This window comes from Diceros bicornis, chromosome 5 (assembly GCF_020826845.1).
Source record: "Diceros bicornis minor isolate mBicDic1 chromosome 5, mDicBic1.mat.cur, whole genome shotgun sequence".
Classification (NCBI taxonomy): Eukaryota; Metazoa; Chordata; class Mammalia; order Perissodactyla; family Rhinocerotidae; genus Diceros; species Diceros bicornis.
Window position 1 is genome coordinate 67703584 of NC_080744.1, and position 137248 is coordinate 67840831.

General features: G+C 52.4%; 8 protein-coding genes across 18 annotated transcripts in view; 4 read left to right on the plus strand and 4 right to left on the minus strand.

Annotated features, from left to right (window-relative positions):
• Positions 1 to 17104: 17104 nt before the first annotated feature.
• Positions 17105 to 36136, plus strand: CSK (C-terminal Src kinase). Of its 3 annotated transcripts, none has more exons than XM_058542076.1 (13): positions 17105 to 17574; positions 30735 to 30814; positions 31168 to 31281; positions 31404 to 31516; positions 32157 to 32376; positions 33250 to 33343; positions 33540 to 33605; positions 33688 to 33787; positions 33882 to 33972; positions 34462 to 34535; positions 34622 to 34817; positions 34925 to 35011; positions 35270 to 36136. In XM_058542076.1, exons 2-13 carry the CDS (start codon positions 30800 to 30802, stop codon positions 35450 to 35452), a joined length of 1353 nt encoding a protein of 450 aa, XP_058398059.1. In that variant the 5' UTR covers positions 17105 to 17574; positions 30735 to 30799; the 3' UTR covers positions 35453 to 36136. The 3 variants fall into 3 exon arrangements, with proteins under 3 accessions (XP_058398059.1, XP_058398060.1, XP_058398061.1); XM_058542077.1 differs by lacking the exon at positions 17105 to 17574 and adding an exon at positions 22825 to 22992; XM_058542078.1 differs by lacking the exon at positions 17105 to 17574 and adding an exon at positions 26134 to 26156.
• Positions 36137 to 41601: 5465 nt separating this feature from the next.
• LMAN1L (lectin, mannose binding 1 like) lies at positions 41602 to 54251 on the plus strand. The gene is made up of 14 exons (XM_058542079.1): positions 41602 to 41841; positions 44185 to 44339; positions 44454 to 44561; positions 44653 to 44711; positions 46250 to 46349; positions 46728 to 46848; positions 47661 to 47716; positions 48308 to 48440; positions 48749 to 48900; positions 49558 to 49601; positions 49998 to 50111; positions 50994 to 51117; positions 51768 to 51895; positions 53218 to 54251. The coding sequence occupies exons 1-14, from the start codon at positions 41664 to 41666 to the stop codon at positions 53345 to 53347; spliced, it is 1602 nt and encodes a 533-aa protein (XP_058398062.1). The 5' UTR covers positions 41602 to 41663; the 3' UTR covers positions 53348 to 54251.
• A 122-nt stretch (positions 54252 to 54373) lies between these two features.
• Positions 54374 to 58701, plus strand: CPLX3 (complexin 3). Its single transcript, XM_058542080.1, has 3 exons — positions 54374 to 54578; positions 55756 to 55843; positions 57577 to 58701. The coding sequence occupies exons 1-3, from the start codon at positions 54415 to 54417 to the stop codon at positions 57799 to 57801; spliced, it is 477 nt and encodes a 158-aa protein (XP_058398063.1). The 5' UTR covers positions 54374 to 54414; the 3' UTR covers positions 57802 to 58701.
• Positions 58702 to 63342: 4641 nt separating this feature from the next.
• ULK3 (unc-51 like kinase 3) lies at positions 63343 to 70427 on the minus strand. 3 transcript variants are annotated; one of them, XM_058542082.1, is made up of 16 exons: positions 70291 to 70427; positions 69462 to 69599; positions 69259 to 69379; positions 68576 to 68680; positions 67704 to 67847; positions 67406 to 67488; positions 66715 to 66870; positions 66427 to 66532; positions 66164 to 66204; positions 65829 to 65931; positions 65627 to 65691; positions 65464 to 65542; positions 65344 to 65384; positions 64939 to 64986; positions 64644 to 64710; positions 63343 to 64522 (listed from the first exon to the last, which is right to left on the minus strand). In XM_058542082.1, the coding sequence occupies exons 1-16, from the start codon at positions 70390 to 70392 to the stop codon at positions 64506 to 64508; spliced, it is 1416 nt and encodes a 471-aa protein (XP_058398065.1). In that variant the 5' UTR covers positions 70393 to 70427; the 3' UTR covers positions 63343 to 64505. The 3 variants fall into 3 exon arrangements, with proteins under 3 accessions (XP_058398065.1, XP_058398064.1, XP_058398066.1); XM_058542081.1 differs by having other exon boundaries at positions 69462 to 69602; XM_058542083.1 differs by lacking the exon at positions 70291 to 70427 and having other exon boundaries at positions 69259 to 69302; positions 69462 to 69537.
• Positions 70428 to 71063: 636 nt separating this feature from the next.
• Positions 71064 to 92857, minus strand: SCAMP2 (secretory carrier membrane protein 2). 3 transcript variants are annotated; one of them, XM_058542087.1, is made up of 10 exons: positions 92693 to 92857; positions 81589 to 81657; positions 81043 to 81141; positions 80390 to 80518; positions 79007 to 79124; positions 78336 to 78464; positions 77479 to 77638; positions 76235 to 76336; positions 72885 to 73005; positions 71064 to 72628 (listed from the first exon to the last, which is right to left on the minus strand). In XM_058542087.1, exons 1-10 carry the CDS (start codon positions 92747 to 92749, stop codon positions 72494 to 72496), a joined length of 1119 nt encoding a protein of 372 aa, XP_058398070.1. In that variant the 5' UTR covers positions 92750 to 92857; the 3' UTR covers positions 71064 to 72493. The 3 variants fall into 3 exon arrangements, with proteins under 3 accessions (XP_058398070.1, XP_058398067.1, XP_058398069.1); XM_058542084.1 differs by lacking the exon at positions 80390 to 80518 and adding an exon at positions 84440 to 84544 and having other exon boundaries at positions 92693 to 92854; XM_058542086.1 differs by lacking the exon at positions 80390 to 80518 and having other exon boundaries at positions 92693 to 92855.
• A 6510-nt stretch (positions 92858 to 99367) lies between these two features.
• On the plus strand, positions 99368 to 106307 carry MPI (mannose phosphate isomerase). Of its 2 annotated transcripts, XM_058542088.1 has the most exons (8): positions 99370 to 99422; positions 99906 to 100033; positions 100783 to 100983; positions 101758 to 101899; positions 102235 to 102417; positions 104236 to 104409; positions 105089 to 105297; positions 105583 to 106307. In XM_058542088.1, exons 1-8 carry the CDS (start codon positions 99407 to 99409, stop codon positions 105799 to 105801), a joined length of 1272 nt encoding a protein of 423 aa, XP_058398071.1. In that variant the 5' UTR covers positions 99370 to 99406; the 3' UTR covers positions 105802 to 106307. The 2 variants fall into 2 exon arrangements, with proteins under 2 accessions (XP_058398072.1, XP_058398071.1); XM_058542089.1 differs by lacking the exon at positions 104236 to 104409 and having other exon boundaries at positions 99368 to 99422.
• Positions 106308 to 107774: 1467 nt separating this feature from the next.
• FAM219B (family with sequence similarity 219 member B) lies at positions 107775 to 113834 on the minus strand. 4 transcript variants are annotated; one of them, XM_058542091.1, is made up of 5 exons: positions 113606 to 113834; positions 113339 to 113426; positions 112524 to 112601; positions 112029 to 112077; positions 107775 to 110511 (listed from the first exon to the last, which is right to left on the minus strand). In XM_058542091.1, the coding sequence occupies exons 1-5, from the start codon at positions 113817 to 113819 to the stop codon at positions 110347 to 110349; spliced, it is 594 nt and encodes a 197-aa protein (XP_058398074.1). In that variant the 5' UTR covers positions 113820 to 113834; the 3' UTR covers positions 107775 to 110346. The 4 variants fall into 4 exon arrangements, with proteins under 4 accessions (XP_058398074.1, XP_058398073.1, XP_058398075.1 ...); XM_058542090.1 differs by having other exon boundaries at positions 107775 to 110514; XM_058542092.1 differs by having other exon boundaries at positions 110446 to 110514; positions 111919 to 112077.
• Positions 113835 to 128645: 14811 nt separating this feature from the next.
• The window catches only part of LOC131406280 (cytochrome c oxidase subunit 5A, mitochondrial), a 12016-nt gene continuing 3413 nt past the window's right edge, over positions 128646 to 137248 (minus strand). The window contains exons 2-5 of the mRNA XM_058542094.1: positions 134389 to 134505; positions 132334 to 132455; positions 130892 to 131014; positions 128646 to 128812 (exon numbers count right to left, since the gene is read on the minus strand). Coding sequence (XP_058398077.1) covers positions 130901 to 131014; positions 132334 to 132455; positions 134389 to 134505 — 353 coding nt within the window. The 3' untranslated portion in view covers positions 128646 to 128812; positions 130892 to 130900. The remainder of the gene's footprint in view (positions 128813 to 130891; positions 131015 to 132333; positions 132456 to 134388; positions 134506 to 137248) is intronic.

Here is a 137248-nt window from a genome sequence, read left to right on the forward strand (position 1 = left end):
GATTTTCCAATTGACAAAGGGATCTGAGGAGGGAGCAGACTGTCTGAAAGAAGGGTGGTGAGCGCACCACCTGGGTGAGGGAAACCAAGCAGAGGCTGGATTTTCCTCATCCAAAGTTTATGAGCTTCAAAGAGTCAGTCCATGAGTCAGCCCTCCACCTGATCCCTGTCATTGGCTTCTGTCCTTGAGAGGGGGCTGTCACCAGAGGTTGTCACACCCTGAGCAGAGCTCCCCATCCCCCAACGGTCCCCTCTTTCAAAATTAGCCCCCCAAGACCCTGCACTCTGGTTATCTCTCTACCCTGACATAACACTAGGTTCGCAGGATCCCCCCAGAGTTGGGGCCATAATTCAAAGATATGCAGCTGTCATGGTGGGCTCTCGAGCTGTGCACGGAGGGGGCACTTTTGGGTGAGGAGCCAACCCTCGCCTTGCGCTAATGAGGGAGGCAGCCTCTGCTCTTCGCTGACCACCTGTGCTCTCCCTCCGGGCCCTTTGTGCCAGCAGATTTCTCTGGTTTTAGGAGGATAACGTGGTGATACTTGATATGCCTCCCCAGGCCTCCCCTCCACCTCTTCACCCACTGCATCCTGGGCCCGGAATTAATAAGCGTCTAATCCCCAGCAGGGCCTGGGAAAGGGAAAGGGGATAAGGCAGGAGGCTGGCTCCAGAGAGAGGTCCAAATCCCAGCTCGCCCAGCAGCCCTGGGCCGGTTGTATAACCTGAGTCTAGATTTTCTCATCTTGCAGCTGGGCATGATAATCCTACCCCATGGGGTTGGTGGGAGGCTTAATGACAGAGTGTGTAAAGTGCCAGGTATTAGGTCAATGCTCAGCACACACATGCATGCGTACACACGCACACATACCAGGAATGCTGGGCAGAACTGAACCCACGACACGTGTGCGGCATGAGCAGCTGTGCGTACACCAGGCACGCATGTGTGAGCCAGCATTCCCAGGACTCTGCACCTTCTCCCTGGGGTCTTGCCAGGGCCTGGGCTCAGCCCACTTCCTTCCACTGCTCCCCCCACCCAGAAGCTGGGGAGGGCTGGGGGTGCTGGCGTGCCAGGGAACAATGGGCCCCCAACCCCTTCCGGCCCATTGCGTGAGAAGGAGCTGCCGGAAGGAAACACCTCCCGTGGGATGGGCCACCGCCCCCCTGACGCCTGCCCCAGGGCAGTCTGGAGACCCCCCATGCTGCTCAAGGGGAGGGCCTCTGTGCCTCCAGGCCTCTCCTCTTGGTGCTTCCTGTCCCTGGACCTGGACTGGCTTTCCCCGCCCCCTCTTCCAGAGGCATCCCAGAGCCCTCCCCAGGGGCTGGGCTGGGTCCTCCTGCAAGAGCCCAGGGCCTTGTTCTCATTCTCTGTGTTGCCAGTGTGTGGCCTGGTGAGAGCAGTCTCCATGAGTGTTGACCGAGTGAGTGAGTGACTGAGCGCAGGAAGCCAGTCCAGGGATGTCAAGGGCCCCGGAGCTGAGCCAGGGAAGAGGAGAGACAGGAGGATCCAGCTCAGGGCTCCGCCAGAACTCCTCCACTTCAGATAGAGCGGTGAGGTCAGGACCCCGGAAGTCCCTCCAGACTGCACAGGGCACACCGCTGCGGGGCGCAGACGCTCTCGCTCTCCGCCAAAGTCCTTCCAACCCTCAGGGTTTCATCTGTGTAGCAGCACCTTCACCTCCACCCCCAAATTAATCTCTCTTTCACGCACAATCACCCCACTCCAGGTGGGTGCAGCACCTCCACCATCAGACTGGAAGCTCTCTGAGGCCAAGGAGGAGGCCAGGTGGAGGGGCCTCTTCCACCATGCCTGTCCACGCCCAGCAGGGTGTCTCAGATGGTTCACAGCAGGTGGGCTGCAGACCAGAGGTTCTGGACAAGACACACCCAGTCTGGGCCTCAGTTTCCCCACCAAGAAGCCGCATACGTGGGGAGTGGACTGGATGAGACCCTCCCTGAGGCAGGGCCCTCCTGGCCTGGGCGTGTAGTGGACACTGCCGCCCAGAGCACAGCCTTATTTGATGCCCAAATAGAAGCTGAGGTCTGCCTGGATCTTGCCCGGCTACTAGTTTTCCACACTATGGCCGCCCAAAGCTCTGGGCAGGGTCTCTGCTACCCCTGTCCAGGAAGGTGGTGTCACCAGGCCCAGGTCTCTGGGTTCTCGGGGCTTATCATTGCCAGTGAGCAGGAGGAGCAGAAACCGCTCCCCAACCCTGCCTGAATGCTCCGCCAGCCGCCTCCCCACATCCACCCCCACCTCGGAGGATGCACTAATCTGGGGATTGTCAATTCTCACGGCAAGAAGGGCTCTCAGGCACTGGAGCAGCAGCTCCCTGGGCCCTGAGGGCACTGGAGATGGCAGGCACGCCTGCAAATACACGCCTGGCTGCAAACATGCACATACCTGGCTGGCGTGCTGATCCACCTGAACACGCACCTGGCGAACTCACGCACAGGTATACACCTGACCACTCCAGCCCACACCTGCCCATGCACATGCACCCATAGACAGTGGGTGCCCCCACATCTGCAGCCTTATACACCACCCCCCCAGGACTAGCATCTGATATGCATGCCCACCTCTATCCCCACTTCCCACTGGTACTCTTGGCTGGGCCACCTCGGAACTACATCTTCTTGTGGACCCCAGCACCTCCACTTTGGGGGTTCAGAGGACACTAGTGGTGTACACAGCTTTGGGGGTGACTCCCAGGCAGGGCCCAGGGGTAACAACAAGGTCTAATGCTGTGTAGCAGAGGATGCAGTGGTGCGTTTTTGTTTCCAGCAATGCTACCAATTCATTCATTCACTCATACAAATTGGTATTAAAAGATAACATTTCAAATCAGTGGCGACAAGATATATTGTTGAATAAATAACGTTGAAAAACAATTGGATACCTTCCTCCCTCCTAACACCAAAATAATTTAAAATAGGTCAAAAATTTAAATGTTGGTAATAAAACCATAAAAGGTCAGAAGAAAACATGGAATTGACCTTTCTTAAATAATCGAGAGTGGAAAAAGCCTTTCTAAATTTGATACAAGTCCAAAAGCTATGAAAGAAAAGATGGATTCTCCTACATAAATATAAATCATTTCTGCATTTAAAAGAATCATCAAGTCAAAAGACATGTGATGAATGTGTGCTGGATATCTCCCATTTCGGCCCTCCAGATCCCCTCTCTACACTTCTCACCCTGTCCTCTGTCATGGGACGCTGACCTGTAGGGGCCTCATCCGCAGGCTCCCTTGCCCTCTGGTTTCTAGTTGGGTTCATGGAATGTAAGCTCTAACGGGAGATGGGAGATGTGTCCTCTCAGACATCCCTCCCCATGCAGCTCTCTCTCTGCAGCTCTAGAAACTGTTCCCTTCAACAGCATCCTTCGAGCAACTGAACAACCCCTCGTGCTCCCCTACTCCCTACCTACACCCTTGTAAATATCCCTGTGTTAACTTTCCTCAAATTAAACTGATCTGAGCATGCCATCTATTTCCCACTGGGACCCTGCATGATACACAGACAAAAGGTTAATTTCCTTAATATGCAAAGAGTTCCTACAAAAAAACAACAATCCAATAAAAATTGGACAAAGAACATGAACTGTTAATAGAAGAGGAAAATACAAATGAATTTTAAAATATAAAGAGATGCTTGGCCTCACGTATAATAAGAGAAATATAACTTAAAATGATATGCAATTTTTCACCAATCAGATTGGCAAAGATGAAATGTCTGATAACACACTGTGTTGGCAAGGATGTTGAAAAACAGGCACTCATATTCGTTATTGGTGAAAGTGAATTTTAGCTAAAAAATAAACCTCTAAAAAATGAACTTGGCAATATTGGTCAAAATTTTTAAAGTATATACCCTTCGACCCAGCAATTCTACTTCTAGAAATTTATCCTTCACTTAAGCTTACACAAATAACAATAATATATTCAAGGATTTTTGTTGCAGCATTCTATTAATTCCAATAATCTGGAAATGGCTAAATAAATTACGATACAGCCGTACAAAATAATATGGATGATATGAAAGATTCTCCATATTGTTACCACAGTACACTAATATATGCAGAGAATATCCTGCAAGGATATATAAGAAAAAGTAAGTTTCTTCTCCAGAGAAGGTAATGGATGTCTAGAAGACACGGGTTTGAGAGAGATTTCATTCTTTTGTAACTTTTGGATTTTGTACCATGTGTATAGATTTCTTATTTGAAAAAAGGAATTTATGTTATATTGATTGAACATTTACTATGTACTAGATGCTGTGCTGGCTGGTGGAGATATGGCAGGGAACAAGATTAGCATGGTTACCTTCTGCTTTCCTGGAGCTTATGGTCTAGTGAAGAGACAGACACTAAAAAAGTAGATATACAAATAAATACCCAATTACAAATGGTAACGAGTGCTATGAAGCATGGGTGCTAAGAAGAGACAAACAGGGATGATGACTTTTTTGCGTGTGTGTGAGGAAGATCGGCCCTGAGCTAACATCTGCCAATCTTCCTCTTTTTGCTGAGGAAGACTGGCCCTGGGCTAACATCTGTGCCCATCTTTCTCCACTTCATATGGGACGCCGTCACAGCATGGCTTGCCAAGCGGTGCATCGGTGCACGCCCAGGATCTGAATCGGCAAACCCCAGGCCGCCTCAGTGGAGCGCAAGCACTTAACCGCTTGCGCCACTGGGCTGGCCCCAGGGATGATGACTTTAGATGGGTTGATCAAGGCAGGCTTCTCAGAGGAGGTAGAATTAAACAGGAAGAGCAGAGGAAAAAGAGTTCTGGGCAGAAGGACCAATATGTGCAAAGGTCCTGAGGCAAGAAAGGGCTTACTGTGAGCCCAGGGACAAATTACCACCCCTCTCAGGAAGGCATAGCCTCACCTGTGAAATAACCCCATTTTAGAGGTGGAGAGACAGAGACTTAGAAAGGGGAGACAGCTTCCCCAGGAAAGTGGATGAGCCAGAACTGCCACCTAGATCCATGAACTTGTTGCTGTTCTGACCGTGCATTTAGGGACCTTTTGCAGGATCACAGAGACCAGGAGCAGAGGTTAAGGGGAAAAGAAGCTGGTCACTCCCTTGGCTCTGTTCGCTTCCCCCTGCCCTCTCAGGGACTGAGTGAGGGAAAGCATCAGAGGCTGCATGCATGTGCAGGTATGTACACACATGCCATGAACACCACCCACAGCCTGCAGAGAGCCGAGCTGCCAACTCACCATGGTCACCTCGGGCCTGGAGCCAGACCCTCCTCTTCTTTGCTCCAGCCTTTGAAATGTGCTTCTCTTAAAATGCTGCTTCTCTTGTGTACAAACGTAGTGCGTGCGAGGATGTGTGTCCTTGTGTATCTGCTGGCTCACGTGTGCAGCATCCTCAGTGTGTTTATACTGAGTGCTCCCTGAGGACAGCAACCGGTTCCCAACTTCCTCATTGCATAATAATGACTTAATCCTCACAACAATCTTATGGGGCACACACTACCTCTTTTTACAGATAAGGAAACTGAGGCCAGGGACATCACATAAATCGCCCAGCAAGTAAGTGGCAGAGGAAAGAATCAAACTTAGGGATGTGGGATGGTAAAGCCCCTGCCCTCAATTCAACACTAGATAAACGTGCAATGAATAAATGAATAAGTGAACCTCATGGCACAGTTGGGGAAACTGAGGTCTAGACAGGCACCTAGGAAGCTGGTATATGGGCAAGGCTAAAGACCCAGCTTTCATTCTGCCCAGCCAGACCCCTCACAGCTGCCACCACTCGCAGGGCTGCAGGACCCTGTCCTACCCCTGCCAGGCTCCCACGCAGCTGGGCAGGCAGGCAGCAGGTGGGACTGGGCAGGATCTCCTCTTGGCCATCCTGGGGTCTGGCTGAACTCTCTGGTCCCTGCCCTGCACCCCCAACTTGGAGTCCAAGGAGATCCTGGCCCTTTCTGCCCTGCACCCCCAGGTGTACCTGATGAATCTGACAAGGGGCTGCCATCTCCCCAAGCTACTCCCCCGGCCCCATCTCCTCACCCAGGGCCCCACTCTGAGGGAGGCAGGCAGACCTTGCCCCTCTCCCACAGCAAAGCCAGGAGCTCTGAAATGAGCACACTCACTCCACACGGGCCTGGTCTCCCGCACTCCAGCGCCCCCTTCGAGCCTCCCTTCTCTGCAAGGTCTATTTCCCTGGAGGAGTGTGCCAGCCCAGGACACTGGAAGCCAGCACCATGGTCTGCCCACCCAGGGAATGATGAGAGAGACTCCAGGAAGGGCCTTAGCCCACGAGCTCACTCCCGTGCCTGAAGTCCCCCTCCTTCGTGCTTCCCACTTGGGCGTGGCACTGCGGGGGTGGGGGGAGCTATACTCTCACTTCTCCCTGTCACACAGGAGGGGGAATCTGTCCCTAAATGCCAAGGTGGAAGTCTTCCTAGACATTCGCTACAACTGTAGTCTTCAAATTCTGCAAACTTTTTCCAATAGCTGGACTCATTGTTCAAAGGAAAACTTTCCACCTTGCCCCGATCCCCAAAAATATCAGGCTTGTGATCTGCGGAGAGGAGATCGGCCCTTCTGCACCACCCCACACGCACAAACTGCTGTCCAATTCAGTGCCCCCCTTCCTGCTCCCAGCCAGGTTCTCAGATCTCAGGCCAGGATCTGCCCCACCCTCCTGCATGGAACTGGAGCAGCGAGAATGCAGTCTGGGCCGCCCCCTCGTGGCCACTCAGAGAAGCACATGCTTCCCGCCCCGCTGACCGTCACCTGCAGCCCTGGGGATCCCATTCCACATAGACAACCTAAGGAAAAGTAAGTTTATTTTGCAAATGCAGCTTCAAGACGAGTCTCAAGTCCTTCCTACTTAGAAATTCTGGAGAAATCACTAAGAATGGCCAGAGGACTCTCCCTCCACCATCATTCCCTGGTCTGGTCAGCATGGACTCACCTGAAGTAGAAATTCTTTGTCCAACTCCCTGCCAGGAGTTCAACTTCTGTTCTCTTAATTCCAGGGACAGGGAACTCACTACCCTCAAGGCTGACCCATTATCTTTTCTGAGCTGGGGGCACCGGAACACTGATGGTGTAAACCCTTCCTGAGCTGAGACTCTCACACGGCTCACTTGCCTGGGACAACAGGTGAGCACCTGAGGGTTACAGGTGCACTGACAGGCACAGAGGTGGGAGCGGCCCATTCTACAAGGACCTGCACCCCCACCTACTGTTCTCAGGGGTCTTATAGTCAAAGGAATTAAATCCTAGGATCTTGGAGACATCTGGAGTCCAGCTGCCCCCTTGATTCTGCTTGAGAACCAGCCCGAGTTCCCTGAGCACTTGCTCTCTGCTGGAGCTTTGCCCCGCTTAGTCCTCATGACAGTCTGTGAGGCCAGTGTGCTCATGCCCACCCAGCAGATGGGGACAGGGGTGCAGAGGGGGAGGTCCCTCACCCGGGATGACACTGCTAGTCATTTGCAGAGTCAGACTTGACCTCAGCCTGGCTGGTGGCTCTTGCAGCTCATGCAGAAGTCCCTGCATCAATGCAGGACACCTGGGCCCAAGCCAGGCCTGCTGAGAAGGTTCAGGGCAGACTGTGAAGCTGGAAGTGTGACCTCAGTCTGCCCCCTTATGCCTCTGCTTCCCAGCCCTGCCTCTGCCAGTGCCCCAGCTCTGCCTCCAACCTTGGGGTCCAGGACCATTCCACCCAAACCCTCCTGCCCTGCACTAGCACCTCCTCTGTGCCTCCATGGAGCACTGGCAGGCAGAATGTAAACATCTCCCCCAGCGCACTGCCAACAAACCTAGGACCTGGGGCCTGGGGGCTTTGGAACTGCTGTCTGAAGTCCCTCGTGCAGCAGGAGAGAGAGCCCAGGCTTTGGGTGGTTCTGCAAATCACTCTCTGTGGGCCTTCCTTGCCATACAGTAAGATCTAGATGCTACTGTTTTCCTTGAAGGATAAAGACCAAATGCGATCAAATGTACAAACAGAGATCAAATGTACTGTTGAACACAGTAGGTGTTCAACAAAGTGTGCCTTCCTTGTCGTCCTTGCCCTGCTCTTGTTATTCAGGAGAAACTCCAAGGTGTCAGCAATGCTGAGGCCAGTCCAGGTGCCCGGGAGGCCAGGGGGTGGTGGCCTTGGAATCAGAGAGCAGCCCAAGGTGGGAGACCCTGGGGAATCCTGGCAACCAGGTGCTGATCTGGCTGTCCCCCACCAGTACTCCATGTGGAAAAGCCCTTCCAGAGCCAGATGGGGGCCACTGGAATTGGTTTCGGCAGGGCTGGTTTCTGCCTCTCTGGGAAGGAATGACCAAACAGGCCCATGCTTTCCGGAAGTGGCCTTATCTCCTCCCCTTCCAGCTGCCCTCAGTTCCCCGTGCTCATCTGCCCAGCCAGCCCCGCCCAGAGCCTGCTGCAAGACACTCCCAGTTGGAGAGGGTCGGCTCTGACTTAGGCCCTTGTTGATTCCGGGACAGAGTCCTCTCTAAGCTCCTAGCAGCCAACCTTTTCCAGAGCAGACATGCCCCTACTCTCCAAACGTGGCCCTGGGGCTGTTGGCCAGAGCCATGTGACTTTGCCCTGCCTCCAGCCCCAGCGCCTCCCCTTCCCCTTGGGATCTGCGCTCCGGCCGCCAGGAGGCGCTGTTCGCCCTCAGACCTGATGAGACCGCAGGCCAGCACCATCAGAGACCAAACTCGATTCTAAAAGAGGGCAGAAGGCAAATCACCCGGGGGAGTGCAAGGGGAAGACAATGGCCGTTGTCTAATGGCTGCTATGAAGCTGGCACTTCCCACGCAGGACCTTACACATCCTCCCGCTGCCACGATGGAGGTGGGGTCAGGGGGCACCGGGCAGGGTTCTAAGCCTCAAACAACAGAAACCGACTGCCGGCTAACATAAGCAAAAAATAAACGTACTGCTCACAAAAGCAGCAGAAAAGACAGTCACCCAAGGAAGACAGCAACAAGGAGACAGCTAAGATGAGGCTCCAGTGCGGTTTGAACAGGATGCTGCCCCTGCCTCTCGGCTCCCAGTTGCCAGTGAAAATAATCTCCAAGGGGCCCTGGTGTTTGTGGCACTGCTTCCCTCCATCACACACCCTCGCCCTAGCCGACTTGAAGCCTCTTGTTCCCTCTGCACCACAAGCTTAGGGAAGCAACCTGCTCCTCCCAAGCTTTGGTCCTGTCACCCCACCCGCAATCCTTCACTCATTCAACCAATACTAGGTCCCTGTCGAATCAAACACCTAGGACCCAGGCTCCAGACTCAGGCCTGCCTTCTCTCTAGGCTGCCCCGCTCACTGCTGACTGGCCACGTGGTGGAGCTGGGGGAGAGGGCTGGCTGGGAAATTGGAGTTGCATGGCCCCTGGAGTGGGAGGGGAGACTTTGGGGGATAAGTGGGCCATCTCTCCAACCAGAACTGGCTCTGGCTGGAGGGAGAGGTGACCTGGACCTCCAGGGGGCTACCTCTGTGTCAGGAGAGCGCCCCTGGAGACCCAGAGGTTAAGGGTAGGGGTCCAAGAGGATGGGCTGGGGGGAAAGACAACAGGGAGGCAGGTAAGGACCTCCTCCTTGGAATGGGAGCCCTGAGACCTGTGGCTGGAGACCCCAAGGAGAATTCAGTCACTCACTTATTCAATCAACATGCATTTATAGCTACAGGCTCTGTGCTGCCCTATGGAGAGACAAAGAAAAGGAGCCAGTCCCTGTCCTCAGAGAGCTCACCCCACCCAGACACCCACTCTTCAGAACTAAACTCTGAGGGGCTTAACAACCAAAGGAGAGGGATGCTTCCCTCCAGGTGCCCTGGAGCCCAGCGAAGAAGGGCCCTCCAGGCCCCATCCCTAACTCCCAAGTGGCTTCCAGAACCTCCTCCCACTTAGGGAAGGTCCCCTCTGTACCCAGTTCCACCCCATCCCAACCAAGGGAGGGGTCTTTCGAAAGCTCCCCTGATCTCCCGCAGGGACAGGTGTTGGCACACAGGTTTATTCACGGGTACAATACCTGGGCAAGAGGATTTGCATGTGATTTGCAAAAGCTTGGCCTGAGGCTCACCAACACCCGGCTGCTCTCCTTTTGCAGCCCAAACTAGGCAAACACCCCCCCTCCTTCTCCTCGCTCCCCCCCAACTCTGGGCCAAGTTTTCACCCTTTGCACTTCAGAGAATCCCAGAACCCCTTTTCCTGCTTTCCCCCAAACCGTTCCCATGCAGAAGCCAGAAGAGCACCAACTGGGACTTCCAATTCGCAAAGTGGAGCCTGGAGACTTCTGGGTGGGGGTGGGTCCAGCTTAAAGATGACACCTGGCAGGCGAAGGTCTCTGGGCAGCGCCGAGGGGGAAGCGTAACCTGTAAGAGGCTCTGTGAGCCTAGGACTCCAGGTGAGAACCAAGGACGCTGTGGTCCTGCCCCCTCCCAGGCGCTCCAGGGCCTGGAAAGTAGTGCGGGAAACACGCTCTGGATATTTGGTGAATGGATGAAGGAGCGTTTCAGTTCATAGGCCAGTGTGCAACTGTAGGCTTAGGAACAGACGAAGCCTCAGGGAGCGGAACTAAACGCTGAGAGGACAGCAGGGGAGGGCCGGCATCTCACAGCCTGTTTCAGGAGTCAGAGAAAAAAGATTCAGCCGACTGCCAGAGCGAGTGTGCCTTGGGCCAAAGCTCTGTGCTAAACGATGAACCTCACGTCATCTCAGTTTAGCCCCCTAAGTACCCTGGGAGGTGGGCCTCTCCTCCCCGTTTTAGAGGTGAGGAAACTGAGGCTTAGAAAGGTTAAGTGACTTTTGCTTAAGGTCACACAGCTGGGCAGGGGTGAGGCCAGGACTCTGACCCAAAAGCTGTAAAAAAATTGGGTGAGAGCGATGTGATGGCATCCTGGGTCCTTCCTCCCTGATCCAGGATCTGGGGACCAAGTTCCTTCACGGAATCCCTCTTTAGTTTCCTTATCTGCAAAATGGAGACAATAATGATACTCACCTGTTGAATATATTGTGAGGATTAAATGACACGTAAGACACATAAAGTGCTTGGGACAGTGTCTGGCACATTGTAAGCCCTATATTAGCATTACCTATTATTATTATTAGTTTAAATTCATGTCACTCATTCAATCAACCAACATCTGAGCACCAGGTTTCAGCCTCCAAGAGCAGATCAGGAAACCCGCCCAAAGCGGGTAGTCAGTGCTACAGTGTGGGCCCAGTGAGGGGCACAGCAGAGGGGTGTGGTCTAGCCTCGGGATTTGGGAAAGGTCCTGGAGGAGAAAAAGCCAGTTAATTCTCACCCAGAAGCAGGAGTGATCTTTTTAAAATGCACAGCTGAGTCTGTGGTAAAACCCACAAACAGCAGGGTCCCTCTGCCCTGAGGAGGATGTCCGAAGACTCCCGCAGTCCACAGGAGGCCCTGCAGGCTCTGACCGCTGGGCCTCTGCCCGCAGGGCTCTGCCCCCAGTGCCCTGCACCTCACCCCATCCTGGCCTCTTTCCCCTTCTCCCAAAGCTCAGCCCTTCCAGCGCCAGGGCCTCTGCTCCCGCTGGCCCCTCTGCCGGCCTCCCAGGCCTCTCTCCTCATGCAGGGTCTGAGCGCCCAGGTGAGGGGGGCTCCCCTGCTCTGCACCGACATCACACCTGCACATCCCTCCTGGTAACTCTCATCACTGCGTTTAACATCTGTGCCCCCCCAGACAGAACATTCCAAGAAGACAGGTACCGAGGAGGAGAGAAATATGTGCTATGAGGGAAGCACCAAGACAGTTCTCAGGGGGGCCGGCCCCGTGGCGTGGCAGTTAAGTGCGCGTGCTCCGCTGCTGGCGGCCCGGGGTTTGGATCCTGCGCACACACCGATGCTCGGCTTGTCAGGCCATGCTGTGGCGGCGTCCCACATAAAGTAGAGGAGGATGGGCACGGATGTTAGCCCAGGGCCAGTCTTCCTCAGCAAAAAAGAGGAGGATTGGCAAATGTTAGCTCAGGGCTGATCTTCCTCACACACACACAACAAAGACAGGTTGCAGGGATCCCAGGTACCTTGACCAATTCTTGTTGTGGACTTGGTTCTGGATCTGCCGACCCCAGAAGATTCCAAATCAGGAACTCAGGACCCATGACCTTCAAGGTCAGGAGACTAGCCAGTTAACCCCTATGATGTGGGGGGGGGGGGGTGCAGGCCACCTCAGGCCACAAGAGTGGGTCCTCCAGCTCCCAATGGCCTCTCGGTTGGGTCACCACCAATGCCACGAAGTCACCAAACCACCACCACCAAGACTTCTGCCACCATGACGTCAGAAACAGACTGACTTCCTAGGAAATCCCCTTGGCTCAAACTCGTGCAGTGAAGAGCACAGATCTTAATCTGACACGAAAAATGCTTGTGCATAGTACACGCTCAGTAAATACTAGCTCTCGTCAGCAGTAATAATAATGAAGTACCTGGCACACAGCAGGTGCCCAGTAAATGGTAGCTCCCTGGTCCCAGGGGGACAGAAGTTGGAGGCAGTTGGCAGCCGCCCACCCAACCTCATCCCCAGGGCCTCCACTTGTGCACAAGGAGTCAGAGCACCAAATGCAACCCTTTGGTACACAGGTGAGGAAACTGAGGCCTAGACAGGGAGGACTTGCCCAAAGTCAGAAGCAAGGTCTGTCCCTAGAACCTGGGTCCCCCAGGCCAACGCCTTGTCCTCATGCCGAACTCAGCCAGCCCGCGGAGGGAGGTTTTCAGGGTGTGCTTCCTCCAGCTTCAGGCCAGCCGTGTTGATTCCCAAGGACAGCTTGGACTCCTCGAGGAGAGCGTGAGGGCTTATCTGGAAGGCTGAGCTTCGCCTCTGCGTGAGGCAGGTGCAGCTTGTTGACTTGATGGAGCCCGTGGAAGCCTGCTGTCCTGCGGGTCAGGAAGGAAAGGGGTCACTGGGGAGGCCCGTTCTGGTCCCTGGTTCCCTGAGCCTTTAGGAGCTGTGGTATCAGCGTGGCCATCCAGCCAAGCGGCCCCTGGTGTTGAGATGGCAGGGGCCACAGTGGCCACTTGCTTTCTCCTGGTTTCTGGCCTTCCCTAAGACTCTCAACCGCAGGCATTGGTCCTGTCTCTTTCCCTTAGGCCCCCTTTCCACTGCTTCCGCCCCTCGGCCCACCTCCACAAGTCAGTGAGACCCTGCAGCAAGGAAGTGGCATTCACACCAGGCCTGAGTGACCCCAAAGCCCATGCCCTTTTTGCTTGGTCTCACTGCCTCCCAGGTGTCCCCATGTGCTGTTTCCTGTTGGTGCCTCTTTCGCAGTGACCATTCCTTCCCCTTCCATGGCCTCTTTCTGGAGGAAGCTCATTCCCCAAGGGCCTAGCAGGAGCTCCCTGGTGGGGATGGTGATGACAAGGTCAAAGAACAGCTCCCAGAGGGCACGGGGTGCCCAGAGGTGCTGTCAGCAAAGGAAGCTGCTCACAGTCAGCTCGCCCTGAGCACCTGCGCTGCAGGAAGTGAAGGGGACTTTGCTGGAAATCTGCCTTTAATCTTGGCTTCCTGTTTTCTGCCCTGGGGGACCGCCCAGAAGGTCTGAGTTTCAAACTATTTCACACCAGCTTCTCTAAACTGTCATCTCAGAGCAAAGAGGCTGGGGGAGGGGAAGAGGCAGGGCAGAGTGAGGAGAGCCCCTTCCCTTCCCAGGGGACCCTGGGAACAGAGCACAGTCCACCCATTAAGGTGCTTAACCTCTGGACTTCTGGCCACCGCCAACCAACCTCACTTTGCATCGAGCTAGCCCAGTGGGCCCGCATCATCAAAACGCAGCCAGAAGTCTGTGCTCCGTTCCCCATATCCAGCGGTCTCCAGCCTCTCTCTTTTCTCCATTCCCCCAGGGTGGGCCCCACCAGCCAGCGATAAGTAGCCCAGCCTGGGAAAGCTAGCGCTTGAGCCTACCTGGCTGGAAGGGGGCTCCTCCTAAATTTCCTCCCCAATCCTAAAACCCGAGGACGCTTCTCTGATGATTTCCTACCCTGAAGCGCGCTGAGTGAGGAGGCTGTTTCGTGCTCCAGGCTTTGGAGGTCCTCAGAGCTCAACCCCAGTCCTGGAGGTGGACTCTAGAAAAGTTCTTGTTGGAGCCTCAGGGGCCTTGTCTGTAAAATGTGGCTCCAAACGCCAACTTGCCATCTCCATGTCTCAAGGGGTCTTCAACTCAGTTTGTCCAAAATCCAGCTCTTGAGCGTTACCCCCAGCCTGCCCCTCTCCCAAATCCTCCCTACCTCAGCAGAGAGCACACTGTTTCCCACCTGCTCCAGCCACACCTGAGAATCAGGCCTGCCTTCTCCTGTGGCCTCACTCCCCACCAACAGCCCCTCACCGAGAGCTGTCAGGTGGCTCTCCTTTGTCCCGGGGCCCATGCCCATTAGCCCTGCCTGGACTATGCGAAGCCTCCTCAGTGGTCTCTTGACCTTCCCTCAATCATGTCACTCCCCTGCTTGAAATCCTTCAATGCCTCCCCATTGCTCATATAATACAGTCCGAACTTGTGTAATAGAATCCTTGCCCACAAGGCCCTACAGGATCTGGTCCCGTCCTCTTATACCACTCTCACTCGCTTGCTGGTCTCGTCACCTTGGCTTCTGGCTGATCCTCAGGCCACTGAGCCCTCTGTGCCGGTCTCCCCCAGTCCTCTCTCCTCCATCAAATATTCATTGCCTTCATACCAGGTGTCTGACTGGCCTGCTGACTTATTTATCCTATTGGGCAAGAACCACGGTGGTCTTGCTCACGTCTTCATCTCCAGCATCCAGAACGGTGCCTACACTTAGTAGGTGATCAGTAAGCACTTATGAGTGAGCGAATGAATGAACGAATGAATGGTGAGGTTGGAAGTTAACGGGCTCTTTCACTAGAGGACAGCTCTGTGGGGCAGGACCCTCCAGCGACGTGTCCTTTGTGCCTGGGGTTCAGGGAAGTTAAACAATGTTATTTCACTCTGCTGTGAAGAGGTGGAGCCAGGATTCAAATGCAAGTCCATTTGGCTCCAAAGTCCACACTCTGGGCCACAAGAAACCCAGGGAAAAGTCAAGTGTGTTCAGGGGTAAAGGAAGATGGGTTGCCGACAAAACTGGGACGGGGATCTGAGTCTTTTCCCCAAATCCCCACAGTCCTTTCCCATTTTGCCAGCTGATGCAGTTGTGGGAGGGGAGATATCAACTTCTCCCTTCCAGAAGCCATTGCAGAACTGCTGAAGTGCTTTCCTTTACGCTGAGGGGTGGCCCCATCTGGGCCCCACTTTATCATTCCATCTTGACCTCAGAGGAAAGAAAGGGAAACCAACTGAGCTGAGCACCCTCCCCACCCCCCTCACCCCAGGCCGTTATCTTGCTGAATATGCATCATCTCTCATAAGACTGGTATATTTTGAGTCTGATCTTACAGAAGAGGAAACTGAGCTCAGAGACCTTAAGTAACTAGCCAAGGTCACACAGCTAGTTAGTGGCCCAGCTGAGATTTCACTTTGAGATTTGAACCCCAAATCCACGCTTTTTTCCATTACACCATAGCTATCTCCGAGACTTACTGAATGTCTCCTCAAAGGGCAGGGCTGTGACCACTACCTTCCTCCTTGAAGGGCTGGCCTCTTCCTGGGAAGCTGGCCCAGGTGTGCATTGGGTAAGAGGACCAACCAGCGGCTTGTCTGGGGAGGCACACCCAACTGCTGCTCCTCCATTCGAGGCTCTTTGTAATCTGCAGCCACATTGTCTCCCCAGCTCACTCTCCCACAGGGCCCTCACTCCCTCAGCCCCTCACTTATTTTGAACTTCAAGACTTTGCCAGTACACCTCACTTCCCCCACTGAGAATGCCCTTCCTCTCTGCCCACCCAACCTCGACCCTTCTATCAGGGCCCAGGAAGTCCCTAGGAAGTGCCCTAATGCCTCCTACCTACACTGGAGTCTCTGGTCTCCCCCGCACCACTGCCCACCCCACTGTGTGCCCCCCACCACACACACGCACACCGTCTGCTCCTGTAGCTCAGAGCAGATCACCTCTTTGCTCCCCGTCAACAGTGATATATAATAACAGGCAATACTTAACTGAGGGCTGACCGCATGCCAGCTGCTGCACACTAAGCACGTCAAATGTATTAACTCATTTCCTCCCCACAAAACCTTAAGACATTGGTGCTATTTTTCCCCTCATTTTACCAAATGGGGAAACCAAAGCACAGAGAGGTTAAGTCACTTTGCCAAGGTCACACAGCTACTGACAACTTCCTCATTGCCTCCAAGCTGAAAACAAAGTCCATGAAAGTCCTACAAGGCTCTTTGGAGCTCTCTCCTCCCTGCAGCTTGCAGGGACCCTACCCCCCACCACTCTCCTGGACCCACACTGCAAACTGCAGCCATACTGGGCTACCCACAGCTCCCAGAGCCGTCAAGCTCTCTCACCTCTCCCTGCCTTTGTCCATGCTGTTACCTCTGCCTGGGTCCTAGCTCTCTGAAGTCTCCCATTAGCCCTCCCCTCTTTCCTGTTTCCTGTGGACATTGTACCCCAACTCTCCACTTCTATCAATTGTTTTTTTGCGCTTGTCTGTTGGCCTGTCAGTTCTCCTACTGAGAGTTCCTTGACAGTAATGAAGTGGTCCTACCAGTAGACTCCAGAACAGGGCCTGTGAGGTCGTCAGCGCCAGGAAATGTTTGTGAATGAATGAATGCTTACTGCTGCGAGTGAGGCCCACTCTCCACCAACAGACCCGAAGAGAGGGGACCACGTCTGGCCTCAATCGCTTCTTCCTCGGGGAGGCTGCGCCCAGAGAAGGCTCAGAGGGTGCTCCAAGGCAGGCTCTGCGAGGGACCTCCGGGAGCCGTCAACACGGGCAGGCAGGTGGGGGCAGGGCGTGGGCGCGGACACACCCCCCGCCGTGCCCCCGGCGCCCGGCAGGGGGCGCCGCCCAGCCGGCCCACGCCCCGCCGCGCACCGGGCAGGCCCCCTCGCGCAGGCGCGCTGCCGCGGGCGGAGGATCCGGGCCGCGCTTCCTCTCGCCAGGCCTGCGAGCTTCCTCCGAGCGGAGCCCCGGGCGAACCGAGCTTGGCCGCCGCCGCCGAGACCGCCGCCGCCCTCCCGCTCCCGCCCCACCCCACACTCCGCCCGGGAGTCCTGCCGGGGTGGGGTCCGAGCGGGCGACCGCCCGGCCGCGCCGCCGTCGGGGCCGTCCCCCGGGCGGCCGTCCCTCCCGCCCCAGCCAGCCTGTGGCCGCCGGAGCCTCCGGGGCGTGGAGCGCGGGGAGCCCCGCGGCCCGCGATCCAGCGTCCGGGGCAGCCCCCGGCAGTCGGCGCGACGGTCCAAAATCGAACCTCGGTGGCGGCGCTGGGAAGCGGAACTCTGCCGGGGCCGCGCCGGCTACATTGTTTCCTCCCCCGACTCCCTCCCGCCCCCCTTCCCCCGCCTTTCTTCCCTCCCCGACCCGGGCCGCGCGGCCATCCCCCTGCCTCTGTCTGGCCGTCCCTCCTCCCCCTTGTTCGCACCCATACCTCTTTGTACCGCACCCCCTGGGGACCCTTGCGCCCCTCCCCCCTGGCTGCATGGACTGTCCCGCAGGCCGCTGATGCTGCCCGCAGCGAGGTGGCCCGGACCGCAGTGCCCCGAGAGAGGTGAGTGCTTCCCGGGGCAAGGAGGGTGGAGGTCGCACGTCCCGCTTCTGTTGCCGCTGTTGCAGCTGCCGTCGCTTCCACTCCCATCCCCCACTCCCTTGCCCCCCTCCTTCCCGCGTTCGAATTCTCCCGGGAGTCACTGTCAGCCCGACTGGGAGGGGAGCGCACGAGGGAGGTACTGCCCTGCGAGCCCCACGGACTTGTCTCAGGCCACCACTTGACTGTCTTCACCTTACCCCCGTGTGGGGCCTGGCTGGAGCTTGGAGGGAGGGGGTCAGCATGGGCCAGGGCCCTGGAAAACGGACAGTTTGCCATTCGCTGTCCAGGGCCCCCCACAGGTTCTTCGGCCTGCCTGGTTCTGACCCCTCCTTCATTCCTCCACCGAGGCCCTGCCGGCTTCAGAAAGCCCAGGGCCCAGCCACCTCCCTTGAACCTGCCAGAGGGTGAGCCTCTCACTCTGGGCCTCCCTGAAGACCAGGCCTAAGCCAAGGGACCTCTGACCCTTGGGTGGGGAAACTGGGCAAGGCCTCTGTCCTGGGTGGAGGTGACACTGGGCATTAGGACCATGCCCCCAACTCCTGGCAGCCTGGTCAGCCCATTCTCCCAGCCTCCTCAGGGCCCAGGCCAGGTGTCAGGAAGGGGCGTGCCCAGCCACCAGATCCTTGGAGCTTAACTAAGCGTTCACCTCCTCTCATTTTGTAGATCAGGGAACTGACACTCAAAGGGGGAAGTTGCTACCCCAGGCCTCTGGCAGAGTTAGGCCGTCCCTCCTTTCATCCCCTTCTCTGCAGAGTTGGACTGCTGTGGGTGGAGGGAAACTAGGGAGGCACCCTCACCCACCGGGGACACAGGGCCCCAGCCTGGCCCAAGGGACCTTGTGGGGTGAGCACGTGCTCCCCTGCAGAGGGCTGGAGAGGAGGGAAAGGGCTTCCGGCCCCAGCTCTGCCTGGGTCTGGGCTCAGGCAACATCGGCACTGCTTGTGGGATTTCCCCTGGTGCCTGAGGCTGGGTCCCACTGGCAGGGGATATGGGGGCACTCGTGTGGTGTAGCCCTGGTGCTGAGCTGAAACAGCCTGGTGGTCAGTCCCGACCCAGCCTTCCCACACTTTTGGCTCAGCTGGTATAGGAGCAGCCAAGGTCAGAACGTGAATGGGATCTGGAGGGGGAAGGTGAGAGCCCTGTTTCCACAGGGAGCACCCTACAGCCTTGGCATAGGAGCATTGTCAGAGTGGGGACACCCACGGCGCCTGTTCCAAGTTCTCAACGCCCTGGGGGGTCCCAATGTCTTTGTTGGTGGGGCCGCAGCAGGAACAGAGGGAACGCACCAGAAGGGCGATTGGGAGTGTGGCAGGATCCTCTTGCTTTTGGAAGGATGAGGGTTCCCTGGAGGATGCTGAACCGTGTCTGGGGCCCCTTGGGGCCCCTGGCAGTTTTGTCCTGCTTAGGCCTCTGCCCTTGATTTAGAGTTTTTTCTGGTTGCCCTGACATGCACAGTGGACGGGACCCAGATGTGGGCCTGTGAGGTTCCCCTCACCCAGCTCCACACCCAGCCCTAACTTCCTTTCCAGCCTAAGGGGCTGGGGCTGAGGCCTGCCATGGTTGGGCGCTTTTATACCAACTGTGAGCTGTACGGTGCAGCCAGTGTCTCCGGTCCTTTGTAGAAAGGGGTCTGGCTTCAGGCTAGCACTTATGCCGGGATGTGTTTTTTATTTGGTGAGCTTGGTGCCTGCCTCCCTCCCAGAAGTGGCTCGTCTTCTCTCCGTGTTGGGTCGGGGGCAAGAAAAGACCAGGAGACAGTCTCCAGCACCACTGCAGGGGGCACTGGTCCCCAAGAGGTTGAGCCACCGCGGAGCAGCCCAGAGTAGAGGCGGGGGCTGAGGCCCAGGATCCAGTGTGACGTGGCTGCCCCAGCAAGCCGCCAGGTGGTCTGATTGGACAGGATGGCCCGGGTCCAGTTCTGGGCTCCATCTTTTGAGGAGTTTTGAAGCCTTGACACAGTCTCCAAAGAACAGAGATGTTTGGTCTTGTAAAGAGAAGGTAGGGAGAGACTCTCACGTGTCTGAGAGGATGTCCTGTCTCGTCTTGGAAAGGCCGTCCCGTGGTAGAAGACTAGAAGACATGCCAGACACCAGGGCCAGAGCTGGGGGTCAGGCAGGTCCCAGGGAAGCGAATCTGAGCTCCTTATGAGAACACTACGTATGTATTAGTTTTCTTAATTTAGAAAGTAACAAAACAGCACTACAGGAAATTTAGAAAACAACACAAAAAACTGCTATTTCCCCACCGGCGCCGTGACTGTTAGCATCTCGGAGTTCCCTGCCAGCCTCTCCTAATTTTTTTTTCCCTCGTCGCTGTTGTCATTTGAATGTGCATGCCATGACACCTTTTTTCATCTAATACTGTGTCTCTGGGCATTTTCTCATGTTGCTACACGGTCTGTGTCACTTTGCCTCTAAAAAGCTACAGAATATTCCAAATAGCTCTGCCACAGCAGCCTCACCCCAACCCTCTTACTAAGCGTGTGCACTGTTGCTTCCCATCTGTCGTGCTGTTGTGGTGGTTGTTACTACAGGCCCCAAAGCAGCCAGGGGTGCCGGGGAGAGTGGGCAACTTGGCACCCAGCCGACGTGGGTTCCAGGCCCAGCTGTGCCATTGAGGCCAGAGTGGAGGGACCTTGGACAAGTCAGTCTCTGAGCCCGAGTTCCTTTGTGTACACAGCGGGGACGGTGATCCTGCTTCAGAGGGGAGTGTGCGCACAGTGTGAACTAACCAACCGAGGTCCTAGAATGTGCCGAGCACAGCCTCTGGCCTCCAGTAGGCACTATGTGAGGAGGGGCTGGTGTTGGTGACGGAGTGCCCACCGAAGGCTACCTCAACATGTGGGGAAGACACCTGGGCCAAGGTGGGCTGACCGCTGACCAGGCTGAGGGCTGGTCTCTGCTCGAGGAGCTCTTCTGAAGCCCTCTGCCCCTGCGGCTCTGGACTGCTCTAGCCAGTGCCTGTCCTACCTCCCTGCCCTCCCCGCTGCCCGTCACCACGTGATTGGCTGCCAAGGGAAGAGGAGCTACTGGTTGGTTTCTGGGGCCTGACACTACCCATCCTCTTCTTGTTCTGCCAGCATCAGAGCTGAGTGGACAAGGCTTCTTCTCTGAGAGCCCAGCTGCCTCCTGTCCCCCAGCTTTGGCTGTGTCCTAGGCCAGCCCCAAACTTCCCCAGTGAAGATAAGAGGCCTACTTTTCCGGAAAAAACTGAGGCTTGGGCAGGGAACCCAGGCATCCTGAGCCCCAGCCCAGGAAAGCCATGCCAGCCTCATCTTCCCACCCTTTCCCAGTGGCCGAGGGAGGGCAGAAAGCTGGGGGGGCAGGGATTCTCGAGCCTCCCAGGTGGGAGTTGGAAGGGAACGTGGATGTCCACAGATCACGGGGGAAGTATTGTGTGTTAGTGTCCTCCTCTTCAGCAGGTGCTCCCCATGTCTAACCTGAGTGTGTACTGCTGTGACATCACTTGCTTCCTCTAGTTCTCCTTCTTTGGAGACCAGAGAACTGGGAATGCCCTCTTGGGGCCACCCCATGGACAGTAGGAGGAAACCAGTCTCAGCTTGGCACTCCCAGGGCCTAAGAGACCATAGCCCTAGGTAACCCTAGGACAGTCCAGGACTCTCCTAGGCAGGGAGTCCTCCCCCAGGTGGCCCATTCAATGCAGAGTTCCCCCAGACACGTGACCTCAGACTCTGGCTGCCAGACTTTTGCCTGTGGGGTGCTTCCCTCCTTGGGCTTGGTGCAGGGGAAGTGGGCATTACAACTGCGCTTCTGTCCTACAGCTTCGGCTGGGATGAGGTCACAGGGTGGGGTCCTCTCCAAGATGCTGGCCTGGCTGGGGCAAGCCCTTTGGGTGTTTCTCAGTGCCCCCTCCTTGGCTGGGGACAGGATGGGTGGAGGAGCAGGCAGGGAGCACTGCCTCCCTTCCTCCTCTCCTCTGGGTCCCTTCAACCGAGGGCTGGAAATAGAATCCGCTAAGTAATGATTAAAGTCAAATTCAGACCTAAAAATAAAGAGCTGGTGAGGGAAGAGCTAGTGTGCTCCCTGCGTGGCTGAGGGGAGAAGTGAGCAGGGTGAAGCTAACTTTGGGGGGCCGAGCCCCTGCACCCCTGGAGAGGCCAAAGCCCACTGGGGGATCAGGGATGCTCCAGCAATTGGGGGGGGCGGTCTCTTCTATTGGGCAGGATGCAGCCTGCACCAATCAGGAACAGTCTGGCAGGACCAGGGAGAGAATCTCCTTTTTCCCAGGGGGAAACTGAGGCCCAGAAGGGAGGAGTGTTTGTCCAGCGACTGTCCAGGAGCTCCGCTTGGCGGGCCCCCAGGGACCTGAGGGCCCCATGCAGCCCAGCTCGCCCTTTCTGCCTGCTCAGTTTCTCTTCCTGGTTCTGAGGTACTGTGATGAGAGTAGCTCGCATCACACACTAGCTCTGTACGCCTCGGTGGGGCTGGGCCTCCAACCGCAGCTTCCCTCGGCCTCCCCCCACCCCCACCCTCCTGCCCGCCCCTTCTGTGGTCGGGGCCCAGAGGCTTAGAACAAGCAACAGAGGCTGCCTGGCGCCCCCCTGCCTGTCCTGCTCTGCGCACAGTTGGAAGCCTTGTGGGTGGGTGAAAACCTGGGTGTCATCTGACGCCTGCCCACCCTGGCTGCTGCTTCTCAGCCCTGCGCAGCCCAGCACCTGGTTCTCACCCAGGCCCGGGCATCTGCGGCCTGAGTTGTCCATGCTGCAGGGGGACTGGAGGGAAGAATGAAGGGGGAACCCTGAGAGCTCCCCTGCTGGCCGGTAGAGGAGACCAGATTCAGAGAGGACTCAACTCCTCTCGGGGGGGGGGGGGGGGGGGGGGGCTGTGGCTCCGACTTCCTGGCGGGGCTGGTGGGAGCTCAGAAGCGGGGGATCTGCGTAGGCTGCAGCAGCCAGGAAGGCTTCCTGGAGGGGATGGGCCAAGAAAAAACCAAGAAGCATTTGAGGAAGAGGCAGGGTGGGTGCAGAGGTCCTTGCTTGGAACTTCTACCCTCTCTAGGGCTGCTGGCTTCTCTAGTTGCTATGTGGCCCTGGACAGACTCTTGGCCTTTCTGTGTGAGGCAGGGTATGGCAGATGAGCAAGGAGTAGGCACACATGTAACCTATGCTCCCCAGAGCAGGCAGGCCAAGCTCTGGGCAGCCCTCTCCTCAGCTGCCCTGCCTCACTATCTGTCCGTTTTCAGGATGTCATCTGTCCTGCCTAAGGAAAGGTAGGAGATGTTTCTGCAGACCAAGTTCAGACAAATCAGAGTCCAAATCCCTGCTGTACCTCTTGCAAGCTGGGTGACCCTCTGCCAGCCGGTTCCTCCTCTGTCAAGCAGAGGTCAACAGTAAAACCTCATGGGGTTTTTGAGGATTAGGTAACTAATGCAGGGTTGGGTGGGAGGCTCTCACTCCCATGCTTTCATTTTTCCAGTCCGTCCTGCTGGAGTAGGGTATGGATACCACCCCCTCGGTGGGTAGCAGGGCTGTATGTCCTTTGTGTTGGGCCCCCATAGCTTTGCCTTCTCAGCTTGCGTTCTGTGGGTCCCAGTTCTGAGATGGGGAGACAAGGAATCTGGGGGCCAAAGTTCTAAACACCTCATGGGCCTCTGGGCCTGTCTCCCCACCTATGACGTGGCTAGGGCTGAGGGACAAGGCCACTCCATGATTTCTAAGGGTATGTTGGAGGTCAGTCTGAGAGGCCATATGTAAATATAGGCAAATAAGGATGCAAAACCACAGCTTATGCTGATCCGGGTGGGGGAACAGAGGCCTGGGTTAGGGCCCTGGGGAGGCCCGGAGTCCCTGCTGCCCAGTACATGTAGGTAATTAGGCTCCTTAGCGGTAATTAGAAACCTTTCTGGGCCAGGAGTGTGGGCCTCAAGTGGTGGCAGCAGTGCCTGGGGGAGGAGGCTCCCCACTGGCTGCCTCTGACTCCAGCCCCCGCCTCCCCCAAACCGCTAGATGGGATTTCCGGTCCCATCGAGCCGTTGGGGGCAGGAAAAAAGCCAGTGAGTTGCTGTCATTTGGTTTTTAACGTTTTTCAGCCATTAAACTCATCCCTCTCCTTAGAGCAAAGATGCTGAAGGCTGAGGGAGCCCTGGGGCTGGGGGGTGGCAGCACACACTGGAGCCAAAGTGGAGCCATCCTTCCCCCACCCCCAGGGAGGCGTAGGCGTCTCCAAGGGTCTTGTGCCCAATTCTGCTGCCGACCCTGAGACATCTGTGCAGTGGAGGTGCTGAGGGCTCTGGACCACCTCCTGGGTCAGTGGGTGCCCTCCAGCCCCACGGCCTGGGATGTGGCCAGGGACATCACAGCGCGGGCAGCCTCTGTGCCTTTGGTGGACCCAGAGGTGGGGCTGATTTCACTGCTGCCAAACCAGGCCAACTGCTGGCAGCGCCCCGCCCTCCTCAGGTGCACTGCCCTTTTGGAGGGGCGGAAACTCATTCTGCTTCTGTCTGTCCTGTGACCTATCAGAAACTTCCGGGCGAGTTCAGAGCTTCCGTGGACTCCCACCCTGAGCCTTCTTCAGCCTTAATTAACTCCCTCCTTGCCACAGTTTGGAATCTTAATCCTGGCCTGATCTAGCACACCCCTCTCCCAGTCACTTCCACCTAAAATCCTCCCACTTCCAGCTCCCCTCCCCTTCTTCCTGGACGCCTTCCTGGGTTGCCCCTGTCTCTCCTGTCTGTGGAGGCACTGAGCCCAGCTGGTCGTGATTGACCATCTGCTAGCCAGGAGAACAGGAGCAGGGCTGCATTTTGTTGGGGTCCCCGGGCTAGTGACAGAGACGGATGAGTAGAGTTCTTGGGGCCCCAAGGGCAGGACTCCTGGGCCTTTTCCTCCTCCTGCCCATCCTGGCCCACCAAGCATGGGGCTGGGCACACAGGGAGGCTCCTGAAACGCTGGCTCCAAGAATGAGAAGGGAAGGTGGACCTGCCTAGTGCCTCCGCTGGCTGCCGCTGCCCCCCAGACGCTCCAGCTGGGTCCTGTGGCAGGACCGTCTCTGGGGGCCACGGCCCCAAGTTCCCCCAGGTCTCATGTGCACTTCCCTTTTCAGTGGGTATTTTTAGCTGGGTGTAAACAGTTACTGAAGGCTCCCACGCCCCACTAGGCAGTGGAGTTTTGGTGAGGGGGCAGGGCAGGAGCCCCCTGACCTGCCGTGGTCCTCAGCACGTGCTTGGCTCCGGGGGGTCTACAGCTGCCCCAGGGCAGGGCGGGGGCAGCCTGGGAGTTTCTGGGCTCCCCTCTCCCTGCCAGCCTGGGCTCCCAAGAAAGGCCTGCCTGAGGCTGTGGCCACTGACCTCAGTGCTCGGGCACAATGCCCAGCCTGTTCCCCGGGACCCCAGCACAAGGGCTGCTGGGAGCAGGGTTTGGGGCAGGAAGTCAGAACGAAGTGTTGACCTCACAAAGTTCCAAAACCCCCTGTCCCCTAGCCCTGTGGGGGTGGGGTGACAGCTGCTGTCCCTCCGGTTATGGGACCTCGGTGTGGTGCAGTCAGCCTGCTTCCCCCTTTCTTTCATTGGTTCATTCATTCATTCAGCATTCACTCACTGAGCAGCCACTCTGGGCCGGCCCGTGCTGGGGACCTGCGTCAGCCCCCAGCTTTCCCCCTGCAGAGCCCCAGGCCAGGATCAGTGGGGTTCTCTAGAGCACGGGGCTGTGTGAGAGGCTGTGGAGGCCCAGAGCAGCCTCCACAGCTGGGGGACCACAGAAGGCTCCTGGCAGAGGTAGCTTTCAAAAAGTTATTTGTTTTCAATCATATTTTTAGGGGGAATCTAATAGATGTTTGTGGTTAAAAAAAAAAATCAAAAAGGACAAAATAGCAAATATACAGTGAAAAGTTTCCCTTGAACTTGATACTCACTTCCCCTTCCATCCCAGAGGCAACCTCTGTCATCAGTTTCCTCCATCTTCCAAAGATAATCTGTGAGTTTAGGGATGAATTGTATGTCCTCTTGAAAAACACAGTTTGTGATATACCACAGATGGAGGCCTGCACCTCAGTCATTTTCACGGCCTTTTATTTTGAGTATTTCAAACCTACCAAAAAGCTGAAATAATGGTATAATGAATACCCACATATCCTTTACCCAGAATCACCATTTCTTAACATTTTGTCACATTTGCTTTATCTCTTCCTTTGTATACATAGACATGTATGTGTGTATCTTTTGCTGGTTTATCTGAGTGTTAGTTGCGGGCATCACACCTAAGTACTCCTAAAGTACTCCTAAATACTTGAGCATGGATCGGTTACATAATAGTACCATGATCACACTTAAGAAAAGTAACATTAATTCCATAGTATTATCTAACATTTCTATTTTCCCAATTGTTCCCAAATGGTGTTTATAGCTATTTTTTCCCTCTGATCCAGAATCTGATTCAGAATCACTCATTGAATCTTGTTGTGATGTTGCTTTCTTTTTCTTTTTTCTCCAGCTTTATTGAGATATAATTGACGTGTAACATTAAGTTTAAGGTGTACAATGTGATGATTTGATACACGTGTATATTGCAGAACAGTTACCACAATCAGGTTAGTTAACACCTCCTTCACCTCACATCATTATCATTTTGTTGTTGTGTTATGTTTCTTTAGTGTCTTATTTAATCTAGAACATTCCCTAGCCTTTGTTTTGTCTTTTATGACACTGACTTTAAGAGTCCAGGCCGGTTGCTGGGCTCTGTGTGATTGCGTCCTCCTGATGGAGTTGGGTTTGGCAGCTCTCGGGAGTACCACAGAGATGCCGTGCCCTCCTTGGTGTGTGGGAGCGGGAGGCACCCGGCGTCATTTCCCTCGTTTGGGTAACAAGGAGTCCGCCAGACCTCCCTGTTGTGAAGGTGCTTTGTCCTCTTTCTGATTAGTCTGTGGGGTGGTACGTGGAAGCCGTGTCACTCTCCTATCCCCCAGCAACTTTTCCTGCCGTGACTTGAGCTGGCCTTTCGCCGTTTCTGCTTACCCTCTCGTGGGCAGTGTTCTGGCCCCGTCACAGGGGCTGCGTTGTTCTCTTTAGGGACGTCTGGTCGTTTATTCACTTGGTCCCTTGTTAATGGACGTGAAGGTTGTCTCCCAGTCTCCTGCTACCACAAACAGCACAGCAGGACTCCTAATGCATTTTGTTAGGCGTGTGTGCAGCAGAAGTGGTTCCTCAGCTGCACCCCGAAGGCTGAGCAGCAGTTCCTTGGGCAGAGAAGGGGGAGGGAATGGAGAGGGAATGTCAAGGCAGGGAGGTGGGCGGCCAAGGGTGTCCTGGGAACAGCAGATGGGAGACAGGCCTGGCTGAGGTGCTGGAGAGCCAGCAAGTCCCAGAAAGTTCAAGTAACTCTCCCAAGGTCACATAGCACGGTGGTGGCAGTGCTCAGAGGAGCAGGACTCAGAGCCCCTGACTCCCAGGACAGTGTTCGTGCACTGCCTCCGCCAAGTGCCCTGAAACCAGGCTCACATGACCTAGGAAGGGCCCCTCTGTGCCTGACCCGGGCCGGACTGGAGCACAGCCACTCGGGCTCTTAGCTCTGACCTGGAGGGGGATGGCCTGGCTGGACCCTCAGAGCCTTAAGGAGGGGACCCCAGCCTAGGCGCTGGCTGGGAGGCTGCTGAGCCATCCTGGGGGGGTCCGCAGCTCCGGCAGGCAGGGTTTCTGCATCAAGGCAGGCTTTGTTTCTGGTGCTGAGAGGCGGCAACTCCAGTCCTCAGAGTAGCCCTGGGAGCTGCAGGGTTATCACCAACCCATTGTACAGATGGGGAAACCGGGTCCCAAAGTCACAGCCGGTAGAACAAAGGGAGAAGTTAGCTCCTCCTTCTCCTTTCCAGATCTTCCATGGTTGTCAAAGCCCAGCCCCTCGAGGAAGCCCACCCTGACCACTCCAGCCTGAGCTTGCCCCTTCCGCTGAGCACCACTTGCTTCTCTCTTCTCCCTTGCACTCTCTCTCTTCTAGGCCAGTGAGGTCCCAGCATGCCTGCAGCTCCCGGGGGCAGGGCGGGGGCGGGGGGGGGGAGCGGTAGGAGGTATAGTGCAGGCACTGAGGGCCCACAGGCACGGGTTGGGGGGGGTTGCTAACGGCTCAGCGGGGCAGGATGCTTGGGGCAGGATGCGGGCCAGGGTGCTCACTCAAGGTGTAACCTCAGGCAAGGCCACCTTGCCTCTTGGCCTCGCCTGCGGTTCTCATCTGTAAAATGGGGATAATAATAGCCTCTCTCTCCCTCTCAGAGTTGTTAGAATTTGATGAGTCATACCATGCCAAGGACAGGGTCTGGCACAGAATAAGTGCTCAGAAAACAGGGCCTGTTATTATTTTTATTATTATCATCTAGTCAGTGGGGAGGCGGCAGCAGCAGCTGCAGGCCTGGAAGGGAGTGTTTGCAAACTGACAGCTGGGAGGGTGACTAACGGTACCACAGCCTCCGCGCCCTCCTGCTGCTGGCAAGTTTTGGGAGGGGGGGTGGGAGTGGGGATGTGGAGAGCTAGCAGAGCCCCTATTCTGGAAGGTTGGGGGCCCAGCCAAGTCCAGTGGGACTCCAATTCAAGTTCTAGGCGGTCACCCCTCACTAGCTGTGTGACTTCGAGAAAGTCGTTCAATCTCGTGAGCCTCAGTTTCTGCTTCTATAAAATGGGGATAACAAGAGCACAACTCCGCACAGCCTGTGGTCCTCAGAAGCCCAGGGGGTGCTTTCTGTATCCATGGTGGCTCAGTCGTGTGATTGTGTGTGTCTGGGGGGCGGTCCAGGCTCACCCTCCTTGGACCCCAGTTTCCCTCTCTAGACAGCAGAGGTTGACAGGCCAGCCTCTGGGCACGGGAAGCACTGTGTGTTCTGAGAGAAAGGGAAGCCCTTTTTTCTGGGGGCGGGGGGGGAGGTGCCTGCCAGGCCCTGCGCCAGAGACTTCTAAGTCTGGGTCTCGTCCCTCTCCTTCCACAGCCTGCTTGCAGGGACCCCCTTTCAGGGTGAGGGATGTGAGGCTCACAAGAGTCGAGTCATTCTCCACAGTGGCACACTCGACAGAATTAAGTCTGCCCAACTCGAGCATCAGGGAGAGCCTGGTGGTTCTCCCCGGCTCTATTCTCCCCAGCTGTCTGTCTCCAAGACCACACGCTCTCCCACTGAGGCCCCCCGAGCCGCATGGCCCTCAGAAGCAAGCCCTGCTTCCTCACTTTGGCATTTGATTCCTGCCGCCCTGCTATGTTTATACCAGGCCCACTCGAAACTGTCCCCCATGGTGGGCTGGCAGGGTGCTCCGGAGTGGACTCTGGAAGCTCAGGGTCTGAGAGCCTCAGACGGGCAGGGTCTGTCTTCCAGCCTCCCTCAGCATGGGCTTCCAGCCAGGCCAGTTTCTCACAGCTGTGCCCGTCTCTACCCCGATACCTTTGCTCAGGCAATCACACCAACCTGGGGTGCCTTCTCCAGCCTGCCCTCTGCGTGTCTAAGCTCTCAGTCCTCAGGGCTCCCCTCCAGCGCTCCCTCCTCCAGGAAGCCCGCCTAAGCTCTGCAGTCCTTGCTCCCCTCGCACCTCTGGGCACTTGCACTCAGATGGCTCCTCCCTCTGCCTGGCCTGGGGCAGTGGTAATGTTTGTGGCCATCAGCCCGGCCCCCAGACCTCATCCATCCTGTCACATGAGCCTGGGAACCTGGGAGGCGCATGGAGGCGTTTCTCTAACACACTGTGACCATAGAGAAGTCACCGGCCCTGTCTAAGCTTCAGTTTCCTCATCTGTAAAAAGGGAAAGTAGCCCCAGCCCCTCTGCTTCCTGAGACAGGGATAAGGGGCTCGGGGCTGTGTTTGGGAAGATGATGGTGGTGGAGGGAGCTCTGGGCTGGTATGTGTGTGCAGCACGGGTTGGCTTGCTGCTCTTGGGGCCTGGGTTGGCCGGGGTAGCTTTTTTGAGGAGTCAAGTTTATTGAAGTCAACATGTACACCGAAAAGTGCTCCAATCACAAGTATAGCTCAGTGAATGGCCACAGAGTGGACCCACCCCCTCACTGGGCCCAGAGGATCCGTGTAACTAGCACCCAGAGGCCCCCTCACCCCTCTGGTCACTGTCGCCCCCCAAGGCAGTCGCCATCCTGCACCGGGGGTTTGACCAGATTTTAAACTTTTTACAAATGGAATCACAGGGCATGTGCTCTTCTGTGTCTGGCTTCTTGGTGAACGTTAGGTTTAGAAATTCATCAGTGGGTCTGGCCCCATGGTGTAGCGGTTAAGTGCGCGCGCCCCGCTGCTGGCGGCCCAGGTTCGGATCCCGGGCGCGCACCGACACACCGCTTGTCAGGCCATGTTGTGGCAGCGTCCCATATAAAGTGGAGGAAAATGGGCACAGATGTTAGCCCAGGGCCAGTCTTCCTCAGCAAAAAGAGGAGGATTGGCAGATGTTAGCTCAGGGCTGATCTTCCTCACAAAAAAAATTTTAAAAAATTAAAAAAAAAAAAATTCATGAGTGTTGTTCCATAGCTGTAGTTCATTTGTGTTTGCTGCTGTACAGTATTCCGTTCTGTGAATAAACCACAGTGGACCCATCTTACTCTTGGCTGGCTTCTGGGCAGTTCCCAGTTTGAGGTTTATTACAGATTGTGCTGCTATGAGTACCCGTGCCTGTCTCAGAGGACCCCTGTCCTCTTTTCTCTCGGTGTATGCCTAGAAGTGGGATGACTGGGCTGTGGGGCAGCATTTACAGAGATGCTGCCTGGACAAGTTTTTATAGGCAAGGTAACTAAAAGGCCCACAGAGGACGAGTGCTTGCCCGAGTCACAGAGCACCAGCCCTAGGTTCACAGAGCTGCCCTGGCTCCCCCTCTACAGACTAGTTAGCGTCCAGGTTTGGGGCTGCTCACTACCCTGAGCCTCCTTTGCCTCTGTTGGCCATTCTGTCGGGCCGTAAGTCCCCCTGTGGCCTTAGGGTTGGTGGCCCCTCTGTCCCTGGGGGTCCTCGGCCCTCATGCTCCTGCCTGCTCCCCTATCCAGTGCCCTCAGCCTGCCGAGACTGGAGAGGATGGTCCTTGCCCCAAGTGTCAGCTCTGGAAGCCTTTGGCACCTGTTCACGTGGCTCTGGGGAAGGAGTGGGATCTCAGTGGCTTGAGGGGGATCTCCTCACACCACTCCTCAATCTTCCCCTTATCTCTGCAGCTCTCATGGTACCAAGTGACACGGCGGCCTTCCTGTGACACGGGGACGCCAGATCTTCTGAGAAGATGTCGGCAATACAGGTACCGCAGGGGCAGGGGCCTCGGGCAGTTGAGTGTCCCCATACCCCCAGGGGAGTGTTGAGCGGGAGAGGAAAGGAAGGCGTAGATCGATTTGCTCCCCTTTTCCCAGCCCTGGCTTTCAACAAAGTAGAATTCCAGGGTGTGCTGTCAGATGCAAGGCCCTCAAGATGGGAGCACAGGTCTGGGGGCAGTGGGGGAACCCCAGCTGAAAGGGACCCAGGGTTCTCAGGGGGAGGGGCACCTCACCCAAGCTCATGGAGGGCAGCCAAGAGGCTGTGGCCGCGAGGGTGTGCAGGCAGGTGGGTGGGGAGGGGGCCTGGGCTGCACCCGCCCACCTGTCGCCTGCTCTGCAGGCCGCCTGGCCATCCGGTACAGAATGTATTGCCAAGTACAACTTCCACGGCACTGCAGAGCAAGACCTTCCCTTCTGCAAAGGAGACGTGCTCACCATTGTGGCTGTCACCAAGGTAATCAGGGACCTCACCCGCCCACCACCACCCTCTCCCACCTCTGGGTGTTCCCTCTGGGTCCTGGCTCCCTTGTAGGGGAGGGTGGGCCTGAGAGCGTGTCTGGGCTGCCCTCTCCCCAGGACCCCAACTGGTACAAAGCCAAGAACAAGGTGGGCCGTGAGGGCATCATCCCGGCCAACTACGTCCAGAAGCGGGAGGGCGTGAAGGCGGGCACCAAACTCAGCCTCATGCCGTGAGTACCGCTGGGGCGGGGCGGGGTGGGATCTCCCAGTCTGGGAAGGAAGGAGGTCGAGGAGCCCTGGTTCCTCCAGAAGAGAGTCAGAGGAAGACACGGGGGGAGAGTAAGGGGCAGGAATGACCGTGAGGGCTTCTGGAGATGAGAGGAAGGGTGTGGGTGCTGGACCTCAAAGGGGAGGACGGGGCCGGGAGGACTGAAGAAAGAAGGGACAGAAGCAGAAGATGAGGGCCCCCAGTGCCTGAGTGAGCCAGTGGGAAGGTGCCGAACCAAGGAGAACCTTCAGAAAGTGGAGCCTGGGGGCCGGCCCCGTGGCGTAGCGGTTAAGTGCGTGCGCTCCGCTGCTGGCGGCCCAGGTTCAGATCCTGGGCGCGCACTGATAGATCACTCGTCAGGCCATGCTGTGGTGGCGTCCCATATAAAGTGGAGGAAGATGGGCACAGATGTTAGCTCAGAACCAGTCTTCCTCAGCAAAAAGAGGAGGATTGGCATGGATGTTAGCTCAGGGCTGATCTTCCTCACAAAAAAAAAAAAGAAAGAAAGAAAGTGGAGCCTGGCAGATGCATCAGGAGGCTGGCAGGCGCCCCAGGGTTGGTACCCTCGGGCCTCCATGACCCCTGGCCTGGCCGCCCCACAGCTGGTTCCACGGCAAGATCACACGGGAGCAGGCAGAGCGGCTCCTGTGCCCTCCGGAGACAGGCCTGTTCCTGGTGCGGGAGAGCACCAACTACCCTGGGGACTACACGCTGTGTGTGAGCTGCGACGGCAAGGTGGAGCACTACCGCATCATGTACCACGCCAGCAAGCTCAGCATCGACGAGGAGGTGTACTTCGAGAACCTCATGCAGCTGGTGGAGGTGAGCACCCACGCCGGCCTGCATTCGGCTCCAGTCTCCAGTCCCAGCACCTCCGGCTGGTGACCTCAGGCGTGTTATGCAGCCTCTGTGAGCCCGCACTTTCTCACCCTCGGTGGAGCACCTGCGGGGTTGATCTCTGACCCCACGGTGCCACAACATGGAGTGTGGCACTATCCTCATTTTCAGGAAATGAAGGTTCAGAACAGTTAAGGGACCTGCCTCAGGTCACACAGCTATAAATTGGTGGTGCCAGGACTTGAATCTCAGTCTGTCTGACCCCAGAACTAGCTTCCTTCCAGCCACTTACAGAACTACATGCCCAAGTGTGTGTATATAAGCATGTCCTCATGAGCTATACCTTGATGGCCAGGTTCCCGGGCTCCTGTACCTGCATAGATGCCCACACGTCCCTGCAGCTCCCGAGGCCAGCCCTGGCCAGGCCACACCTGGTATCCAGTAGCCCCAGGCAGCCGCCCAGATGCCACCTGCACTCACTCTCAGCTCCTTCCCCCTGCTGGCCTGGCTTGGCCTGTGGCAGGGGAGGGTCTTGGGCACATTTGTCTAGAGGCTGGTGTCTGGACTGAGCCAGATTTGCCCTTTGCCTCGGGATGCTTGTGAGGCCCAGACGGGTAGCAACAACAGGGTGTCTGTCCAGTACTTAGGTGTGCGGTGGGATGGGAAATGGGCCGCTTGTCTGGGGCCTCCCTAACCCCTGCCCTGCCAGAAGTAGGGAGCCCTCCCCACCCAAAGCAAGTCCAGGCTGGGTGGGACCAGCCTCTGCCGCCCTCTAGTGGTCAGACTTGGGCAGTGCATGTGCGTTCCAGCCGGTGGGCCCTGGGGGCTGGCTCTGAGTGCCTGCCCTGCCCTTTGCAGCACTACACCTCAGATGCAGATGGACTCTGTACTCGCCTCATCAAGCCAAAGGTCATGGAGGGCACAGTGGCGGCCCAGGATGAGTTCTTCCGCAGTGAGTGCCACCCCCATCCCGAGTCCTCACTTGCTTCCCCGCCTCCTCCCTCCCAGGCTTCCTGGCACTCCCCCTACCCCGGAGGCTCTGGAGGCCTCCAGGGACATGTTATAGTCCAGTCTGCCTCTGTCACCCCTGCTGTGAACCCTGCTCTGGTCTCAACACCCCTCACGCGACGCCCCCCCCCCCCCACCAGGCGGCTGGGCACTGAACATGAAGGACCTGAAGCTGCTGCAGACCATTGGGAAGGGGGAGTTTGGAGGTGAGCGGGAGGGGCAGCAAGCCCTGGGAGGGGCCAAGGGGCTGTGGGGAGTCCAGGGAACAACCCCCAACTCTTCCCCCAGATGTGATGCTGGGTGATTACCGAGGGAACAAAGTCGCTGTCAAGTGCATTAAGAATGACGCCACTGCCCAGGCCTTCCTGGCTGAAGCCTCGGTTATGACGTGAGTAGGGGCAGGGGGTGGGTAGGGAGGTCGCCCCAGGCCGGGAGGTGATGGGGAGGCTTAGCAGGCCCTGACCACCCCCGTCCTGCCCCAGGCAACTTCGGCATAGCAACCTGGTACAGCTTCTGGGTGTGATCGTGGAGGAGAAAGGCGGGCTCTACATCGTCACTGAGTACATGGCCAAGGTGTGCGCCTGCCCCCGATCCAGCCCCCATCCTAGAGCTGAACCCTGGGGCTCGGGCTTCCCACTGCCCCAGGCTACCTACCGCACCCTTGGGCCCCTGCTCCCTCAGTCCCCTCCCTCCAGCTGAGCTTCAAAGTCACCAGGCTTAGATTTTGTCCTGGCTTGTCATTTATTCACTATGACCTCAGACAAGTTGTGTCACCTCACCAAGCCTCAGTTTCCTTATCTGTGAAATGGAGATAATGATAAAGTTTACCTCGGGGATTTATGAGAATTAAGAGAGAGAATGCATGAAAGTTGCTGAGCACAGTGTCCAGCATGTAGACGCTAATGTTCATGCAGAAGTGATGTCCTGCGCCCTCCCCTGCTCCTTCCCTCTCCTCACACTTCCCTTGGGTGTCCCCCTTTACCCAGCCCCAGGCCCACTGTTCCTGAGGGCTAGAGGGCAGTCTGACCTATGGGGCCGGTGGGTCTGTCTGTCCTGCCCCAGGGGAGCCTGGTGGACTATCTGCGGTCGCGGGGTCGGTCGGTGCTAAGCGGAGACTGTCTCCTCAAGTTCTCACTGTGAGTGAAGCAGCCCCTGGGGGGTGGGGCCCCTGCCCGGCTATGGGAGCCCCATCTGAGGGGACACGTGGCTGGCTCACCCGCAGAGACGTCTGCGAGGCCATGGAGTACCTGGAGGGCAACAACTTCGTGCACCGGGACCTGGCTGCCCGCAACGTGCTGGTGTCTGAGGACAACGTGGCGAAGGTCAGCGACTTCGGCCTCACCAAGGAGGCCTCAAGCACCCAGGACACAGGCAAGCTGCCAGTCAAGTGGACGGCCCCGGAGGCCCTGAGAGAGAAGGTGGGCAGGCCTCGTTCCAGGGCCTGAGTGGTGGTGGACGGGGGTCCTGGGTCACCCCCAGCCCCAGATTCCGGGATCTGACACCGCTTCTCCCATCCACACGGCAGAAGTTCTCCACCAAGTCTGACGTGTGGAGTTTCGGAATCCTTCTCTGGGAAATCTACTCCTTCGGGCGAGTGCCTTATCCAAGAATCGTGAGTGTGGACGCTGGGACCGGGGCACGCCTGGGGCTGAGAGTGAGGCTTGCAGCAAGGGAGGAGGTGGCAGGGGAAGGGGCCTCGTTGGCCTTGCCTCCCCAGTCTGAGGCCTGGCAGCTGCAGACCTGCCCGGAGCTCCAGACCACTTCCTGGGCCTGGGTCTGAGGCGGAGCTGAAGGGGATCCCTGAAGCTGAGGGAGGGGTCCCCTCCAGGGTTAGGGCCTGCACCGACTCATACCACCCACCTGCCCGCAGCCCCTGAAGGACGTCGTCCCTCGGGTGGAGAAGGGCTACAAGATGGACGCCCCCGACGGCTGCCCGCCTGCAGTATACGAAGTCATGAAGAACTGCTGGCACCTGGACGCCGCCGCGCGGCCCTCCTTCCTGCAGCTCCGTGAGCAGCTCGAGCACATCAAAACCCACGAGCTGCACCTGTGACTGCCGGCCTCCGCCCAGGTCTTGGGCCTGTGGGGACTGAACCTGGATAGATTGTGGACCTGGAGCCCCCACTCGCTGGGCCCAAACCTGAACTGAGCCCGGCGGGCTGGTGGGCCTCTTTCCTCTGTCCCAGCCTGTGCCCCCTCTGGCCCCCCAGGGACCCCGCCTAGGCCTGGCACCTTCTCTCATGGACCCACCTGTGGGGCTTCGGGAGCCCCACCAAAAGGCCAAGAAGGGAGGATGCTGAGGAGTGGGCGGCACATGCCCCCTACCACGGTCAGGCTTCCCTGGCCTCCCATCTCGCGCCTTCTTAGAGTTTTATTCCTTTCCTTTTTTGAGATTTTTTTCCGTGTGTTTATTTTTTATTATTTTTCAAGATAAGGAGAAAGAAAGTACCCAGCAAATGGGCATTTTACAAGAAGTACGAATCTTATTTTTCCTGTCCTGCCCGCAAGCGTTGGGGAGACCAGGCCCCTCTCTAGGGACCCATCGCCCCAGCCCTGTTCCCCATTCCGTGTTCCGTGTCCCGTGTCGCCTCGGTCGCCCCGTGTCTGCGCTTGACCGTGTTGCACTGTTTGCATGCGCCCGCGGCAGCCGCCTGTCAGGGCTCGGAGTTCATGTGCCGCTGCCGCCCGCCCACCCGCCTTGTGAGATGGAATTGTAATAAACCACTCCATGAGGACACCGCTGCCCAGCCTCGGCGCTTCCTCCGCCGAGCCTGCCTGTCCACCCGGCCCCCATCCCCGTGCCATCTTGTTCATCCCCCTGTCTCTGTGAGTGGGGCTGTGCTTGCCCTGTGAGGGGGCGGGGTGGGGAGCACGGCCGGGAGATGTAGCCGCCGCTTTGTGTCAGCTGCACGAGCGAGTGTCCTGTGTCTGCCCCCCGCCCGCCCCCACCGTCCTGCTGCGGCCCAGGCTTGGTCCTGGGCCGTCCGGGCTTGGGGGACCCTGTCCACAGGGTAATGTCTGGGGGTCCTGGCTGCCTCTCCCGCCATGTTGTTCAAGCCATCAGCACGTGGAGGGCTGGAGCCAAGGACGGGGGAGGAGGCGAGGCCTGACCAGGCAGGGTGGGGTCCCTCTGGTGGGAGGCAAGATAAATGTCTCATGCCTTAGAGAAGATGCTGACCCTGGGAGTGGGGGAGACTCTGAGCTGCTGGTGGTTTTCGCAGTTCATCTGTGGTATAACAGCGCTACCCTGGCCCCACCCCCAAGGGCCCAGCCCCGTGCCTGAGGATGCAAAGGTGAGGGCCTTCCCTGCCTCGCCTTGGGGGGCACAGATGGAGAATGAGGACCAGCCGTGGCATTTTCACCCCCTCAGCCAGGTTCCCAGGAGCAGTGGTCTGTGCAGAACCTCTGAGGGTCAGGCATGGCTCACTTCATTCCCTGAGACAGGCAGCTGGGGGACCCCTTGTTCCGTTGGGGCTCTGACCCTTCTGTCCCAGGCAGCAGGACCTGAAATCCGGGGAGTTCTGACTTCGCAGTGTGCCTCGTGTGTCTGCTCCTCCTCAGCCCACTGCGGTCCAGCCGTCGTCTCCCCCTGGCCCAGAGCAGCAGCCTCCTCGCCTCCCCCAGTCCGTGCTCTCTGCTCACTGCCAGACTCATGTTTCTAAAACCAGACCGTTCATTCAACAACAAATATTCGAATACCTGCTGTGTGCTAGGACTGGGGTTCAGCAGTGAGCAAAACAGACCCTGTGGAGTTCACAGTTGGGAAGACAATCAGACAATTACAAGCCGATGAGTGCTATGAAAGAAACACGTATAACATGGGAATCGGATCTTGTCTGTAGATCAGGGAGGGCTTCTTGGGAGAGGCGGCATGTAAGCTGTGATCAGAAAGATGAACGGGAAGTATGGGGAGGTGAGGGGGCCAGTAGCTGTATTCCAGAAAGAGATGCTGAGACTGGAGGGAAGGCAACTTGTCCCAGCATCTCCGAGAAGGCCAGTGAAGATGTACAGCGAGCCTGAGGCTGAGAGGTGTGAGATGGGCTGGGAGGTGAGGCTGTGGCAAGGACTGGCTTTTTTCAAACTGAGAGCCATGGGGAGCTGGTGACGGGTTCTGAGCAGGAGGGTGATGTGTCAGATACGTATTTTTGAAATGACCACCCTGGTTACTGGTGGAGAAGGTGTGAGGGAGCACAGAGAGGACTCATCCACGTGGGAGAGGATGGTGGGAGTGGACGGACTCCAGAGGGATGTAAGAGGTGAAACTGACCGAACTTGGTAATGGATTCGGGGTGAAGGTGAAGGAGGGAATGGAGCCATAGCAACTCCTGACAAGCAGGATGGATGTGGGAGGGCAGGGGTGGAGGGCACCCTCTGAGTGAGGGAACCACGCGAGTCGTGTTTAGGAGGAGACGTGAGTTCTGTTAAGGGCATGTTGAGTTTTAAGTGTGCCTTGAAACCGCCGAGAGGAGTTGAATAAGTTACTGGAAGCCAGAGGCTGGAGAGGGAAATTTGAGAGTTACCAGCGAGCGGCTTGTCCCTGAAGCCGTGGCAAGGAAAACGTCACTTTGGGAGGACATGCAGAAGAGAAGAGGGCCCAGGACCAAGCCTGCGAGAGCTCAGCATTCACAGGTCAAGAAGAGAAGGCTGGCCAGGCATGGTACAGATGGGGAAGCAGGAGTCCCATCCGCAGAGGCCGAGGGACAGACCGGGAGGGAAGAGCCAGCAGGTCCCTGCTTCCCAGGAAACACGGGAGAGGGAGACTGAGGCAGCCCCTTGGTGTTAGCCACAAGGAGGTCGCTGGTGACTTGAGCAAGACCTGAGTTGTGTAGGGGAAGATTCCAGATGACAATGGCTGGAGGAGGGTGCGAGCAGTTCAGGAAGGTCGACAATCCTGAGAAATTTAGCTGTAATGGAGAGGAAAGAGAATGAGAGGATTTTTAAGACGGCCAAGTCTTGAGCAAATTTGCCAAAGGGAAAGACATTTACCTTCGAGTCTGCGTACTGGGAGGGAGGCAGAAAGTATTGGGGGGCAGTGGTAGTGATGGAAGGTGGAGACTTCCTTAGAGCAGGGAGGGGTGGCTGGAATCCAGAGCAGGAGTGGGAATGGGCTGCGGTGGTGGAGGGACTGTCCTGGTGGAGGGCGGGGGTGGGCAGGGCAGGAGCCGGAGGAGAGGAGGAGGAGGCTCCAATTTAGTTTGCTGATAGCCGTGGTGCACTCTCGCCATAGCCCATTTCCAGCTACCAACCTGACCTCACTCAAGGCAGGGGTGGGGAGATTTTGACCATTGGCTCTCACTAGCTGGTCCAAGCCAATTCGGGTGCAGAAACCGGCAGTGGTGCCTCTGGCCATGGGGTCACAAGAGGGGCCAGGCAGGCGACATAACAGAATTGGACCAGGTGGGACAAACAGGAGTGAAGGGGCAGGGTCCAGCTGATGGGGCTTTGCGGGAATGCAGGCGCAGGGAGCGGATCTCCCAGCTCTCTACCTGGTGGCACGTGAGCCCCACCCTCGAGTCCTTCATCATGCTCCTTTCTCACTTAGTGGATGGTTTTTTGTGTCTTCTTCCTCTTTGTTTTCTCTCATCCTTCCCCTCTGCTCTGTGCCGGCCACTGGCATATCGTGGATGAGCGAACAGTTCTCACCCTCAAGGAGCTCGTGACTGATGGGGGATCCCTCTCAGGACTCAACTTGGTGCCCAGGAATCTGGTGGGCCTCACCCACCACCAGCACCGAGCCAATGAGGCAGGGGAGGGAGGCGAAGGGCGGCCTCTCAGACACTTGGAGGAGGGGCAGGGACAGAGAGTGAGGGCCATCCTGGCAAAGGAAGGGCACTGCCAGGGCAAGGTGGTGAGGTGCGACAGCCCACGGAGGCGCTTCAGTATGGCCGGGGCCATGGTGCCAAGGGGTGCTGTTTGGGAGCAAGTCAAGCTGAAGGGAAAGCCGGGCCCAGCCCCCACCTGGCTCTGCAGGCCCCTGAGGAGCTTTACTTTATGCAAAGATGACCAGGAGCAACTGAAGGGTTTAGGACGGGAGAGTGACATGGTCAGCCTTCATTTTAAAAAGATCTTTCTGGCAGCCATCTGGCCGGAGAGGGGAGTGTCCAGAGTGGAGACAAGGAGACAGGCTGCAGTCTGCCAGGCAGGAGGTGATTGATGGCGGCCTGGGATAAGGAAGCCAGTAGGAGGCGAGGAAGATTAACACAGCTGACGTTTTCCTGAGCTGAGCGCTCGCTGTCGCCAGGCCCTGTTCCAAACACAATAGGTGTGTTATCTCATGTAACCCTCCAAGCCACTCTATCATCTCCATTTTACAGGTGAGGAAACTGAGGACTGAAGAGATTAAAGAATCAGGTCACATAGTATGAGAGTGGCAAGAGCAAACTGAAGGGCTTGCTGATGGCTGTGGAGGGGGTGAGGCAGAGGAGGGCATCTGGGGGATTCCAGTCTCTGGCTTGACAAGGGGGGGCACCAACCATGAGAACCCAGCTCTGGAGGAGGATGGGCCGGGGGTTGAAAAAGAGGAGTTCGGTTTGGACATGTCGCCTGGGGGCCTTTGTGACATCCAAGCAGAGATGTCCCCTGCAGAGTTAGACATTCATTCGGGCCTGCGGCTCGGGCAGAAGCCAGGCTGAAAGTAGAGATTTGGGGATCACGGGCACAGCAAGGGTGCTTGAAGCCATGGGGGTGGACAAGCTGGGTCAGGGAGCACATGGAGATTCAGGAAGAGACACAGCCGTTAAGAGGCCCCAGCATCAGGAGCCAGCAGGGAGAGCAGAGGCAAAGGAGCAGCTAACGGGGGGGGGGGGGGGGGGGGGGGGGGCAGAGGCAGGGGAGCCCTGGGGGGGGTCTCAGAGCATAGGGCAGGGGAGGGGATGAGGGGCTGGATGTCCACAGTACTTCATATTGCAGAGACCGGGTGGAGAAGTGGCCACCAGGTGCAGGGAACAGGCCATTGTCAGGCCTCGCTGGAGCAGTTTTCACTGGGTGGTGGGGGCAGGAGCTGGAGGGACTGAGGGGGAGGGGAGGAGCAGGGCCAGAGTGGGCCCACCTTTCCACAGCTTGGCTGTGAAGGTGACGGGAGAGCGGGTGGAGGTGCCTGAGGGCTTAGTGTTGAGAAATGAAGTTTTTCTTTGAGCATGTCCTAAAATTTCCCATTTACAGCCTTGATTTTAATTTGTAGAGCTTCAGTAGCTTAATCCTTCCGGGGACTCACAAAGTACAGTAAAACTTTAGCTATCCAGGATTCTTGGCAAACGAGCCACTCTGGAAAACCAACATTTATTTGGATGAAAATATTTGAAATAAAGGATTTCTTACTTTTTAAAAACTTTTTATCATGGAAATTATCAAATACATAAAAGTAGAGAGAAGAATATAATGAACTCCCACATCCCCACCATCCAACTTGAACAGTTATTGGCTCAAGGCCAATCCTGTGCCATCCACACCCCATTCCCCGAAAGCTCTGGGCTATTCGGAAGCAGATCCTAGATATTATAGCAATTCATCCAAAAGCTTTAGTACGTTTCTCCAGAAGACAAAAGACTTTTTAAAAACATAACCACAATACCATTATTACTTCTAAAATTTTTAACAATTAATTCCTTAATTTAATCAAATACCCATTCTTCAAATTTCCCCAATTGTCTTGTTTTTTTTTTTCCCTAATTGGTTGGTTAAAATTAGGCTCCAAACAAGGCCCACACATTGCATTCATTTGCTCTGTGTCTTAAGACTCTCTTTCAAGAACAATCTATTTGTTGAGGAAACCCGGTGTCTTGGAGGCATGAGTGTTTCGGACTATGGGAGAAAGCTGAGTGTCACAGCAGAGAGAGCAGGACAGGGGAGGATGGGGTGGGGCGGATGATGGCCAGACAGTGGGGAGGTCCATCTGCAGGAAGGGGCAGGATGTGGAGGCCCGTCCGAGCAGGGAGGAAAGGTCAGCTGCTGAAGGGTGGGCCTGTCCCGGGGATCCCCAAGGCCCCTCAGTGCTGGAGCTGAGGGAAGGAGGACAGATGGCCCGAGCCTGGTCAGGTTAGCCAGGAGTCTGGCTGCCTCCATCAGGCTGGAGGTGAGGGGGGCGGGGCCTGAGCTCTGGCCTGGAAGGAACAGGATGTCTGTGTTGGGGAGGGAGGGAGAGGACAGGCCAAAACCCAGCTCCCGGCCCATCCCCAGCTCCTCCCTAGCTGACCCAGTCCCAGGAGCCCCTCCCTGGCCTCCCAGCTGCGGATCCACCTGGGGCCCGGCCACCAGATCCCTTCACAATGCTAGTGGTCGCTGGCCCTAATCCCTTCCTCTGCCTTCTCCTCCTCCTGCTCTTGGACCCCCACAGCCCTGAGGCGGGCAATCCTCCTCAGCGAAGGTTTGAGTACAAGCTCAGCTTCAAAGGACCAAGGCTGGCCTTGCCTGGGGCTGGAATACCTTTCTGGAGCCATCATGGAGGTGAGGGATGGGGTGGGAACCAGCCATGCCCAGGGTTCCTCAGAGTGCTGGAGGGGCTGACCAGCTCTGGGTTGCTGGGACTTGGTGGGAGTGGGCCTACCAGTACTAGCCTCTGCCTAAGATGCGGCCAGACCTGGGCGGGCAGTGCCAGGGCCCCAGGACCCCTCCCAGGCTTGTCTCCTGCTCTACCCACAACCGCACCCCCACTCACCAGCCTCATTCTCCTCTCTGCCTCTCTCCTTCTCCATCCTAGGACTTCTCTCTTCTCCTCCTTTTGCCTCTCCTTGGGCCCCCTCCCCTGCTCTGCCTCTTGGACCTGTGAAAACACACACACACACACACACACACACACACATGCTCACACGCTGAGTCCCAGACATATGGACACAAGGCAACTTGGACCAGCACAAAGCTCCGCTCTCCTGTCTCCATGCTGTCGGGCCCATGGCTGTCCATGAGCACTGGGGGGCTGCCTGCAGGGAGCCATCCTCATGGCCAGCTGTTTTGCCAAAGAGGGCACCTGCCCTGTGTGCGTGTTGGGTGGAAGCAGGCATGAAAGCATCTTAGCCCACAGGTTGTGTTCTGGACTTTCCAAATCCAGGCCTACAAAGAGTCTGTCTTTTACTTGGTCTTGTTCAAAAGGATTTTGAGGACTTACAAGGGCCTATGCAATAGAGAGGAGCTTAAATTAAGAGTAAGCCATAAGGATAAGACTTAGGGTTACAGTTGGGGCATGAAATGAGTCCAGGAATGTAGTTTGTTGCCAAAACATGCTGTGGGGTCTGCCTACCCTTCAGAGTTGGGCCATAGATTTGGTTTAGAGGCCCCTAGCAGAGAAAGCAAAGAGAGAAAACAGATCAGTTGTGTATATCTGTGTCTCTGAGATGTAAGTTCTGCGAAAAACAGCACAAGTCCTAACTGAGACCAGGACAAATATCCCTCTAAGATGGGAGACCCCATCAGCAGGGTCTTTGGCCCAGTCTTCCTGCAGAGAGGCACAGGAGGTAGGCAAAGGAGGGGGCTGTTTCTCACAGCACCAAGCCAGGCCCTGCCTCAGGGCCAGGATAGCAGGGCCAGTACTGTACTCACTGCTCTGGGCCTTGCCAAGTCTGTCACATGTCACAGACCATGTAGGGGGACAGAGGCACATTCTCCAAGATCACCCAGTGATACACTCTTTGTCTTTTCATTCATTCATTCACTCATCCTTTTATCAGACTCCTACACTCACACCCCTCTGTGCCAAGCCCAGAGACACAGGGCTGAGTCACTCACGGGGCCCAGTCTGGGGCGAGTCCCGTGAACAGTCTACATAAGGCAGATGTGTCAGTGCAGCAGACAGTGGCAATCCTTGCCTTCTGCAAGTCACTACCAAGGGCCCCAAGGACTTCTGGCTTTACAGCCTCTGAGCCTCCCCACCCCCAGCCCTGGCCTTTGCCAAGCAAACAGGCTGGATTAGCAGTCTCAGGAAAGTCCTGGCAGGGACTGGGCCCTGGGCCAGGTTCCAGGCTGGCAGGCCTAGGGGTAGGGAGCCAGCTGGGATGGGGCCTCTGATCTCCCTTCCCCTAGTCCCTGCCAAGCCTGCCTCAGTTTCTCTCCCCTTTCCTCCCTCTCACCAGATATTGCTCCTTTCTCCCCCTCCCCGCCACCAGCAATAATTCTCACACACACATTCCCTCCTTCACGTTTTCCTCACAGTCTGCGGGCCAGTTCCCACCTTTGCTTTCATGCTTTTCTCCCCTTGGAATGCCCCCCAGGCCTGCCCCCCGACAGACCCCAGCCTCAACTGGCCACACTGGAGTGACCCTCTGTGCTTCCACAGCCCAGAGTCCTGACCCTCCACGTGATTCTCCTCTCAAAGTGCTCTCCTGTGTTCTGAGATCTCAGGCATGTCCTTTCCCTCCTGGGGCCTCAGTTTCGTCATCTGAGACAGGAAAGGTTGGACACTAACCTCTCTCGTGGTGGAAAAAGCTTGTACTTTGGAGTCAGATGGAGCTGAGTTCCAATCCACTTAGTTCCTTGAATTTTCTGAGCCTCAGTTTCCCCATCTGTAAAATGGGGTCTTATAAAAACAGGCCGCACAGACTTGTGGTGAGGCTTAAGTGTGAACGCAGGTAAAGTGCTCCCCGTAGCTCTGGCGTTCGTTGCCCTCCCCTGGCAAAGGCCCCTCCAGCTGTGCTGGGCTCCAGTTCCCACTTCAGTGGATTCCTGTGTCTGTGGTTTCATGGCCGGCCTTGATGTTACCTCCTTACTCCTCCAGGAGCCCGGCACAGGCCAATGAGAGAGAACAATGGGGGAGCAGGGGATGGTGGGGCCCAGGCCCTGAGCTGCCCTGGTCCACAGATGCCATCCCAGGCCTGGAGGAAGTGCGGCTGGCCCCATCCATGCGGAACCGGAGTGGCGCCGTGTGGAGCAGGGCCCCAGTCCTCTTCTCCGCCTGGGAGGTGGAGATGCAGATGAGGGTGACCGGGCCTGGGCGCCGGGGAGCTCAGGGCATGGTGAGTGGCCCCCACCAGGGCCCAGCAGAGGGGGTGAGTCAGGGAGGCAGGCGGCGAGCCCGGGGCTCCAGGGTCCTGCAGCGACCCCTGAGCTGAGCAGCTGGGCACCCGCAGGCCGTGTGGTACACCCAGGACAGGGGCCAAGTAGGCTCTGTCCTCGGGGTGCTGGCCTCCTGGGACGGCATTGGGATCCTCTTCGACTCCTCGGCTGAGGATATCCAGGTGAGTAGTGGTCTCCTGCCCATCCACCCCCCCACACCCTCACCCTCCTCCCTGTGCCCATGGCTCAGACTGCTTGCCACCTCCCATGCAGAGCAGCCCTGCCATCCGTATGCTGACCAGTGATGGGCACACCCCCTATGAGCCGCTTGGGTAAGGGCCTGTCTGGACTAACCCCAACCCCATTCCTGGGCTGCGAGGGGCTCAGCAGTTACCCACACTGCCCACTCGTGCCCCTGCCCCAGCCTCTGACAGGGAGCCCACCCCTCCTGGGGCTGTGCCTTCCTTGCTGGCCTCTCATCTGAGCTGATGGCTGCTGCCCTGGGACTCTCTCCCACTCGGTCACAGCTGCCTCCTCCAGGCTGGGACTAGAGTTTGCTTCTTCTTCCTGGGAACCACTCCACTGAGTCCTCAATTCACTCAACCAACAGCCCCAGGTCATGGGGGGAGTGAGATGACACAAGGTGGGGCCTGGGCTGAGTGTTTTCACTCACATCATATCTGATCCCCAACATTCTTGAGAGGTGGGGATTATTAGTCCCCAGTTACAGGTGAGGACATTGAGGCCAGAGAGGTGAAGTAACTTGCCCGAGGTCACACAGTGGTGTGCAGAGCTGAGATTTGAGGCCAGACTTGCTTGTGGAGAGTCCACGCCCTCCTCCTGCCCAGGCTGCCTGCCTGCCAACACCCTCCCTTTCTCCCAGATGACGTGGCTTCCCAGCCCTCCCCAGCCTGGCTGCCTCCTCAGTAGCTGGGCCGGTTCACCAGTGTCTCTCCGCAAACATCCCTTAGCTCATAACAATTAGAATAATTGCTAACGTTTATGGAGCGGGGCTTACTATACCCCAGGCACGGCGCCAAGCATTCACATTCATTATCTTAGTTCACACTCATAACAATGTTATGGGGCAGTTTCAATCATTATTCTCATTTTAAAGATGGGAAGCTGGGGTTTGGAAAGGAGAGGTAACTCGCCCATGGTCACAGAGCTAGCAGTGCAAACGCAGGCCGCCCCTCTGGAGCTGGCTTCTCCCTGCTCTGTGCTGCCTCCCTCTTGTCTGAAGGCGGCAGGGACAGGCACTGTGGTGTGAACAGCGTCTGTGTGTCCCTGTGCCCAGAGGAACTCAGGACCTCTCGGCTCAACATTGTCCTCCTAACTCCCCAGATCCTGCTGCACCACCCCTGTCTGGGAAGCAGGCTGGTCATATTGTCCCTGGCCGCTAGGACACGTCTCTTTTTGTCTGTCCTGAGTCTGTCCTGCTGTAGTCCAAGATTGGCAATACGGAGAGGAAAGAGAAGCCCCACCCAGAGGCACAGAGGGAGTTGGAGTTTAAGGGGAGGAGAGGGAGGGAAAGACAGTGGGAGGAGGTGGTGGCCTGGGGGATTGAAGGCTGAAACCCCACTGTTGGTCCAGGCCCTGACCCCTGGGGAAGAGTCACAGGAGGCCCTTGGTGTCTTCTGTAAACTCCAAGTGCCAGCACTCCGCCAGGCAGGGCTTGCTGTGCTGCTCCTCTCTCTTCTGCTAAGGGAGCAGACTACAGCAAGGGAGACTCAAGCTAGACAACAAGGACACGTCCCATCCCAGTGAGGGAGAGTGGCCCTGCTGGCCTGGGCAGAACGGCCTCTGGGACCTCCCCCCCTGGCCAGGCCTTGGGTCCTGTGTGGCCCGGCTGGATTCCAAGTGCCCACAGGGATGGAGCCGGCCGGGTGCTGGGCTCCTGCCACCGGGACTTCCGGAACCGGCCGTACCCCTTCAGAGCACGGATCACCTACTGGGGGCAAAGGCTGCGCGTGAGTCACCCTCCTGCTTCTGTGGGTCCTCTGGGCAGGGAGTGCAGATGATAGGGCTCAGAGCTGCAGAGTTGCTGTGTGAGTGCCCAAGACCCCAACAGACTCGTGCCTGTGACACCACACATGGTCCCTGGTACACACAGGCAACACCCACACAGGCTCCTCCTCCCTGCACAGGATCCTAATGCCCGAGCACGTACTTGTGAGGGCTAGCAGGAGAGCCCCTCCACGCCATGCTGACCCCAAGCCCTGTGGCTGCCTGCCCTCCTTTAGGGCCAGGGAGCCAGTGAGTCAGAGGTGGGGACAATCCCCCTGCTGGGGTCAGGGGAGAGGAGTGGGCTCCATCCGCAAGGGGCTCCTTCCCTCCATGCCCTTCAGGTATCCGTGAACAGCGGCCTCACTCCCAGAGACCCGGATGAGTTCTGCATGGATGTAGGGCCCCTGATTTTGGCCCCTGGAGGTTTCTTTGGGGTCTCAGCAGCCACCAGCACCCTGGCAGGTGAGGGCCTTCTGGGCAGGTAAGAGCAGAGGCACAGTACCTATGAGCCACCCTGAACACACCTTCTAAAGAGCACAGGGTGTGGGGCCAGCCACTTCCTCACCGTGTGACCTGGGAAAGTCCCAAGCCCTCTCTGGGCCTCTGTTACCATCTGGAAGGTCATGTCTGCCCTGCAGAAATGTTGAAATTCTCAAATAGGATAAAACACGAGAAGTTTTTATTCCAGCGTTAGCCCCATAGCTGGGAGCTGTGGGGCAAGTGGAGGAAGGACAGCCACAAGGGACATTTAGGGAGGTGGAACAAAGGGATGTGATATGATGGAGAGCCCATGGAGGGACCCACAGCTGGAAAGCAGGGTGCAACCAGAGGCTGGGAGTCCTTGAATGCCAGGATTTTGGTCTTTAGACCCTGGGCACTGGGGAGCCATGGAAGGTTTCTGAGGAGAAGAGTTGACATGGTCAGAGCCATGCTGAGGAGGCGGCCACTGTATGGTTGCCTCTGCCAGTAGCAGCTGTGCTCTGGGGGCCTGAGGGTGTCGCTCGATCTGCTGCCAGGGCTCTAGCCCAGGACTGTCCAGTTTTCCCACTCACTGGGGGCCACCTCTGGCTGTGTGTGGGCGTCAGCCCTCACAGCCCACTCATCTCCTTGTCTAACCTTCACCTCTTACCTATGAAGTGAGCAAGACCAGGGTCAGAGCTGCCCAGAGTCCCCCAGATCTCTTGCCTGCCTGGAATACCATGGGGGGTGAGGGCTGAGTAAGTGGGCTGCTGGTGGGGTGAATCTTACCTTCCCTTCTCTACCCCCCTTTCCAGATGACCATGATGTCCTGTCCTTCCTGACCTTCAGTCTGAGTGAGGGGGGTCCAGAGGTGATGCCAGCACTGGCCCGCCCTGTGGGGAGGGCTGGGGAGAGGCAGCCCGAGGACCCCTTCCCTCCCCAGAGGCTTCTGCTCATGTCATGGTGCTGTCAGAGCTGTCATTCCAGCATTATCTCTACCTGATCTCTGAGCTCTGCTCAGGCCAAGCCTTGTACTGGGCAGTGCTGGGGGCCAGAGGTGACCCAGAGTCAGGCCCTGTCCTCAAGGACCTCCCAGGCTGGCGGGGGCTGTGGGAGCACAGAGGAGGGGTGCTAACCAGCCTGGAGGAGATGAGCTTGAAGGAGCAGAGGGAGTTAGCCGAGTGGAGGAGCGGCATGACACGGGCCTGAGGCCTGCAAGAGCTGCGGGGCCTGGGCCGCGGCGGGAGGGAAGAGTGTGGGGATCAGCAGTGGAGCGGGGCTGGGGGGCTGAAACCGCAGGGCGTGGCTGAGGAGGGAGAGCCAGCTATGGGGGCTCTTCCCATGCTGGGGTGAGTATCTGGTCAGGGAGGGGGACTGGGTTCGTGGGGGCCCTGCAGGAAGGCTCCCCTTGCCCCGGGGTCTCCCACGGGTTTCGGCCCGAGTTTTTGTCTTCCTCCTCCAGCCTCTCTCCCAGCCCTTCCTGAAGACGGAGCAGCTCCGCCTGGCAAGGCAGCTGGAAGGGCTACGGGCAAGGCTGGCCCTGGGCACAGAGGAGGACATGATTCCAAAGCTGAGCTTCGAAGCCCAGGAAGAGGGTAGGGACCCAGGGAGCACCAGGTGTGGCAGAGGCCCATTTGAGTGTGACAGGATCCTCTTCCCTTCGAACTAGGAGCCCTTTAACCAGAGGGGCAATAGAGGCCTGAGGCGGCATATCTAAATGGGCCCTGGGGCCCAGGTGCTCTGTCCTATCCCCACCCCACCACCCAGACACAGCTTTCCAGGGGAGAGTCTGGGAGGCAGAAGCCATGCCTTTCCGATCCCCCCTTCCAAGAAGCCCCCAAAAGATAGAATCTGTTGCCCCACCCCAGCTGGCTGCCTGTCCCAGCTCTGCCCCCATCCCCAGGGGAAAGTATCTTTGACCTGGAAGAGACGCTGGGCAGACACAGCCGGATCCTGCAGGCTCTCCAGGGTCTCTCCGAGCATTTGGCCCAGGCTGAGAGGCAATGGAAAAAGCAGCTGGGGTCCCTAGGCCAGGCCAGGCCTGAGGGAGCCTGGGTGAGTGACCCCTCGGGCCTGAAAAAGCTGACCTCCCTAGGCACTGGGTCCCATGGCACCAGTGGGCTCCTTCTGTCCAGAAAGAGGAGCAAGCGCTATACTTGGGAACTAGTCTCCCCCAAGGTCTGGAGGAAAAGGCGGGTAGGGGTGAAATGCTGCAAGTTGCAGGATGGGGCAGACCTGCCAGGCAGGGAGCATGCAGGAGGGCAGCTCTGCACAAGCAAATGCACAAGGAGCCACACGGCGGGGGCTGGGGAGAGGAGATGCCAGGTATTTGTATGCTGCTCTGTGGACAAGTGACAGAAATAGACTGCATGCTAATTTGCATGTAGCTTCACATGTGATTTGATTCACATACGGCTCCCTTAATGCTCAGATGCAACAGAATCCTTGTTTCATCTCCTGCCATCCTGGATCCTCCCCTAGGAGACATGCCCCATGGCATGCCCAGCCTGGGGCCTGAGAGTTGAACTCAGTCAAGATGTTAGATGCTGGGCAGAAGAGGCCAGTGGCTCCTGTGGGCTTTGCTGGGTTTTGGCAGCTTGGGAACTAAATCTTGTGCCCTCAGGCCACAGCAGCTGAAGCTGGGCTGTCAGGGTGGGGAAGAGGGGAGGGGCGCCACACTCCAAGGCTAGGCCTCTCTGATGCTGCTTCCAGGCTCGGGACCCCTCCTGCCAGATTCCACTCACCCCAGAGAGTGGGTGGCCACCTCTTCCAGGTCACTCAGCAAGACAGGGGCCCAAGCATTGGGAGCTGACCAGCACTGGCCCCAGCTTGGACTGTGCCTTGGGGGAAGTGGGAAGAGGGGACTGGACTGGGCCTCTTCCTCCTTCAGGGGGAAGAGGGGACTGGACTGGGCCTCCTCCTTTTCCCTTCTGGAAAGGGCAGGGATTTTGAGAAAGCCCAGGAGTAGCCACTGGGGTGGGGGGGAACCACCACCCTCAGGGAGAGGGGTTTGAGAGGAGGGGGAATACAGAAGCCCACACGGACAATGTGTCCTCAATGTGTCCAAAATGAGGAGGGCCCAGGTAATCTGGTAAGGCCTCTGGAAGGAAGAGGGCTACAGTGTTCCCGGGGAAAGTGGACTCTGAGAAGAGAGGGGCTGTGCCCTGGGCCCTAGAGAAGAGACTGGTACTCCTGCAGGACTCTGCCAAAGTCAGCACCTTGCTCCATGGACAGCGGACTCTTCTCCAGGACCTGCAAGAAATGAGGTAAGAGCCCAGGGCGAGGAGGGGTCCTGCGGGAGAGGGAAGAGAAGCCCCTGTCCACCGCCCTGCTTCTCTGCCTGAAGCTCCTCCATCAGCCCTTTATTCGTTTCATCATTTCCTGAGCACCCAACACAAAGCCCGGCACACAGGGAGAGGCTGGGAGCAAGGTTAGGTTTGTCAAGCTGACTGAATTTAACTGAATCAAGTTTAAAGTTTTGAAAGTCCTAGTTTAAAAGCAACTGTCCCTGGGAGAGGCCCCTCATGACGCCCCCTTCAGAAATTCCCACCCCAGAGAGGGTTAGTAAGTCTGAGCCTTCGTTCAGCGACAGCTCGTGGAAGGAGGACATGTTTTGATGCGGTTCTTGGAGGGAGCATAACCAAGATCAGGCCCAGTTGGGGGGGAAGTCCCTGACTTTGTTTTGCCCCCCTCTAACCTCCCAGCATCCCGTTCTAGGCCAGGTCTCGGGAGCTACCCATAAAGCCCTGGCAGCAGGGGGTCACTTTGATGCTGTGAAAGAGGGAGACTTCAGGCTGGATGCTGGATGCTGCGTCCCCTGCCACCCTGCCCACGTCTAGATGCTTGGGGTGGGAAGACGGGAAAGGGGAGAAGAGTAAAATCCCCTGGGGTTGGAGATGGAAGGCAGAGCCCAGGAGCCTGGGATTGAGACAGACTGCTTTAGGGAGACACTTCTCTGAGCTAAAGCTGTCTGAGGATCCAGGAAGAAGGTTTGGGGTAAGAAGAGCAGCCTCCAAGAAGGGGCTCTATGGATGGTGCCTGTTCCTCACCCAGGTGCTGCCTCTGGGGATTATGAGAAATGGTTAGGAGGTTTGGGTGCAACCAAAAGGGATAATGAGTAATCTCCCTTGGTTTCCACCCCCCACCAGGGATGCAGCTGCCCACATGGCCTCAAGAGCCCAGGTCTTCTACCCACCTGTGGGTACCAAGCATCATCTCTTAGAGCTGGACCAGATCCTGACCCGAATGCAGAAGGACCTTCGGGGACCAGTGGTGAGGGGGAAGGAGGGGTACCATGGGGGCTCCAGCCCTGAGGTCCGGGCTCAGCTTCCTTCTTCCAGCACTTCTGCAGCCCCAGGCCCCTTCTGCCTTTGCCCTTCCCTCCTTGGCCCCCTGGCAGGCACACCTCTGTCTGTGTCTGTGTGTGCATGCACACAGGGACACAGATCTCATCTTCTCTCTGCCCTCTCTGCTCTCTGGAGAGTCCCACAGACTCTCAGTGCCAGCAGGGCCCTGGAGACCACCCAGTCCAATCCCCTCAATGACCAGAAGGGAAATGGAAGTGGGCTGTGCCCACAATCCTTCAGAGCTCCACGGTGAAGCGCCCCTGCCTCGTCTTGCTCTTTCCCTTGCCCTCCATCACCCTGTCTTGCTCTCTACTTCTCTCTCTTATCTCTAGAGCCTTTAGCCTCTTGATTATCCCAGGCCCCAGGCCTTCCCAGCTGTTCCCACAGATGGAGCCGTGGGAGCAGGGGCGGGGGAGGCAGCTTTGTACTCTGCCCCTCTGCGGGTTCCCTGGATGAGAGCCAGGGCGCCCCAAGCATGGGCGAGGGAAACAGAGCCCATACATGGCCTGGATTCCAGGTCCCCTCCCTCCTTCTGTGTAAGAAGCTGGTCCAGGGCCTTAGACTGTCCCCTTTCAGAAAGCAGCAGCCAAGGACCCCCGCCCACCTGGCTGGCTTCCAGGGGCCTCCTCATGCCTGCTGCCAGGCATCTTCCTGTTCTTCCTCCTCATCCAGACTTTAGGATTCTTCTGCTATGTACACTTCAGGTAGGCCTTCTCATGAGCAGGACTTTCCACACCTACCCGGCATCTCTTGGTTCTAGGCCATAGCCATTTGATTTGAAAGAAGGGGGGGCCGGCCCCATGGCTTAGCGGTTAAGTGCGCGCGCTCCGCTACTGGTGGCCCGGGTTCAGATCCAGGCGCTCACCAACGCACCGCTTCTCCGACCATGCTGAGGCCGCGTCCCACATACAGCAACTAGAAGGATGTGCAACTATGATGTACAACTATCTACTGAGGCTTTGGGGAGAAAAAAAAGGAGGAGGATTGGCAATAGATGTTAGCACAGAGCCAGTCTTCCTCAGCAAAAAAAAGAGGAGGATTAGCATGGATGTTAGCTCAGGGCTGATCTTCCTCAAAAAAAAAAAAAAAAGAAAGAAAGAAGGGGCACTGAGGCCCAGGGGAAACCTGCCTGGCCCACCAGCTGGCAAGAAGCAGCACCCAGGCTAGAACCCATTTTTCCGATAGGCTCTACTGACCACTGCTCAGCCGCTGGGCCCATCTGGGCCCTGCCCTCACAGAGCTCACTCTGTAATGTGAGAAACTTACAAGCAACTGACAATCACACCCTATGTGGTCAGTGCCATGATGGCAGGAAGCTCAAGGGCTATAAGAGTACAGGAAAAAGCACTTGACCTAGCTTGGGGAGATCAGGGAATCAACCTGGAAGGGACATTTGATATGGGTCATCAAGGCCGACTAGGGGTTTTTTCAGGCATTGATGCGGAGGGAACAGCATGAGAAAAAGCATAATATTTTGGAGAAAAAGTGGCAAGTTCAGTACAGTCAGAGCACAGGGTGGGAGCAGTTTGTGAATCTGAGCAAAGAATTAAAAACATTGGGGAGAGGTCACTATCTACTTGGTGGGTGTTTGTTGAATGAATGAAACATTTAGAGATGTAGGGTGTGCTAAGGGGCTCAGAAATGGGACTGACAGTCCTCGGTGAAATTTCAAGACAAGAAGAATCAGTGTGGGCTGGGGTGGTTCTGGAGGAGGAGTGGTGTGCTGAGCTTTAAAAGCAGAGTAGGAGAGGGGACAGCCTCCTGGTGAGGAGAACAGCAAGGTCCAAGGTGGAAATGATGTCAGGCTTATGTATTATGTAAGAGCGCAATGGTGGCTAGAGCCACCTGGACAGACCCTGAATGCCAGGGGGAAAGTGTGGTGGATGGGGAGGCCAAGGAAGCCATAAAGGTCCCGTAGTGGGGAGGCTGTGGTCAGTGAGTGTAGGGAGGTGAGTGTGGGAGCCTGATCTCAAGAGCCCAGTAGGGAGAGGCCCAAGTAACCTTCCTCTCCTCTCCCTGGCAGCAGACAGGAGCAGAACCAGAACCTTCCAGACTGTTTGTCCACAGGCAGCCTTCCTCTGAGTCCTGCACCACGCATCCCTAGGGCCCTGGGGCTTCTGAGGAGGCAGCCCCTCTCCCCCAGCATGAATGCATGACCCACTTCAAAGCCCTGAAGGGCTGTCCACTTCTCATCACTGGGAAGTGGACAGTGTCTGGGGGGCATGGAGGGCTTGGCCAGCATCCTCTCCCTCTAGGTGCCCAGCTCCTACCCACACCTTAGCTTATGTGGAGCTCCCACCTTATTAAAGGTGACTTCCCTCTCCCCATGCTTTGCTACACTCATTTACCTTCCAGCTGCACCTTAATCTCTCTGAAGGCTTCCAACTTCTCTGGTCCGGTAGCCAGAGTGGGCTCCAAGCAGACAAGGAGGCCAAGGGCTGGCCTGGACGCCAAAAAGACCAGATACCCCACAGGCTTTAAGCCCTGGACTATGGAGGGAAAGAGGGAGTCGCAACTGTGTATAATTCTGTCCTCAAATTCACCCAGAACAAGGAGCGGTGTCTCCAGGTACCCTTCCTAGCCCAGCCAGCATCACCATGAACAGCTCTCTCCCTCCTCCGCTCAGTTCTAGGGGTCAGCAGGGCAGGCTGTGACCGAGAACTCTAAGAGGCAACCCGTGGAGCCATAATTGGGATTCCCACTCTCTGGCCTCCCTCCCTTTCCCAGCCTCAAGCTTTGGGCAGCTGCTGGGGAAGCTGGTTGGGGAGACGAATGGGGTGGGGCCCAGGGTTGGATCTTTGTCCCTCGCTTCTACTCCTATCTCCCAGCTGAACTCCTGGCTATCAGCAACCTGGGAGAGGAGGAAGTGGGCGGAGAGTAGGAAGCAAGGTTCAGGGAATGAACCAGTGAAACCCCTTCCCCTGGGGAGCGACCCCACCCTCAAAGGCCCTAATCTATTGTCAGCAGCGCACAGCTGAGCTTGGAGTTGAAGGAGGCACGTGGGGGAGGCGGGAGTGTGGAGCCGGCACGTGGTCCAGCCTCCTCGGCCCCGTGCAGGCCCCCCGCCCCCCGAGAGGAGGGGTTTGGGGAGGTAGGGGCGGGCCCCAGCGGGGGCGGGCGGGCGGCGGGAGCTGTCCGTGAGCGCTAGTGCTGAAGTAGGCGCGGACGTGCCTGGTGCCTGGCGCGTACTACCCGGCGCCCGGTGCCCGGGTCAGCGAAGACCATGGCGTTCATGGTGAAGACCATGGTGGGCGGCCAGCTGAAGAACCTCACCGGGAGCCTGGGGGGCGGCGAGGACAAGGGGGACGGGGACAAGTCGGCGGCCGAAGCGCAGGGCATGAGCCGAGAGGAGTATGAGGAGTATCAGAAGCAACTGGTGGAAGAGAAGTGAGTGGGATCCCTTCCCGGCTCCAACGACCCTTCCCCGCCCCCAACAGCCACCTGGCCCACCCCTAGGGCAGTCTCAGACCCTGAGCCCTCCTCTCCTACTTTTCCAGACGCGGTAAGAGATGTGGAATGTGCCTTCTAGGCTGCCCCCACAGCCACCCCATCTCACACCCAAGACCCCACCCCAGCTTCGCATTCAAGCCCAGAGGCAATGGGGGCAGGGGCGATAGGGGCCTGGGACGGGGTCGGGGCACGTGCATTTCTGACGAAACAAGTAATCCCTTAATCCGATCTGGTCCCAGCCGTCTGTGTCTTCCAACTGGAGCTCCTCTGAGACTGAGGTTCTGAGAAAAGTGGTGCAGCTGAGGGGGCTCAGAGTCACAGAGACAAATACTGAGATGGGGGCACTCATAGATACTGAGGCTTCTTGTACGCAGGCAGTGCTGGGACAGAGAGCCAGCCAAAGTGGAGTTTGGGGCTGGACTCCACAGCTAGGCTGCTTGGGATCCAGATCCAGGCTTTGTTTCTTTTTAGCTGGGTGACTTTAGGCAAGTTACTTAACCTTTCTGTGCCTCAGTTTCCTCTTCTATAAAATGGGGATGGTAGTCCTAAAACATGCCATATATTTATGAGGATTAAATTTCTTAATGTACATAAACTGCTTAGCACAGCACCTGGCACGTGATAAATCGTTAGATGTTAGCTATTATTATTTCACTTAATCTTGCGAACAGTACTCTTAGCCCCATTTTACAAAAGAGGAAGGTAAGTGACTTACCCAAAGACATACCGAAAGTGGTCGTGGACGCGAACCTGAGTCTGTCCCTAGTAGTTTCCCCCACACGACACAACCTGTCAGGGAGGGAAAAGACAGACGGAGTCGGAGGCCGCGAGGGATATATATTACGGTCTGCAGAGAGAGCCAAACAGACTGACGCCCCCGCCCTGAGAGCTCCGTCCAGCAGCGGCTGCGGAGGCGACAGGGCGCTGTGATGGGGCGGTGGCAGCAAAGACTGATCGTGGCCCGTCAGGTCCGAGCACCCTCCCAACATACAGCCCGGTGGGCGGGAGCGATGCAGTTGGCCGCCAGGACGCGGAGACCCCTCCTGCCCCTTCCTCGCAGACCCCGCCCGTTCTCTCAGCCGTCGCGATAACTCCGCCCCCGGTGCCCCCGCAGGATGGAGCGGGACGCGCAGTTCACGCAGAGGAAGGCCGAGCGGGCCACGCTGCGGAGCCACTTCAGAGACAAATATCGGCTGCCCAAGGTAAGCTCAGGAGCCGGGGCTGAAAGGCACGTCCCGGACCCTGAGCTCCGGGCTCCGGACTCCTCTGCCCCACTCTGGGGGCCGCAGCTCTCAGCCTGCAAGACTCACGGAGTGCTTGGTTAGATCCTTCCTTCTCACTCTTTCCTTCATCAGTCCTTCACGGTTAATTGGCACCCGACCAGGGCCAGGGCTTGGCGCTGAAGGGAAGCCCAGTCCTCCGGAGACTGATAGGTTTGTGTTTCTGGAGCCAGTCCAGGCCCTTTCTCCCCTCCACACCCCACTCCCCAAACTCAGTCAGGCCGGGGCAGATGAGGTGGAAAGCAGTAGATTTTACTGCAGGGGTGAGTGCTCTTGGGGCTTCTGAACACTTGGGGAGGGTGGGGTGGCGGAGAGAAGGCAGCACCTCTGTTGACCTTCACACCCTTACCTAACCTGTCAGGAATTCTGCCAGGTAGCTATCACCCACATCTACAAATAAGGAAACTGCGGCTCAGAGAGATTAGGGGACTTGACTAAGGTCATGCAGCCAGCAAGTGATGGAGCTGGGGTTAGAGCTCAAGCCTGTGGATGCTGAGCCTGCGCCTGCTCCAGGACCCCTGGCTGCCTTCCAGGGTATGGAGTGTCTGCAGGGAGCAAAGCACCCCCTTGGTTGGCCAGGCAGCCAGGAGGTTGTCTCTCCTAGGCACTGCAGCACCTGATGGGCATGTAAGTGTTGCCTAAGGAGGGAACTGAGGCACAAGCCACTCCCAGTGTCCAGAACTGTGCTAGACTCTGAGGGGAAACAAAAGTACAGGGCTATAGCACTCCTGACCTTGATCTTCCACTTGAATTGGAAGTTCAGATATGTGAACGTCACATTCACTCATTCAGCAAATGTTTACTGAGCCCCTGGCTGCTTCTGACTCCCTACAGGGCACCAGTCTTCTGGAAGTCTCTCAAAGGGAAAACCAGTCCAGAAAGCCTGCCTGTCTGGAAAGTTACTGAGTTAAACCCAGCTAGGAATGGAGTCATTCCTCAAAGCCTTGCACAAAGGGTACAAGAGGCAGGGAACTCTGAGTCCAGTAGATGAGGAAGACTTGGCTGTAACTGAGTAAGACATAAAGTGGAAAGCCCCAGCATTCTCAAAGGGACAGAGAAGTGCAATGACAATCAGTAGGTGCCATGCAAAGAGAGCACAGAGGCTGGAATCCGTGACGGAGGTTTAAATCTAGCTCCTTCACTGCCTAGTTGTGTGACCTTGGGGAAGTTACTTTCTTAAATTGGCTGAGCCTCAATTTCCTTATTTGTAAAATGGAGATAACAATACCCAGCTCACAAGGTTATTGTGAGAATTAAAAGCACTTAGCTCAATGTCAGCCACTGAGTAGGTGTTTGATAAATAGTACCCATCACTATTATTGCTAAGTCCTCCAGTGTGGGTAACGGTGGGCACCATATGACTTAGCTGACTGTGGCAGTTTGACTCTTAGGTATTTTCATTTTCTCTTTACTCGCTATGCTAGTATCTTACCTTCAGTATCTCAGGGTAAAGTAAGGTGGTCTAAAAGTGCAACCTCTCCCTACCAAGTGTCAGAAGCTTGATTCTGGGATGTGGGGATGCGGCGGAAATCACTGGAACATGGGGCTCAAGAATCCAGAGGCTTGGAACCTAGTCCAGGCCTCCTCCCCGCCCCCTCAACTCTGGCTCCTCACAGACCTCCAACCCTCCCAACCCCCTCCCCTCTTCCCTTCAGAACGAGACAGATGAGAGCCAGATCCAGATGGCAGGTGGTGACGTGGAGCTGCCCCGGGAGCTGGCCAGGATGATTGAGGAGGACACAGAGGAGGAGGAGGAGCGGGCCTCGGTCCTCGGGCAGCTGGCCAGCCTCCCTGGCTTGGACCTTGGCTCACTCAAGGACAAGGCCCAGGCCACATTGGGGGACCTCAAGCAATCAGCTGAGAAGTGCCATGTCATGTGACTGCTTTCCCTGGGGTCACCCACTGGGGTGATCAGAGGGCTGTGCCCACATGAGGGCTAAGAGCATGTCTCAGCCTCCAGGGACCCATACCCCATCTTGGCTGTGTTTCCCCTGCTCCACACTAGCCCTTGGACCCTTCTCATCCATGGCCCAAGCCTACCGTCTGGTCTCTCCCTCTCCACTGGGAGCAAAGTCCTCATTCCTCACCCTACCCTTCAGGACCCACCCTCCCTACTCAGCCTAGGGAGGCCTCCCAAGATTGTAGGAATAGGCCCGTCCCTCTCTGGCCATAGCCCCAGCACACAGGAGCACCCATAGAGAGATAACCAGAGGGACATAGAAACCCTGGTATGCGCAGAGGCATATGCCATAGATGCATCCTGGCACACACAGACACACGTACCCAGGCCAGCTCCCCTCTGTGCCTAGCCCCTCTAGACACCGGCACTCGGATGTGCTTAGAGGAGGCTTTGGGCAGACAGGAGGCCTGAGTTTGAGTCTCCACATTTATTCTCCTTGAAAGCCACTGCTCCTTCTGGGCTTCATTTCACCATCTATAAAATGGAAGTGGACTGAGTGATTTCTAAGACTTGCTAGCTTGGCCTCCCTGGCCCTCGGAGCCAACCCTACACCCCTCCTTGGGCAGGGCAGCAGCTGCAGCCATAGCCTCAAGCAGCTGCCACTGTGCTGTGGGCTCTGGCTCTCGGGAGCTGAGCGATGTTGTGTGACGGGCCGAGTGCCAAGGATGAAGCTGGCACCGAACAGTAGCCCGGGCGGCTCCAGGCCTCCTCTGGGCCCAGGCCCAGGCAATTTCTGTTCCGTTCCTGTAGAACTCTCTCTGGATTCCATAGCTGGATCTCCTCTCTCAACTCAGTGAAAAATAAAAATTCCAAATGGCATGCCTATTCTCCCACTTCTTACAGACCTCCAGGAGTCTTGGGGGTTCACAGCCCCCCAATCCTGCCTTGGAGGGGTGTCCCTTACCTCCTCACCCACAGCTTCGTAGGAATGCCAGCCCCTATAAGATGTCAAGCTCTACTCTCTCAGGGCCCTAGCCAAGGGCGGGGTCCAGCCTGGGCCTGATGAAATAGGTCTGGGCTTTGAGGAGGATGTGGCAGCCAGCTGGATGGGGCTGCACCTGGGGAAGGCGGGGCCTCTGGGCCTTTACCTGAGACCACCGGAGGGGCCACAGCTCAACCACAGCTGTCTCTGGCACCAGCGCCTATACCCGTCTCCTCACCTTGGAGAAGGAATGTGTAACAGAAGACAGGGCAACTGCATTCCAGCCCTGGCATACTGTGTGACTTTGAGCAGGTCTTTTCTCTTGCTGGGCCTGTTACTTCCCTGTAAAATGAAGACCGCCACCCCCACCCAAAATAATACTACTACATGTTTCAAAGGGTGACCATTTGTAAAGACTTTGGCACATGATAGACCATATCAATAAATGGTAACTCATTCTTAAAAAAATGCAGAGCCCAAATCTCATCCCACTCACCTGTGGGGATCCAGGAAACCAACCAGGAGGCTCCACAAGCAGGCCACCCCAGGGGCCTGAGCAGGAGCAAGGTGCTACAGGCCAAGCCTGGTAACCCCCGTGGCACTGGCCTGTGCGGATGCCAGCCAGGATTTACAGGTGAAACGGCCATCTGAGGGTTTAGTTTCAAGGGCAAAGTCTCCATTAGGCCTCCTTTGTAAAATAAGGACAAGGAGCATATGACCTGTGCCATAGATAATGTGGGGAGGGACAGGAAGAAGAGAGAGGGAAAAGCAAGGACAAGGAATTAGGAGGGTGAGGGCAGGGAGGACACAGGCCCAGGATCGGAGCAGTGCTGCTTGGCCTGTCATGCTGGGCCTTCTCTCCTGAGCATCCCCAGGGAAGGGGCCTGGGCCTCTGAGCTGCTCCTAGGCTGCCTGCCTGGGTGGTCACTGGACAAAAACCCCTCTTGACTTTCCTAGAGCTGGAGAAGACCCAAGTGCGGGCCCCAGGCTGGGTAGGGGGGGCATGGGCCTCCTCGGCAGCGTCAGCAGCAAGCCCCACGTCAGCACTCTGCCCTCCAGGGGCCTTCTGCCTAATGGGATTGGACAGACCCCTTTCCCCTCAGTGGTTTGCAGGACCCAGAGCGAAAGAGGCAGGGAGGCGGGCTGTGGGGAAGCTGGGGGTTAGCACTCACTGACCCCTCACAAATGAGCTGACTGGGGCCTGGGGTCAGGGAGTGGGAGGGGCTGGTTCCCTTCTCACAGCCTTGGAACCCCAAGAAGCCCTGACCTGTCTGCATGTCCCTGGAATGGAGGGGAGAGGCTTGGACAGAAGGAGCAGTACCTGGGCTCAGACAGAGATGGCCAAGAAGGGCAGGCTGAGGGGTCCCCAGGCTCTGCCGGCCTCGCCCTGCCTCACCTCTGCCTTCCCCTGCCCTCTAGGCTTCTCTGTCAGTCCACGTCCCTCTCCTCTGTGTCCCCCCGCCCTCGGCCTCATTCCTGGCCCATACCCGTCCTCCACCATGCCCTCAGCTGGGGGCCGACCTGGCTGAGCTGGAGCCTCCTCTACGCCTGCCCCCAGCCCGGAGCCCTCGGGGCCGGTCCACGTCCATTACTAGACCACTCCTCTCTTCCCATCCTCTTTCCACTCCCACTTATTTACACAATCACTGCTCTGTGCCGGTCCACCCACCTGGTGTGATGTGAGGGCTGCAGAGAAAGCCACTTGCCACCAAAGCTTCCCTTTCCATGGTGATTAAAGTCCTGCCATAGGGCACCACAATTTAGAGCGAGGGATTTACCTCTCCAGGCCCTCTCCCTTCCTCCTGCTCTTCCTTCCCCCTTCTTTCTTCTTTCTCACCCTTGGCAGTCTGAGGATACAGGAAACGTTGAAAGATGAGGGGACAGCTCCCCCCCGCCCCACTCTTTCAGAAGGAGAGAAATAGCAAAGACGGCTGGCCTGCTCCTCCTCACCCCCATAACACGGGGGAATTCAGGGAGATTGGTGGCCAGCCCTGGCCCCTGCCTGGCTCCAGTCCCTTCTCCTGCCTTCCACCCGTCCAGACAGTTCAGGCCTAGTTCCCAGAGGGACAGGGGTAGAGAGAGAACAAGCGACTTTCCGGAGGCCAGTTGGTCCCTAGGGAGGAATTGGGGTCTGTGAGGGGTTTGGAGTTCAGAGGCTCTCCCCTTCCCCCCACCCCACGGCCAGATGGTCCCTTCTCAGACATTGGAGGACCCCCTGGCAGCAGGCACTGGCGACTTCTGGGGGAATGTTCGTTTGCTGAACCCGAGCTGCTGGCAGTGCCTATTGACCCAGCTGATGCCCAAGGCTGGGTTGGGGGTGGGGCGCCCCTGTGAGGGGGGTGGGAGGAAGCCACAGAGCCAGGCTGCTGCCCTGCCTCTAACCCCGTGCCTGCCAGGCATAGCTGTTCCCAGAATCCTTGTGAGGCTCAGGGACAGCAAGGGAGGCAGGCGGGCTGGGTCTGGGGAGCAGCAGCGTTGAGGCTGCCTCAGCTGTATTTAGCAGGACCTGTGCCTGTGTGTGTGTGTGTGTGCCCGTGTGTGTGTGATCATGAGTGTAAATCTGTGTGGGGTCTGCATGGGGCTGTGAGCTTGTGCATGGCTTTCAGTGTTTTTGTTTGTGTCTGCTGCCTGTGGCCCGTTAGTGTCTGTGTCTGTGCATTGTGTGTCTGTGGGATTTCGAGTGTATGGGTGTGGGTGTAAGCTACTCAAGGGAAAGTGGTCCTTGACATGCCCCCTTCCCTCATGCCCTAGTCTCAGGGTTGGGCCCTCTCCTCTCAGGGATGGCTGGGATGGCAGCTGGCTTCTGGGGACCAAGAGCCCTTCTAGATGATCTCCTGCAGGAATCAAGCTTCTATGTCCTTCCCTGCCTCTGCAGTTAGCAAAAGAAGGGGCAGGCTGGGCACAGGGACACGTGGGTCCCTCATTCTGCTCCAGAAGCCCATCTGCTTCTCCCAGGGCTGGTCCCTTGGGAGACAGAGGGGCCCAGGCTCAGGTGCTCCCCCAGCTTGGCCCAGTGCTGGCTCTGGGCTTGGGGACTGAGTGGCGGTGGGAGGACAGGGCAGGGTGAATCATCCAGACGGTGCTGGGGGGTGTCTGCCCTGCTTTGGGCACTTTCAAATTGTAAAAGATGAGACTCTCACCCCTAGGAGGAAAAATATATTTCTTAAAAAGCGGATTAGCATATTTCCCATAGGCCTCTGCCATTTGAAGAGAGCCCTAGAGAGAGAGCCCCACCCCTCCGCTGGGCTGCCTCCCTCCTTGCAGGTGGCTTAGACACAGGACCAGCCTGGAGACCATCTAAACATTTTCCCCAGAGAGGTTCCTTTCCCAGGGCCTCCTCCAGTGGCCTCAACCTCCCAGGTCTTTCCTGTACCCAATCCCCCTAGGGGGCCTGCTCCTCCCCACACCCACATGTATGGGAATTTCAGGCCCAATACCACAAACAGTTGAGGTCTGTGGGCCCATCCTCTATCCCATCATCCTTCTATTCCATCAGTTGTTCACCCCGTCCTTCCTCATTCCCACTCTCCCTCCCACCCGGTCCTCTCCAGTCGTCACCCACCAGCTCCCTTCATTCCCCTCCTTCCTTTCCCTCATTTTACTTATAGAGGCTTTTTTGTCCAGCCCATTCCCAGAGATAATCTGAAGTACATTTCTCTCCCTAGATCTGAAAATAACATTTTATTGAATTCTTACTTATGTGCCAGCTTCATATACAGTAACTCATTTAATCCCTACAAATTCCTGCAGGGCATTTATCTTCATCCTCATTTTCCTGAGAAACGGGCTAATCAATGAGTCCCAAGCTTCTCAGCCAAGTGGCAGAACCAGGATTTTAGCCGTGTCTCTTGCCCTCTGGACCACTGCTCTACACTGCCCCACAATGGCCAGGCCAAGGGCTTCAGGGAAATTAGGTCCCTCCTGGCATGTTTCCCTTCCTGTACAGAAGCCCTTTCATGTCACATGGAAGGCTGAGCATCTTGGTGGTCTTTGGTAAGTCTAGGGAACTGCTGCCTTGGTGGCTGCAGTGTGTGGTGGGAAGGGCCTGCTGGAAATGACCCCAGTTTGGGGGTCCTGGGGGGCAGGGTATAAGCACAAAACACCATAGGGGATGACCTTTTCCCCAGTCCAGCTCAGTGCTCACTTAGCAGCCCAGGAGGCTGGGGCCCCTGTCCAGGCTGAGAGAGCATGCAGCGTGCAGAGCAGCGTGGAGTGTGTACAGGACTGCACTCGGCAGTCGAGCCCAGCCTTCTCCAGGTGCAGAGGAAGGGCCTTGGGCTCCCAGGCCTGTGCTTGCCGGCTCCCCACTGGTCCCCTGGGTGGTGGGCTCAGGTCTCTGGAATGGCAGCTGGTCAGCCTGACTCTCCTTGATCCCCCAGGGGCTGCGGGCAGGAGGCAGATATAGCTCTTACTCCGTCCACCCCCCCGTGGCCTCTCTAGCCTTCCCCCAGGTTACCTAGGTTTTCCTGGGGCCCCTCCAGCCCCAGCCTCTGCATAGGGGCTGCCTCTCCTGTTCTTGCCAGGGCAAGAAGAGAGGCACATGGTCAGAAAATAATTTAATAGAGAAACAATGATTACATTCTTTACACCCAGCCGCCTGCAGAGAAGACAGACAACTCTTGCCCCAAGGAGGCTTTTAAGGGCAGAGGGTTAAAAATCACCAACACCCTCTGGGATTTTTTAAAAAGAAACCCCTAAGTAACTCCAGTTGTGTACATTTTCTCCAGATTAAAGTCACCTTGTCCTCCTCAAAGTCCATGCGGGGGGCTAAGGAGGTAGTAGCAGCCCCATTGGGGAGATGGGGAGACCCAGGCCCAACGGGAAAGGGCCTTGCCAGGTCACAAGCCGGGGCAGCTGCAGTGTCAGATCTAGGACCAGGTCTTCAGGATGCTGGGTCCCTGCAGTCTGATGGTCAGGCCACCCCCATGCCTCCTCCCAGGCCAGAATCAGCTCTGTGGCAGGGAGGGGTGTTCCCCAAAGAGGGATGGAAGTGGGAGGGATGAGGATTGAGGACCCTCCCCTTGTGCCCCCTGGGCCAGGGCAGGAACAAGGCCTGGGTTTCTCAGATTTACCCCACCCCACAAAGATTATTTCATGCTTGAAGGATTATCTTAGAATACTGAGAGGGTGGGCAAGGGTCAGCTCCCAGAAGACTGGTGAATTCTATGGAGCTGAGTGCATACTGTGGGGTAGGTGGTCCCTGAGGGGTCTTGAAGTGCCCCGTTCCAGTACAAGGAGGGAGGCAATAAGGGCTCCAAGGAAGGACAGGGGTGGACACAGGGCACAGCTGCCAGCTTGCAGGGTGGGGCCAAGAGTAGAATGCCCTGCGGAGGGCTCCCTGCCTTCTTCTCAGAGCAAACACAGAAGGCTTGATGCCCCCAAATCAACAGGTTCAGGGGCCAGCTACCACCAAATAACAAAAGTCACATGAAAGAAATACTCTTCTCCCAGAGTCCTGCTCCCCTCCCCCGGGGCCAAGGCCCAGTGCTCCCAGCACACACCATGGACCATCAGACCCTCTAGGGGGTGGAGATGATCCTGAAGGGTGCTGGGGACCCTGGGATGTGGGGGTCTCAGAGCTGCCAATCTGGGAAGCCTGCTCCACAGCATTGCAGAGGGCCACAGAATTCTGGGTGTCAGCCTGGGTTAGCGTGTCCCCCAACTCCAGGGGGCTTGTGGTCTGTCCAGTCATCCTTCTGGGGTCACTGCAGGGTGCAGGCTGTGGAGGGGTAAGGAGGGAGGGTAGGTCTCAGGTCTCTAGCAAAAGAGGCAACATCCAGAGCCACTCCCAGTCCTCACCCCTCCTTGGATGGAGGGTCAGACCCCAGGGCAGGACTCACAGCTACGCACAGACTCCAACAGCCCCTCTTTGTCCATGGTCTCGGCTTCCCAGTGAGACTCCCTCATCTGTGGGACATAAAGGCAGCACAAGGGGTTAGGGGCAGCCAGACACACACACAAGACACAACGAACAGCCGCTGAGCAACCGAGAATGCAAAGAACAGAGACAGTGATGGACGGGCCTTCAGAAGACTGGAGACAGAGACACACGGGGGAGCGGGGGACAGACATCAACAGGCAGAGAGGAGCAAAACCCACGCAGCTTTGCCCTGACGTGGCCCCCCACGTGCCCACCTTGACCTGCTCCTTCAAGTATTCAGCTCGAGCCATGAGGTTCTGAACCTGCCAAGGGAAGGCACGCCCATGGGTGGGGGGTGGGCAGAGGGGCCTTTAGATGGAGCTCCCTCTCACTCCTGACGCTCTCCAGGACCCTGAGTCCTTTATCTGCTCCTCCTCCAGGAAGCCTTCCCGACGGCAGCAGCCCAGCCACCTTTCTGCTGCCGGCTTCCCAGATCCTGCCCACCCCACTACCCTGACCTGAGCACCCGAGCCCCGCTGGAGTCACGGGGCCACTAAATTATCAAGTCTGGGAGTCAGACTTCCCAGACTTGGAACACCCCAAGGGAACCCGAGGACGTTCCCCAGATGGGAGCAGGATGAAAGGGGAAGAGGCAGCCCCCCAACCCTCCCAATAGGTACCTCAGTGTGAAGCAGCTCCCGCCTCCGGCCTGGGGGCTCCGCTGCAAAGAGAGGGAGGGTGCAGTGGTGAGGGCAGGGCGGCGGGGCTCGGGGGGTGTCGTGATGGGGGGGTGGACTCACCTGCCAGCAGCAGCAGCAGCTCCTCCAGGCTGTGCTGGTACAGGGCCAGGGCGTCCTGCTCCCCACCAGCTTCCTCCTCCTGCAGCCACAGGGACACCAGGTCACTTAGGGTCATGATCTGGACTCCCCCCTGCCCACTTAGATCCTCCTGCTGGGTACAAACCTTGGCCACGGCAGCTGAAGCCACTTCTAGGGCAGCAAGGAGGCGCGGCTTGTCCCGGGCCATCTCTGGGATGAGGGGCAAAGGCTCAGGGTGAGGGGAGCAGCCTGTTTTTCCATCTCAGGGAACCTGCCCCAACCTGCCTCCCCGTCAGGCTACAAGGAAGTCGCTGGGGGCCTGGTGGTCAGCCAGGAACTGGGGCTACCTCTGAGCAGGTCTCGGGCAGAGGCCCCCTGCCTCAGCAGAGCCTGATTGGAGGAGGAGACGATGGCCTTGAGCTCCTCAGCCCGGGACACGTACTGCCCCACCTGTAGGAGGGCGAGGGGCTGAGGAGGGCCTGTCCCACCCTGCCTCCCTCCCAGCGCCCACCCCCAAGTTCCCCTCTGGGTCCTTAGTGACTGCCCCAAGCTGTAACGTCAGGGGTCAACTGAGGCTGGCCTGACCCCGGCCCAGGAGAGAAAGTTCCAGTTCTAAGAGAGCCAGTCCCCAGAGGCCCCAGGATCCCTCACCCTTTCCTCAAGGGGACTCTTGCTCACCCACCTTTGCCTTAATTGCCTCCTTCCGCTGGGCGTCCACTTCATCTACAGAAAGTGGGGGTTTATATGAGGAGTCTGGGGCAAGAGGACCTCTGCCCACACCAAACCCTCTGGACTCCCCAAAATCACTAAGTTCCAGATTTACCCTCTGTCTTGTCTCCCACAAAATTCTGGATAGAGAGCTGCTTCTGGAATTCATCCACCACAGCTATGGCTGACCCACCCACCCCCACACTGCCCACTGCACCCAGGGGCCCAGGCACTCACAGTGCAGGGCAGGCACGAAGAAGTCCAGAGCCTTACAGTACAGAGATAAGGCGGCCGCAGCAGCCCCTTCCTGGTCCTTCTTTACAGCCTGCACCACCAGTGCGGTCTGGGGGACAGCAGATCAGGAGTCATGCCCACCCCCCAGGCTCACCATGAGGCGGGAATAGAGAGGTCCCCCTGAGCCCACCCTCTGCCTCCTGTTGGGCAAGTCATCTGTTTACCACTGAAAGGGGTAGATGAGACCCCCAACCCACCCGCACCCCACCCCATCCCCGTTGGCCTGCTCACTGCTCGTGCCAGGCTCTCCCCACTGGGCATGTGCTCCAGGTCCACCCAGGGGTGGGCGAAGAAGTCCTGGAAGGAGATGCGACGGTTGGGGTCACGTTCTAGGAGCCTCTGCAGCAGGTCCCGGCAGTCTCGGGAGAGCAGGGGCCGCAGGGGGAGCTGCAGGGAGGGGGAAGGTGGAAGACAGATCACGCTGGGCTCCAGCACCTCGGCCCCCAGCCCAGGCGCCTGTCAGGACCACCCTGTCCTGGGTAGCCCCGAGGTACATGTTTGACAGACGGAGAATCTGAGACCCAGGAGGAAGGTAATGGAGGCCAGAGGAGAGGCAAGCCTCCCCCAGGCTCCTGCCCACGCCCTCCCTGGAACTCTTAGCTGTCCTAGAACCCTGTTTCTAGGTGCTTTCCCCTTCCTGGATTATGCTCCTGGGAAGACTGGGCCTGGCTCTGCATTGGCCTTCTCCCCACGGGGGGTCTGCAACAATCTGGGGCCCTTTGCTCCCTGTGGTAGTAGGCTAATCTGGGTCCCTGGAACTGAATGCAGCCTCAACTTCCAGTCTAGAGCACACCCCGGCATCACAAAGGTGGCCTGGAGCCCGCACTCCAGTCTGTGCAGGTGGCAGTGAGGTCTCCAACCTCAGGGCCCTGACTCCCTCTGCCCCCCAACCCCGCAGGTGCCAAGGCCCTGCCAGACCCACCTCAACAACCCGGTTGCTCCGGATCTTCTCTTCCAGCTCCGAGAATGACCTGGAGGCAAAGGGGGGCTGCCCGAAGAGGGTTTCTGTGGAAGGGAGGCAGAGGGCAGGCCAGGACGGGACAGGGTCAAGCCTGACCTGGCCCATTCCTGGGGAGGCGGCCTAACATCCCTCAGAGCAGGGGCCCCGGGCCAGTAGAGGCAGCGTTCTCATTGGAACCCTTCAGGAGTGACCCAGAAAGTCCTCGCCTGAGGACACACTGTGCAGACCTCTGGGTAGGGGTCGGGGACAGAGCTCTCACCGTACAGGATGACCCCCACAGACCAGAGGTCCACACGGGCATCATACTGCCGCTGACACACCATTTCGGGAGCCATGTAGAGCGGGGAGCCACGGAGCACATGCTTCTCATCCCAGGGGGACATGTGCTGTGCAAAGCCAAAGTCTGCAGGCAAGAGGCCAGGTAGCAGGGCTCAAATTCCAGCTGCTTCTGCTCCTGGCCTTAAAGCCTCACCCTGGGCTCTAGAGCAGGCCTCCTCCCCGCCCTCCAGACTCGCCAGGATTAATGCCACTTCCCTACTGCGCTCATGCTGTTTCTCTCTCGATTAGCCTGCAACACCCTTTTACCTCTTCCCGTGGGGGCATAAATCTTACCCATCCTGCACAGTCCCTTAAGGAACCTTTTTCCCAGGAAGCCCACTCTGATCACACCAGCTATGAGGATGAGGGCTCACTAGGGGTCAGACTCTCCCTCACTGTCCCAGTGAGCTGGGGTTATACCACGCTCTCTGCCCTCCAGCCCCAAGTCAATTCTCCAATTCTTATCAGAAGCCACAACCAACCCCTCTCCCACCTCACACCCTCGAACACTGCCATAGATTGGTCATAATTTGAGCCCCAATCCTGGTGACACTCTGGTCACACACTGAGTCTTGACTCTGACCCCAGACTGAGCCCTGACCCCACCCATTACAATGCTGGAGTCGAGTGTGCATAGCCTGAGAAAGGTCCTACCTTTTGGTGATGGAGCCCATCCCTGGGTCTCCCAGCCTGTCACCGTCTGATGACTCAACAGAGGGCTCCATGAGAACCGGGACTGCTGAGTGAGCCCACGCAGAGGGAGGCCTCCGCACACCCACCCTCCAAACCTCATCCCTGCTGTTAGACTCACACCTGCCAGCTTAAGGTGGGGCTTCTCCAAGGAGCTCAGTAGAATGTTCTGTGGCTTCAGATCCAGGTGAGAGATATTCCGTTCATGCAGGAACTGCAGGGCACTAGCTGGGTAGTAGGACCCATGCAGAGAAACAGGTCAGAGGAGCCCATCTCCCACCTGCCTCTCACCTCCCCAGGCTTACATCTGCCTCTTCAAGCCTGCGCAACCCCAGTTCTGGCCTGGCTGGTCTACTGAATGCTTTACATTCAAGACCAGCTTCCTGTCACATCTAAGAATTTGCCCTACTCCCACCCGGAGTGACCTCCTTCCCTTCCCTTGGGCCCCTTCACAAGTCTCCCCTCCTCCCAGAAGCCTCCCTGGATGCCCCACCCCTTTAGGCTCTTGCCCTCTTCCTTGGCAAAGCACTTGGGTCCCACCCACTGGGCCCTGGAATGTTCTATGAGGTCTTTATATCATGTTCCATGTGTGGAGGCCCAGACTCTCCACACATGGAGCTCCTCCCTCTGTCTCTCTCACAGCATCCTTAGGCCAGACAGGGGCCCATGGGAAAGATGAGGCCCTAAAACCAAGCTGGGACAGGAGGCAACTGCTAAGAGTGCCATGGCTCTAAGCCTGAGGCAGGGGTGGAGTGGGAGGGCAGAGACCACGGGAAGGGGTCTCAGGCTGGGTCAGAGGCTTTTACCCAACTGCTGCATGAAGACACGAGCCACCTTCTCAGGCAGAATCCTGCGGGTATGGATGAAGCGAGACAGGTCACCCCCTGCACAGAACTCCATGATGAGGTAGATGTTGTCACTGTCCCACTGTAGTTAGAGGCAGAGAGGCAGCTTGAAGAGTGTCCCTTCTCCAGCCCCCTTTGGGAGTGGCCCCACCCCAGGCCCACACCTGGAAGTCTTTCAGCTCTACGATGTGGGGGTGTCGAATGCCCTTGAGGATCTCAATCTCTGTCAGGAGGTTTTCCACGGATGCCTTGTTCAGACTCTTCTTGGCTACGCACTTGATGGCTACAACCTCACGAGTGTCCTTCTATGCGGAGAGGAGATTTGAGGGTTCTGCCTTGAGGGGGCTAGGGCCCATGCCTGGCTAGAGGGGCTCTGGTTCCCTCTGCCCCTCTCCCCCTCACTGGGCCCACCCACTCACTCCAGCATCCAGGCTTCCCATCTTCTCCTTCTCAGGCCAATGAGGCACCAGAGTCGGGAACCCCAACCTTCCCACCCAGCCTGCTGCTTCTCCAACCCTCTGCTCAAAACCCTATTTCATTGTATTCTAGAGTGCCCCGGCTAAGGCATGTCATTCAGTGTTCTAGAACTGCTCACTGTGCTTCCTAATTGGGCCCAGCCTTCTAAAACCCCGTCCCAGACTCCTCCCAGCCCACTAGATCCTCCCTGTTTTGAGCCTATTCTTCAGCCACTGACACCAAGGCTCCATCGAGGTCTCCATCTGCCTCTCCAGACAAAACAGGGGTGTGTACGTGTTTGTTTTCAAGACCTACGGGTGGAGTCAGCTCCCGCCTCCTCCACCGAAGGTTGGGACGTGGCAGGCCGCGGGCCCTAACTGCTCTCCCGCGGGCTCTAACCTCCCCTAGTTTCCCGGCCCGGCCCCCACCCGGGCTTGCTCAGGGTCTGGCGGGCGCGGCGGCCAGGCCCTCAGAAGTTCTCATGCCCCGGATTCCTGCCCCGCACAGCAGCCCCGGAGCGCCCCGGCCCGCACCCACCTTGGCGTAGGCCTTGTACACCGTGGCGTACGTGCCACTGCCCAGGCGCTCGGTGAGGATGAAGCCGTCCAGCCGCGGGGGGCCCCAGCCGGGCCCCGCCATCCCCGCCGCCACGCGCTTCCTGCTTCCCGGCGCCCGGTTCCGGAGCCGAGCGGGCAGAGCGCGCGGCGGCCGAGCCGGACTCCACGCCGCCCCCAGCGCCGCCCGCCGGAAGTGCAGCGCGGAGCGGGGCGCCCGCTCCCCACCGGCCCCGCGCCCCGCCCCTCCAGGCGCTCCAGCTGCTGCTCCTGGGCGCCTCCTCGGCCTCCAACCGCACTGGAAATCACATGATCCGCCAGTCTCGGCAAGATCCATTTAGGGATACTGAAGCTCCCGCAGGCCGAACGGAAGTGAGCAGAGGTCACCCGGGGAATCCCATCTAGGCTCGGATAGTGCCCTAGAGATCGTCCGCGTTAGGGGGCAAGAAGGGACGAGCCCAGCTGAGCGGGTGTGTGCCGTGGAGGGAGATTCAAAGAGGCCCCCTTCCCCAAAACCAGCAGCTCTGAAGGTGAAAGCAGTGGGACAAGAAAGTACCACAGAAGAGGCCAAGCAGTCTTCTCAGGAAGGGGCTTGTCCCCAGGGGTGAGGGGCTTGGCCTGTCCCAGACCAGCTAGGGCACAGGGTGGCCAGGTGCAGCGTCTTGACTGTCCCCTCACCTACTGCTGGAGCGCCTCAGCCCCTACCCCTGTGGGCCACCCCCATCCTCCCAAGTCCAGCAGATGTTAGGACCAGTGTGATCTGAAAATGTATTGTTTTTATTTAAGCACAAAAATTGAGACATAACATACACATTTGTACATGGAGAAAAAAATACCAGAAAGGAGTTTACAAAACCTTGGTCACTGCCATTATCATTGAGCGGCTCTGGGGCTGAGTGGGCTGGCAGCCTGAGGGCTGCCTCCGGGTGGGCCCCAGGTCTCAGAGGCATGAGGCTGGCCAGCTTTTTGAGAAGTCCCCTCAGTCCACACACCCACTCCTCCAGCTTGTGGAGGACAGGGTGCAGGTTTTAATGTGGACTCCCAGGTGCCCATCAAGTGACACACCTCCTGGGGTTTGTCATGACCAGCGAGGATGATCTAGACTCTACTCGGGGGATGGGGAAACCCTGGAGGATTAGTCTGGAACCCTCAGAAAAGTAGCTGTTCAGTCCAGCCTGAAAGATGCAGTTCTAGATTGATACCCCTTGCCCTCCCTCAGAGTCACAGAAGCTAGATATTGATGAGGGTGGGAGGTGGAGTGGGGTGGCATCGGAGGCCAAGGCAAAGGCTGCCATCCCACAGAAGGAGAGGAAATCAAAACAGAGGCAAACAAAGCACACCAGGACAGTCAGACCCCACCTCCCAGGAGACCACCAAGGCTGGGCAGGACAAGTCAGGGTCAGCATCCTCTACCCCTCCCCATCCCCAAATCCCAACCAACCCCATTGAACATTCAGTAAGTCTAAAGAGGGAAGGCCCCAGAGGGCACAAGGTGTTGCCCACACCAGTGGGTGCAGGGGCCTAAGGGGCTGTGAATCTGTTTGTGAGAAATGCGAGGCAGGGAAGAGCCTGGGGCAACCAGGCCAGAGGCTCTGGAAGCCCAGAGACCACTCCAGAGTAATCTGAGGAAGAGCTGCCCACGTGCCCAGACTGCAGCTCGTCTAAAGGGGAGCCCTTGGGAGCCTGCCCCAGCCTGGGCAGGAAGGAGGGGCGCGATTGTGGAAGCCACAGGCTGGGTCTGTGGAGCCAGCTTCAGGCCAGGCCTGCTGGGACTGGGGAGGGAGGAGTGGAGTCCTAGGACCCAGGCAGAAATAAAACTCCAGCTGGGGCGGGCCCAGGTCAGCCGGTGATCCCAGTGTACACGTGTGTGTACGTGTGTGTAGGCGGAAGAGAACTTCAGTCCCACTGCTGCCAGAGAGAAAAGAATCTTACCAAACCACCACCAGAGAAGGAAAGAGCTTTGTTCTTTTTCTTTTCTCTTGTGTAAAAAGAAGTCCCTGTCCTCCCCTCCCTCCCCTTCCCTGGGGTGGAAGGGAGAGCTGGTTGCTGAGGAAGGAGGAAGAGCCACGGCAAGACTCTCCCCAGGTCTGTGCTGGGCATAACCACTGCTTAAGGCACCCACGGAAAGTGCAGCTAGAAGGCAGGCGAGAGAAAAGGCTGGGGCAGAGGGAGGAGAGTCAGGAGGACTAATTCCCCTGGAAGGCTCCTCGGGCAGCAGATGAGGCAGCGCTGCGGAAGGTCCTGTTGCTGAAGATGCCCTGGGAAAACTCCTCTTGGGCCTGCTGGAAGCTGGCCCCCGTCCGGCGGTACAGGGAGTGCACCTGGGGAAAGAGGCTGGGGTGAGAGACGCCCACCCCGAGGGCCCCCCAGGAACCCAGCCATCCAGGTTATACTCCCAACGGGGCCACCAGGAACCCAAGCCTGCCTGGCCTCCCACTCAGAGCCTTGGAGAAAGCCACTGGACCTCTGGAGTCCCAGGATGCCCAACTGCTGTAGTGATGAACATCCCCATGACGAAGGCAGGAGAGAGGCACCTGCTTCCTCGGGTTTGCTGTTGGCCCCACACCCACCACTCACTCGCTTCAGGAGGAAGAGTGAGAGCACGGCACAGAGGGTGAAGAAACCAGCCACCACCATCATGATGATCGACACAGCCAAATGCTTTGAATCCAGCGTAGTCACGGCTGCAATCCAACCACTACAAAAGGAAGAGGAGGCCAGAGGGGGCATAGTGAGGGTGGGCCTCAGGGGTCCCTGAGAGGGCCTCTTCTCCAAGTGGCCACTGTGTGCTGACCACCAGCCAGGCATCTCCCTGCCGCACAGAGCTCTGTGGGCTAGAAGCTCTTGGCCATGAGAGGCCAGGCCTCTGTGAAGGCCGAAAGGCCCCACACCACCCATGGGGAATCTATGGGCCATGTGAGGGCTGGAAGGGAGGACGGGGCTGCTGCCCCCACAGTCAGGAGTAGCACCAGGTAGGGCCATTTCCTGCTGCTTTGGGGGTTGGGGGGACATAGAAAGCCTGGCTGCTCACTCCTAAAGGCCCACCCTCTGAGAAGGAGGATCACTGGCCAACCCACTGCATTCATCCTGTCACTTCAGCTCCTCCCACTGAGGCCCAGGGACAGCCCCTCTGCTTCCAGTCAGTCATGTCACCTTCCTGAGCCCCAGTGTCCTCATCTATAAAAGGGGATATCTTCACACTTCCTGATTTAAAAACTTACTACAAAGCTACATTTATCTAAACAGTCTGGTACTGGCATAAGGATAAACATATAGATCAATGGAATGGTACTGAGAATCCAGAAATAAAATCATACATCTATCGGCAAGTGATTTTTGACAGGGGTGCCAAGACCACTGACAGGAGAAACAACAGTCTCTTCAACAAATGGTGCTGGGACAACTAGATATGCACATGCAAAACAGTGAAGTTGGACCCTTACTTCAGCCATATACAAAAATTAACTCAAAATGGATCAAAGGGGCCGGCCCGGTGGCACAAGCAGTTACGTGCATGCGCTCCGCTGCGGTGGCCCAGGGTTCACCTGTTTGGATCCTGGGCACGCACTGAGGCACTGCTTAGCAAGCCATGCTGTGGCGGCGTCCCATATAAAGTGGAGGAAGATGGGTACAGATGTTAGCCCAGGGCCAGTCTTCCTCAGCAAAAAAAAAAAAAAAAAAAAAGGAGGATTGGCAGATGTTAGCACAGGACTGATTTCCTCACCCAAAAAAAAAAAAAATGGATCAAAGACCTAATAATAAGAGCTAAAATTATGAAACTCTCAGAAGAAAACAGAGGTAACTCTTCATGACCTTGGATTTGGCAATAGTTCTTAGATATGACACCTAAAGCACGCGCAACAAAAGAAAAAGAGAAATTGGCCTTCATCAAAATTAAAAACTTTTGTACATCAAAGGAGACTATCAAGACAGTGAAAAAATAACACACAGAATGGAAAAAAATTCTAAATTACATATCTGATAAGGAGCTAGTATCCAGAATACATAAAGAACTCAACAACAAAAAGACAACTCAATTACTAAATTAACAAGCGACTTGAATAGAAATTTCTCCAAAGAAGATACCCAAACGGCCATCAAGCACATAAAAGATGGCCAACATCATTAGTCACTTAGGAAATGCCAACAAAACCACAATGAGATACCACACCTCTAGGTTGGCTATAATAGAAAAAAGGAAAAAAAAAAATGGAAAATAACTAGTGTTGGTGATGATGTGGAGAAACGGGAACTTTCATACATTGCTAGTGGGAATGTAAAATGGGTCAGCCACTGTGGGAAACAGTTTGGCGGTTCCTCAACAGACTTACCATATGACCCAGCAATTCCACTCCTAGAAACATCCCCAAAAGAACTGAAAACATGAAAACAAGTACCTGAAAACTTGTACACAAATGTTCGTAGCAGCACTATTCACCAGAGCAAAAAGGTGGAAACAACCCCAATGTCTATGAACCAACGAGTGGATAAACAAAATGCAGAATATCCAGACAATGGAATATCATTCAGCCATAAAAAGGAATGAAGTACTAGTACATGCTACAACATGAACCTTGAAAACATCATGCTAAGTGAAAGCAGCCAGACACAAAAAGCCACACGTTGTATGATTCCATTTATATGAAATGTTCAGAACAGGCAAATCCAGAGAGACAGAAAGCAGTTTAATGGTTGCCAGGGGCTCAGGGAACAAGGGAATGAGGAGTGGCTGCTTAATGGGTATGGAGTTTCCTTTTGCGGTGATAAAAACATCCTGGAACGAGATAGTGGTGATGACTGCACAACCTGTGAATGTACTAAATGCCACTGAACTGTATGCTTTAAAATGGTTTAAGTGGTAAATAAAATGACAAATTTTGTTATGTGTATTTTACAATCAATAACAAAAAAGGGGGGGTTATATCCACCACCTGCAGGTGTTATGAGGTGAGAAGAGAAAAGCTGGAGGCTGCAGAGCTCATCCAGGCAGGCCAGGCCCAGGCAGGGCAGTGAGGGGCGGACCCAGGACCAGAACTCAAGCCTTCTGACTCCTGGTCCAGGGTGCAAACAGCACTTATTAATCACAGCCTTTCTACCGGGATCTCACTTAGGGTAATGAGTAATGAAATTGGGTCACCCATCAAAGAGAAAAGGGGCCAGATTAGAAACAGTGAGGCGAGAAGAGGGGTGGTGGGAGGGCAGTGTGCACGTGCTCGGAGTGTAAGGTGAGTCAGCCCCCTCCCCACTGCTCTGGACTTGCCAGCTCCACTGGAGGGTGGGGACCAAAATAGTAAAGCCCTTCTAGGCTCAGGCTTTCAGCCAAGTGCCAGCCTGACCTTTCTATATTGTTCCATGTGCACTGGGGCAGAAAGGAAAACACTAGCCATCAGCATTTCTTTTTGAGGCTAATTTTGAGCTGAGGACTACAGCGCCCAGGAACCTCAAACCAGCTGTATGCTGAGAGAGAGCAGCCAGAGGAGCCAGGCCGTGAGAGGCTGGGGCTCCATCTCCTGAAGTTACAGGTCCTCTGGAAAAGTCACAGCTCAGGGTCTGCGAAGGCCAGGGGCAGCTATCAGCAGCTGCCCAGACCCAAGGGCTTGTCTGGGGCCTGTGGAAGTAGCACCAGCTTCTAGGAGGACGTGGCAGGAGAAAAGGAAGAGGATGCTGTCCAGCCCTGGAAGCCTAAGGATTCAGGCCAAGTTCACCCACAACACCCCAGAACGTGGCAAGAAGGCAAGACAGTGAGCAGCTACTGGGGAAGAACTGGAGAGGGGGCGGGAAGGCAGATCCAAGCTGGCCCAGCCACCCTGCTCCCTGCCGGGGTAGAAGACGGGTCATCTGGGGGTGCTCTCTGGGAGCGGGGAAACGGCGAGAGAGGCCAAGCCACCTCCAAAGCGTACTTCCCTCTGTGCCGCCCTAGGTCTCACCTGACCCCCAAGTTAGGGATGCCGACCAACTGGATGACGTAGATCACTACTTGACAAAAAAATATAAAGAAGAACACGAAGAAGCTGAAAGAGTTGTCAGACCTGTGGAGAGAGGGGAAATCAGAAGTCACAGGACGGCGTGGGGCTCGTTCGTCAGTATTCCCCACTGGGTACGACATCTCTCCTCACTAGGTGCCAGGAGGCAGGATGGGAAAGTACACAGAGCTCCAGGGGACCAGCCACACTGTCCGTAAGGTCACAGAAACACAGACACCCACCACCATAATCAAAAACGGCTTGCCTTTCACTGCCTTCCAATTTAAGGGGTCAATGCTTGACCCCTTCCTCAAAGAGCTAATAAAGTTGCTCGCCCAAAGGACAATATAAAGAGCCTAACAGTCATTCTCCTGGAGTACTTATCTGTATTTCATAACAGGCAAGAAAATCTAAGCCAAAGGTATAAACCTCTAATAATAAAACTGTAGGCGTGGGTAGAAGAAAAGGTATTTGGAGAGTAGAGAACACCAGACAAAACTGGTGTTTTTAGCACCTCCACCCTTGAGGGCTAGAATAGTGAGGGTTCAGGTCCTGCCTGCCGAGTGCATGGGAGAGTTCAGCCACTGCCCTGCCCCCTCTTCCCACAGCCTGCTGGGCTCCCAGCCCTGAAAGCATCAACTCTGAGGGACAATTCCAAAAGCCCTAGGGGTCTGTGGGGTGGATCCATTAATGTCCACGGCGTCTATTCTAGGTCAACTGGTCAGATATTGGCACTCAGCAATGCTCAAGAGTTATTGGGGAGGTGGGAGCGGGGCATAAACAAGCATGGAGAGATAAGCCATTGAGAGCTTATCTGACTCTATCAGAGTCCAACTCTATCAGACTCTACCCAACTCTATCAGAGAAGCAAACAGAAAGGAGCTAAGGAAATCCCCTCCCTCTTCCCACTGACTGAAATCCCACTGCAGCAGAAAAACTGGGAGTAGTGGGAGGGCAAATAAGGCTCCTGATCCCCTCTCTAGGTTTCCTGTGCCTAGGCCAAGGACAGTGCCCAGAGGAGACCTCAGGCACAACAACAGAAAAAAATGGCGCCTGATCCGTGTCTGCTCTCACTATGGGTGGGAATGGGAAAGTGAATTTCCCCACCATTCGATTCTGCTCTAAGACTGGGATGGAGCCCCAGGACGTACGGCCCTTGGCCTGCCACCTGGGATGCCAGCCATACACTCACCCATAGCCCCACTCACCTAAAGGCCTTATAGATGGGTCGAAACCAACAAAGGAAGGCACAGGGGGTGAAGAGCACAAACCACAGGATCGAGAGGCCAAAGTCCACTCCCTTGCTGTTGTCGACTAAGAACCAGGCCAGGCAGGCAAGTAGGTTCAGAAACAGAGTCACTGAATGCACTGGGGAGGGGGAAAGGAGAGAGAGATGGGCTTGTGCCAAGGTGGCCAAAGGGTTCCTTGACATGGCAAACCACCCCCTGGAGAGGAAAAGAGGTCCATGCAGCGAGGGCAGCTGCAGAAATAACAAGAGGACCTCGGTCTGTACCTAGGCAGGGTTAGCTCCCAAATCCTGGTTTTCTGGGACCTCAAAACCAGGGACCAAACCAAGTTCCTGGGAGGTGATGGGACAGCCCAGGTATGTGAGGGGTGGCAGTGGAGGGGAGAACGCAGACCCAAGGGCTGATCCTTGGGGAATGAAGTCTTCCTCTCAGCAACTCTCCCCTGGCCCTGGATGGCCCACAGTGGAGCTACAGGGAGTCTTTTATCCTCACTCCTAGGAGCCCAGGGGCCTGTGGGGAGGGGAGGCCTTCACCTATGGAGGGCCCTTCAGTGCAATGAGCTCCAGAGGAACTCAGAAGCCTCTGGCTAGTCCCACCCTACTTGATCCGTGGTCTGGACTGGCCCTTTCAGGGAGGTTCCTAGGACAGGAAGCAGACTGTGGAGGGCCAAGTATGTGGGCAAAAGGTAGCCCCCTAGCCTGGCCCAGCACTGAGGAAGGCTGGAGTCTGCTAGGAAGGAGCAGCCACAGCAATGGGCAGGGCTCTTGAGTCACAACCCATTTCTCCCTTGGGCTCAAAGGGGCAGGAGCGGGACTCACACATCCAGAGATAGTAGAGCATCTTGCATATCCGCTGGTAGTCGGGAGGGATCTCTATGGAGAAATTCTGATAGAAGCAAGGCTTGATGGGGCAGAAAAAGGGCAGGGGCGGCCAGTTGTTCTGTCTCACTGCATGGAAAGAGGTGACGAGGTGAGGCCCAGCCTCAGCAGCAGCACAGCAAAGCACACACACCAGCCCAATTCATGGGCCAAACCAGGGCTCCCAGAAGGGTGCCAGCAAGTGGGGTTCGGGATCTTCGTGGGTATGGAGTGGGATGGGTAAAGCATGATGGGACACAAACACCCACAAGCTCACTCCAAGACAATGGACCCCAAATGCACTGGGAAACACAGAGCCAAAAGGCCTAAGTGATTATTTTTATGACAAGCAGCCCATAAGCACAAGGGGTCATCATCACAAGCAAGAAATCGTGGGCCCAGTCTTCCCACCTTGATAGCAAAGAATTTTAGAGCTGAGAAGGAGTGCAGGAGTAATCTACACCCATTAGGATTACTCCTGACTTCCATCTTACTGCTCTTCCCTAGGACCAGCACCACTCTAAGATGATCAAGAGCTCAGCAAAGTTCCCGGGTGGCCCCAGGAACAAGCAGGCTCAGGGAACTCTCCTGCACCAGACACGGCAGCCCAGGGCCCGTGTGGCCTGCCTTACCATGTAAGTTGGTCACAGTGTTCTGCAGCTCCCGCTCCTTGCGTTCCAGCTCAGCTGCTTTCCTGTCCAGTTCTTCCTGTTGCCGGAGCAGGCTTGCCTGGGCTGCAGAGGCCACGGCCTGGAGGGAACGTGGGGAGCAGCCAGATGCGAGACAGAGGGACAGTGTCAGCCTGGGCAGGAAGTCAGAGGGGCCTTGCCCTATGCAGGGAAAACCAGCAGGGAGTCCCAGAGGCAGTCTCAGCCCCACAGTGTCCTGGGTACCTGAAACCACCACACATAGGCCAAGGTGACCCGTCCCCTACTGCCTCTACACCACCTCTGGCCCGTAAGCCATTACCAGGGCTCTCCTCTCCCCTTCATCCCTGAGCTTGAGATAGAACTATCCCCCAACCTGGAGTCCAGGCAAAGTTCAGGTATAGTGACTTCTGGGGTATCAGCAAAGGGAAAAAGGCCTCCTAAGAGACTAACCTGTAGCCAGAAACCCAGATAGCCAAGCCCCACTTGAAGAGCCTGGAGGGTGTGCATGTGAAGGCGACAGTACAATCCTGCTAGCAGTGAGTGGGGAGGGGAGGCACTTGTGGGCAGACTGTGTGTACCTGGAGCCTCAAGGGTCTATATTTAAGCACTTCCCCCTGCTCCATCCTCAGGAGCAGCCCCGAGGGCCACCTGAACTGTGACCGGCTACATTCCAGGACAGCCCATTAGGCTTGGCCCTGCTCTGCCTGGCTTTCACGACATGCAGAATCCAAGCTTTATCCCTCTCCAGGCAGAGCAGGAACTCCAAGTGAGGCAGCCAGGGGACTCTGAGGCTGAGCAGAGCTGGGCCCCGGCATTCCAGCTACAGCTGTCGGGGCCCGGCTCCTCATGAAGTCTATATTCCTTTCGAGGGAGCAGATATCAAACTAGATATCAGTCACCTCACAGGATGACAAGCCAGGCATACATGTATGTACATATGTGTACACACACACACACGCACACACACACTCACTCCCCCCCCCCCCAAAAGGAGTTCTCCAAAGAGCTAAGGCTGCCTTCAGGAGGTCAATTTCAGGCACTGGTGTCAGAAGCAGGACGAGAATTGACCACACTGAACCATGCTGAGGGTCTTAGCTTCCTCTCCCCAAGTCTGTGACTTCAGCTGAACAGGCCCCAGGTCCCCACAGCCCACCACCCAACTGAACAAGAAAGTCACCCCTGCCTCTAAGCCTTGCCTCACCTCCACAGGGTTCTAGGGCCACAGGTGGGGCCCAGGGTGCCAGGCAGGAGCAGAGCAAGTCGTCAGACGGTGGGAGCAGCGTGGGGCCCACTAGAGTCCAAAGCCCAGCTTGGGCAGCCTCCAGGCACCTAGCCCTCCCTCACGCTCATCTACACTTTGCCTACCTTTGGAAGGTCTCGCATGTAGCTGTCTCTGAGAATACTATCTCCTCCTAGCAGCATCTGCCTCTCTGAGAACTCGCTCACTGCCAGGAATCTGGTAGGCAGGAACCTGCTGGCCTGTCTAAGCAGGAGCTGCAACATACAACTCCACTGTGGGTCACGCTCACCAGGGGCACGAGGAGCATGGGGGAGGGCAGGGAGGTGATGGAGTGGAGTGTCAGGGATGAAGCAGACAAGATTCACAGTATTTGGTAAAGGGACAAAGGAAAATAAGAAGGCAGGCAGGAATAAATGAGGTTAAAGAGAGAGAGAGAGAGATTCTGGGCCCTGAGTAAGAGAGAACAAACCAAAGGCCCCGGGAGGATCTGGAACAGCACCACAGGGCAAATGCTCTCTCTGAACACACTCAGCACCCCAATCTGGTACGCAGAACTCATGTTTTGGTGGTGGCAGTAGGGTAGAGGGGTGAGGATAAGTGTGGCAGAGCAGACCCTCCATGTGCAAGTGACCAACTCCAAGGAGATTATCCAAAAGGCCCCTGAAGGGGAGCCAGGGGTTAAGGCCCTCTGCCCACCCTCAATCTCAGGGCTCAGCTACTGGTCTCGGTGCTTCCCTTTCTGGAAAGGAAAGGCCAAAGGGATCTTTGTCAACAGTACCTGGGGGCTTGGCTGGGTTGGTTCCACTGAGGGCTGGAGAACCGCTGGCTGTGAGGGCACAGGAAGCTGTGTGACAGGAACCGTTGTTGCTGCATTTGTCTGCATGGGCCACATCAAAGGAGGGAGGTGAGTGGGGCTCCACTAGTTGGCCATGTGGGGGCAACCCCACAGCAGGGTGAGTGATGTGCCCCTGCCTGTGACCGGTACTCCCTCCGGACCTGCCCTGGGTCTCCCACTGCAGCTTCTCGGCCAATAAGCCTCAGGCTCTGGGCAATGTGATGCCTAACCCAGCACCCCTGGCCTTGCTGGATCCAGAACTCCCTGGCACTGCCCTGCCCTCTTCAGGGAGGGGCCCAGTTAAAGATGCCAAGGGGAGAACTGGTGACTCCCTCATCCTCACCCCCACCCCGAGTTCACGTTAGCACTGTCCCTTTGAGGACTGCAGCTTCTCAGAGCTGTCTCTGTCTCTGCCAAGGCTCCTTGCCCCAGAGACCCCAGCACTATGCAGAGGACCCGAGGACTCAGAAAGAGGGCATGCTCACCAACCTCTGAGAAGGGGTTGAATTCAGCCAGGCCACCTTGTGGGGCACTGGTTAGCTGGGTCACGGAGGGATCCTGCGAAGGTGAAAAAGAGCCATTAGACGCTGAGGAGAAGAGAGAACCCTGGCGAGAGGAGGACATCACCATCTATTGGCCCACCCAGGGACACCTGGCTGAAGTGAGGCTGCTGATGGCCCTTCCTAGTACCTGAAAAGCCTCTCCTGAAGGCTCCTGCCTGGCCCCTGCCACACCATAGCTGCAATCTCTTCTCCCTTTCTGAAAAAGGAAGAGTTCAGCCCAGACGACTTCCCAGAAGAGACCCAGAGCAAGCTTTACACTCTGAGGCCTGGGAATAGACACCACACTTGTTTTTGTTAGTGGCCCTTACAGATTCAAAATGGTTCATAGTATTTATCTCCAGGGAGTCTTTTTGTGTGTGTGTGGGGGGGGGGGGAGTGGATGAGGTGGTGTGGGTGGCGACTTTCTTTTCACTTCATAACCTTTCTGTACTATTTTATTTATTATTTTACAGAGAGCATTTATTCCTCTTATTTTTTAAAGGACAGTTTAAGTTTCTGGAATAAAAACATGCTGCTGGCTGCCAGTGCTGATTTGATTAAATCAGGCACACTTGCTAGGAATAGCGATATGAAGGGCTCAGATGAAAAGCTGGGAAAATGTTTTTGGCTTTTTTTTTCCTGGACTCTTTTCAAAAAATGCAAAAATGTCCTCAGAACACAGCCTTTTCCCGAGTTTTCAATCTTCCCTTTCCCATCTGATCTCTGCCAGGGCCAGCCCTTCCGGCCTAGGGCCTGCACAGGGCTCCCGCCATCTTCTTCACCCAAGCAGCCTCCCTGCTGGCCTGAGGCCGGTCTGTCTTCATCCTGACCTCACCCGGCATAGCTCCTACACACCCCCTCCCCTTCCCCATAAATAACAGGTATGGGGCTCAGGTCTACCTCCAGAGTGATGCCTGAGCTCTAGGAGAAACAGCTGTGAAGGGTAGGCAGACTGCCATCAGACTCCGCAAGGCTCCTGTTACAAGGCCTCACCTAGGCTCCCCTGTCTGCACACTTCACCCCCCGTCCCTCACCACTCGTCCAGATGCTCCTGTCCTTCCAGCCCAGCCTCACCTCCTCCAGGAAGCCTCCATAGACAGGATTCTTAAACACATTGTTAACATTAGACAGACCCTCAGAGAACAAGCCCCTCAATTTTTAGATGTCGGAACAGACACTCACCTTGGTGCAGTACTTGTCCTTGGTCTCAAAGTGGGCACTGGCTCCCTATTCTGAACATTTCTAGAGCTGAAGGTCAGCACTGAACGTGTTCTCTGACTTTTTCACACATGCTAACTCTCATCTTCCCACCTGGGCCATTGGTTCCTAGAGTCGAGACTGTGTCTGACTGGCCCCAGGGCCTCGCCTAGAGCTGAGTGCACGGCACCAACTCACTTCTTGTCTCTGGATGGGCCTCATCCTCTGCACTCCCACCCAACCTCCTCTGTGAAGAGGCAATGTGGCTATGTCCTTTCTGCTGGACACCATCCCTGCTTGGTGGCTCCTACAACTTGGACAAAGTGACAAGGTGAGGTTCAGGAGGCCACCTGAAGCTGGAGGAACTGGCCTTGAGATTATCTGTTGGCTGAACGACTAGTAGATTTCTCCCAGAATTACTGGGCTGGCTTCATGCAAGAAAGATTTGGGGCTTAGTATCTGTTCCCCTTTCAGACTCAGCAGACACCAAGCCACAGCTTGGTGAGTGAGCTGAAGTTACTGAAATCAGATCCACCATTCAAGGAACTGGTTACTCGAGTCTGAGTCACTACAGGACAGAGGACAGAGAGGTGGTTCTGGTAGCAGTTTCGGGTGCTGGCATACACACCTGGCCGAGGTGCACACGTTTTTTTTGTGTGTGTGTGAGGAAGATCAGCCCTGAGCCAACATCCACGCCAATCCTCCTCTTTTTGCCGAGGAACACTGGCCCTGGGCTAACATCTGTGCCCATCCTCCTCCACCTCATATGGGACGCCGCCACAGCATGGCTTGACAAGCAGCACATTGGTGCGTGCCCGGGATCCGAACCTGGGCCGCCAGCAGCGGAGCTCTCGCACTTAACTGCTACGCCACGGGGCCAGCCCCCGCACATGTTTAACAGGCACCTCCAGACTCAGAGATGTCATTTCCTTTACCAATGTCAGCCAGAAGAGGATTCGGCGGCAGGTGTAGGGGGTGGATATGGAGGGGCTGATTACCCTGTCCACACTGATCCTTCCTTCTTTTTCTAAAATCTTAAAGACTTGGCCCTAGACCCCTCACCAGGCTCACCATAAACAAATCCTGTCTCCACTAGCAGGCTGTAAACTTTGCACCCAGGGGCTTCTGTGTCTAACACCTCTGGCTCTCTAGTGCTCGGTGAAGGGTCTGATGCAGAGCAGAAGCTCAGGTAATGTTTGAGAATAAATGCTGCATGCTGTAGGCCCTCCTCTACTTTCTCTAGGAGGTACTGACCAAATGCTGGGGCATGGTGGGGGGGCACCTGCATCACAGCGGCCACCCCAGCACCCAGAAGCACCTTGCCTGGGAAGAGAAGCCCGGACCACTCTGACAGACATGGGTATCTTCCATCTGAGGAGACCTGGACTCTTTCTGAAAGATGTGTGTGGCTTCAAGAGAAGCTGAGGCCTGGTGGGAAAGGGAGGGAGGAGGAGAGACTGAGGAAGGGAGCTGACATTTACTGAGTGTCTACTATGTGCCAGGCTTACCACACAACGATGCTACTGTGAAATTCTAGTCACCCCACAACTGCCCACTGTGTCAAGTCGTCAAAAAAGAAGGTTCTACCAGCCTTTCTCCACCTGGTTCCTCGAGAGAATTAAGCTCCACTGCTCTAAGGCATCCACTGTCTGGAATGACTTGACTTCTCTCCTGTGCATCTAGAACGGTCCTGGTTACATTCCATCCTTGAGAGAATGGAGAAAACAGTCACTCCAATCAGTTTCTGTGTTCTGTGGCTCAACTGTGGAACCCTGGCTGAGAAAAGCTATAACACACCTCCTCATTCAACCTCAAGACCACCCTGTGAGGGAGAAAACTCAGCTCAGAGAGGGGAAGTAGCTCATCCAAGATCTCAGGGGTACTGGCTGAGCACAATTCTGATTCCAAGTCCGTCTGTCTCCAAAGACGCGAGTGGTAGACCTAAGAGGGCAAGGCCTGGGTCCACCTTGTTCAGCAGTGCATCCCCAAGGTAGTGCCTGACAAATGGAAGGTGCTCAATCAATGTGTGGTTAAATGAACAAACCCTACTCCAGAGTGACGCTGACAAGGGCACCAGGAGTGACCGGGATGACTACTTCTGCTCTTTTCTTTATTCCTGGACTTCAGAGAAGTCCTTATTGGGGAAGACCCTTGGTAGGACACATGCAGAGAGTCTTGCAAGTAAGGACCACACTGACTGGCCTGAATGAGGACCCTCAGCTTTCACTCTGAGTCATAAAGAGAAGTCAGCAGCAGCATCCTTCTTTCCTGCTCACCGAGCATCAAATGGCTCATAAATGGGTCAAGTAGTTATTTAAAAGGATAGTGAGAGCTAAGTTTCACCTACAAAGAAGTAACCTAAAACCCCCTCAGTGCCCAAAGGACTCAGACTAGCTAACGCCCTCTACTGAATTTATAATAAAATGCTCCTGAACTTGGTTCTTTTCATTCAGTGAACAGTGAAAAACAGTGTTAGGGACACACCAAGATGAACAGGACACAGCTCTTGTCCTTCTGGAGTCCACGATCTGGTAGCTGAGACAAGTGCACACATCACAAGAGCCCAGGGGGGAATGAAGACAGGAGGGGAGGGGATGGGAGAGGAGGCCCAGGGACGGCTTTGAGGGAGGCAGGGTTCCAAGAAGAGCCAAGGCTCAGTCAGTAAGGCCCACTACAGCTCTGGGGCAGGGGAACACCTGTGTGTAGCTGGGGTGTGAGGGACCTGAGAGAAAAGAGGCAGAGTTAGGCTAGAGCTCTGCCAGGAAGGGCCTTGAAAAACACACTTGTTTTCACTGGTCTGGCAATCTCTTCCCATGCATTTCACAGGTCCTGGCTGCGCCCGAGCTCTCTGTGACTTTTCCTTGCTTTCTCACCCTACACTCCACCCAAGCTCCCAGGGTGGGGTTTATTTCAGGCTCCAAATAAACACATTAAATAAATACCTCATGGACTAAAAAAACCCAGCCATTCTCTCTGGAAGGCAGAGAGTCACCAATACTTTGGGACCTCTGTGAAATCCTATCTGCTTTGGAGATGAGGCCGTGTGTCATAGAACAAGAAAGGGCAATCAGCCCCAGGCTGGCTGGCTGGGTCCCCAGTGCACGAAGAGCACAGGTAACCTTGGGACTCTGTGCCCCAGAACCTGAGAATCCATCCTAGGGAAATATGACAAAAACATGTAAAAATCTGTATCTGCAAAGATATTCATTGCACCAGTATTTACAAGAGGAGCAAAAAGCAGGAAATGATTTAAATATCCAATGACAGGGAACACAAGTATGTTTTGGTGCACATCTCTTTGATGGCCTGAACAGCCATTAAAATCACAGCTATGAACGCAGGGTAGAATATAGAAAAGGCTTTGTTACATGAATACCAAATGACAATTTTATCAAAAGTACTCATATGAAAAGTGTGGCAGGAAAACACATCAAAATAACAATGGTTATAAAAGACTGTTAGAAATATGGATGATTTATTTTGTTTTCCAAATTTTCTATATTGTGATTATGTTATTTTTACTTTAAAAACACACACACACACACATATTTTTAAAAACAGAGCCTGAGAACCCACCAAATGAGCAAGGTGCACTCTCGGGCCTGCCTCCCTGCCACAGCAGTGATGTACAGACCTGTCCAGAAAAGGGAGTCTGAACTGCCTGGCCCGGCATTCAAGGCCTCCATCACCTGGCACCAGCACTCCCTTCAGCAGTCTGTCCTCAGTCAAACTGAGCCACCTGACATCTCCTTCCACCTTTGTCTGTTTACTCCCTCCACAAACCGTTCCACACCAAGGCAGGGCTAGGACACCAAGAAAAAGCCTTGGTTCCTGCCCCCAAGAAGCAAATAGTACAGAGAACAAAACAGAAGCCAGGGCAAGAAGTGACAGCCCATGAGCAGTGCTGTAACAAGGTGAGGGCAAACCCAACGGGACCACGGAGGAGGGAGGGACTAAGCTGTCGGGGAGAGTCAGGGAAGGCTGTACTGAGGTGGCAACTGAGTTGGATCTTGAGAGATGAAAGAAGTTTAGCAAGCACTAAGGAGGGAGGCAAGAGCAGCATTTGCAAAGACACAGCATCTTTAAAAAGGGTTTGCATGTGTTCAGGGAAGAGGAGAAGGTTCTGGGGGCTGTGGAGCAGAGTGGGTATAGAGAGAGAGGAGCCAGGAGCACCAGGGAACCAGCCTAAAGAAGAGGCTGGGCCAGATTGCAGGAGTTTGGACTCTGCCCCACGAGCATTGAAGGACAAGTAGAGACTGTGAGCACGGAATGCCACGGTCATCTCTGCCAGCAGTGAGGAGAGTGCAACGTGCGGGGAAGGAGGATGGTGGGACACAACAGTCCACATGGGTGATGGTGTGGACTGACCTAGGGTATGATAGCTGGGGATGGAAAAGAAGGGACAGACTTGAGACCCTTCTCAAGTAGATGCCACAGGCTCGGCTACTCTCTGGGTTGGTCAGGGTACAGAGTTACTGCAGGGCAAGAAAGAGGGGAAGGGAAAGCAGAGGAAGGAGTTGAGTGTCTGGTGTTGCTAGCTTGGGTGATGGGTGAACAGTGCCACCGTTGAGCAAGATAAGTGATCATGGGAGAAGAGAAACAGGTTTTTCAGGAGTGGGTATGCGGGAGCAGGGAGAGGATCTGAGAAGCGAGATAGTTGGAAATACTGGTTTGAAGCTCAGGAGAGAGGTGCAAGCTAGAGTTCTAGATCTGAGATCGCTGGTACGTAGATGCTAATCTGAAGCCATAGAAGTAGAAGAAATAACTCAAAGAGTATACGGTGAGAATAAAGTCAAGGACAGAACTCCATGACATCCCTAAATGTACGAGACAGGAAGTCAAAACAGGCCGAAGGAGGTGAGAGTTACCAGTGTTAAAGAGGCCAAGGACAGAGAGCCTGGCCAAAGGAGCACGGGTGTCACAAGCAGCAGACATATCCCAGGCCCATGGCTCCCAAAGAGACCACAAGATCTAAGAGTGAGGAGGTGCCTGCCGTTGTGGGAGCGACAGCATGCACAAGTGACTTTTGGTTCTTGGTGCTCCTTCACCTGAAATACCCTCTCTTCTCACCTGCCAGGCTTTCTGCTCTCAGCCCTACAATACAGAATCTACTACAGGATTCTGCCCTTCCTCCTCAGATCCCGCACAGCTCCTTTTGGCGAGTTGTAACTGCCTTTATCCTACCCACAGTGTTGTCATGATCAGCAAGCAGCTCTTAGCTCTCCTGCCAGATGAGCAGCTTTGGCAGGCCATGTGCCCATTCACCTTGATCTCCTGCATGGGCCCTCGGAGCAGCAGGGGCTCAGTGATATGCACGAATGTGTCAGCATCTCAAGGGGCACTGCTGGACAGTCACACCGTGCTAATATTCATGGCACTCTTCTTTGAATGACTGGCAAGTACCTCTTGTTTGTCCTGGTTAAATATTACCATTTCTCTGAACACAGTACTATCCTACACCAAGTGGCTCCAAAGAAAACAGAACTATAGGGTCAAAGTTCACCTGTGTCTCTGGCCAAGCACTTTCTAGCACCCGCCTGGCTCCAGGTGCCAACCATAAAGGCAGGGAGCCACCCCCCTACCTAGGCAGCTGTCTGGAGTCAGTTAACCTATACGAACATTGCCATTTTCAAATTTCTTGAGACAATGCTCCTGTTCCACAGGAAAGTTCTACCAGGTCCATCTGGTGGTTTTGAGAATTCCCAAAGTTACAATCAAGCTAGAGCCGACTCTCTCTGGGAAGTGGCAAAGCACTTAGTGTCTGTGCAGGGAACTCCTTGTAACTTTGTTCACACCCACATCACGTTGTTTCTGCCACCACTTTCTCCTCCCACAGGAAAGAAATGTTTTAAATCCTTGGGAAGCAGCCACGCCACTGAGATTATCTTTTAACTGCGAGGAGGCAACGTGTGAAAGTGATATTGTGTGATCTGGCAACTCATGAACACTGAAAGGCTTTCTCTGTTCAGCACCACCAGCTAGTCCACTCCCCCTCCTCAAGATCAATGCCACCTGCCTGCGTAATCTGACAGAGAGGCTGAGGAGGACAGCAGCCCAGGCATTCGCCTGGGTGATCTGCTTGTTAGTGGACTGCTGGGAAATAAAACGCTCAGGAAAATGCCAACCTTTAACTCTCTACCTCTTCATCACCCTACAGGACGTAATGAGAACCTTTCGGGAGCAGACATGTTGGAATCAGTCCAAAGCAAGGACCCACATACCCAGAGGGTACAAAGCAGATGCGCCATCATTAACAGAGGGATGAGGGTGTGCCAGTGGAAGTTGTGAAATCAGCAACACTTGGCTTGCAGTTTCCTGTTTCCTCCTAGGAGTTGGTAAGACCTCTGCTGCACTCTTGTGACTTAACTCTCTATTTACAGCTCTTCCTGTGCAGGAAGTTTTCTAATAATCCCAATTATAACTATACGCAAGGAAGAGGTCACAAAAGCCCATGCCCACAGTGTGGGGTGGTGGTGGGAGAGAGAGGTGGATAAAGAACAGGGGTATAGAAGTTAACTTAAAGGCCCACCCAGAGTTTCAGGGGATATTACAAGAGTTAACAGAAAAAGGATTCCATGGTTGAATAACTTTGAGAAACGCTGGGTCAAATAAAGTTGAGCAAATGTCTTTATCATAGGATTTCTCAGAGCCTTTAACAAACAAACAGGCCTTGTCAATCTTCAAGAAAAATGGAATAAGTAATGATTCTGAAACTTACTTGACCCCAGAACCCTGAGCAGCTTTCAGGACTGCTATTACTCAGAACATATGCTGCTATCAAGTACTGTCTTTAAAAGCACGATACAATCTGCATTACTCCATTCCCACCCACTGGGAAAAAAAAAAATAGGTTAGCTAATCCTAATTTACTAGTTTCACCACTACCAGTAGTGGTGAAACCACCATTCTCATTTCAAGAATGGTGACAGTGGTGAAGTTACATTCTTTCCTCAGCTGACCTAAATAACCCCAAGGCAGTTTAAGACCAATATCTGAGCTTCAAAAACTTTTAAAACAGCACTGTCCTAGGACTGAGACCCAGGTCTGGGCTCCTTCCTGCTGCTAATTAGCTGGTGACTCTGGCATGTCTCATCCTCACTGGGGTCTTGGTTTCCTCATCTCTAAACTGAAGGGGTTAGAACAGATTTCTGAGGATGTTCCTAGCTCTCATAGTCCACCATGGACTCTGAACGCTAAGTATATTTTTGTAATCCACCATGGAGTGACGGAAAAAACGACTCTGCTCTGAAGGTTGACTAGGTGTGACAGTTTCTGAGCCTATCCCCTCTCCACCTGCTCTCTTCTGAGCTCTGTGCCAACACCTGGGTAAATGAAGCTGGGCTCACACCCAGTCACCCAAGGGCTGCACCCTCCCAATGTCCCAGCCCTGGTAGTCAGGGAAACAGACACTACCATCACAAGGAGAGGGAGGGCAGCTTTCCAGGAGAAGGAGACTGGGGGCCTCACGTCCAAAGCTCCTTCTCCCTACACAAGCGTGCGCCAAGAGGAAAAACTTAGCCCAGGGTAAAGAGAAGCAAAATTGCAGCCAGCCAGCTCTCTTCTTCTCACACAGAATTCCCACCAGATGTTGCTGTTTACAGGACCACAGCTGCTTCCTGTCCTGCCATATCCTGAGGCTGCCTGGTGGACAGACTGTCTTGCTTGAATGCAGAAGTTACTTCTACCACAGTGTGCACAATCATTTCTGGGGCTGAAGATGTGGTTTAAGACTTTCAAGCTGCTATTAATACAGGGCAGAGCTCAGGCCAACTATCTTGCCCACTGCTAGCACTGGGGACAAGCTCTCTGCATCTTTAGACAGCAGACTGCCTATGACTGCCCGATAGCAGCAGGCATTTTATTTCTGATTCTGACAGGGCAAAAATTAAAAAGGCAAATCATCACAGAGCACACACACCAAAAGGCTACTAGAGCCTTACTAAAACTCAAACTCCATTATTATACAGCAGTTTTGTAATTATTTATTTATTTATTTTTTTTTAAGATTTTATTTATTTATTTTTTTCCCCCCAAAGCCCCAGTAGATAGTTGTATGCCATAGCCGCACATCCTTCTAGTTGCTGTATGTGGGACTCGGCCTCAGGATGGACAAAGAAGTGGTGCCTTGGTGCGCGCCCAGGATCCGAACCCGGGCCGCCAGCATCGGAGCGCGCTCACTTAACCACCAAGCCACGGGGCCGGCCCAGCAGTTTTGTAATTAAAGCAAAACAGTTAGTTACCAGAAGATACGGGCAGAAAAAAAATGCAATTACATTTGCAAGACCTTGTCTCTTATGTAATGCAGTCATCTCTAGTAGTTGAGTGAAGAAAAAACATTTGCATTTTACATTTTACATTTACATTACATTTTACAAAAAACATTTGCTTTAATTACAAAACTGCAAAACAGTTAGTTACCAGAAGATACGGGCAGAAAAAAATGCAAATGTTTTTTCTTCACTCAACTACTAGAGATGACTGCATTACATAAGAGACAAGGTCTTGCAAATGTAAAGAAGCATTAAGCTACAAGAAGAATGTTTGGAATTCCCTGATGTTACAAAGAACAGGCTACCAAAATTTGCCTTGAGGGCTCCCATTGGCTAAGTCACTTTGAGACAAGAAAGAAGCATAAATTTTTCACTCTCCTGACAGTGTATAATTGCTTCATTCAAGTCTCCTTTGTCTTTGCTCTGACCCTTGAAGGGATTCAAGGTGGGAAAGCTCATGCTGTGTCACAGGCAGGACCCTTCCAAGGACTTCCTTTACACCTGCAGGAAACTTTGAAGCTGTCATGACCAAAATAAAGTACAAGCAGGATGAGTTCATATGCCTGGTGAAATCCTGACAGAGCAGAAACCTCGGGGCTCATAAATCACCAGTCAGCAAAGGCAAGCTTCCCTAAAACTGGTTTCGAGCAGACATGAAACAAGAGGCACAGAAGCTTTGGAGCTAACAAGAGTCCTAACCCTACATCAGGGAAAAGGAACACCCCTGTGCTCTCAGCTCAAAGGCAGAAAGGTCTTGACTTTAAGTAGGAAGAGTGTTTCTTCCTCGATCACTTGTTCAAAAGGTCAGGCCAGCTCATGGGTCAGTGCGTCTCAACTACCCTGCCACCACACACAGGCCCATCAGACCAACATTCCTTGTGCTTCAAGACCCTTAGAGCCCCCTCACTTCTCCTCTCTCCCTAACCTGGGCTCTCCTATCTGGCCAAAATCCAGTCCAAACTAAACCTATGACCAAGGTGTGGAATTCTTATCAAGGCCATATTTTAGCTTGGGTTACCTTCTCACCCTCTCCCAGCCTTTCTTTCCTGACGAATCTCAACGGTTCTCCTATACCTTATAGGTTAGTTTGGTCTTGGGTGGGTGGGTGGGTGGTGTCTTGGGATTTTCTCATATTTCTCCATCCCACCAGAGGCTTCCACTTCCTCATTATGTTGGTGTCACTCCCTCTCCTAAAGTGACTCAAGGCAGGTGTCTCTCCAAGACTGCGGGATGTGGTACCCACACTTCCTCCTCAGGTGAAGTCGCTTCTCTCCCTGACGCTACGGGATATCCCTGACCGTCACTGCTCTAGTCCCCTCTCCCAGCAGTCTCGAGTCAGAGGGGCAGCGTCCCTGGAGCTAGAAGTTCCCACCTTTTCCCAGGCTACAGAGCCCCGCCCCCTCCGCAATTCCACCTGCTGCTAGTCCCGCCCCCCCCCCGACACTACGATACGCCAGCCCTCAGAGCTCGCTCTCCCATTGGACACACAACCCATCCCTCCTACGCCACGTCTCCCGGCTCTGGCGAAAGAGGCCCGGGCGGCGGCCCTTGGCACTAGAGAGTGCTGTGAGCTGGAGGGTGTACCTGGAAAGGGTTTACGTCCACTGGGTCCGCGAAAGGGTTGGTGTCGAAGGCCGACATGGCGATCGGGGGCCGACGGGCGAGCTCCGCGAGCGCTTCTGCCTCCAGGCACCCAGACCCAGCGGCACTGTTCGCGTAGAACCTCCACTTCCGGGAGCGAGGCAGCCGTTCTGGCGCAGGCGCAGTGCCCTCCCAGAGGGGCGTGGTCCTGGGACGTCACAGAGGTCCGCTCCGCCCTCCTGCCCACCACGCTACAGAGCGGCGAGTGGGCGTTGGATTTCCATCCGCTCTGTCTGTATTCCTGTGCTTCAGGGTGGAGACAGCACAGAGGGACTAGGGAGCCAGAGACGGAGGCAGAGCCGTTCCCAACTGACTGTCGGTCTGATAGCTTCCAACTTTGTGTTGGAAACTTCCCAAAGTGGAACCGGAACTTAGCCCCTTCACTTCTCTGGAGGGCAAGTTTGGAAAGTCCGCACTGGTCCAGGCAGGGGCAGGAGGGTGAGCCTACTTCGGTGGGAGTGGGGAATGGAGTTCCTGTCCCGACAGAACTTCGCCGAACTAGGAAAGGGTTCTGGTGGTAAGGGCCGAACAGAGGGGTTCTTTTCCGAAGAACTGGCCGTGCAGCTGTCCCCGACACTAGCTGAGCCCTGCTAGGCCTTGTCCCCTGATGTCAAGTTTTATCGTTTTAGGGATGAGGATCCCTGAGCCCAGACAGGTTTAGGGCCTGAGCTGAGATTTAACCTGGGCATCAAGCATTTATCAAGTGAATGAGGGAATTCAGCCATAGAGCCATCAGTCATGGGGAAGGTGACTGATTCACTCCCCACAAACACCTTATTTATTCATATCTCTCTAGCTTTGCTCATCTCTGCTGCAATCGAATCCAGCCACTGTCATTCCTTACCCTGGACTAGTATAGGGCTGCTAATTGGCCTATTGTTCATCTTGTAACCAGAAATCTTTTTAAAGGGGACAAAATTATCATGGAACTTTCTGTTTAAAATCCTTCAATTATGGCCCGGCCCCATGGCCAAGTGGTTAAAGTTCCACGGGCTCTGCTTGGGCAGCCCGGGTTCGCAGGCCAGGAACCCTGGCGAGGACCTACTCTACTCACTAGCCATACTGTGGAGGTTTCCCACATACAAAATAGAGGAAGATTGGCACAGATGTTATCTCAGGGCTAATCTTCCTCAAGCCAAAAAAAAAAGAGGATGATTGACAATGGATATTAGTTCAGGGCTAATCTCCCTCAGCAAAAAAATTAAAAATTAAATAAATAAATAAAATCCTTCAATTATTTTCCATAAAGGCCCAAATTCTTAGTTTGGGCTCAAGGTCCTACAAGATCTGCCCCCACCTGTCCCTCTTTCCCACTCCTTTTTGTGCCCCTGCATTCCAGCCTTCCTAGTGTCTTTTCAGTTCCTTAAACTTCCGTTGTTCCCTCCTGTGTCCTTGCACATGATGTTCTCTCTTTCTGATATGCTCTTAGCCCATGCCCTCATCATCCCCTAGTTAACTCCTACTTATCCGTCAAATCCAAGCTCAGATGCCCCTTCCTCCGTAGTGGCCTCTCTCCACTCTACAGGTTAGATCAGCCCTCACACACACATAAACTCTCCTATTACTTTTCCTTCATAATACCTCTTGCAGATTACAATTACACACTTGTAGAGGGGGTTATTTTTCATGTCTGTCTCTCCCACTAGACTGTAAGCTTCACAACGGCAGGAGTGGGGTCTGTCTTGCTCACTGTCGTATTTTTGGCATTAATATAGTACCAAGCACATGATAGGCATTTAATAAATATTTACTGTTTCCCTCATGCACTTCTCTTACCTTCCTCTCCTTGTGTAAATCCCAACTATCCTTTAGGGTCCAGCACAACTTTTCTCCAGGAAATGTCCTCAAGTGGGAGGATGGGAAGGGATCCATGTTTGTGTCCCCTTGGAACCTACTCACCCCCTAACCCCCCACAGCCACCCATCTGAGGGCAGTGTAAAGAAAAACTCTTGTGTTTCTCCTTTACTACTCACACAGAATACTTCTGTGACCAGCCATGTGGGGTTTTCCCCCACACTAACCAATTCTCTGACACTAGCTGGGTATCTCACATTCAATTTAGTTCTGACACTATCTACCTTGTGTTAGTGTCAGATCCTACAGGTTAAGCAAGAGCTCAGTTCCATAAGATCCTCCCATTTCAGATGCCAATCAAAAGTCCCAGGTTGTCACCTGTACTTCTTTTTCTTTTTCTTTTTTTTTATTTTTTGTGTGAGGAAGATCAGCCCTGAGCTAACATCTGTGCTAATCCTCCTCATTTTGCTGAGGAAGACCGGCACTGAGCTAACATCTATTGCCAATCCTCCTCCTTTTTTTCCCCCCAAAGCCCCAGTAGATAGTTGTATGTCATAGTTGCACATCCTTCTAGTTACTGTATGTTGGACGTGGCCTCAGCATGGCTGGAGAAGCGGTGCGTTGGTGCGCGCCCGGGATCCGAACCCCGGGCCGCTGGCAGCGGAGCGCGCGCACTTAACTGCTAAGCCACGGGGCCGGTCCAAGTCACCCGTACTTCTATAAATCAGGGTTCCCACAACCTCCTCAGCCCAATGATTTGCTAGAATGGCTCACAGAACTCAGGGAAACATGCTTGCCGGCTTATTATATAATAAAGGATATGATAAAGGATACAGATGAACAGCCAGATGAAGAGACACACAGGGCAAGGTCTGGGTCCTGAGCACAGAAGCTTTTGTCGCCATGGAGTTGTGGTGCACCACCCTTCTGGCACGTGGATGTGTTCACCAATCTAGAAGTTCTCCTAACCCTGTCGTTCAGGGATTATTATGGAGCCTTCAACACGTAGTCATGATTGATTAACTCAGTCTTCAGCCCCCTCCCCTCCCAGGAGGATGGGGAGAGGGGCTGAAAGTTCCAACCTTCTAATCACGACTTGGTCCTTCTGGTGACCAGGCCCTTCCTGAAGCTATCCAGGAGCCCACCAAGAGTTGCCTCATTAGAACAAAGATGCTCCTAGCACCTTTATTGCTTAGGAAATTACAAAGGTTTTAGGAATTCTGGCCAGAAGCTGGTTATTATATCCCAATATCACAGGCAGCATACAGAGATCTTCACTGTCTGCAGCCTGAGAGAACAGTCCACACGACATGAGGCTGTCCTGCTTCCTCCTTGTCCACTCCAGCCCAGTACAATGCTTGACTGGTGAAAAAAGAATAGAACTTTATATCACCAATGTGGAGCCTGCCCACCTATTTGTCTCTGAAGACCCCTGGGATCTGTCCCCTTCCCTATGAGAGAGACATCATGCATTTATTCACTCATTCACTTATTCACCAAGGGAGAAGGTATAGCAGATATGCCCTTGGAGCAGTTACTTCACCTCTCCAAGACACACTTTTCTCATCTCTAAAATGGGGCTAATGACAGTATCTATTTCACAGTGTTGTCTTGAGAATGAAGTGAGAGAATTCTTGAAAAGGGCTTAGCACAGTATCTAATACATAACAAACAATAAATGTTAGCTGCCATTATAGCTTGAGCCCTCAGGTGGGCACTGGCAGAAATGTGAAGCTGAATTAGATATATGGTCTAACAGGGAAGAGAGAGAGGAAAGCAGATCATCACAAGATAATACAGTGTGATCAGTTCTACTAGAAATAGACAAGCAAGATGTAAGGGTAAAAGATTCTAGATTCTCCAAACACCCTAGTTTCCCTTATAGATATATTTTTCTATGTGTAGGGAGGGTGGTGTGCAGTGGGGGCTCTGCCTATCCCAACTGTGAAAATTAATAAATAGAAATATCATTTAAAATGGAGTTATGGGTGGCGGCCAGCCGGGTGGCGCAAGCGGTTAAGTGCGCACACTCCGCTGCTGCAGCCTGAGGTTCGCCGGTTCGGATCCCAGGCGCGCACTGATGCACTGCTTGTAGAGCCATGCTGTGGCGGCATCCCGTACAATGTAGAGGAAGATGGGCATGGATGTTAGCTCAGGGCCAATCTTCCTCAGCAAAAAGAGGAGGATTGGCATCAGATGTTAGCTCAGTGCTGATCTTCCTCACAAAAAAAATAAAAATAAAAACAACTAAAAAAAATAAAATGGAGTTATGGGGGCTGACTTGGTGGCATAGCGGTTAAGTGCACGCGCGCTCCGCTGGGGCGGCCCGGGATTCGGATCCCAGGCGCGCACCGACACACCACTTGTCAAGCCATGCTGTGGCACTGTCCCATACAAAGTAGAGGAAGATGGGCACGGATGTTAGCCCAGGGCCAGTCTTCCTCAGCAAAAAGAGGAGGACTGGCGGCAGGTGGTTAGCTCAGGGCTAATCTTCCTCACACACACATACACACACACAAATTATAAAATGGAGTTAGGAGGCCAGAAGGGGGAGCTCTCACATACCTACCACTCAAGGTCAATACAGGCCCCAACAGGAAGAGACCTACCTTGCATCTCTGGCAGGAAGTGATCCTGCTTTTCTACCCCAGCAGGAGAAAAGAAGATTTTCTCCTTGCTCAACAGCTCAGCCAGAGACTGTCACAACTCAGCCAATGAAAAGCCACTATACTTCAAACTCCCAGTTTCCTCCAATAGACTGTTTATAACAGCCCTTCCCAACTCCCCCTTCTCCCCTATGAAACAACATACCTCTCCTTTGTTCTCTGGACTTGCGTGTGGTTAACCATAGATTGCATGTCTCCAACTGCAATTCTTGCCTATTCCCACATAAACCCATTTTACTCGTAAAATAACTGGCTGTTTTATTTGTTTTAGGTCAACATAACAACCTAAGTTCTTCCTTCCCTGTGCAGAGATACTATGAGGAAATGACTCTAACTTTGGCTTCAGTGGTGGTAGTGGGAAGTGCTCCAAGAATCCCCTGTGCCTAAACTAATCTCTCATTCTTCTCCCAGGAGGTTCATATGGCTGGGGGTATGGGGATGAGGGGAAAGAGAAGATTCAAAGGTAGGAAGTATGTGACATGTGCTGTTTGTCTGATTCTTGTGTTTTCCATTTTATCATTCCTTAGTGTATGGGAAGTATGAAGCTTCCTTTGAAATGCAGGCTGATTTATCTGAGCCAGGGGACCCCAGAGGAGGTCAATCTCCACAGCTGGGCAGAACACCACAGAGAAAATAGTAACCACTCTTTCCCTGGGCATGTGTGGTAGAGGCTGTGGGCTGGGGGGTGGGGGGGCGGGTATAGTCAAGACTGTAGCCCCTCACTCCAGGCTTCCTGGATCTCTGGCTACTGTGCTCCCGGACCCCTCCAACTGGGTGCCCTCCTCCTAGGCTGTTGACCGAAGAGGTCCCAGTGTCAGAGCCTTTCTCCACAGGATATAGCAAGATTACTCCACAGCCAAGGCCCAGTCCAGCCTTCGCCATGCAGGGCTTCCGGTGACTCTCCTGCCTTGTGTGTGTGTGACTTGTGAGCAGCTCAGCCTGGAGGAGGGGCTGGGGTTTTGAGTCCTGCAGTGCTTAGGGCAGGGAGGATCAGAGGAGCACTGAGCACTGACTGCCTTCCTGAGTCCCACATCATCCCTTCTGACCCTCCAATAAAGCCTGTCAGGCTGGCATTATTATCTTCATTTTACAGAGGAAGAATCTGAAGCTCAGACAGGTTAAGGGCCTTGCATGTGATATCTGTCATCATCATCAAGCATCAGTGAGTCCCTACTTAGATCGCAGCAATTCTTTGTTCAAACCTGCTAATGGCTGAGATACTCAGAAGAAAACCTGAAGTCCTCACAATAGCCTATAAAGTTCTGCCCACTGCCTTTCCTTTCTTTTTTTTTTTTAATTTTATTTATTTATTTTCCCCCCAAAGCCCCAGTAGATAGTTGTATGTCATAGCTGCACATCCTTCTAGTTGCTGTATGTGGGACGCGGCCTCAGCATGGCCAGAGAAGCGGTTCCTCGGTGCGTGCCCGGGATCCGAACCCCGGGCCGCCAGCAGCAGAGCGAGCGCACTTAACCGCTAAGCCACGGGGCCGGCCCTGCCTTTCCTTTCTGATCACCTCACTTCCCCCCCATCCTGCTCACTCTGCTCCAGCCACACTGGCTTCTTTGCTATTTACTCCTGAATATGACAGGTACGTTCCCACGTTCCCACCTTAGGGCCTTTGCTCTAGCCGTTTCTTCTGCCCAGAACATTCTCTCCTCCTCACCTCCAAGTCTGTGCTCAAATCTCACCTTCTCAATGAGGCTTACCTAGACAATCTTTAAAATTCTGCAAACTGCCTCCCACTCCTACTCATCCCCCTTACTTTTAGTAGCACTTATCTTTCAACATACTACATGATTTACTTATTTATTATACTTGTTTTCCTGTGATCCCTTCACCAGAATGTAAGCTTAAGGCAAAGGGATCGTTATCTGGTTTTCTGATGTTATCTCCAGCCCTCAAATCAGACTGTGACATTTACCAGATTCTCAATATATATGTGTCCGGTGAAGGAACGAATGAATGAATACTGACCCAAGATTGGAGGTTGGAAGCCTCTGGGCTGGTGGGGACTCCTCCTGAGAGCCGGAGGGTGGGGGAGGGGACTCAGAGTGCAGGGAGCAGCCGCACCGGGCTCAAGGGCCTCTGAGGAGGCGCTCGAGAAACTACATTTCCCATGAAGCTCTGGGTACAGAGGAGCCGCGGAGGCTGGCGGGAAGAGCATACGTGCGAGAAGCCAGGTCCGGTACCGCGACGATGGCCGCTCAACGAGGTGAGTTGTTGGCTGAGGTGCCGGCGAGCTTGGGGTTGGGACGCGTCCTGGGACCCTTCCCGACTTGATATGCCAGGTCGAACCCACCCTTGGGGCTCCGCGGAAGGATGGATGGGCACCGGGCAGAGGAAGGGGCACCTGCGATGGGGATTGAGTCGTTATTGCAGCCCTCGAAGGAGGGTCTTGAGGGGAGGGGGCCGCGCGTGGGTCATTTCGAGAGGGGGTGCCATGGAATAGATACCTCCCGCTCCCTTCCCGTCACCTCAGCGCAGTTATCTGCCTCACGTCAGTAGAAGATCCTTACTGCCCGTTTTGCAGATGGGAACATCAAGGCCTGCAGAGAAGAGTCTCAGCTAACAACCTACAAACTCCTTATTTGACTTTGTCCCCAGACAAAACCCTCAGCTCGTGCCTAGTTTCCCTGGACATTAGGGTCAGGTCTCAGGAGTGGAGTGGAAGCTGACCCTCTGTCTGTGCCCCCAGTATTCCCACTTTCCTGTGTGGTGCAGCAGTATGCCTGGGGGAAGATGGGTTCCAACAGTGAAGTGGCTCGGCTGCTGTCCAGCAGTGACCCACTGGCCCAGATCTCAGAGGACAAGCCATATGCAGAGGTGAGACCTGGGCTGTATTTCAGCCCACTTTCAGCAGGGGAGACCAAGGGACTTCTCCATTGGAAGAGCCTGAGGCAAGTCATGTGGATCAGCTGGGAGGAGGGGAGGCAGCAAAGAGCAGGCCCTCTTGGCTCTTCATATCAGTGCAGGGCGATGAACCCAGATGGTGGCATCAAAAGAGAGGTTTTCTCATAATAGGCTGGGATTTCCAGTACCGTTCTTCCCCCACCAACTATCAGCACTTAGTGAATTTTAATTCAGCCCTCTATGATAATTAAAACTTTTACTTTGACTAACCTTTACATTTTTGATAACCTAAAATATATATTTCTCCTGCCCATTTAGTAGAGAAAAAGCCCAAGTATAGGAAGGCTTTAGGCTCTACGTCTGAGATGGGAATAAATTAATGTTAACCCCTCACAGACCCACTTGAGAGTCAGAGCTTTTCAGTGACCTTGACAGTGCAGGTGTCATTCTCATTGGGCAGATGAGGAAACTGAGACCCAGAAACAGGAAATAACTGGCCAAAGCTCCACAGCCGGTTAGAGGTAGAGCCTGGGTCTCCTGACTCCTGGTGTTCTGCGGCCTGCTGCGTCCCTATATGTCTGTGATGGCATGAGCATTTATACCCACTCCTGGGAGGCCCGTCTCAGGACTCAGCTGCCCTGTAGGGAGCACAGGGTAACTAGGTTTGGGGCAGGCCAACTGGTGGTGCCAGGTTTTCCCTCCCAAGTTTCCTGTTTTTCCAGCTGTGGATGGGGACCCATCCCCGGGGAGATGCCAAGATCCTTGACAACCGCATCTCGCAGAAGACCCTAGGCCAGTGGATTGCTGACAACCAGGACAGCTTGGGATCAGAGGTCAAGGACACCTTTAATGGCAAGCTGCCCTTCCTCTTCAAAGTGCTCTCAGTTGAAACGGCTCTGTCCATCCAGGCACACCCTAACAAGGTACAGCACCAGAGTAGGGTGCAGAGGTCAGGGTAGAGAAGAGCTTCTGTCAAGGCCCTCCCATGATCTTGACTGCTGCTCCTACCCTACCCATGCTAGGCTCCAGCCCAAAGCTAAATCCAGGCCTGATTACTCCCAATTTAGCTCTGCAAGGCCAGATGCTGGTGACACCTGCTGGCAACTAAGTCTAAGTGGACAGCTGAACAGCTTGTGGCGGGGAGCTTCTCTAAGCTTATTCCTGGGGTGCTGTTCCTGGGCTCCCCTCACCCAGCCCAGGACTATTTTTCTCTGCCGTTTTCCCACCTGGCTCTCTGGGAGAGTTCACTTTCCAGGGCAGGGCAGGTACCCTAGCTGTTGCCTCAGCTTGACCCCAATAGAGTCTTTGTGCACAAGCCCCTGAGTCACAGCCTAAACATTTGTCCAGACTGTTCAGTTCTAGATGGGCAGAGTAAGACCCAGAGAAGAGTGGGATTTACCCCAAGTCACACAGCTTGTTAGGGTCAGAGCTTGGCCTGGTGTTTGGGTTTCTTTATTCGCAGTCCTGGTCTTTTAGAATCTGCCCAGCTCTCCCCCAGATTTGGCCCATGTCCCTGCCCTGGGTTGGCTGAACCTCAAGTTTCTGCATTATGCCTTGACTGGGCTCGTTGCCAGAGGTAAGAAGCCACTGCTGTCTGGTGACTGAGGAGGGTAGAGAGCAAGGGCCGGGTGGGACTAGTGTTCTGGTAGGTGATGGCTGCACCTTGACCATCCTCTTCTTCCCTTGGGTCCCCACAGGAACTGGCCGAGAAGCTGCACCTCCAGGCTCCACAGCACTACCCTGATGCCAACCATAAGCCAGAGATGGCCATTGCTCTCACCTCCTTCCAAGGCTTATGTGGCTTCCGGCCAGTGGAGGAGATTGTGACCTTTCTGACAAGTAAGCTTGGGTTAAGAGCATGCACACTGGGCCTAGAATGCATGGGGAGCCCAGGCCAGAGCTCAACAGTGGCAGAGAACAGAGGCTGAATGTCACAGGAGCTGAGGGGCTGGTTGGCCTCATGAATTCTTGGAGCCACTGGGTAGGCCTGTGAGACCAGGCTCAGGCATGGTTGCCGAAGGCTGCTGAGAAGTGGTCAGTTTTCACTGCCAAGTTTGCTTAGCGTTACCTGGCTCCTTGGTTAGGGGTGGGATGGGGAGGCTTTCTCCAACTCCCCACTTTTGCGGGTTCCATCTTGTCATTCCTGATATGGCCCTGGCCTGGCCTTCCTGCAGAAGTGCCTGAGTTCCAGTTTCTGATTGGAGATAACGCAGCAGCACAGCTGAAGCAGAGCATGAGCCGTGACTCCCAGGCCATGGCCTCTGCTCTGCAGAGCTGTTTCTCGCACCTGATGAAGAGTGAGAAGGTGGTGGTAGTGGAACAGCTCAACCTGTTGGTGAAGCGTATCTCTCAGCAAGGTGGGTGTCATTGTAGGCCTGGCTGCAGTGCCCTGTCCTGGGTGCCCGGCACAGACACTGGCTGTGGGGACAGGGTTCTTACCCCTTTGCTCAAGTGAAACACTAAAACAGGCCCAACTTAGATGGCCTGTTAGCAACCTAGCATTTCTTTCCCAGCCTTTGTGGAGCAGGGCCCTAGGTTGAATGCTGCTTCCTAACTGGCCGTCTTCTCTAGGCTGGAGGCAGATTCGTCTAGAAGACTCTTAGGATGTCTTCCACCCAGGTATTCTCAGATTTCCCCAGCCCTACATTTGCTATCCATGGATGGATTTATACTTCGGGGCTAGAGAGCAGGAAGGGGACAAGGAGATCCTCTCTCTCCCCCAAAGGGCTGATGCCCAGAGCTCTCAATCATTAGATCTTTCCTTAAAGACCTGCTCTGTGCCCAACCTTGTGCTAACTAAGGAAAGTTCAGTAAATGACTGTGATGCATGTGGTCCTGTCACCTTTGGGTTGGGGAGTCAATACAGGCAGTGAAAAACACAAGGCAATGGACTCTCAGCTATGAGCTTATGTGGCACACATGAGGCCCCAGCCCCTTCTCCAGGCGACCCCAGAGCTCTTCTGGTTTCTCTCTACACATTTCCCCTGCTACCTTTGAGCCACAAAGAACTGTTTATTTTACCCAAGTATACCCTATGTTTTCTTTGTTTTTGGGTGTTTTTTCTGCTTGCATGCTTCTCCCTTTAGGGCTTCTTGCACTCATAGCAGAACTGGTTACTCATGCCTGGAGCTCCCATAGCACCCTGTTGGTACGTCAGGTATAGCCCTTAGCACCTGTGAGTCTATATCATCAGGTGCACACCTGTTAAAACTGGGGTTTTCTCCAGGTGAGGGACCTGTCTCCTTGACCTCTGTGTGTCCCCAGTGCTTAGCACAGAGTAGGTATTCAGCATGTCTCTGTATGAAGACTCACAACAACCCTCCAATCCAGACCAGCTGGTGTCTTCATTGTGGCACTGACACACTCTGTTTCTACTTACAAACACCCTCCCCACTTTTCTGCACACTCCAAAAAACTCAGCTCACTGTCCCCCCTCCCCCAGCCCCACAATTTCCAAGAAGCCTTCCTTCAGCACTCTAGCCCAGGCTGAGCTCATCCTCCTCTGGTCAGTGTCCATGACACATTTTGGCCATTGGCGCATTCTGCCTCATGCTATCTGGGGTGACCAACCTCGGTTTGCCAGGGACTGAGATTTTCTGAGACACAGTGCTTTCAGTGCTAAAAAAGGGAAAGGCCTGGGCTAACTGGGACAGTTGGTCACCCAACATGGAACTTCTGGGTATCTCCCTAACTAGATTTTGAGTTCTTAGAACAGTAGTTCTCAACCAGGGGACATTGGCAATTGTCTAGACATTTTTGGTTGTCAAAACCTTGCTTGGGCGTGCTAATGGTATCTCATGGGTAGAGGCCAGGGATGTTGCTAAACATCCCACAATGCACAGGATAGCCCTCACAACAAAGAATTATCTGGCTCAAAATGTCAATAGTGCCGAGATTGAGAAACACTGTCCTAAAAGGACCACGCTCTAGCCCTTTTAGTGCCTAGTATAGTGCTGGGTATATAATGACAGTCAAAATGGGAAAAATGGCACCTGTGTGGGCTGGAATACCAGGAAGGCTGGCTCCCAAAGGACTGGAGGTATGGCTAGGAGGACATGCCCACCAGTTGCCAGATTCGTGTGGGCAGGGGGTTCCCTAGGACTCCCTGGGCAAGGTGGGGCTGTGAACACCACTGAGTGTTCCTAAGTGGCCTTGGGATGCTCTGTGACCTTCAGTGGCTGCTGGAAACAATATGGAGGACATCTATGGGGAGCTCTTGCTGCAGCTGCACCAGCAGTATCCAGGTGATATTGGATGCTTTGCCATCTACTTTCTGAACCTGCTTACCCTGAAGCCGGGGGAGGCCATGTTTCTGGAGGCCAACGTGCCCCATGCCTACCTGAAAGGAGGTGAGCCACATCTCAGCAGTGAGTCCCCGGGCCTTGTTTCCGAATCCGGACAAAATCGGGGGAGGGTAGTCAAGGAGACCTTTAAGGTCCCAGCTGGCTTTGACCTCCCAGGGTTCCTGGGGTCAGCAGGAAAGTGGCCAGTAGGGATGATGAATGCCAGCTTGGTGTTGGACACTGCTTGAATCTTCACACCAACTCCCCTTGTGATAGTCTCATGTTAAGTCCTGTCAGCAAGTATGGGAACCACAATTTGAACCCAGGCTATATTGGATCAAGGCTGTTGTTCTCTTGCCAGCATCACACTGCCTTTGCACGTCTGTCCTATCTACCCAGAGATTTTATATTAAAATACACATTGCCACAGAAGAGTGTCACATTTTGACTATTGGCTCTTTATCCACTTAGGGACAGGATTCTGTGGTAGAAGTGGGAGAATACAGAATCTGGGGAGGGTTGGGGCTCCCCCAGGGGTTAACATGACTCCCCTGACAATAGCGGGTTATCTGTCATCTGTTTTTGGTATCTGATATCTTAGCTCATTCTCCCAGACTGTAATTCACACATTTTTACCTAACTCTGCAGGGGGTTCATGGTGCTCAGGTTAGGAGGCCCAGCCCTGGAGAGCCAAATTCCAAGGCATCCTTCATCAGCTTAGCACATGACAACTGTCTGTCCCCAGACTGCGTGGAGTGCATGGCGTGTTCAGACAACACAGTGCGTGCTGGCTTAACTCCCAAGTTCATCGATGTGCCAACCCTCTGTGAAATGCTCAACTATACACCCAGCCCCAGCAAGGACAGGCTCTTTCCTCCAACACGGAGTCAGGAAGACCCCTACCTCTCTATCTATGATCCCCCAGTGCCAGACTTCACCGTTATGAAGATGGAGGTGAGTAGGGGGCCATGCTGAGTGTCTTGTGTGGCATGAAGAGCCCTGGCAAAACGTACAATGTGGAGTATACCTGGGGCTGGGTTTCCTTTCTGTCCAGCTCACTTGGTGGGGGATGGCCACAGGGCCTGCCCACTCCTCTCTGTAGCAGGGACGAGATGTGGGCCTCCGTGCTGACAAGAGTCTAAGCAGTGGGGGAGGTGGCAGAGCTCTCCCTCTCACTGCCCTTAGGATTGTCCTGGGCCCCCTGTGAGCTGCACCATCCTGTTGTTTCTTCCTGCCCAGGTCCCTGGCTCCGTCACTGAATACAAGGTCTTGGCAGTGGATTCTGCCAGCATCCTCCTCATGGTACAGGGGACAGTGACAGCCAGCACTCCCACAGCCCAGTCAATAATCCCTCTGCAGCGTGGTGGGGTGCTCTTCATTGGAGCCAATGAGAGTGTCTCCCTGAAGCTCACGGTGCCTGAGGACCTGCTGATATTCCGTGCTTGCTGTTTGCTGTAGAAGCCACAGCCTTCCTGGCTTTCCTCTCTGCCAGTCACCCTAAATCCTAGCCAGCCTCACCTCCTCGGGTCCAGCCCAAACCGCTTCCTGCTATGGACTCTTTGGGTATGCCCAGGAAGAGCTAGGGTAGAGGAGTGAGCTTGAAGGTCTGACTCCTGAGCAGACCTAGGCTGAACCATCTTCTTCCTGGGAGGAGAGGCCCATGTGAGGACTAAGGATTGACACTCCCCCTTGTGTTCTCACACACCTGAGCCAAGCTTTCCTCAGCCCAGGAGGTGGCAAGCTCTGTTCCAGCCTACACCATTAGGCAAGCTGGTGAAATCTGATTAGTTCAGCATCAGTCAAGAGCAAGAGGGTAGGTAATTAATTTCTAAGAATAGGGTTCTGGCCCTGAGACTGCCCATTTCCTCAGCTGCAGAGGAGGGGAAAGGGTAAACCTGCGGACTCATGATGCTCATCATCACCCTCTTGCTCTGTCAAAGCAATTAAAGATCACTTGTGTTGAAGCTGTGGGGTAAAGAGCACTCAGCCTTTGGCATTCTAGTCCCTGAAGTGGGCTGAAAGATCCCTGCCTGGATGTTGTCCAGTTTTTGCTTTATTCCTGCTTCAGACAGCTCCCTGAGGTGGCCAGGCTGGACTCCAGAGCACTTTTATGGGAAGGCGTGGAAGAGGCAGCTGGCTTCAGTCTCAGATGCAGAGCTTGCAGACAGGCCTTGGCCTTCCAGCCCTGCAGACAGTGGAAGTTGGGTCTAAAGATACTACGCATTGTCAATGCAAGCTTCTCTCCAGTGTTTCAGTTGGTCTTAGGGCACAGATCAGCAAGCTAAGGCCAGCAGGCTGGATCTGGCCACACCCATTCATTTACATCCTGTCCTGCTGCTTTCAGGCTATAATGGCAAAATTGAATAGATGTGCCAGACTGCATGGCCTGCAAAGCCAAAAATACTGACTGGCCTTTCACAGAGAGTTTGTCAGCCCCTTCTCTAGAGCACATTGTAGATACAGGGACTCAGGGACAGGCCGATCCAGTTCACATTGTGAAGAGAAACCTATGGGCCAGCCCCATGGCTTAGCGGTTAGGTGTGCGCGCTCCGCTGCTGGCAGCCCGGGTTCGGATCCCAGGCATGCACCGACACACCGCTTCTCCGGCCATGCTGGGGCCGCGTCCCACATGCAGCAACTAGACGGATGTGCAACTATGACATACAACTATCTACTGGGGCTTTGGGGAGGGAAAAAAAAAAGGAGGAGGATTGGCAATAGATGTTAGCTCAGAGCCGGTCTTCCTCAGCAAAAAAAGAGGAGGATTAGCATGGATGTTAGCTCAGGGCTGATCTTACTCACAATAAAAAAAAAAAAAAAAAGAAGAGAAACCTAGCTACGTTTTCTAAACTGGCAGAAGTACCTAGGAGGGCATCTATTCTACCTGTTCCTACCCTCTAGAGGTGGGATACACCTCCACAGGAGGCTGCACAGCTGTGTGTTTTGCCACTGAAGTTTCTGACCAGCAGTCTTAGATCCTGTCACCCCAGACTAAGCAGAGACCCAGGCTATTGGCTCCTTCCTGTGGGGTAAGGGTTTAGACTCACACAAAAGGATCTTTCTGGACTGCTGCTCACACTAGATTCCCTGTACAGTGGAATTCTGTCAAGAAGTTTTGGTCAATCTGTTCTGGTTTTCTTGGCTTCCAAATTTTCTTCAGCTAAAAAAAAAAAAGAATGACCTAGAAAGAAAGGGTCTGCTAAAGGGAACCCATTCTAAAGAGAAGTGATGTACAAAGGCCTATTCCATCTATGGTCTCCAATGAAGCAGGCCTGAAAATGACGCCCACTGGGAACAGCAGAAAGGAGAGGAGGTCCTAAGAGGAATGGTCACAGTTGGGGCTATTAGGCTATTTCTTCATTTCAGAATTCAGAAAGGACAATGATTGTGATCGAGGCCTTCCTTAAAAATCCTATTGCAACAGAGACGACTCAACTAGCATGATTGTATTTATTCTTATAAACTTACAGAGCTGTAGAAGCATAAGCCGAGAGTTCTGTAAACACCATACAGTACCACTCCCATCTGTGAGGTAAGCCCAGATACACCGTCTCTCCCTAGGGCCCTGTCACCTGCAGAACACCCAGCACTCTGAATTAAGGCAGTTTGGCTCTGGGCACCTTGGTGCCTTTACTGGTGACAGTTTAGCCTGTGACCTCTGGCCCCAAACAACTATTTCTACCCTGGCTCCCTGCACAATGTCCCCTGTTCCAGATTTGTGCAACTTTTTCCACCGAGGGAATGCCTCCCACATGGGGTCACCCAGCTCTGGAACATCCTCTCCAGGGACAGTTGCAGCCAAATATACCAGTGTTGATTTATAGCAACAGCCACCCAGAGGGCCTTGGTCTTGGGGTCCTGCTGCCTCCCTCACCCCCAGCATCTGCCAAATGTTCAAGCTACTCTGTCCTAACTAACCCCCACAGAAATGTGGCCCCCCACTTGGCTTCCACAGCCACTTTCTGGCCCCCACTGGGTTTCCCACTACCACCACTCTTTCTTTACACTGTCCTGCACCCGAGCCCTTTCTTCATTTGCACTCGTCCACCTCTGCAGAGACCAGAAAGGCCTGGCTATAGTCTCTGTGGATGGGCAAAGGGGTTCAGAATGGAGATGTTCTCACTCCCTGCAGGTATTTGCAGAAAGTGCTCAGAATGTTGGGCACCTGTGTAGAGTTGCAGAGTCCCATTCCAGAATAGAATAACCATCTCCCTCCCCTGTTCCCCAGACCCCAACCTGAGGTGCCTCTGGTCTCTGTCCTGTCTCCCTCCTGCTGTGATGCTGCTAGATTGTAGAATAAAAGTAGCCACAGCTCCCTAGATACCGTATATTCCTCTAAACTTTCTACAACTTGAGAAAAGCACCAAGATAGATGCTAATCAAGAATTGATAGGATTATCCTCATGAGGATAGTCATGTGACAAATGACAAATAAGGCCTTTTTTATCTGATGTTTTTTCAGTCTTCCAATCACCCCATGTGGTAGAGCAAGAGTCCACGCCACCCCTCATATACCCCTAGCAGTCACAGGACATCAAATGAAGCAAAAGACCGGGCACTTTCCCAGGTGAAGCCCACACCCCAATCCTGACTATCATGCCCCTTAGACTTGGAACCCTGTCCATTTCCACTCAGTCCTCACCATAATTCTAGTTTGAAGCAAAAAAACAAAACAAAAAAAGGAACCATTGAAAAACTAAATTCTAGAGAGAGGCTTGATACAGCGATAGATGCTATCTAGTTGGGGTCACAGGGGAGATTATGCCTATCTTTGCTGTGTTCAGACTGGGGCCTGAGAGAGGCTGTGTTGCACCCAGAAGTTTACTGTAAAGCCCAATCCTGAGTATCCACTGTGAGGCCCATGCAGTGGTCAGAGGAATCTGGAGGGCTGGACCCAATAGAATGGCCCACACTGGGGTGAAGGGAGGCCCTCTACAATGGCAAATTATCTCCTCAGGCAGGGGCCTTGGGAGCTGGCACAGGTCCCTCCTCCCTGTCCTGTCTCAGAGCTTCTGTCTATATCAAAACCCACATAACTGTGCCAGTACACTTCTCATCCGTTGCTACTTCTCAAGTTTAAAAAGCTAAACAAACAGGAAGGCACCTGACTGCTCCCTGCAGCTCCCTCTACTGGTAATCAAAAACTGCAGGCTTCTGGGGCAAGCTCCAGTCCCTTCACCCAAGCTTTAGCTCCAAGACTGGGTGGAGAAACTAGCTAACACCAAGGCAAAGAATGGTGACCAAGGCAAGACGAACAGGTACATAGTGGAGCAGTTCTTCTCTAACTAGAGATGGGATGACCAGAGTCACTAAACCCACCCAGACAGTTGGACCAGGATACCCTGAGGCCAATGATTCTGGAAGCCTTGATCCTGCTGTACCATCAAGCAACCTGCTGTACTCCCTGCCATGGACAGGCACAACCAGATGAGGGCCAAAGGGCCCTGCTTTATGCTCTCTTGAAGGTCAAACACGTAACCCATCTTGGAGCTAGGAAGAGGAGAACACATGGACTTTCTTGAACTGGTCCCCAAGAGTTGAATTCTCTTTCAACGAGTCCCAGTTGCAAGCCATAAAATGCTATTTTCTGCCTCCATATAACATGATCCAGCACAGCCTGGGCACAAAAGCTCTCTTTTACCCTCCCTAGAGCATGATGACAAATACCAGTCAAGAAGTCTGCAAGTGTTTTTCTTAGCCAACTTTGTCACTCACCATAAAACCAGAATTCTTCTGTTCTTGCCCTTATTAAAGTGGTTTCTCCAAACTCTGCTCCAATAGCAGAGGAGAACTGCAGAATGCCACCTATTACCCTGTGGCCCAGATGGAGGCCTCTGGCCTGAGAAGCACCAGGTAACTGCAGGTCACTGACCTTCCCAGAGGGTCAGTGCCTTCAGTAATTCTGGGGCTGACTGTAGTTCCCACTGCTCTCTGTGAACTATGAATAATGGCCAACAGGGCCCTGCTTGCTATGCCAGCAGAGCCCATCTTAGAGGGTTATGTCTACTGGAGGGTACAGGAGGAAGAGTCCCCAAGACAGCACCAGCAGCAGGAGCACGTTGAGGAGGCCATAGGCTTGGGGGGAATGAGATCCAAGTCCTCATCATCTGGAATCTCATCTAGGTGATACCCATCCTGGAGCAGCTGCCGGCTCACATCTTGGTTCACCTGCTAAGAGCAGGAGAGGAGAGAACTATAAGCCAGGCTGCAAAGCAAAAATAACTGCTGCCCTAAAGGCAGAAGCATATTCCCTTACTGGAGCTTCCTGTCCATGCTCCACCCTCAGGCCAACCTGGAGGAACCAGGAAGAAGTGCCACTTTTTCCTACCTGTGCCTCATCCAGCAGTGAGGGGCACCCACAGCCTGAGCCAGTACTGTCCAGACTGTACTGTCACTAACTCCCAAGGGAGCTGCTCTAACTAAAGAATCCTGAGGCATCTGATGTAAATATCAGATTCTAGATTATGTTTGAAAGTCAATGCCCTGACCATTCCCGCTGGGAACCCAGACCAGTCCCTATGAAGGCTGAAGACTATGGGGCAATGATACTAGAACAATGGGGTAGAAGAGTAGAAGAATCTGGTTATAGTGGAATGGGGTGGGAAGCAATTTTGTCTGCACTGCCGGTTAGACATGTCATCCTTCAATGCCAGCAGAGCTCGTTCCCTGCAAAGTGGAACCTGTCAGCCTGGCTTCGCCAGTTCCACAGAGCAGAAGGAAAATGAGACTGGGCATAATGTAGTACTTTCTCTAGCTCTTGGCTAGTCTTTCTTTTCTTAGTTTTAACAATCTCAGGCAACCAGATATTCAAGGAAGATGCAATTTACAAACTGCCTCTATTCTCTTTGGCTGACTTAAGGGGTGGCCAAGGGTTTCCAGGATAATAAGGAAGAAATACCAGTGGTGTACAATCATGTCCCCAGCACTTCACCTCGTCAAAGGCAGTAAGCTGCACATGCCAAAACTTTACGTCCCTTTGTTTCTGTCTGGGACAATCACTCTGGAAACATGTCCAAAAGGCCAGCCCAGGAGTATCTCAGTCTGAGTTCCCATAGATGGAACAACTGAAGGAACAGAACTTGTCTGGCCTGGAAGACAGCAAGCTTGGTGGAGGATGGCTGGGGGAGGGATAGGAATGCTGACCTCAGATAAAGGACAATCAAAAGAAAGGAGACTAGAATTACTATGTGACACTGGAGGGCAGGCTTAAGACCACTGAGTCCAGGCTGTGGGAGACGTTTCAAATTAATAAAGAAGACTTCTCTAAGAGCTACCTGAAGAAGGAATTGTGTGTGTGTGTGTGTGTGTGTATTTGGGGGAGGGCAGGCAGCAAGGCTTCTTGGAGGTAGTGAGTACCCAATTACAAGAAGCATTCCAGCAAGCAGAGGCTGGTAAACACTTAGCTGGGATGTATCAAGAGGATTCCTTTTCTAAGCAGTGGCCTGGACTAGAAGACTTGTGAGGCCATTTCTAGCTCTAAGGTTCTTGAAAATCTCCTGGATTTTCAACAGCTGTCCTCAGACACCTATACCTCTGTTGGGGAAAGAGGGCATAGTAGAAGATTGGAGAACAGACCGGAAGACTGGCACAGTGCCGTGAATACAGCAGGCACCAGACAAGCATTTGGCAGTGGTGGTGAAGCTGCCTGCAGCCTGGCCTTGCGCAGAAAGGCGCTCTGGACTTGCCTCTGCAGAGGAATACCCGGAAGAGTATCTGGATTCCAGCTCCCCATCACTAGGAGAAGAGGAAGACAGTCAGTTCAGGGGGATGCCTGTGGAGCACAGCTGAAAACGGCAAGGTGGAGAGCATGCAAGGGGGTCTGGAGGACTTGTGAAGCAGAGACCACAAACCATAGAACTCAAGCCCAGAACCTGCAGTGAGTACAAACAGCTCCTTCAGTTGGCTCCAGCAGGTACAGGGTCACTGTCACTAACAGTACAGACATAATAGGGCAGGATGATTCCCCCAGACAAGGTTGGTACTCCAAATCCAAGAGCAACATGATCACCTATGAGTCCGCTAACCAAGTCATCCTGGGAAGGGATAGATCTCTGAAGAAGACAGCCTTGGAGCATGCATGATGGGTCTTGGAACAGATAGGGAACAAGCGAAGGCACCAAGTGATCTGCAGTTTTACCCAAATCACTCCCCAAGGGGGTATTTCCAAGGAGAGCACTCACCTGTCAGAGTCGAGGGACACCAGGTTTTCATCTGGACTCTGACTAAGGGCAGTATAGCCCTTGTTAAACTTCACTGACCTGAGGGGAGATGGGGGAGAGACCAAGCACAGATGAAGCACCAGCATTTTACAGGGAAAGCCAGAGCCCTCGCCCCTGTGCAAAAAGAACTGAGTGCGTTACTCCTGACTTGCCTCCTACCTGGTCACACAGCCACCACTGCCTGCCCTGTACTGTCTGGCTACAGCTCCGCAGAATATGCCCTTCCCCACACGCCTCCCCCAACTGCTCCGGAGGAAAAGCACACTTCCTCTTTCATGAATCAGGAAAAGCCCTTCCCACCCACCCACCCCCTTACTTAACCCGAGAACAGAAAAACCGCGAGTCCTCGGGCAAATCCCTTCACCTCTCTGAGTTTTAGCTCTTATCTGTAAAAGCAGCACTGAATGAGGTCCAACCCAGCCCTCAGAGTTGACTATTCTGTTAAAAAAAATAATACAGGGCTGGTTGTTCCCCCACTGCTCTCCATCCTCACTCCGGGGGACCCAGCCACTCTGCTCCTCCCTAACTTGGTCAGACAGTGACTGATCCCAGGCACCGACTAAACTCTCTTATTCCAAAGCGCTTTCCCTGACACCATCACATCCTTAAAGGAAAAGAAAAGGTCGTTCCTCTTCCCGTTTTAAAATAGTGAACCTGACAGGCTGGCGTCATGGGGTTCACCACCCCGGTCTTAAACGAGAGTACTGTCTCCCAGCCTGAGGACTAGGGCCTTTTCTGGAAAGTGCTTGCAGAGAGGAGGTGGCGCCGGCTGAGACCTTTTCCCTGAAGAGTCAGGGCGCTTCGGTGAGGCCCCCAGCATGCCTTTTCTCCGCAGAACGGCCTTGGCCAGGTCCCGGTGCTTCTCTGGAAGTCAAAGGGCGCGAGTCAGCGGGGTCTTCCCCACTCGCCGTGTCTCCCAAACAGATTTTCGGGGGCGGGAGCGGGCTGCAGTGCCCCTCCGGGGTCGCCCACCGGGGCTCCGGAGCCTGCCCGGGGACGCGGCAGCCCGCCCAGGCAGAGACCCGCTATCGGGCCGCACTCACGCAGCTTGGCCTGAATGGAAGGCGCTCGCGTCACCATGTACGGCCCCCGCTTCTCCACAGCCGCCGGGGTCCGCTCCCCCAGCCGGGGGACTCTGCTGCGGCTTCGCCCGGAGGGCGGCCCCGCAGCTCCCGCCGCGCGGTCTGGGGCCCCGCCAGGCCGAGGTCCAGGACTAGACGCTCGCGCCGCGTGCCCGCTGGGCTCTGCGGTCGCCATGGTCTGGCCACGCCCCGCCGGGTCTGGGAGCCCCGCCTCATGGCTAGCGAGCCCTTGGCCGGGGGTAGGCGGTCTCTCCCTGAGCAAGATGGCGGCGCGCAGGTGCGGGCCGTACCCGCCCGAGCTTTCCGGCCCCGCCTGCTGTGGGGTTGGTCCAACTGTTCCGCCCTTCCGGGGGCTGGGTAGTTTCAGTCCCTCCTTTCCGGCACACTGCGGTGCTTGTAGTCGGCCCGACCCTGGGATGTGGAGGTCAGTTCTGTTTGTAGCTGAAGTTGAATATTGATATTTATGGAGGGCCGCGAGTGTGCGCCCGCCGACCCGAGCCCTTTACGCCCTGGCACGCGCGCGCTCCCTGCAGTGTCTCCTCGCAGGTCATCCGGCCACAGCCGGAGCTCCCCAAGGACAGACACGGGAAAGCCTGTGTCGAACGGAAAAGAGCTGTCTGAGAAAGCGAGTTATTAGAGCCCTTCTCTAGGAAAGGAAACAGGCCTGAGAGAGAGGTTCCAGGACCTCGCGGAGGTCACACAACTAGAGACAGCCCCTGGGCTGATCGATCTAACGCCGAACCCACGTTATGTCCAACACCATAGGGTGCCTGAGACCTTTGAGGGGGCTTAACCCGCTCTAGGCCTCGGTTTCCATATTTTAAAATAGAACCAACGTCACTACCCGTCATAGAGCGACAAATAAGGGCAAAATAGGCCTTGGAAAGACGGGTGAAAGTGCAATGAGTCTGTTTGTGGCAGGGCACAGAGCTGTCATGGGTCTTGACTTCTCTGGCCCCAAGGGATGTGCTTGTGGCTAGCTAGAAAGAAACTCCAGATCCTTGTAGGAACTGCCAAATCTCACGAGGCTGTCCCAAGGCTAATTTATTGGCCTCCACAGGGTAGGTCAACATTGTGCAACTTCTGAGCCCCCAGGGCCATCCAAACAGTTGAGTGGATCTATGCCTTAGGGAAGATAGGAGAAAAGAATTTAGGGCTGGAATTTTTGAAAAATCAGAAGCACAAAGAAATGCTAACTATTTTGGTAGATTCCACCCCCCGTTTTTGAGCTCTAGAAACAGCAATTTCATATGGCTCATCTTAATCCTCCTGACCTCCCAATGAAGCCGGTTGTTACTCCTATTATGCATATGAAGCTTTGACTTGGTCAAATTCACCAGTTAAGTGGTAAACCTGGAATTTGAACCCCAGCTCCCCCGTGAACTCCAAAGAAATGGTTTTTCTCATGGCTAGGCTGCCAGTTAAACTGATGGGACCTCACCAAGGGCCAAAGAAAATGGAATCAAAACCCACTTGATGTCACAAAATCTTGTGTAGTGAAGAGTCTGAGTGCCCTCATTCATGCCCCCCGGGGTCTTGCATCATTAATTTTCAGTCACATGCTATGTGATTGAACATGGACACTGAATCCAGATTATTTGCCACTTACTGGAAAGTTATTTAACCTCTTTATGTCTAAGTTTCTTTCCTTCTCTTTCTTTTTTTTGTGCTGAGGAAGATTCGCCCTGAGCTAACATCTGCTGCCAATCTTCCTCTTTTTATATGTGAGCCACTGCCACAACACGATCGCTGACAGACGAGTGGTGTAGGTCCACACCTGGGAATCGAATCCCGGGCCACTGAAGTGGAGCACCCGGAACTTAATCACTAGGCCACCAGGACTGGCCCATGTCTCAGTTTCTTTAGCTGAAAAATGGGGATGATAATAGTACCTATCTAATAGAATTGTGAAGTTAAAATGTAAAGTGCTTGGAATGGCGCCTGGCATATAGTAAGCACTTGAGAAATGTACCCTTACAAAACTTACAGTGTTCTAAGGACTCAGTGTTTATTCTCTCACTTGGCTTTATACTCCCCAAGGGCAGACTGCCTTATTCATTTTGTATCACTTGTTTTTAGCACAAAGTCATAGTAATACATATTTGTTGAGTGATTGTCCTATTTCTCCTCTTAACTTTTAGTTAATTAGAATCATAAAACTTTGGGGCTGGGAGGGATCTTAGAGATTATATAGTCCAAATTCATTCTATTAATGAAGAAATTGTGATTGTCCAACTATCTTGGCTTGGGTGTAGTTCTCTTTTCCACTGAAGATATTATGTTCACTAGGAACCTAAGAAAAATAAATTACTCCTCACTCCCCAAAACAAACAACAAAAAATAAAACCTAGGTTGTAAGGGGATGAGTCTCCAGGGCAAGAACTGCCACAGCACACAGGGCACAAAGCCCCTCTTCCTCACCCCTGCTACTCAGATCCTAATCCAGGGTGACTGTTCTCACTCCCCTGCTGGGCCTGGGGATCCTCAGCTCCTCCATTCAGCAAAGCTTTATTCATCTCCTAATGTGTGGCAGGTGCTATGCTAGGCCCTGCAGATCTAATGATGAACAGGACAGATAATGGGCCTCTTAGTATCTGATTCCCAGTCTTGTTTCTTTTATTCTTTGTTGTTGGGGGTAGGGGTGGATTCTTGGCTGTTAGGAGCAAAGATTCCCACTCTGGCTTTCAGGCCCTCCTGCCCTCGTTAGGCAGTCAGTCACATCCTTTAGCCTTGACTTCAGGTCATGGGAATTGCAACCATTCCCTAATCTTTCTTGGTCCTGGGACAGATGAATCTTCATCATCAGTTGAGAATTCTGGTTCTGCTGTCCACTAGAGCTGAAGTCCTTCATCTAGGCATAGGGATTATGTATCTGGGATTAGGCATAGGAAGGGATGGGGGACAGTGGTGAATTTTTTTTTAATTGAGGTATAATTGACATATAACATTATATTAGTTTCAGGTGTACAACATAATGATTCAATATTTGTATACATTGGGAAATGATCACCACAATAAGTCCAGTTAACATCCATCACTGTACATAGTTATAAATTTTTTTTTCTTTTTTTCTTGTGATGAGTATTTCTAAGATCTACTCTTACCGACTTTCAAATATGCAATACAGTATTAACTATAGTCACCATTTAGTATATTACACCCCCATAACTTATTTATTTTATAGCTGGAAGTCTGTACCTTTTGATCCCCTTCACCCATTTTGCCCATCTCCCACCCCTGGCAACCATCAATCTGTTCTCTATTTCTATGAACTTATTTTTTTGTTTGTTTTGTTTTTTATATTCCACATATAAGTGAGATCATATAGTATTTATCTTTCTCTCTGACTTATTTCACTTAGTATAATGCCCTCAAGGTCCATCCATGTTGTCACAAATGGCAAGATTTCATTCTTTTTTACAGCCGAATACTATTCCATTGTGTATATATACCACATTTTCTTTATCCATTCATCCATCTGTGGACACTTAGGTTGTTTCCATATCTTGGCTATTGCAAATAATGCTGCAATGAACATGAGGTTGCAGATATCTTTTTCAGTTAGTGTTTTCATTTTCTTTGGATAAATACCCAGAAGTGGAATTGCTGGATCATATGGTAGTTCAATTTTTAATTTTTTGAAGAACCTCCATACTGTTTTCCATAGTGGCTACACCAACAGTGCAAAAGGGTTCCCTTTTCTCCACATCCTCGCCAACACTTATTTCTTGTCTTTTTGATAAATAGCCATTCTAACAGGTGTGAGTTGATTTCTCACTGTGGTTTTGATTTGCTTTTCTCTGATGATTAGTGCTGCTGAGCATCTTTTCATGTGCCTGTTGGCCGTCTGTATGTCTTCTTTGGAAAAATGGCCATTCATATCCTCTACTTATTTTTAAATAAGATTGTTTTTTTGATATTGAGTTGTATGAGTTCTTTATGTGTTTTGGATATTAACCCCTTATCAGATATATAATTTGCAAATATTTTCTCCCATTTGGTAGGTTGCCTTTTCATTTTGTTGATGGTTTCCTTTGCTGTGCAGAAGCTTTAGTTTGATGTGGTCCTACTTGCTTATTTTTGCTTTTGGAGTCAGATCCAAAAAATCACCACCAAGACAGATGTCAAGGAGCTTACTGCCTATGTTTTCTTCTAGGAATTTTATGGTTTCATATCTTACATTCAAGTCTTTAATCCATTTTCAGTTAATTTTTGTGTATGGTGAAAGACAGTGGTCAAGTTTCATTATTTTGAGTGTGGCTGTCCAGTTTTCCCAACACTATTTATTGAAGAGACTGTCCTTTCCCCATTGTATATTCTTGCCTCCTGTGTCGTAAATTGACCACATACGCATGGGGTTATTTCTGGGCTGTCTATTCTGTTCCACTGATGTATGTATCTGTTTTTATGCCAGTACCATACTGTTTGGATTACTATAGCTTTGTAATATGGTTTAAAATCAGGGAACGTGATGTCTCCAGCTTTTTTCTTCTTTCTCAAGACTGCTTTGGCTATTCAGGGTACAAATTTTAGGATTGTTTGTTCTGTTTTTGTGAAAAATGCCACTGGAATTCTGATAGGGATTGCATTGAATCTGTAGATTGCTTTGAGTAGTATGGACATTTTAACACTATTAATTCTTCCAATCCATGGTCACAGAATATCTTTCCATTTATTTGTGTCTTCTTCAATTTCTTTCATCAATGTTTTATAGTTTTCTGTGTACAGGTCTTTTACCTCCTCCTTGATTAAATTTATTCCTAGGTATTTTATTCTTTTTGATGCAGTTGTAAATGGGATTGTTTTCTTAGTATCTCTAATAGTTGTTAGTGTATAGAAATGCAACAGATTTTTGTATATTGATTTTGTATCCTGCAACTTTACTGAATTCGTTTATTCTAACAGTTTTTTGGTGGAGTCTTTAGAGTTTTCTATATATAATATCATGTCATCTGCAAATACTGACAGTTTTACTTCTTCCTTTCCAATTTGTATGCCTTTTTATTTTTTTTTTCTTGCCTAATTGCTCTAGTTAAGACTTCCAATACTATGTTGAATAAAAGTGGTGAGAGTGGGCATCATTGTCTTGTACCTGATCTTAGAGGAAAAGCTCAGCTTTTCACCATTGAGTATGATGTTGGCTGTGGGCTTGTCATATATGGCCTTTCTGTTGAGGTACGTTCCCTCTATACCAAGTTGGTTGAGAGTTTTTATCATAAATGGATGTTGAATTTTGTCAAATACTTTTCCTGCATCGAGATGCTCATATGGTTTTTATCCCTCATTTTGTTAATGTGGTGAATCATGTTGATTGATTTGTGGATGTTGAACCATCCTTGCATCCCTGGAATAAATTCTGCTTGATCATGGTATATGATCCTTTTAATGTGCTGTTGAATTCGGTTTGCTAATATTTTGTTGAGGATTCTGCATCTAGGTTCATCAGGGATAAGTACTTTATCCTGCTACTTCCCTCTGAGGCTCTCTTTTCTTATCTCATCAGGCTTTAGACTCTAGCCTTCCACTTTTCCCATTATTGGTAAAGCACAGATAACTGACAGATGGAGCCCCTGAATCTGCAGGTCTTTCTGGGCTTCCAGGTCACCAGCCCCACATTCAGTCCACATTAATTCATGTCACCTTCCTTTAGGGAAGAGGTATTTCCCAATCCTTATATGGCACTGTCATATGCACTTCACATATGTATAAGGAAACTGAGTGTCACAGGGGTTAACTGATTTGCCTAAGGCCACAAAGTTGTAGAGGTGAGAGTTGAATCATCTGCCTCTAAAGCCTGTCCTCTTGTTATACCCGTCAGGTATATCTTTAATGTTATGGACTGAATTGTGTCCCCTCCCCCACCAAATTCATATGTCGAAGCCCTAACCCTCAATGTGACTGTATTTGGAGGTAGAGCCTTTAAGGAGATGATTAAGCTTAAATGAGGTCATAAGAGTGAGACCCTAATCCAATAGGACTGGTGTCCTAATAAGAAAAGGGTGAGACACCAGGGATGTGTGCACACAGAGAAAAAGGCCTTGTGAGAACACAGCGAGAAGTCAGCTATCTGCAAGCCAGGGAGACAGACCTCATCAGAAACCAACCCTACTGGTACCTTGATCTTGGACTTCCAGCCTCCAGAACTGTGAGAAATTAAATTTCTGTTCTTTAAGCCACCCCAGTCTGTGGTATTCTGTTATGGTAGCCCTAGCACACTAATACAAATGACATACTCCAAATTTTCATAGAGAAATGTGCAGAATCTACTTCCAGAGCCTAACGCTTGCTCTAACATGATACTTTTAGAATTAAAATGCTGGGCAGAAAGCTAGTCATAAATAAAGGCATGGCTACAGCTGTGGAGAGCCAAGCCTGGCACAGAATCATATCACTTGTCTTTGTTTTTGAACAAATTTCCCCAAGACAGGAAAATGATGCAAAACCGGGCAAACTACACAATGCCTTTGCAAAATGTGAAGATGGACTCCTCGTGTTGCTAAGGACAAGCTCCCTGGCATCTGGTTACACATACAGGAAAAACCATGTTGGCAGCTAGTAAAGCTTAGGAAAGAATGGCTAGGCTTAAAACATTTTCCCAAGCACCACACCATAAAAATGATTATAATAAATAAGACCTAATCTTACTAACCTTTAATTCTCATTATAACCCTGCAAATAGCTCCCATTTTTAGATAATAAAACTGAAGCACAGGAAGGGTAGGTATCTGATCTACAGTCATATGGCTGCTCTGTAGTAGACCGGCATTTGAACATAGGTCTGAATCCCAACCCCATTTTCCCACCTTATTGCTATATTATGTTGCCTTCAATCAGCTGATGGGTAGATGTTATAAAAAGATGTTAAGACATACTGACATCATGTCCCTCTTGAGGGCATATAATTAGAATTTCACATCATCTATATAGTATTCTTGCCAAAAATGTTTAACTGGATTTTAATAATGAGGAAACAATCAAGCAGATGCAGATTGCAGGGCATTCTACACCACCACTGGCCAGGACTCTTCAGCAAAATGAACTATATACAGTCATGCATCTCTTAATGATGAGGAGACATTCTGAGAAATGTGTCATTAGGTGATTTTGTCGTCGTGCAAACATCAGAGTGTACTTACACAAACCTAGATGGCATAGCCTATTACACATCTAGACTATATGGTACTAATCTTATGGGACCACCGTGTATGTGGTCTGCTGTTGACTGAAATGTTGTTATGCGGCTGGTGCGTAACTGTATTTTATGCCAAACTTTTTTTTTTATTGTGAAATTTTTGTTGTACATTATTGTCAGTCACCATATAAGTGCATCCCTCCACCCCTTGTGCCCACCATCCCACCCCCTAGCCCCTGGTAACCACCAAACAGTTCTATCTGTCCGTGTGTTGATGTATCTTCCACATATGAGTGAAAGTATGCACTGTTCATCTTTCTCTTTCTGGCTTATTTCACTTAACATAATACCCTCCAGGTCCATCCATGTTGTTGCAAATGGGACGATTTTTTTTGTGTGTGTGTGAGGAAGATCAGCCCTGTGCTAACATCTGCTAATCCTCCTCTTTTTTTGCTGAGGAAGACTGGCCCTGGGCTAACATCCATGCCCATCTTCCTCCACTTTATATGGGATGCCGCCACAGCATGGCTTGTCAAGCGGTGCATCGGTGCACGCCTGGGATCTGAACCGGCGAACCCCAGGCCGCCGCAGCAGAGCACATGAACTTAACTGCTTGTGCCACCGGGCTGGCCCCGATTTTGTCTTTTTTTATGGCTGAGTAGTATTCCATGGTATATATATACCACGTCTTCTTTATCCAATCATCAGTCAAGGGACACTTGGGTTGCTTCCATGTCGTGGCTGCAATCCTGCAGCTGCAATGAATAATGCAATAATGCTGCAGTGAACATAGGGATGCATAAGCCTCTTTGGATTGTTGATTTCAGGTTCATTGGGTAAATACCCAGTAGTGGGATAGCTGGATCGTAAGGTATTTCTATTTTTAATTTCTTGAGGAATCTCCATACTGTTTTCCATAGAGGTTGCACCAGTTTGCATTCCTATGCCAAACTTCTTGAAGCATATTAATAGTATTGTGGTTACGTAGGAAGAGAAAGTCTTTATTCTTAGATGTCTGCTTATGTATTTAGGGGTAAGGTATCAGGTCTGCAACTTACTTTCAAATGGTTGAGGAAAAAAAGTGTATATATACTAAGTATAAAACAAATGTAGCAAACCATTAATTGGTTTGAAATTTTTCAAAATAAAGAGTAGGGGGCCGGCCTGCTGGTGCAAGCAGTTAAGTGCACGTGCTCCGCTGCGGCGGCCCCGGGGTTCGCCAGTTCGGATCCCGGGCGCGCACGGACGCACCGCTTGTTAAGCCATGCTGTGGCGGCATCCCACATAAAGTGAAGGAAGATGGGCACAGATGTTAGCCCAGGGCCAGTCTTCCTCAGCAAAAAAAGAAGAGGATTGGCATTAGATGTTAGCTCAGGGCTGGTCCTCCTCAAAAAAAAAAAAAAGACAAAGAGTAGGGACAGAAAAAGTTAGAGACCCCAGTCTGTTAGGGTAGAAGCTCCACCCATCATCAAGCTGTCGAAGGATCCTCTTCTTTAAATTGTGAACAATATTTACTGTCTACTTCTTTTAGATAGAGCTACACTCCGTCAAGCAAAAAGATGTACCTATTTTTTTTTTTTTTCTGTGAGGAAGATCAGCCCTGAGCTAACATCCATGCCAATCCTCCTCTTTTTGCTGAGGAAGACTGGCCCTGAGCTAACATCTGTGCCCGTCTTCCTCCACTTTATGTGGGATGCCGCCACAGCATGGTCTGAAAAGCCGTGCGTCGGTGCGCGTCCAGGATCCGAACCCGGGCCTCCAGCAGTGGAGCGCAGGATCTTAACCACTACGCCAACGGGCCGGCCCCAAGATGTACCTATTTTCTCCAGGATAGCAAAAGAGTCAATCCAATTTGACTACTGGGGAGAGGGCACAGACAACACTTGATGGGAGTAAGAAATTTATCAGTAGATTTATCTACTCACCTTTGCCTCTTAGTAATAGACTTGTGATTTAGAAGTTTGCTTTGAAAATGATTTCTATTATTTTAGGTTAGGGGTTGGCGAACTTTCTATAAATGGCCAGATTAAAAAATATTTTTGACTTTGTGGACGATGCACTCTCTGTCCCAGCTACTCAACTCTGCCACTGTCGTGCAACAGCAGCCTTAGATACTGTACAACAATGTGAATGTACTTAGTGCTACTGAACTGTACACTTAAAAATGCTCAGGCCAGCCCCGTGGCGTAGCGGTTAAGTGCGAGTGCTCTGCCACTGGCAGCCCAGGTTCGGATCCCAGGCGCGCACCAACGCACCGCTTCTCCGGCCATGTTGAGGCCACGTCCCACATACAGCAACTAGAAGGATGTACAGCTATGACATACAACTATCTACTGGGGCTTTGGGGGAGAAAAAAGGAGGAGGATTGGCAATGGATGTTAGCTCAGGGCTGATCTTCCTCACACACAAAAAATAAATAAATAAATAATAAAAGTCTTAAAAAAAACGCTTAAAAGGGTAAATTTTATGTGTATTTTACCACACTCTTTTTAAAAATCAAAGAAGCAGCCACAGATAATATGCAAATGAATATGTGGCTGTGTTCCAGTAAAACCTTGTTTATGGACAATGAATTTTGAATTTCATATAATTTTCACATGTCACGAAATATTATTCTTTTATTGATTTTTCAACCATTTAAAATTGTAAAAACTCTTAGCTTGCAGACAGTACAAAAACAGGTGGTGGGCTGGATTTGATAGTTTGCTGCCCATATCCTTAGAGATAAAGGAGGTACAGAATGTGAGCAATTTAAAAGGTAGTGCTAATTTTTGCAGTCTAAGGTGTGGCTATAACAAACTTCAAGGAGTTTAAAAGTTAACATTTATAAAAAACTTATCACAACACCCATCTGCTTCTAACAGCACAAATGACTTAGGCAAAAACTAAATTTAGAAATCTCAACAGAACTTAAGATGCAAAGGAAACAGTAACCACCGTGTTCCAGCTACCAGTTCTATCCAGCTACATACTAAATCTCCAGCATGTAAAAGAAATGCCACTGTCTCTTCAACTGTCACCATCTTTCCAATCACCCTCTTGGGACTTAATCGTTCTTCAGGACTCCTCCCTCCTCGCCTAAAATGACTTCTTCACCTATAATTCAGCCTTGACCTCCCTCAATGCCATTGCAGAGAAACTAACATTTGTTGAGCAACACTATCGGCTGTCCTCCATTCATGATTTCACAGGTATACACGTGTAAAGATTCAAGTTATACATTTAGCACGTATGAATGCATGTAACTTATACCTTACTGACAAAGTCATTATAAAAGCCATCACCCAAGTTGAAACACCTACACTATGGAATATTATGCCCCATTAAAAAGCAGGAGACGGGCCAGCCCAGTGTCACAGTGGTTAAGTTCTCGCACTCTGCTTCAATGGCCGGGGGTTCGAAGGTTTGGATCCCAGGCATGGACCCACATGCCACTTATCAAGCCATGCTGTGGTAGGCGCCCCACATATAAAGTAGAAGAAGATGGGCACAGATGTTAGCCCAGGGTCAATCTTCCTCAGCAAAAAAGGAGACTGGCATCAGATGTTAGCTCAGGGTTAATCTTCCTCACCAAAAAAAAAGGAGACAGATGTACATTTATTGAATAGAAAGCTGTCTACAGTAAGTCTTGACCTAGCATAGGTTTGTAAAACAGCATGCAAAAGTATATACACATGCACAACAGATAAACGTTTGGAAAAATAGTCACCAAAATACTTGTTGTGGTTATAACTTGGTGGTGGAATTTCAGGTGTATTTTACTCTTGTACCTTTCTGTATTGTGTCATGAGCATGTATTATCTTTATAATGAGGAAAACCAGTAAAGATATTTTTGTATGAAGGAAAAAAGGCCACCACCAAAACTTCCTTTAAAACAAAAAGAACAAGTTTAACAGTCTTTATTGTGGTTGTGCTTAAAAAAAAAAAAATATATATATATATATATATATATATGCTGAGGAAGATTTGCCCTGAGCTAACATCTATTGCCAGTCTTCCTCTATTTTGTATGTGGATTGCCGCCACAGCATGGCTGCTGACAAGTGGAGTAGGTCTGCACCCGGGAACTGAACCCAGGCCACCCAAGCGGAGCGTACCAGACTTAACCACTAGGCCACAGGGCTGGCCCGCAAAATATATACACTTTGAGATATTCTAAAATATTTGTTTACGGATGAAATGACATGATACCTGAGATTTGACTCAAAATATCTGGAGCTGGGGCGAATGAAGATATAGATGAAAACAGTGGCCATCAGTTGCTAATTGCTGAAGTGGAGTGATGAGTATACGGGAATTTATACTACTCTACCTTTGTAAATGTTTGAAATTTTCTATAATAGTTACTCTCCTCTTTCCCTCTAAATGTACCTGCTCCTGCAATTTCAGCCATCAGCTTATTTCACATCTGCCTCCAAATGGCCATCCTTAGAAATCTCACTTTTTGCTGATTCAAACCTTAAATTTTTCTCTCTATAGTCTCTTTTGAGAGCTCTAGGCCTACCCTGACCACTGATGCCTGAAATTTAACAGGTCTAGAATTAAATGCAGTACCTTCTCCACCCTGCACCAAACTCCTCTTTTTGCTGACTCCTACTTTCCTGTGAATGGCACCATCACTCAAATCTGTAAAATGGACCTTCCAAGAGTTCTCATTCCCCCTCACCAAATTAGTAACTACACCTCAATAATGTGACTCTCAAAATTCATCTCTTTCCATTTCTACTGCTACCACCCTAACTCAAAATCCTTATTAAGTTGTAACTACACTATATAACTTCCTAAATTGTGTCCTACCTCCAGTTTTTCCAGGCTCTAATTCTGTCTCTCCTGTGCACTGCTCTATCTTCAGTACCTGGCACAATGCTTGGTATACAGTAGGTGTTCAATAATTGTTTGTAGCATGAAGACCATCATAGCACTTATTTCACCCCTGTAGATAGTCGTGAACCAAGGGTCCCTCCTAAGACACCTCCCATCACCTTAAGAGCAGGGACCATTTTAATCATTTTGCATTCTTCTTATATGTTAAGAGCCCATTATACTGACATGGTCCTTTTTCAGCTAATTATGGTAAGTCCTTTAGATCTTGGTAACTGAAGAAGCAGATTTAAATGTGATTATGTATGCACATATGGGAGCTGTCAAAAAAAATCCTTTTTCCCTACCCCAATGGTACAAAGGCCAAACACATCATACAATAATTAAAATTACCTTTTAGATATATCCCTGTATAAAGAACACCCCCAGTCCTTTAGGCTTCAACTTAAACATCATTCTCTCTCTCACAGTACCCATATGTATTTTCACAGAACTTGGTTTTTTTTTTTTTTCTTTTGGTGAAGAAGATTAGCCCTGAGCTAACATCTGTTGCCAATCCTCCTTTTTCCTGAGGAAGATTGGCCCTGAGCTAACAGTTGTGCCTATCTCCCTGTATTTGTGTGTGTGTGTGTGTGTGTGTGTGTGTGTGAGAGAGGAAGATTAGCCCTGAGCTAACATCTGATGCCAATCCTCCTTTTTGCTGAGGAAGACTGGCCCTGGGCTAACATCCGTGCCCATCTTCCTCTACTTTATATGGGATGCCACCACAGCATGGCTCGACAAGCGGTGTGTTGGTGCATGCCTGGGATCCAAACCTGTGAACCCTGGGCTACTGCAGTGGAGCACGTGCACTTAACCACTACGCCACCGGGCTGGCCCTCACAGAACTTTTAAAATCTGCCATGTCATCTTTATATATGTGATTATTCTGTTTAACATACTGCCCCCCTTATCTCTAGGATTTACAAGGACAGGACTATGCTGATGTTCATCCCTGGGGGGAAGCAACAGAAGAGAATTTGAAGGAAGAACAGAGCAATGGTGACTGGGAAGTTATACTAGATGGAATGAGGGGGAAAGAGGTGGCCCACAGAGGGATCAAACCTAAGAACCCTGGCCTACCCTGGCCTACCAACTACACCTTAAATAAACATATGTGGCTGTTTTAGTTTATTTCACATTTCTACTTCTTAAAAAAGGGGAGAGGGGTTTTTTGGTAGAGATCAACCTTTTATAAAAGGTCATTTGTGACAAAATTGTCCCATTTGCCACAACATGGATGGACCTGGAGGGTATTATGTTAAGCAAAATAAGCCAGAGAGAGAAAGACAAACATCACATGATTTCACTCATATGTGGAAGATAAACTAACACACGGACAGAGAGAACTGTTTGGTGGTTACCAGGGGCAAGGGGGTTGGGGGATGGGCACAAGGGGTGAAGGCAGGCATTTATATGGTGACTGACAAACAATAATGTACAACTAAAATTTCACAATGTTATAAACTATTAAGACATCAATAAAAAAAAAAGGTCATTTGTGTTAAAACCTTAGCAAAACTGATTTTACTAACATTTCCTCACATGTCTTTAGGAGAAGACATCTCAATTTCAACCTAATATTAACCCTATTCCCCTGACACTGCAGTCTGAACGGGCTATGCTAGAAGTGACTGTCTTGACATGAGTACAGCCATGTTTGGCCGCTCCATTGACCTACAGCCACCAGCACAAAAAGAAATACAAAGCTGCTTTCTGCGTGGTGGGAACCGGCCCTTCTCTCACGGAGGGAGTTGCAGGTTGTAACATTTCAAGGCTCTTGGAGCGTCGTAGCACGGGATGGACTGGCCATCTATGCCGGGCTGGGACGATAACCAAAGAGAACAATGCACATACACAACTACTGGGCTGGGACGTTAGCCAGGGGGCTCAGTGCACGTATGCCACTGATAACCATTTTGTGCATGGAAACACTAAATGCTTGCTCTGCAAACTCTGTAATTGCTTACTCTGAAAATTACTGATGGTATAAAAACTGCTGGAAACTGAGCCCTAGTGAGAGTTCCACCTGTGGAAGGGACACCTTGCCCAGGACGTGTGATCCTTGCCCAGCCGCGTCGATTGACAGGGCTCTCCCGGCAGTGGGGCGTGGATGTTGTGAGTAACTGATTTGATGTGAAGTAATTGATTTGATATGAAGTAATTGATTTGATGTGTTCTCTTTTCGGTCAACCTGGTGTTTCTCTTTCCGGTTGATTTGTGTCATTTTCTCTTCAGCCGATGTGGGTGTTTTCCCTTTCCAGTCGGGCTGATGTTTTTTCCCTTCTAATACTTGACCTATCTAGATCTGTTTGCAGACTGTCACCTTTACTATCCTCTATATAATAAAATATACCTTCAGTCCATTTGTTTGGAGTGGAAAGTGTCTTTTACGTCTCCGATCGAATCCCCGAACCTCTCGTAACAGTGACTTAGACCTAGAACCTCTTTATCCAGCAGCTGGTTTCCAGTATTACAGGGCTTCTATAGTGATACAGGATTTGTGTATTTTATTAATTCTCTCAAGAAGTAAATCCATTTACTCAGTTTTTTATGCAGAAAGCCTCCAAATCTACCACAGTAAATTCTTTTTGTCCAAGGCTAATCCTGCACTGCGAGGGAAGAACTGGTAGAGAAGGAAAGGGGCACTAAGAGAGGGGCTGGCTATCACACAGCACATCCTCAAGACTATCTTAATGACCACTTTTAAACTTCATTTCACCTGTTTTGGGAAGGTGCATAATTTGGTTTATCCCCACAGACAAACCAATCCCCTAAGCCTTGGGTGCTTGCTGGTCCTGTCAACAAGGAAAGTCCATATAAATGACTTTTAGCCTTTAGCTAATTTACCAGCCAGTGCACCCAAATATGTTTAAATAGGTCAGATGGTTCCCAGAGAACTAAAGCAGTTCTCTCAGTGCATAAGGTGGCAACAAAACTGTGAAATCAATGGCCCTGTAAGAGTTCATTTTCTGCTTTTCAATGCAAACACATGGAACAATACCTAATTTCAGTTCAAACTCATTTCCCTTTTATTAAAGTACAAGTTACCATTACCTGGTTTGGTACTCAATAAAGGAAAACTTGTTCAAATAAGGTAATATGTTATCATCAGTATTTCCAGGTGACTGTTTACAATCAAGTAGCATTATCAATAAATCCTTGGGAAGCCCATCTGTAAGAGAACACATGAAGAATTAGCCAGGAAATAAAGAAAAGGTAGAAATCTTACCAAAAATAACCTTTAGAGCAACAGTCCAGGGAAATCACTGCCTCTGTATAGCCTTTTCTCTTCTTACTTAATCTTGCCTACAGTCAACTCACAGGGGACCAGCTCTGTGGCTTGTTGTTATTTATATACCTGGTACTTATTAGGGTAGTCTTTTCCAATCAGAAGAGTATTGGGGATTTGCCCTTTCAAAAAAATTTTAAAAGAAATATAATGCTACTTCAACTAGAATATATCCTATATAATGAAGATCTTCTGGACTTCTTGGAATAATACTTGATAAAATGAAAATTAAGCCCAAGTGTTTGTACAATCTCTTAAGAGTCCATTATGGAATATGAATCACAGACAAGAGCTTCAAAAATATAACTAGGAAATCCTCTATTCTGAATACCTCGTTTTCTCCAAGTAATCACAGAAATCTTTACACACACACAAAAAACCATTCCCATTTATTACAAAGATGAGCTATCTGATTCAGGGAGGTGGTGGTGATAGTGGTGGTATTGGGGTGGACAAAGATAAAATTAAGACTCCTGCTCCAAAGCAAGCTTTAAAAAGAAATCCCAAAAGTGGGTTATAAACCTTAGGCATTTTCTGCTTAGTTTGTCAGCAGGAAGACTGAATGTAGGGATTCTTTGAGTTCTGAGATTTTTAAATAAGTGTTTCAGTAGGTGTTCACTAATGGTATCCTAACCAGGCTCAGAGGTTCGTTATCTTGTGAGGGATCTGATATTAGCTCCTTAAATAATTTTAAGACCACTTTTATTGAAACTTTTATAAGATAGTAGTTCCACCTTTTAAAAATAAACTCCCTCTTACTCTTATGAAACAACTCCTCTATTTAAGCCTCATTATTTACCTCTGAGAAATAAGAGTATGGCCTTAGTAAATGCCTCAGTACTGAAATGCGATATAGGACATGTGGTAGTAAGAGCAATGGACTCCGGAGCCAGACTGCCTGGGTTTAAATGTGGGTTCCACTACTATTTGTATGACCTTGGACAAGGTGCCTCAGTTTCCTCATCAGTAAAATAGTAAAATGGGAATAACTATAACAATAGTAACTACCTCACAGGACTGTTTATGAGGATTGAATGAGTTAATATTTATAGAACACTTAAAACGGGCCTGACACATAGTAAGTGTTATACACTGCTCACTACATTAGACAATCCTATGGCTGGTTTTATTATTATGGAAGGAATCTGTCCTTCCATAGAGAACAAGGTATCAAATAAGTTTTTATTATCAATGAATATTTACTTGACTATTAAATTCTAATTTGGGCACACAAAAACAAAAGCATCAAATTAATAAAACTGCTGTTAAAAATAAACAGATGTATAGGGGCCAGCCTGGTGGCTAGCGGTTAAGTTCGAGCACTCCACTTTGACGGCCCGGGGTTCGCAGGTTCGGATCCTGGGCACGGACCTACGCACTGCTTATCAAGCCACGCTGTGGTGGTGTCCCACATAAAGCAGAGGAAGATGGGCATGGATGTTTGCTCAGGGCTAATCTTCCTCAAAAAAAAAAAAAATAATAATAAAAATAAAAAACTAAACAGATGTATAAAAGCATACATGATGAACACCTTGTATGCAGTGGATTACCTTTAGTTTGGAGGAGATTAAAGGGCTGGAATTAAGGAAGGGTACACAGAGGGCTTCAACACTACATGAAACCAATAATTTCTTGGGGGGAAAAAAACTGAAGCAAATATGGCAAAGTAATAATATCTGAAAACCTGGGTGTGGTTACACTTATTCTCTATGTTATTCTTTATGCTTAAATATTTTATATAGATTTTTAATTAAGGAGGCTTTTACACCAGTAAGAGAAGAATTATAACAACTAGAAATAACAATTCTAGCTCCTTAAATTTATCATCATTGGTACTCTCTAAATCTCTATGCTCAGCCTCTAACAAGGACATTAAAACGTCTTACTCTGAGAACACTGAAATGTCACTTACTCACTCCTCCCTAGATTCTTTCCTGCCTTATTCAGTAGTATGTTGCTTACCCATGGGGTTTACACTTTGTCAAGGCCCAGTTCCTCTGGAGTGGAGATTCCCAGTTCATTTAAAGTTGGTCTAAGTTCCTGGATGACATAGGGGTATATTTCCTTATGAGGTCCTGCTTTGTCCTGACAGCAAAGAAAATATTCACATTTAGCTCTCTGAAAAGACATCTCTATTAACAAAATGAACCTAAAAATGCTTTTAATCACATATGCAGAGGCTACTGGCAGAGAATACAAATCACTTACTTTTAAGTTAACGTATTTATTCAATAAAGAGAGCAAGTTTTGTAGGCACTATTCAAGGTAGGTTTTTAAGATACCTTAAGAACTAAGACAATTAAAACTAAATTCAGGAAAAACAAGCAAACAAAATAAAAAACATTGTAAAGCCTTGAGTTACTGGAAAAGGTGGTGATGACAGAATTTTGTGAAGGTAATTAAACGTGCCCAGCAGGCAATAGGAATAATTAAGTTAACACAGGAAAAGTTTTTAAATTTGCCTCTAATTTGAGACCCTAACTGAATTAACTGCTGGTGCTGAATGGATTGATAGCCTACAGAACCCTTAATTATCTTACCCATTGTAGATAAAGTAATGTCACACTTTCCCTCTTACAGACCTTGAATTTCTTTCTTCTAGACCATAATATCTTTTCCTGGAGAGCTACGCTTAGAGAACGCTTACTTATTTCCAGGGCAAGAGAGTTTTGACAAATACTCACCATGACATATAATTATACCTGTATTGTCACAGGGTACCTCAGGGAGAAATACTAAAAAGGCAAATGGACTAAGACAGTGCCAAGCTGCTATTCTTCTGCCTTTAACAAATTCTAAGTCTTCTTAATTGTATTTTTTTTAATTATAAAATTCTTGTTTAAAATGCATTGTATTTATTTGTTCATTACAGAAAAATCAGAAACTATAATCAAAGAGGGAGGAGAATAGTATATCATCCTACATTTTCATCTCTATATATATTTTAATAAAATGGGGTCACACTACAAAAATTGTTTCATAATTTTATTCAGTTACTATACCATGAATATGTTTAATGTTTAACACACTTCTAAAACATTAATAGATGTGTAATAATAACCTCTTCTGGGAAGTCCCATCTTAAGAAACCACTAACATTTAATTTCATATCACAAATAGCACAAAGGTAAACTGTAGTTAGACCTTTGTACATCCTTAATTATTTAAGATAAATTTGCAAATGGCATTCATGAACAAAAGGATATCAAGCACAATTTTTAAGGCCTTGGATAAATTCTGCAAAATTGCCCTCCAGAAAGATTGTAACTGCAGTGTACATTCCCTCTAGCTAAATGAGAACTGATTTTAGGTATTTTAACAAATTAAAAAACACAGAATACGCTGATACCTAATCAATGGCCCACCCACTTCCATAACAACTTTAGCATTGTTATTTCACTGACCTTAACAACCTCTAGGATGCGAACTGCACTAGCAAAATCATTTAACCGTCTGCATGCCCGCAAAGCAGCGTCAATGATTTTGGGTTCTGGAACCAGATCATAGCCAACAAGTGTGTTCATCCCTGTCAAATTAAAAAGAGGGGCCATATCAACCTGGAATATCCTCACTTAAACTACAATTTAGTTATCTATATTTTTACTGAAACATAGACATGTGATCTTGTCTGTTTGGGCCTCTTTTCTCTTATCTATAAAATGAGAAAATCTACCTTTAACAAATTCTAGATGATAAGATCATAGTGGATCTTCTAGTGAACTAGTGGAAAGAACTACGCAGTAGCATGCAGATTGAAGAAAAAAAAAAACCCAGAAGTTTTTTTAAATGCAAACACTATTTTTCATAATAATTAGCTGGTTTCTTTTCAAACAAGAGAGTGGTTTTCAACTCATTTTTTAAAAATTTTTATTTAGGGGCCGGGCCCATGGCTTGGCGGTTAAGTGTGTGTGCATCGCTACTGGCGGCCCGGGTTCGGATCCTGGGCGCGCACTGATGCACCACTCGTCCGGCCATGCTGAGGCGGCGTCCCACATACAGCAACTAGAAGGATGTGCAACTATGACATACAACTGTCTACTGGGGCGAAAAAAGGGAGAAAAAGGGAAAAAAAGGGGGAGGATTGGCAATAGATGTTAGCTCAGAGCCGGTCTTCCTCAGCAAAAAGAAGAGGATTAGCACGGATGTTAGCTCACAGCTGATCTTCCTCACACACAAAAAAAAAAAAAAAAAAAAAAGAGGAGGATTGGCATGGATGTTAGCTCAGGGCTGATCTTCCTCACAAAAAAAAAATAATAAAATAAATTAAAAATTTTTTATTTATTTTTTTTTTAATTTTTAAAAATTTTATTGGAGTCACATTGGCTTATGTCAACTCTTATTTTTAACTCTTAGTACAATGTATGTACTTTGGTTGCTTTAAAATAAATTTCATTGGAAAATAATCTAAAAACAACCAGAGAAATACTTAAGTAGAGTTAATGAAGCCCAAATGAGGACATTAAGGAGATACAGAGAAACATTGCTGCACAGACTTAAAAACATTCAACCAAAAAATGATTGGGCATGATTATTTTCAGCTCTGCACAAAATGACACATCATAAAATTTAAGCTTCTCTTAATGGGAATGCAGAATTGCTGTTCTTTTCATTACTTCTACTCAAGACTATTCTAAGAATTTCCCTGGTTGCAGCAAAATGGAGTCATTACATTCCTACAGAGAATTTTGAAGCGTTTAGGTTTCTCGCTTTTATTTATTTTAAAATATTTAAACAAAGGACACCAGTGACTACAATGCTAGAATAGAGTCATAGAGACTGAACTCTTGGTCTGAGATAAATTGCCTACACTTAAAATTTGTTATCTACTAGTCTAACTATCAAACTAGTTATCATTAATGCTATTTACTCACGTTAAATGTGCATCTGCAAATTTAGGAAAAACAAGTTCTAGCTTTCTTAGACTAGGGACTTATTCAGGACAAGACAAATCATAACTGAGAATAAAAATAACAAAAAACCCAAACTATTACCAAGAAGGGAAGAAAACCAAATGACTACTTGCATAAATTACTTAAAAGGTACAAAACTGTTAACTCTTGCTCACCTTGACCTATCATTATAGCCGTGGTTTTCAGTTCAGGGTGATTCTGTCCCCCAAGAGACATTTTTAGTTGTCACAGTTTTGCCTGTCCCCCAGGAGACTTGGGGAGGCAGGGAGTGGCATCTAATGGGTAGAAGTCGAGGATGCTGCTAAATGTCCTAAAATGCAAAGGACAGCCCTTGCAACAAAGAATTATCTGGCCCAAAGTGTCAATTGTGCCTGCTTTATAGGAAACACTATGGAAGCTATAAACGTTCTTAACTGCAAGTTGCATGCCAGTACCCAGTTTACATGACGCATGTTTTCAAAATAGTTGCTCTCAACAAAGTTGTGGAAGACTATAAAGCAGTTCATAATTCTATACCAAAATAGACAAATATGGCTATGTTCCAATTACCTTTACGCAATTCCCAGGCATCAATATCTGGCTTGTTGAAGTATGTCACCCAGCGAGCATCAAACTCCTCATCTGTCTCATGTGACCCATGGGAGTAGCAGCGAACTGACTGGATAGCTACAGTGGAGAAAGAGCAATAACTTCAATGTACAGAAATAGTGCTTGAAATATCTCATCAGCATAAGGTTTTTGTTTGCTTTCTTTTTTTTATTGTGTTAAAATACACATAAAATTTGCCATGTTAACCATCTTTAAGTGTACAATTCAAAGGTATTAAATACATTCAATGCATTAAGTTTTGAATCAACTATACATGTCAGGAAAATCATTCAGCAGGTCAAATGAAACAAATCTTATGTATTGCTATGAAAAAATAGCTTAAAAATTAAGCAAAGAAAAGCTAGTAGAACCAAAAGTGCTATATACGTATGTTTATGCTTTCTTCCCCCAATCTGTAGTGCTAGCTTGAAATTGTTAACAGTGGTTATCTTTGGAAGGAAAAACTTTATTTCTTCATACACTTCCATGATGTCTGAATTTTTACAATGAGTAGAGTATTAATTCCTAAGTTAAAATAACGTCCATTCTAAGTTCCTAAGCAAATTTATAAATTTTCTTGATAAAATTTTTAACAATCTTATGCCCTCCATTAAATTACATTTCAAAATAAATTATACATCCTGACAAAGCAATAGTAATTTAAAAATTGTTTTATCAAGCTACAGCCCCCTTCCTGCAAATTCTGACAAATTCTCTAAGGGGGAACATGCCCTCTGACTTACATCCAATGAAAAAAACACTGCTTTATGAGATTTCTAAGAAGTGAGATTTTTAAACATAACATTGTCAAGAAAACAGGACACACTTAGCGTTCTGCTCCCAATCAATATACCCTTTGCAGTACCACACGAAAAGCCGTCCCATTGTTAGTTTCTGCCTGTCAAATGGACACTGAATTGGGAGTTAGAAAATCTGGATTCTTTCTAAACAGCCTCTGTATGGGGGAGAAGGGGAAAAGAAAATTTTATCTTTGGGTTTTAAGAGGCAGCAGAGCCTATTGGTCAGATACCTCTAGGCTCTTCACTGTCCCACTGTTTGACTCAGGAAAAATTAACTCAAATTTTATTTTCCTTATCTGTAAAATGGGGATACCACTACCTCAGCAGATTATGATGATCAAAAACGGAAGCCAGGTAACACTTTGCCCAGGGTTTAGCACCTTAGAAGTAAGTACTCAGTAAATGGTAGCTATAAATTCATTTTTATCTAAAAATGTCTTAATTGATCTTCTATTTATGTTAATCATAATTTACAGAAATAAAACATTCTTCTTTTTTTGTGTGTGTGAGGAAGACTAGCCCTGAGCTAACATCCATGCCAGTCCTCCTCTTTTTGCTGAGCAAGATTGGCCCTGGGCTAACATCCGTGACCATCTTCCTCCACTTTTTTATATGGGAAGCCGCCACAGCATGGCCTGACAAGCAGCATGTCGGGTGCCCGCCAGGGATCCGAACCTGCGAACCCTGGGCCTCCGAAGCGGAGAGCTAGCACTTAACCGCTGTGCCACCAGGCCAGCCTCTAAAACATTCTTCAAATTGCCTTTCCTGTTACATGAATTAGACAAGGTTGGTATAATTTCTAGTTATTTTTAAAGGCTTAACATATCAAAAAAATAGTAACTACCCAGAAAACTTTGCTATAGTTCTAAGAATACTCTGAAATTTAAATGTTAGGAATATCCTATATCTCCTTAATACAATAACTGGCAGGAGAAAGAGCAGAGAAAAAAAAGAAAAGAGACAAAGATGAAAAGACGGAAGACTAGCCAATTCTGGAGAGGGCCTGTCAGTGCTAGATCAAGTGAAAGGATTTTCACTTAAATGACCATTTGAGCCTATAGCAATATACCCGCCACCATCGCAGAGGACCACAGCATAAGTCCCCATCCTTTCAGAGACCCAAATTAGCCCCACAGTCCAGGCCCAGAATGAAGTGGGACATGTACATAAATGGGCTGGAATTGGACACCCTTTAATTTCTATGACAAGAAAAAAGAATGGATCTCTAGATCTAGATGTATTTAGTGAGCACAAACATTTAATCAAAACTATATGGATATTTAATAACTCTTAAGGACTAATATTCACATTTAATATATCAGAAAGCATAGATCATAACAACCCTCTAACAAAAATTTATAAGCTACCTTTTTCAAATACTAAAGTTATCCTTCGCTGAATATTTAAAGCTCAAGTGTAAAATGGTACAACCACTTTGGAAGACTGTTTAGCAGCTTCTTATCAAGTTAAACACATACCTACCATACCATCCAGTAATTCCACTTAGAAGTATTTACCACAGAAAAATGAAATGAATGTATTCCCTCCCCAGAGGTAATTATTATTTTTATTTTTTATGAGGAAGATCAGCTCTGAGCTAACATCCACGCCAACCCTCCCCTTTTTTTTTGAGGAAGACTGGCCCTGGGGTAACATCCGTGCCCATCTTCCTCCACTTTATATGGGACACCGCCACAGCATGGCCTGATGAGCGGTGCATCGGTGCGCGCCCGGGATCCAAACCTGGGCCACCAGCAGCGGAGCTCACGCACTTAACTGCTACGCCACAGGGGCGGCCCCCCCAACCCTGAGGTAGTTATTAAGCATACCTTTCCTACCACTCAGAAAGTCTTTCATGATAACCAACTCCTTTTTCTCACTGCTGGGCATGTATTTCACTAGGTGACTGGTAGCTTTGCTTTGTTTTCTAACTGAAAAAGATGACCAGCAACTGCAAATCCTAGTCAAGGAGATCAATGGATCACCTTCAATGATTTGTTCACCTTCCTTCTGGGAGTCCC

Coding starts and splice junctions, on each gene's coding strand:
- CSK (XM_058542076.1), top strand. Junction 32,377..33,249: donor ACCTCATGCAGCTGGTGGAG/GTGAGCACCCAC, acceptor TGCCCTTTGCAG/CACTACACCTCAGATGCAGA. Junction 33,344..33,539: donor CCAGGATGAGTTCTTCCGCA/GTGAGTGCCACC, acceptor CCCCCCCACCAG/GCGGCTGGGCACTGAACATG.
- LMAN1L (XM_058542079.1), top strand. CDS start 41,664: ATGCTAGTGGTCGCTGGCCCTAATCCCTTCCTCTGCCTTCTCCTCCTC. Junction 49,602..49,997: donor CCACTCACCCCAGAGAGTGG/GTGGCCACCTCT, acceptor CTCTGAGAAGAG/AGGGGCTGTGCCCTGGGCCC. Junction 51,896..53,217: donor TTCTGCTATGTACACTTCAG/GTAGGCCTTCTC, acceptor CCCTGGCAGCAG/ACAGGAGCAGAACCAGAACC.
- CPLX3 (XM_058542080.1), top strand. CDS start 54,415: ATGGCGTTCATGGTGAAGACCATGGTGGGCGGCCAGCTGAAGAACCTC. Junction 54,579..55,755: donor AAGCAACTGGTGGAAGAGAA/GTGAGTGGGATC, acceptor GTGCCCCCGCAG/GATGGAGCGGGACGCGCAGT. Junction 55,844..57,576: donor ACAAATATCGGCTGCCCAAG/GTAAGCTCAGGA, acceptor TCTTCCCTTCAG/AACGAGACAGATGAGAGCCA.
- ULK3 (XM_058542081.1), bottom strand. CDS start 70,392: ATGGCGGGGCCCGGCTGGGGCCCCCCGCGGCTGGACGGCTTCATCCTC. Junction 69,603..70,290: donor TGTACAAGGCCTACGCCAAG/GTGGGTGCGGGC, acceptor CTCTCCGCATAG/AAGGACACTCGTGAGGTTGT. Junction 65,932..66,163: donor AGGAGGCAATTAAGGCAAAG/GTGGGTGAGCAA, acceptor GCCCTCCTACAG/GTGGGGCAGTACGTGTCCCG.
- SCAMP2 (XM_058542087.1), bottom strand. CDS start 92,749: ATGTCGGCCTTCGACACCAACCCTTTCGCGGACCCAGTGGACGTAAAC. Junction 81,658..92,692: donor TGGACGTAAACCCTTTCCAG/GTACACCCTCCA, acceptor TCACCTTCGCAG/GATCCCTCCGTGACCCAGCT. Junction 80,519..81,042: donor CAACCCAGCCAAGCCCCCAG/GTACTGTTGACA, acceptor TGTATGTTGCAG/CTCCTGCTTAGACAGGCCAG.
- MPI (XM_058542088.1), top strand. Junction 102,418..104,235: donor GAAGCGTATCTCTCAGCAAG/GTGGGTGTCATT, acceptor TGTGACCTTCAG/TGGCTGCTGGAAACAATATG. Junction 104,410..105,088: donor CCATGCCTACCTGAAAGGAG/GTGAGCCACATC, acceptor GTCTGTCCCCAG/ACTGCGTGGAGTGCATGGCG.
- FAM219B (XM_058542090.1), bottom strand. CDS start 113,819: ATGGCGACCGCAGAGCCCAGCGGGCACGCGGCGCGAGCGTCTAGTCCT. Junction 113,427..113,605: donor TTCCATTCAGGCCAAGCTGC/GTGAGTGCGGCC, acceptor TTTGACTTCCAG/AGAAGCACCGGGACCTGGCC. Junction 112,078..112,523: donor GTGTCCCTCGACTCTGACAG/GTGAGTGCTCTC, acceptor CTCTTCTCCTAG/TGATGGGGAGCTGGAATCCA.